The sequence below is a fragment of the Cucumis melo genome, chromosome 1, assembly GCF_025177605.1.
Source record: "Cucumis melo cultivar AY chromosome 1, USDA_Cmelo_AY_1.0, whole genome shotgun sequence".
NCBI classification, from domain to species: Eukaryota; Viridiplantae; Streptophyta; class Magnoliopsida; order Cucurbitales; family Cucurbitaceae; genus Cucumis; species Cucumis melo.
In genome coordinates, this window is record NC_066857.1 from 20,927,206 (window position 1) to 21,050,929 (window position 123,724).

A 123,724-nucleotide genomic window follows, 5' to 3' on the forward strand; every position below is an offset into this window, starting at 1 on the left:
TTTCAAATCAAAATTCTCCAAGTGACATGTGATACAGAAATACACATAAATATATGATGAGTGGAGTAGGGCCCTTGTTGAAGATAGAAAGGAGGAGGAGGAGGAGGAAGCAACAAGATCAACAAATGCAAAATGATGATGATAGATAGATGAAGAAAAACGCTAATTTGATAATTTGATAACACATTTAGTTATCTTTAAGCATTTTGATATATAGGAGTGAGTGGGGATGGGAACTGCCCCTCCCTCCTTGCCTCCTTTCATTGGATCCATATTTTCTTCTTATTCTTTTCTTTTACTTCCACATCCCTCCCATCTTCTTTTCATCTTATTTTCCCTTGTAGTGGACAACTACTGTGAAATCAAATGTTTTTTCTTCAACTTTTTAACTCCCACAATTTCTTTCAAAGAAAAAATATATATTCACATGGGCTGTGGGATTTCACATCATTTTTCTTATATATTGTTGTTTCTAAACAAAGCTATAGTAACATGAGTTGGTCTCATGGAAAATAAAAATCGTAAGTTTAACAAAATGTTAAGATAGAATAGGTTCTGTTGATGCTAAAAAATGGACAAAACGTAAAATTTTTGTCAAAGAGATTCATCCAAGAGCCTGCAAAACAAAAGAGGGTAAGCACGGGTGTGGTGTCTTACCATACACACTCTAAAACTCTCTAGTCGGTCTTGTGTTTATGAGTAGCTAGACAATAGAGAAAACAATGAATATTCGAGCGTATTTGGATATACCTTCAACCAATGGTCTTGGTCGTTTATATAATATGGTGATCTATAACTAATGCTTGGGTAATAATTGCCTCTCTTAAACTTCCATGACTGTTGACCTAATAATCAATGGGCGATTGCACTACCATTATACCCATGAATGATCCTAATACACTACAAGAAATCGAGATTTTCCCGATGCTGAAAAACATCGGAGGAAGTGAAAAACACGTCGGAAAAGGATCTCCCGACGCAGTTCTCAGCATCGAGACAAACATTGGGGGAAGTGAGATGGGATAGGCTTTCCCGACGCTGTGTTGGTCACGCGTCGGGAAAAGCTTCTCCCGACGCCGTCTTTCCCGACGCAATCCACGGTGTCGAGAAAGCCTCGTCTGCTTTCCTGACGCCATGTACTACGTCGAGAAAGCCTCCCCCGACAAGCTTTACCGTGCAGCTTTGTTAAGGAACCGTCTTGCCGACACTATACTGAAAGCTCGAGAAAAGGCACTTGAAAAGGTTCGTTAAACTTGAGGTTTTTCTTGTTTGTCCAATGTTAGGCCAATCCTATGATGCACAGACGCACACATATTCATTCAATAAAAGTTGTTTCAATAAAAAAAAATATTCATTTAAGATATATCTTTTTAGAAAGTCATTGACTGACTTAGCTACAAGGTGACAAACGAGATCCTAAAAAAGTGAGAATGGAGAGAGAAGAATTTGAAAGACAGCAAAGAGAAGGTTGGAGTCTTTACATCGATAACAACACAATCATAGTAGAGAAAGTAGAGCGATCAAAACTATTTCAGGAAGTTACTAATTCCTTTTTCAATACAGAAAAAGCACTGTTGCAAGCAGAGGCAAAAGCTGCAGAGGATTCTCGAAGGAAGGCTGAAGCTGAAGTTGCGGCCGCAGCGAGGGACAACAACGACGATGGAACAGACGACGGCGAGCTACGGACGGCGACGAATGTTTCTCTCTTCTCTGAACCATTTCCCTTTTGTTTTCAGTTCTGTGTAAAACAAAAACGAAATAAATATTCAGGGGATCTCCTGACGCACTACTTACGGCGTCGGAAAAGGACGTCGGAGAAACCTAGACCTTTCCCGACGCACTACTTACGGCGTCGAAAAAACCTAGACCTTTTCCGACGCACTACTTACACGACATCGGGAAAACCTAGGTCTTTCCTGACGCACACTTACGACATCAAAAAAACCTAGGCCTTGGGAATACCCCTTATTTCTCACGTGAGGCTTTTTCCGACGCACTACTTATGACGTCGGGAATATCTAGGCCTTTTCCGACGTCGGCCTAACGCGTCGGGAATACCTTTTATTTCCCGACGGCCTTTTCCGATGCGTTAGGTCGGTGTCGGGAATATCCCTTTTTTCCGACGTCTTGTGCCCGATTCGTGAATTGTGCGTCGGAAAAACCTCTTATTCCCAACGTCTTACTTTATGTGTCGAGAATGGCTTTTTCTCCCGATGTCTTACTTTATGCGTCGGGAAGTAAGATGTCGGGAGAACCTCTTATTTCCGATGTCTTTTTTGTCGACATCTTTTTCGGCGTCAGGAAAAGCCCGATTTCTTATAGTGATAGCTTCCTTTATGACACTTGTCCGTTCGGAATCTGAACGATTTCACAATCAATGACTTAGAGGTTTTCCTTCGTGGGTGCTTAGAGGTATCCTTTCATGGGTCCTCTATGGTCTCTTTAGTATTGTCTTAGGAGTGCATTCCTGTGGGTCCTCCTCTTAGAAGACTTAGGTTCTCCTTAGTGGGTTCTCCTCTTGTGAGCTTTTCTTAAGAAGCAAGGCTAGGCTAGAAGGCTAGACTCTTATTTGTGGGTCCTCCTCCTACGACTCCTCTCAAAAAGGTCTCTTTTAGGTTTCGCTAAACTCGTCTTGAGCTCTCTTCTAGCTATTACGAACTTATTTCTCTTGAGCAAGTGCTCTTAAGCTCTCTCTCCTAGACTTCTTTGAGCTTCTTTTAAGTCTACCTCGTGGGTCATACAGAGTTGTCCAAGCTCTCTCCCATGGTTACTTCTCTTAAGCTCACTTTATGAAAGTCCACCGAGCTCTTGCTAAACTGGGTTAGGCTCACCTCATGTGTTCAACGAGCTCTCACTAGGCTCCGCCTCATGAGTCCATCCAGCTTTCACTGGGCTTGTTTAGGCTCACTCATGGGTCCATTGAACTCTTCTAGGCTCTACCATCTAGATATTCCCCTCATGAGTCCATCGAGCTCTCACTATGCTTACTTAGACTTTCTTATATGTTATCTTTGAGTAGGTTAAAATGTATCCACACCATGTTTGAAATCAATCCTTGGTTTGTAAAGAAATAATATAATATGGTGCATATTTCTTTTCAATGAAAAAATGGAGAGTGGAGTGAGTTTAAAAAAGAGAGGAATTGTTTGAAAAGGGGAAGAGAGTGGTTTGAAACCAAAGAGTGAGGGTGAGAATGTGGGAGAAATTTGGAGGATTTGTTTTGTAGTTTGTTGTTGTGGGTATTATTATTGTTGTTATTTTAGATGAAGATAAAAAGATTGATGGAAGAGAAAATAGTACAAAGTTTTTATTATTTATGACCCACATCTCCGCATCCAATGCACTTGTCATTCTTCTTCACCCCCCCAATGCACTTCCCATTTCCCACCTATTCCCTTTTCTACCTCTTTTTCATTCTCAATTCATTACTTTTTTTTTTTTTTCCTTTTTTAATTTTAAATAATAAAGCTTTTACACAAATTTGTTATCATTTCAAATTTTAAGTAATAATGATATATTATTTATTTCTTCTTCTCTAAATTCACATCAAATTCATTTTTGTTATAATATGTCTTAAATTTGTTATTAAGATCAATATAAAAAAATACCCATTTATTAATCATTATAAATGATGTGTCGATAATATTAACTTATTCACAAAAAAGAAATTATAACTAAATATAAGAAGACTAGATAATGGTATCCTAAAATCAATCAAATAATTAAAGAAAAAAAATTAAAATATTTGTTGTTCCGACCCACATTTACATATTATTATACATCTGTGCAAAGCAATAATTATGTAATAGCAATCATAGTTGGTTTAAGTAGATATTAGAAAAAATCCAAAGGAAACGAATTCTGACACTTTTTTTTTCTTTCTTTTTTTTAATTTGAAATTAGTTTTAAAGGAAAAAAGAAAAAAGGATTGGGAGGCCAAATGCACCACACGCACATGACGCTGCCCATTCAACAAATATAACACAATAAATAAATAAATAAATAAATAAGATGCTTTCCTTATTAAGAATCAAATCATGTTAATCTTTTTTTAGAGGAAAAATAAAATCCCAACATGTTAGATAGTCTCAATCGCATAAGTTTGATTTATATGGTCAGATTTGACCCCACCATCAATGATGCTCAATTACCTTTCATTAATTACTCTATTAAATTATTAATTATAATCCCCCCCCCCCCCCCCCCAACTTTCTTCTACTTTTTTTTTTTTTTTAATTAATCCTCTCTCTCTCTCTCTCTCTCTCTCTCTCTTTAATCAACGTCGTGTTAGGTTATGTTTCCGATTGCGACAGATTTTATTATTTTTTTTTTTTATAAAAAACCAAAGATTTGGAACACGACCTTTCTTTCTTTCTTTCTTTCTTTCTTTCTTTCTTTCTTTTTTTCCAAAATAATATTTAATTAAATCAACCCATGCTTAGCTTAGCAGAAATCCCTAATCCCCTCTCTATTAAAAAATCTATGACATAGTGGTGGGATATTGACATTTTTTTTTTGGTACTTTTAATTTACATTATTTTAATTCATTCGATGCATTCAATCCTCCAACTGACTTTGCCGCCATTGATACCTCACCTAATTAGACTTTTATGGATTGGACTTTGATGCAATTTAGATAAATATATAGATGCTCTTTGGACTTAGTGCTTATTCAATAACCCCATTATTTTTTAATAAACCTTTGGTCAATTTTTCTGTTTCTCAACCCAACAAAAGTACTCGATACCGACCTTTTACAAACCCAAATAATTCTTCAAATTTTCTTCTCTCTCTCTTTTTTTTTTTTTTCAATTTCCTAGTTAGGTATCGAGGAATGATCAAATTACTGCAATACACTTTTAAATACAAATGAATACAATACAATGTGTATATATAAAATTAATTTATAAATGGTATATTAAAAATGTCTTCATTTAAAACATATTCATACCTATACTCCAACTCAACAAAAAGAAAAGCATTACTCGATAGCAACGTTCAAACTATAAATTATTCGCGGATTCTTAAAGGAATAGATAATTTAAAAGATTTGGAAGAATGTATAGTTGGGAATTTTTGTGAAGAGAATAGTCACCAAATTTGAAGAAATAAAAGGTAATTTTATAAAGAGTCTTTAGTACATATTTAGTCAATTAGGTAATATTTGTAGGTTTGGTATTACAATGAGAGTCGCCATCAAAAATCAAAATACGAAGAATCGTGTCAAGTAGGAAAGAAGAGGAGGATGTTTTATAGCGAAAAGGGGGAATTGGAATTGGAATTGGAATTGGAATTGGGGTGTGAGTTTGACAACTCCCTCATCCAAAAAGGGATAAGTTTGGTTTTGATATTAAATTAAAAATTTGAGTAAAATGTTGGGTTACTTTAGGTTAGATTCCTAGGCATAGAACAATAATAATATTTTTTTTTTTTTTTTTTTTTTGCTATTCTATTTAATAAAACAATAATGTGATAGGGGAAGGGAAAAAAAAGGTACAAAGTTTAGCAATAGAATAAAGGGATATAAAGAAAGAAAATGGGCAGCAATAACTACAACAAGAAGCGATGCTTTTTTCTTAAAAAAAAAAAAAAAAAAGAAAAAAAGAAAAAAGAAAAAGAAAAAGAAAAAGAAAAATTGATTATCATTATTATATAAAAGAAAAAAGAAATGGTTGAAGGAATAAATAATAAGAGGGGAAAGAAAGTAAAAAAAGAAGAAAAGGGTGGAGGAATGAGATTCACGGGGCAATGGAGGGGCATGCCGGTCATAAAGGGACAGATGGTGGGGGCCCGCATGGGTAATATGAAAAATAAAAAAAAAAAATAATAATAATAAAAAACAATAAAGAAAAGGAGGGGCTCCATTTGTTCCATTTGGAAATGGGAGGTCACAGATTCCTGTTTTGCCCCTCCTTCCATTTCATCCATATTTAATGCATGTCCCCACGGTGTCGTTTTTTGGATCCAAAATACAATACTCCAATTTTTATTTTTACTTCATTTGTTTTGCGTGACTGTGACCGCTCCCTCAATAATTTTATCTTTTTTCAGCAAACTTATTTATTATAATTCAATTTTAATTACAAACATAGGCGGTAGGGTTTTCATTTTTTTTTTTTTATACATTTATTTATTGCCGCTGCCTTTCTTCCCATCTTATCAATATCAATATCAATATCAATATCAATATCGTCTCCCTATCTAAATCACCAAAAATCTTCTTCAATTACCTTCTCTTTCAATACTATTATTTTCAATTTTCTCATTTTTTAAACTATAATAGATTAATACCAATGAATATTAGAGGAAGATTTTTATTCACATACTTAGGAAATTATTAATTAACACTACCATATATCAACGTTTTAAGCCTATGACTTTTTTTCTTTTTCCTTTTAAATTTTAATTGTGCCCAAGTATTTTTGTTCCCAATTGAAAACATTGACATGATAATATTAGCCTATGACATAATAATATTATAATAATAACAAAAGGAATACAAGTAGCATGCACGTAATTGTAAACTATTAAATTAATGACAGAGACTTATGAAACCTAAAATTTTAAATTTCTTAAAGATCTATTAGAAAGTATAAATATCTATTAAATACAGACTTAAAATGTTAGAAGACTAATGGAATCCCATTCCAAACGTTGAAGAAAAATAGGGAGCGCTAATGCTTTATATATATAAAAAGTACGAATGTAAACATAAATATCCACTAGCGATAATTAAATTAACGAAAGTCTAGTTGGTGACCATCCAAGATTCAAATGTTCCAATACTTGTACTAGTGTACCCAAAAAAAAAAAAAAAGAAAAAGAAAAAGAAAAAAAGAAAAGAAAAATATATATATATATATATATAGAGAGAGAGAGAGAGAGAGAATTGAGGAAACGGCAATAGTTAATTAAGGAAGGTATGAATGACAATAATGATTTTAACTTTAAATATAAAATGAGTTGGGGAATAATTAATTATTTAATGAGTGATTGGAAGAATAGGAAAATGCAATATATTGTTGTTGGTGGAAGTAACGTAAAGGTTTCATAATTTGTCCGTTGGGACCAATTCCTGGAAAACTCCATTGGCATTTGGCACCCACCCAAATAAATAAATATAAATAAATACAATTTATCTTTCCTTCAATCCAAAAGTTTCAGTTTCCCTGGAATCACGTGACTTTCACGTGCACGTAACTGCATGCGTAAGTTCCTCGAACCTAGACTTGACTAGCCCTCCCCCCCCCCCCCCCCCCTCCCATTTCCCTTTTTTTTCTTTTTTTTCTCTCTTTTTTTTTTTTATTAATTTTCTCATAATATTATAAACGATAATGGGTGGGAGGGATGCCATTATACTAAAAGTATAAAACAGAAATAATTGAGTTTCGAGGACCGAAGACTTTCCTCCTGTTGTATGTAGGGCTAAGCTAATAAAACCCGTAAACGCCAAAAACAAAAGAAGAAGAAGAAGGAAAAAAAAAAAAAAGAAAAAGGGTAAAAGAAAAATACACGTCGTATGGATTACGCAACAGTTCACATCACAAAAAAGATGGGTGGGTAATTGGGTTTGAAATTAAAAGAATAAAATAAAAATAGGCGGGAGTATCGAAAAAGAAAAACCACGAATTGGCGTGTCTCTAATTGTATCCATCTCTATTTGGCTTTTTATAGGAAAAAAAAAATAAAATATAAAGAAAAAGCCAGCCAAAATAATAAATAACAATATTGGAAAAGGCGTGGGAGGAGAGTGCAATTAGAAAGCGAATGGCCTCCTCATTACACTTGTCTCCTAACAGCGACATTTGCGAGAGTTTCACGTGTCAGCTTTTTCCTCACACCTGTCACTTCTCCTTGGACCCCACATAATCCCTCCTGAGACGTGGACGGACCCACCTATGCCTCTCTTTTTCGTTTATTTTTAATTCCTTTTTTCTTCATTTGTTGATATTTGAATTAAATATTTTATATCAAATTTTTTTAATAATAATCATAATAATAATAATAATAATAAAGAAAGTAAGAAAGTAAGAAAAAAAAAAAGTAAGAAAGAAAGAAAGAAAGAAAGAAAAAAGTCTGTCTAGTTAGTAAAATTGCTTGTTTGTGTTTTAGAGTGTTGTTCTTGTTCTAGGACATGTTTACATGTACACTAGCGTTTTTGGTTGATTTACAAATGGGGCATGTGTGCACTGATGACCCACAAACAGTACATAGACACAGATGCCTGCACGGCAATAGCAGCACACTTGATTCCTCTTTACCGCAGTTTCTGCACATTCTGCTCTTCCTGCTCCCCGTATCTTCACCACCACCGCCATTGTTGCTATTCCTTTTCACTGTTTTTGCTTTCACCACGCGCCATCCTCCTCTTTCTTCTCCTCCTTCACCTTCTCCTTCTCCCTCTCCTTGGTTGCTTCCGCAGCTTGATTGTGCATCATCCACCAATGCCGTCGTTGGATCCTCGATTCCCCCGCCACCCACGTGGGCTCGATCTTCGTTCACTTGGCATAACACTTGTTCTAAGTTGTTTCTTAATGCATTCACAGCCGCCTCGTTCGTTTGTGCCATATCACGCCATAGTTGATTCTCTATACATAATGACTTCACTCTTTCCTCTAATGCCCAGTTCAATTTCCCCATCTTTTCGATCTCTTCCTCTTTTGATTTTAGTTTCTTCATCACACCCACTTCTATTGCTTCTATTATCCTCCTCGCTTGCCTCTTCCGTCTCTCCTCAACTTCCGATCGCACCTTCTCCAACTGTTACAAACAAATCCCAGATATGATAAATATCAGTCTCAAATTTAAATTCACTCGTAAAAAAAAGAAAAAAAAAGAAAAAAAAAAAAGATGGGATTAATTAGGATTGTAGAGACTTACGTGTTGAGAAATCAAACGGTCAATATCGTGTTGTTGTTGGTGGATCTGGAGTGAGATATCTTCTCCAAGAAAGGAGAAAGATCCGCAAGATTTGGAAGTTGGGGCAGAGGGATAGGAGGTGAATGGGTTGATATTCATACATTCTCTAGTGCGCTTTCTTGGGAGAGGGAGGGTGTAGTTGTAGGTTAAACCGCTATCGGATTTCATTGCTGCAGAGACGGCTGCAGTTTTAGGAGAAACAGAGGAATCCACGATGATGGAATTGTAAGCCGGAAGAAGAGTCTCGGCTGTACTGGTTGTTCCAGATACTAATGGCACTCCTCCATAGCCCATTCCAGTACTATTATACATATTTGCATCTCCTTCAATCAGATTGACCAATTCTCTGCGTAAAAAAATATGTAAGATTAGAATGAAAACCAAAGCGAAGAATTGAAAAGGACAAAAACTTGAATAGACATACCTGTTTCCTCCTATTAGTTGAGGATGGAAGAGATTGAGATGTCGAGCTTCAACAGCCATGAGAGATTATTATGAAGAGAGAAAGAGAGTACAGAGAATATAAAGAAGCAAAGAGGTAAGAGGGAAGTTGTTGCAAAAGAGAGAAGGGAAATCCTGGATTCTTATCCTATCGCAAAATCTTGGTGGGAATTAGAGAGAGGAATGGGGGGGGGGGGGGGGGGGAATAGGAAGGAGAGGGGGGGACATGCAAATGCAATCAAGGAAGCAAGCCGTATGGTGGGGTTTATTTAGGGGTTGCCTTGTTTAGAAAAAAGGTGATTTGAATAAAGAAATAAAGAAATAAATAAATAAATAGACAGTGATATAATTATTATAAATATTAATATATATATATATTTGGTTTGGAGTTGTCTATTTTTGGATTCGGTTAGGAGAACGTGAACGAGGTTGGGTTGCGTTTTGACTCTTCTACCTGCTGAATATTTAATAAAGCAAGGGAGAAAAAAAAGAGAGTGGAATAATGAGGGGCATTTCCGTGATTTCAGGCATGGGGTTATCTTAATCCTGGTTCGTAGGTTAAGTGGGGAGGTTGTTTATTTGTTTTCTTTTAAATAACTGACAAGCTAAGCATTTGCCACGTATACAATGGTCCGCCACGTAGGCCCAGGTAAACTACAAAAGACCTTTCCTTGCTTTTCTTGGGAAGCGGAGGGGATGGTTGCGCCACGTGGGAAGTGCCAGCGTAGCAATAATATGGTGGGTGGGGGGGGGGGGGGGGGGGGGGGGAGGGGGAGTACGGTGTACTCGGGGGTGATGTTTTGGCAGTTTGTTGAAGTTTGGGTTGGAAGGAGAGTGTGATTCATGAATCATGCTTCTCCCATGGGGAACCCCCACTCTGCCTTTGTAATTTCCCCTTTCAATTCCATACGCGCCACTCCACACTCCCTCTCCTGCACTCAACCTCTCCTTTCATAACTCAATCCTTCCAAAAAATATTTATATATATATATATATATGCAAATTAACCATATCTTTTAACTATTTCAGGTTTGTCTTTCTATCTTTCTTTTTTCATTCGCTGTGATTTTTTTCTACTGTTTTACTTTTTTTTCTCTTTTTTTAGTGTTAATTTTTTCCATCATCTTTCTTTTTTTCCTTTTCTTATTTTTTAATGACATTTAGATTTGGTTAGATAACCAAATCTGATTTCTTTTTATTTCTCTTTTCTATAAACGATCGTGTACTAAATATATTACATGTGTTGTTGACGGAGTGGTTGACAGAACATTTTTGATATTTTTCATCGTATGTTTATGAACTTTTTCCATTTTCGAAATTGTTTTATACGGTGTAAATATTTTTCCATTTTATTATATTTTTTAAAATAACCATAATTACTTTCACCTCAATATTAACGAATTAATTTCATTTTATATGGTGTGTTAACATACATTTCTATTCCTTCCATTCAAAATTTTGTGTTTAATAGCGGCTAGGGAATAAACCTTAGAAATGCAACCAAAAGTAGATAATAAAAAATGTCATTGGTATTTAAGTAAGTATAACTATTTTTATTGATACGAGGTCCTTTAAAGGTTCAAGGGTCAGCGTTCAGGGTTTTAAACTAAAACCATAATTTTAAATTTATTTGATTATTAACATACAATTATAGATCACAAATATAATCAATCTCAATAACTATTGTTGCAATTAATATATAATTAATTGTCAAATAAAAACATGTATTTGACTATTAACACATAATGATAGTTTGATAGATCTATAATTGTATAATTTTTTTTTTATTTGGCTAGTTATTGTTTTAACGGTTTTTACCTAAAACTAATGGTAAGGGTATTTTTGAACCATTTTCAAAAGTTAGAAAGCATTTTTGAAACTTTTGCAAGTTTAAGGCTATTGTTTACGCACACTACAAGGATGTGGAGTATTTTTTTTCTATAATTTAGCCAATAAAAACGTCTAAAGGGTCGTTCTCTCCATAGCATTAAATATTCTAAAATACCAAAAATGAAAATAAATATATGTATATATACTTGTATTGGAAGAAATAAAAATATTTTTTTCATTCACTTAATTGAACTCAACCAAAATGAGTGTTGTCGTTGAGTTTTTTGAGTATAGAATTTTTTGAACACTCGTAATCGTTATCTTAACTCAGAATGAACGACCACCATCCAATCTTACTATGGCAACACCATTCGATCGTTATATTTTATTAATGTAATTATTTAAACGTGCAAAGTTATATGATTTACTCTCTACTTGATCTCTCTCTTTTTTTTTTTTTTTTTTTTTTTTGTTTATAGCACTCATTTTAAGTCATTCCCTTCTATTAGGGAAAAAGAAACAAATGTATGGATATTGTTTTATTCTTTTTATTTTCGATTCCCTTCATTTTTGTTTCCTTTTAGATGATATCTATTTTGACTTTCATATTTTCTTGAAAAATAAGTAATATTCATTATGTTTCATTGATTGATGATACGTTACTTTTCTCCTTTTTAATAAGATTGGCAAGCGACAATACGACGGTTTCATTTACCAAATAAACAAAGAAAAAGTTAAAAGATGGGTAAGCATCATTTTAGTTTCCGAATACGTTAAAGACGTATATTGTATATTTAATGTAATAATGCAAACTAGGTATTGAATTATATTTAACAACTAAATGGAATAGTTAGGACAAATAAATAATTTTGAATAGAAAGACACGAGTTAGTGATTAAGATAAGTAGTTTGGTTATTTGAATTTCACCCCTACATTAGTTTAAAATGATTTAAAGAGTAGTCATGGCTACATCATAGGGGAATTAAATTGCACAATTTAATTATAGTTTACTCTCCAATTGTAGCTTTTTGTTTAATTAAAAAAAAAAAAAACAATAGGAATTGAAGAGGATAAGAGAGAGAGAGAGAGAGAGAGAGAGAGAGAAGTGTTGAATATCGTAATCATATATTAAAATTAAATCCCATGGAAACAGCATCTTGCTATGCTTTCTCAAACTGACCCACAATAATGTCACGCACACACACACACAGCTAATTTTGTGCTCAAATGCTTCAAATCCTGTCCCCATTTCTCTTTCTATAATCATTATTTCCTTCTCTCTCTTATCTCTTCAAAACATATATAATCATTCCACTATATTATATCAAATCCATCACATTTTAGTACATCTCTCATTTTTCTATTATATTATTGGATTTCTTTTTTAAAAAAATTCTCATTTCCTTGATCACTTTTTATATTTTGAATGATTAAGTTTTCAAATAAGATAATCATTCCTAACATTCTAAAATATCAACTTAAAATTTAAGGTTAGATGATAAATTTATATTTTATTAAAAAACTCAAAAAATCACTCTACCCTCAAAATTGTACGATCATAACTATTTTACTCATTAGCCTTATACTTTACTTTCTCAACGTATACTAAATGCAATTCTATACATATACAAACTTTTTAGTACTTCAAGTTTGAGATATTTTTAAATTTATGGATGCCTTTTTTTTTCAGCCACCTATAATTTTTTTCTAGGTTTTGTAATTCAATTTGAGAGTATTTGTCTACAAATTCGCAGAGTTTATTTTATACATATGTTTCTTATTTTATTTTATTTAGTTTATTTTATATTGTCTTAACACTAATATATCCATTTTATTAAAATTTTCACTCTACTTGATGCTCTTCTAGTTTGCTTTAAGATTACAAATTTTAAAGTAAATAAGGGTGGAGAAAAGAGGATGGATGTGAGAGATTTAAGTTTTGCAGAAAGAAAAGAACAAAATTAGTTTTAAATTTTGGTTTATTTTATTCAAACGTGATGTTTAATTATGTTTTTGTGTTAACATAAAATATTTATAGAATAAGTTAGCAATATTTTTTGGTTATTTATATCAATTTAATTAATATGAAAAATCTAAAGTCTAATAGACAAAATATAGAAGTCACATCATCATTCCTTTAAAGATTTAACGAAATCCTAACAACAATAACCAAAGTAAAAAATTTGATGACTAAAATAGAAGTTTTAAAAAGTTTAGAGATCAAAATAGAATATCCCACAAAGTATATATATGGATTAAAATAGGATTAAAATTTTTTTTAATGGCATTTGAGGTAAAAATACGTTTGTAATTTTTATTGATGATTTGAAAGAAAAGCCCAATACAAATACACAGTGATCGCACAACAGAAAAACTAAATGAATAAGTTAAATGTATTACCCAATATAACAAACTACCAATATTTATTATACTTAATCTGTGCCCTCAAGATGGACTATAAAGATTTAAAATGTTGATCTTTATCTATAAAGCCTTTCAAAAGAGACAAAGACAAATTCTTTGTGAATATGTCTGCTATTTGTGAAGATGACTGCACGGGTATAATCTTAGATCAACCCTTTGAGTAATTATGTCCCTAACAAACCGACAATTTATTTATCACTCCCTACCTCGCAGACCTCTTTGTTTGTTATGTGAGGCGTAGCGTGATTTGAGTATCTCTAACGCGTTAAACGTCAAAGATACTCAATCTTGAGGTCCTTAAGCTCGCCTTAATCACCTAGCTTTAGACTTAGTCTTAACTTTTACAAATACTCTTTAAGCGATAAAACAATTTAACGCAGAAAGTAATAAACCATTCCTTTGTTAAACTTTAAACTTTCATTACTTGGCGGTAACGCCTGCTCCCTGGAAGATGATAACTAAAAAAACGTAAATCTAAAAGACTCGATGAGGTTTTTGAAATCCTTTTCGTGAAATACCTTTCATAAACACTATTTCACCCAACATAAAAAAAATCATTTTAAACATAAACATATCCTTTCATAATAACATATCATTTCACAGAAGTGCTTCATCTCGAATAAACATTTATTACACATAAACACACATTAGTTATCAAGCATTTCTTTCACCAAGGATGTTGAATCATTCTCTACGCTAAGTCTCACTACTTCGCGTTTAGACTACTATGTCAACAGCATCCGGGAATTTCCTGATTCATCCTTGTTGCTTAGGCCGCTAAGTTCAATACACTCCTTTCAATGTACTAACCAACTTCTTGTCACCATGTGGCCTTTTTTACCCCGTGGTTGCCTTGACTCATTATGTGCACGTAATAGTTAGCTCATTTATAGGAAATAACTAATGGCTTGAAGCCTATTTCATGAACAAGTCATGCTTTGAAATACATAAAATATTCTTTAAAACATATAAGCTTTTCCCATAAATCTCTTTTAGAAACTTTCTTGTTGAAATCATAATTTCAAACCATTAAAGAACTTTATAAGAAAGCTGGAAATCATTTAAATACTTTGAAGAAAACGATACTCACAACACTTAATAACTTAGACCTGAAATGTCCCTCTTCCACTTCTTCTTGCATAGGTACTTTAGCAGCACCTCAACCCTTTAGCTTTCTCTTTAATTTTCCAGAGTAACAATAACTAATAGTCTGGCCTCAACCTCTATTTATATTACTCCTTAAACAAGCTTAGTCATGCTTAAACTCTTGTCAGCCCGCCAACTCCTACACTTAGTGGTACACATGTACGCTTAAGGTTTAATATGCTTAACTTAAACTCTACACGTGGCCCATTAAGCATACTTAGAAATTTCCTTACTTCTTCTCGTTTAGTCTTCTACCTCGGGAAGACCCTTCTTCACATGAAAACAGTTAAACTTTACAAGTCTTGTTGCCCAACCATTCTCGCGAACTAACTTGATTACCAACTCTTTAATGCATAAACTTTACTTCAAAACGCCTTCTTTGGTCCAAACCATCTAGTTGAGAACACTTAGCCAAATTTTAATTTCTTAATTCTTAACTTAGGTGTGGGTCTTACATTATTTCTATATGTTTTGTGCGCTCATGAAAAGTTAGATTAGATGCAATGGAAATGGCTGCTTGATTATCACAATAAACCAAAGCTAGTGCTAAGAAAGGGATTGACAAATCTATCAACAAGTAGGAAATCCACTTTAATTCACTTGCTACACCATTGCTAATGCTCAATACTTTACCTCTGTTGAAGATTTGAAGATTGTTGCTTTGCTTCTTCATTTTCCATGATATTAAGGACTTGCCTTGAAAAATAAAAAAGTCGATGATCGATTTTCTTTTGTTAGGATAACTTCCTCAACCAGGGTGAAACTAGAGGCCTTTAATTGAAATTTGGTAATAGGCTGAATTACAATGCCTTGTCCTACACTTCCTTTCAAATATCTTACCAAATGGTGCCCAACATCAAGGTGGCCCTATCAAGCATTGGCTTAGTTTATGAATAGTGAAGCATATATATGGTCTTAATATTTGTAAGTAGAGTAATCAACCGATCATTCTTCGAAATAGTGAAGCATACTCTTCATTCAATAACTCTTCAAATTCTCAACAGTTAATTGAGCATTTTGTATATTTGATGATTTGTACACAATGTTTTCTTTGAGAAAGATATATTCCTTGGTTAGAACGTAATAGTTCAAGCCTTAAGAAATATTTTGCATCGCCCAGATCCTTTAACTTGAAATATGTACGAAACATCTCCTTCGTTGCATTTATAGAGGATTGAGATGATCCAGTTATCAATATGTCATCCACATATATTAAGAGTGCTATAAATTGATCACCTCGTCTCTTTCTAAAGTATAGGATATGGAGACCTTTGGTTAAAAATGTTCATAAGGATTTTGCTGATGGTATAAGCAGCTGGAACAACACAATCTCCATAAATATTCAAAAGGACTTTATTATTTGAAGGAAAGAACAATCGTTTTTGCTTGGCAAGGGGACAAATTTCATAAAGGGGCAATGGGAATTAGTAAATTGCAACGTACCTTTTAAAATGGATAGATTTTTATGAAATAGTGGCCTAAATGATTATGCCAAACATTGGAGCTAGGATATAAGTGAAGGGATGAGAATTCTAAGCAGTATATTTAACGGAACCTAAACTCAAATTAATTGGGAACTAAAAATACCAAATACATTGGAAAAAATAATTAAAAAACTCATTTCTATAAGGTTAAACATGCTTTCAAAATAAAAACAGAAATTATAGAGAAGAAAACTTACTCTAGTTGACGACTTTGACTCTGTATCTGTAAAACGCCAAAATGGGGCACCACCACTTAAACACCTTTCTATTTTTTGAGAATGAAATTTTAGTTTGTGGGAACCAAAATTGGAAGGAAATTTTTCAGAGAAGATTTTTCTTTGAGAGAATTTTCAATACTTAAAGTTTCCAGAACGCTTCTGACTATTGTTTGCATACCAATACCTCTAGAAGTTGAGAGAATATGGGAACTTGGGAAAACTACCCACGTTCCTATTAATTTAATAAGTTAATATTAAATTAAATGATCAATTAAGTTAATAATTAACTAATCATATTTAATTAATGTTTCTTTTATATTATATTTAAATAAATATCTTTCACTTAACTTATAGTTTTAATTTAATTAAATCAAATTTAATTAAATCAAATTAAACTAAACTATTAATTAATTATTTTCTAAATTAAATATCTTATATTTAATTTAATCCAAATTTTAATTTAATCATAATATTTTAATCTTTTTACTCAATAGATTTTCAACTTTAGGCTTGTACTCCTTTTAACTTTTCAAGAGGTTCAGACTTATGCTCCATTAAGTATAAATAACCATACCTTGAATAATCATCTATTAAAGAGATGAAATATTCAAAACCTTCTCAAGTTTTACATTCATCGAACTACAGAGGTCTGAATGCATAAGTTATAGGGGCTCTTTGGCTCTATAACATTTTCTAGTAAATGTTTTTGTTTAAGACAAGATTCACATGGAGGTAATGAATCATCTTCTAACTCGTTTTGAAGTCCATTTTTTACCAATCTCTCGATCTGATCGAGATTAATGTGACCTAATCTTAAATGCCAAAGATAAATATTGTTATTTGGAGAAATTCTTTGCCTTTTATTTTGAGTGTTAGCAATTTTAAACATCTCATGATTTAAAATTGCTTTTGTTTCATTAGGTCTTAATATATATAAGTTGTTTTCACGCCCAGTCATCCTTCATGCCTACCACCACTGAAGATCTGTCGAAGATCTGCCAAAAAAAGTCGTGCCACCACCGTCGCACCGTCCCAAATCGTCCTTCGTGCCCACCATCATCGAAGATCATCCTCTGTCTTCTTTTATGTTGACGTTTTTCATAGTCGTTGCATTTCTTTGGTGCTCCATCACATTTATTTCACAAATCAACTTTGTCTTCTTCTCTATTGATGTCCCGAAGTTTGTAGATTGATAGATCTGGTGTAGATCTACACTTTGATCGTGGTTTCTTGTCGATTTAGTCTCTGGTGAAAGATTTTGATTGTTTATTATGATTAAGATCGGCTCAACATCATCTGATTTCTTACCTTTTCCGTTCCTATTCTGATTGCAATTCTTGGTTGTTTTATGGACTTAGATCTTGGAAATTTTTTGATGAGTTAGAATTTGAATTGCTTGCATGAATAAATAGTGACATACGTAGACATATCTAAGCATTTTGAAGCCCTTTTGGTGTTTGACTGTTTGTTTTTGTTGCCTTATTTTCATTTTGTTTAATTGTAGGAAAATATACCCATTGCTGAGATTTTTGAAAATTTGAGATGTAGCAAAGAGGGTCTTACTAGTGATGCTATTGAGGAAATCCTTAAGATTTTTTGACACAATAAGCTTGAGGAAAAAAAGTTAATGCTTCACTTGCTAGTAGCATTGTGGTTAACTCTATCTATTAATTCGACATGAATTTTTTCTTGTTGTATGGTTTCATAAAAGCAAAGTTTTGAAGTTTTTTGGTCTCATTTGGCAAGATTTTTGTTGGTATCATCACCTTACTTATCATTAACTCTACAATAAGTTTTATTGAGAAAAAACAATGTAGGAAATGTTGCAGTTGCTCTCATCGCTTGTCTTGCTCCTAAAGTCAAGGTATTAGAGATAAATTATTGTGTGTGCAACATTTTTGCTAGAAACTATACTTTATTGGCTTAATTTCATCCGTCTTTGAGATGCTTAAAGCTTTTAGTGGAACCACAGTTTTTAGGTGATATGTACTTGAATTTTTGTGTTTGGCTTTTGATTTGCTGTGGAAGATTCTTAGAGATGGAAGGTGGATGAGCAAAATGCTTTCATTTTAGTTCCTGAGGAGGTAATCGGTGTTAAACTTAGGGATATTATTCAAATCGATGTTTGCCTTCTGAATGGGGATCCACTAAAAATTGACAAGGTTGGTGAAAACCATGATATGTGGAGATTTTAAGCTGATTTCTCACATACCACCCCATTACCCTACGCTCCTCATATTGTAGTTGTCATGTAAGAAGTAAGCGGGTAAATGATCATGCACAATTGTAGGTAGATCATGCCGAAGTTAGCGTTTTTGTGTAAAGAGTTTGTATTCTACTGTTGTTACATTTATACAAAGAGTCAAAGTTGTTACATTGTGTTCTTATGAGATAGGTTGATATTGAAGTGAGTTCTATGGGTTGTTATAGAATTGTATGTTGATCATGGAGTTAAGTTTGAATATTGGTCATTTAAAGTTTTTGTTTTTTGCATCCATTTTGGTTTATTTAAAGTTTAAATAATGTATTCTACATTAATGTATTTGTAGGTGTGGACGTGTACGAAGATGACGTATGACGATAAGACATGATATATTTATCTTTTTTTATTATTATTATTTGTTTCAAACAAACATTATTGTAAGCCTTTTTTATTTTATTGAATATGTTCTAGTGAACTAAACTTTGGTATTTCAATGAAATTATTAAGTTTCTGTTTGTTTCTTTGAAAATTTTATTAAATGTAAATCAAATTAGAACTTATAAAAGTATCACATGTTACAAAAAAAAATGAAGATAATAATTGGAAAAATAGCAAAAAAAAATATCAAGTCTCGACGCACAAAGGCGTTGGGAGCTGATCCTCTATCTCGATGCTTCTAATACACGTTGGGATAGCGTTTTTCCCAACGCGGGTTAATTAGCGTCAGGATTGTCTCTATCCCGATGATGTACGCATTACGTCGAGAGTTACTAGCTTATTTTTGACGCAGTTTGCTTCGACACTCCCAACACCGCTTCATGTTGGTGTCAGGGAATCTTCTCCCGATGCATTTCTCCCAACTCTTTTCGGAACAATGGGCTATGCGTCGAAAGAGCTTTTTCCGATACTTTTTTGTAAATATCTCGATGCATTGATGCATTGGAAGAGCCTCAATTTCTTGTAGTGTTTGGTATATTGATGTTCTACTTCACTTTCTCGACTCATTCTAGATTGAATTTTATTCACATACAATTCTTTTAGTTCCTCAAGTTTTATATATTTTGTGATTCATTTGAGGAGTTTTTTCTGTTCCTTCCAATTCTCTCTTCTTCAATTTTGTATGGGGGTTGTGATTCTTAGTGAGAATATTTATTTGAAATTTTGTAAAATTTATTTTTTACCTGGGTTATACTTATTTAAAATTTTTTAGTTTATTTCATTCTACTAAATGTTCTTCTGATCTACTTCAAGATTCCAAATTTTTCTTTAAAAATAATAATGAATGACAAAGCGAAGAGGGATGTGAGAGATTTGAGTTTTGGAGAAAAAATAACAAAATTAATTTTTTAGTTTATTGATAGATGTGTTGATTTGGATTTTGTGTTAGCATAAAGATTTATAAACTAAATTAACAAAAATTCTTGGTTATTTATCCATTTAAGTAGCACGATTGACTCTAGAACCTAATCTTCCAAATATAAAAGCTTATTTGATCATTCTGTTAAAAGTTAACGAAATCTTAGGGGCCGAAATCTTAGGTGTAGGGATAAAAGTAAGCTTCTTTTTTTTTTTTTGGGATAGTTGCAAATGTAGCAATTATATTCAAAATAATTAAGTATATAGCAACATTTTAAAAAAATTGCAAATATGACAAAATCTGTCAAAATCTATCAATGATAGGAGTTTATCACCGATAGACCACGTAGCAAATGTTGGTCTATCACTAGTAAATCATAAGAGTCTATCAACGATAGAAGTCTATCACTGATAGACTTTACTGTATTTGCAATTTTTTTAAAATATAGCTACATACTTAATAATTATTCTAAAAATTGCTACCTATTCTAATTATCTTTTTTTTTTTTTTAAGTTGGAAGACTATCATACGTTCTTAAAAGTTTATGACCAAAATAGAACAATATACCAAATTTAGAACCAAAATAAGATTTAAACGTATTGAATTGAATATTATATTATTTAACATAAAAAAACATAGTTTTAAAGAACTTGTTTTGGTGGTTGCATATTTGATGGAAAGAAGATTCAATTATTTTACTTAGTAAGGATGTAATGATTTTCAAACGATATTTGCTTCCTATTGTTAATATTTGCCATTAAAAGCATAAAGTATACAACAAAGGGTTTAACCCTAAAATCAAATAATCCAAAGATATGAGAACAAAAAGTAAAAGTCGCCAAAAAGGAAAAAATCTAAAAAATTAAAAAAAAAAAAAAAAGGCAAAAAAAGAAGAGAAATTGCAATTTAAAAACATAATATTACGTTATAAAGAAAAAAAAAATAGATGTTATTTTAACAATAATTGTAGAAGTTGGCTGACTCAAAAGGTTGCTCAACGGATTCACGAGATTACTCATAATCATAAGTCATAGGATATGATTTTTATATATATATATATATATATATATTCACTTTACTCTTAATTTTTAATACAAAAGTGTGTCCTCTTATGTTTTGTTCTGTCCACGATGGCTACATCATTTTTCTTATATTTATGATTAAAAATTAGAAAGTACTGGGAACATGAACCCAAGCACACACTTTAAAGTTTCTAAACTACAATTTTTTTTTTTTTTATAATTGATTAATATAATATAAAGTTTTTTAAAAAGTACATCATTTTGATATTGTGTACCACATTATACTAACCCCAACTTTATTGTAAAACTTGAATAAAGCTATTAAACAAAGAAGAAGAAGAAGAAGAAGAAGAAGAAGAAGAAGAAGAAGAAGAAGAAGAAGAAGGGCTTAATTGTTGGACCGAATAATTAAGCCCTTTTATTTATAATTTTAATTTTTGCTTTGCTTGTGTTTGTTGGGTATTGGTGTAGCTCCATTATTACCCCCAAACCCACACTTTACTTTGTCCCCAACAAAAAAAAAGAAAAAAGAAAAAAGAAAAAAAAGGACATTATATATCCTAATAAAAAGAAAGTTGAAAAGGGAAATTTTGAAAAAGGAGATTGATTTCATGTGGGGGTTGAGTCACTCGCAACACAATGTCACGAGTTTCTTCTCTTTCTTTCCCCCTCCCCTTTTTGGTGGGTAAATTAATTGATTAATTGTGAAAAGAAATGGTGGTAGTGGTGGGGATTTTTAATTTAAAAGGAGAAAGATTTGATGGGAAAGGGGAAGAATGGTGTTTGTTTGTTTGTTTGTTTTGTGGGGTATTTCTAGGCCAATTTAATGCTCAACTTGTGTGTAATTGTACCCTTCATTCTGGCCATTATTTATTTCGTGGGGGGTTTTACTTTTATTATTATATATAATTCACTCTATACTCTACTTTCCTATACTTTCCTATACTTACTTTCCCATATATATATATATATATATATATATATAAAAGGGGGTCTATACTGTACTTATTTGTCTTAGCTTCAATTTTATACTTACATCCTTACATAGCCTTCACTTTATAAATCAAACTCTATCCACATTCTTTTTTTTTTTTTTATTATTATTATTATTATTATTATGTTGATTAGAGTGCAATCAGATGATGCACCATATATAATTTCTCAGTTGAGATGATAATTTTATATACAATATATGTCTAAAATGCCATAATTAATAATTTGATGAAATAGATGTATAATACATATATCTCATAACCAATGTATGATCTCAATTCCTTGTTCATCATTTATCGTGCTTAAAATAATTGGGTACCTTGGTATTTATGTTGGCTTAATTATTAATATACAATAACTAATGTTTAATTAGTACATAAGTAATTTAATTTTCTCCCAAGAATAATGAATAAGTTTTTCATTACACTTCTAGAGCTGTTATTTATAATCTTACAAACACCTATGTCACATACCTAATCAAACTTAAATATTAATTAAATAATACTAATTAATATCAATAAATTAATCAACTAAACAAATATTTATTGATATATAAGTAAATATCTTCGTTTTTTGTCTTTCAAATTCAATTTTGCTTGGTGGATTGAAGATTTTATCATTTATTAAGAATATGTTACGATAGGTTTAACAACAAATACAACTTTTAAAAGTTTAACGAGAATAAAGAAAAGCCAAAAGGTCTTTAACGTTTTAAAAGGGGGCAGTTTAGAAATGCATAATCACATCGTTTCACATAGAATAGTATGAAAACATAGAAGTAATGATTGAAAATGGTATATAAGTTAGGGGGTTGTTAATAGAGTAGTGTTATGAGATGAATAAGTATTAAAAAGAAAAACTAAAGGTTAAATGTTAATGATATAAGATGTGGGTAAAAGAAAAGGAAAAGGAGAAAAGAAGATGAAGATGGGGGAATGTTTATATTATTCCAGATGTGATTATGGAATCCGAATTACTTTATAGAGTAAGAAGTGAGATGAATGATTTAAAATTGGAAATTTGGGTAACATGATATGTATTATAATAATAATGGTTGTGTGTTTTAAGTGAATGAATGGGAGAGGAAGGAATCTCATTCATCCACTCCACAAACAGATAAAAACAACCTTTGAATATGTCCGACTTCAATCGTCTCTCTCAAATGTCATTATTTACATTTCTAACTTACTGCACCTACCAACACACTTACACTACTACACTACACACCCATCATCCAATTCATTTCTATTTGCTTTGCTTTGCTTTGCTTTTCTTTTCTTTTCTTTTCTTTTCTTTTCTTTTCTTTTCTTTTCTTTTCTTTTTATTTCAAACAAAACAAATGTAACTTTCGTAAAAGTAATATTTTTTACATATGTATTAATTTGTCTGTTGTTAATTTTAACCTTTTTTGTGATGGCCCAGCCCAAATTTGACCGTTTCTTCTGTAAAATGTGATTGGGTTGTGGTTGGAGATCATATTTTGGTCCCCTCCATTTGCACTATTTTGTGTCAGCTCCCGTACTGAGCACAATTAAAATTCTTCCCTCTTTCTATCCTCTTCAATTATGCCCTTTTCCTTTGTTAACCCCACACCCACTTTCCCATTTTCTTTTTTACTGCTTCCTTCCACCGACTTGGATTTTGGGGATTTCGTGGCTTTTTCTCTTTCTTTTTTTTACGCTCTGTTTTCACAGTCTGACACACGATTTGTTTATAACAACACCCACTGAACAACTCCATTTCTTAATTACGTTAATATCAAAATAACAAAAGAAAAAAAAAAAAAAACGCATTTATTTTCATTTTCCGATGCATAAATGTGCCAGTTTGTCAGATCAAACAATGAAACAAACAAATAAATATATATCCCTCTTTTTTCTTCTTCTTCTTTTTCTTTTTCTTTTTCCGCTTTCTCTCTACTCTTTCATTTTCCCATACCCTAAAGTCTAAACATTATAATACATATATACATATATATATATATATGAACTCATTATTTTTCTCTAATTACCCCCCCCCCCCTCCCCACTATCAAATCATCTCATTAATGTCCCCACCTCACACCAAGTCCTTTTTTTTCTTCTTCTTCTTCTTCTTCTTTTCTTTATTTGGGTTGCCTTTTTTCCATCCGTTCATTAATAAACAATTTCCTTTTTACATATTTCAAAGTTGGATGGCTATCCATTTTTTTACGACTTTATTCATACCCCTCCCCCAAACTGTTTTTTCTTCTCTTTCTTCTTTTGACTAAATAAAAACTATTAGTAAGGCGGCTTGTGTTTTTCCTTTTAATTGCTTTATCTATTTGTTTTGGATTTGATGTTGATGTCCATCCCATGCTTCCACTTCTTAATTGACCAAAACAAAAACTGAAACTCTCAAGAGATAAGTTTTCTTTTTCCTTTTCTTTTTTCTTCAAACGTCGGTTTCATACCCTATCGTCACAACAGTAATGAAAAATAAACGACTTTGCCCCAAAAAAGGAGAAAAATACATAACTTATTTCCATAAATAAATCAATAAATATTTCTTTGTGAAATGGGTTTGGGTCAATACTAAACGTTGTGTACTCTGCTGATGCAACGCATCGCGTTTTTATTTGGGCCGCTTAGCCTAGGCCCAAGCTACCTTCTCCAACCCAACCCCATACCTAACTTATCCAGCCCAAACCCATCATTCATGCAGAGAGGAAGGTAATCAAATTGGGCCGGCTGGAAATATAACATTTGAGTTTAAATTAATTAAGGATATAGTAAAAGTTTAAAAATATTGTAAATATGACAAAATTTAACTCCATTCCAAATTAAAAGACGAAAATGTCCCTGCAAGCAAATACACTTCACGTCTCTGCCGCTTTGTATTATGATTTCAAACATATTTCACGCTTCAGTCTTCATGTTTTCCTTCCATCTTCCACTTTCTTCTCCTTTCTTCGTATTCCGATTTGGTTTTCCGTTGCCGGTGCCTTCGTTTTCTGCTTCGCTTCACGTTCTCAACTAAATCATCTATAGACTTCTTTGCTTTTCGTTATTCCACTTCAATTGTAAGTTATTTGTTTTTCTTTTGAAATCATAATTTATTTTCGTAAGGTATCTTTGTTTTCCGTTTAGTCGTAACTTGTTTGAAATAGATTTTTTTTTTCTTTTTCTATTTGTTTGAAATCGATTTCTTCATTTTATGTTTGGTTCTGCTCTGTTTTTCAGTTTGTGTGTTGTTACTTAAGGTTTAGGGTCTATCGGTGATATATAATATCACTGATAGACTTAAAGGATGTTTAGTTTGTTTGCATTGGAATGCTATTAGGTAATTTAGTTTAATGTAAATTTTTATGTGCTGTTGTTTAGAATCTATCAGTAATATGTTTCTATCAACTTGAAAAGGATGTTTAACTTGTTTGTGTTGGATTGATATTAGATGTTTTAACTTAATCTGCATTTATTATCCGTTATTGCTTATAGTCTATCAGTGATATGGTCTATCAATGACATGTTTCAATCCTTGATAGACTTAGAAGATGTTTAGCTTGTTTGTGTTGGAATGTTTTGAAGGGATGAAAACCCTTTACAGCGGAAAATATACAGAAACTCAATTTTAATTAAAACCTTAAAAATACCAATACATTGGCAAAAAATATTGATTAAACATGCTTTAAAAATTACAGAGAATATAACTTACGCTCGTTGACGACTCTGAATCTGCCAATCACCAAATTTTTGGGGCACCACCACTTGAAAACCTTCCTATTCTCTGATTGAGATGGTTTGTGGGAACCAAAATTGGAATAAGGGAATGGAGAGATTTTTTTTTTTTTTTTTTTAGAGAGAATGGATAGACTTCTTCGCAGAACTCTCTCCCGTTTGAGAGAAAAAAAAATTTGTTACGCAAAAATTCCCTCTTCTTCAGTCGGAAGAAGAGGGAAGTTAGAGAGAATAATTGGGAACGTGGGAAAACCACCCACGTTCCTTATTAAATAAATTAATATTAAATTAATATTAATTAATTAATTAATTATATTAATTATATTAATTAAATAAATAATTAAATAATTAAATCATATTTAATTAATATTTCATTTAAATCATATTTAAATGAATATCTCTCACATAACCTATAGTTTTAATTTAATTAATTTAATTAAATCAAATTTAATTAAATCAAATTAAACAAAACTATTAATTAATGCTCCAATTAATTAATTTCTAAATTAAATATCTTATATTTAATTTAATCCATAATTTGAATCATATTCAAATATAAATTTCTCTCATAACTTATAGTTTTAATATGTATCATATACACATTAAATTTTAACTTATAGTTTTAATATGAATCTAATTCACATTAAACTGATATTTGAACTTATTCAAATATTTTATTCTCTCATAATTTAATTTTGAATCATATCCAAAATTAAATTTATATAATAAAGTCTAATTAAAATATAAACTTTATATTATAATGTATCAATATACATTATATTAATTCCCAAAGTAAATTTGAACATTTCAAATTACAACCAATATAAATAAATCTCATTACTCTTTATGAGCTAGGAAGGGGACCTAATGGACCTACAGATCAGAAGCTACAACGATATGAGATTAATTGGCTAAACTCATTAACCACATTAATCAATATTCGTTAACTGTGTGTACACTCCACTAAAGACTCACAGCTGAACTCTTCTCACTGTAGATATATTTCTGTGTCCACGGATATAGACCAATACCAGTAAGTTAGTCCTTCACAAGTGTTCGTAACTCCAGCTGGGTCAAATTACCGTTTTACCCCTGGGTTACCTCTGGTCCTTAAATACCAGTGCTCCTCTAATGAACAACCTGTTTATGGTCCAACCACTAAACAGAAACCCCTCTCGTGCCATTAAGAGGGTAGGGCCCTTTGTTCAAGTCTCGGAGACACCATTTAAGGGAACACTTATCTACTTACCCTAAAGGTGGGAAGGAGTGAATTCCATCTTGTGTGATTATGTTCCCAGCTCTCCACTCGGTATTGTCCCCAAAATGATAAGAATATTGAGTCGGCAATCTGGCCACTCTCACTCGTATAAATCAAAGGACAATCCCTCGCAAACAGGAGTTCATAATACACTCAGGATTAAGACTAAGTTACCTAGGTCATCCTAATGAAATAGCAATCCAACTAGTTAACGGAGTTACATCTAGTGATTACTATTTCGTGGTCCAGTCTTATGCAAACTCATTGCATAGGATACCCTCACTCGCATGTCACATACATGAACGCATTTGATCAATGTGTCTGTATCAAATACAAAGTGAGCCGTATCCATAGTGTTAACAGGATAAGGTACCCAACCTTAACCCTATACTATAGACTCTTTAAGCTGATCTTGAACATTAATCCCTGTATGTCTCTACATACTGTTCAAGACTCATCAAACAGCTTAGGATGTTAGTTTATTGGATTTGGGTTATTAAGACAAAACTAATAAAATAATCAATAACACTTATTGAAATTAAATAATAAAATACTTTATTAATGACGGTCAATTGATTATATTTACTATCTACGAGTTTTAGGACATAAAACCCAACAAACTCCCACTTGGACTAAAACTCTAGTCCTTATGGGATGTACATAGTAGAGTAATCCTCAAACATTGGAAATGGTAAAATGTACAAGTATATTACATAAAACGTATATATACAAATACAATAAACTAGGGCATCATCATACCCATTACACATCTCCCACTTGCCCTAGGTTACCTAATGTACATATCTCGTAGACCTAGACTTTCTAGATGACCCTCGAACACTTTAGCCGTGAGAGTCTTCGTAAATGGATCAGCAATGTTGTGCTCCGAAGCGATCTTGGTGACGATCACATCCCCTCGTTGCACAATCTCCCGTATCAGATGATACTTCCTCTCTATGTGTTTCCCTCGTTTATGGCTGCGAGGTTCTTTAGAATTGGCTACTGCCCCACTGTTATCACAATATAGAGTGATGGGCAAGTTCATATTTGGAACAACTTCCAAATCATGTAGGAACTTCCTAAGCCAAACTGCTTCTTTTGCTGCTTCACAAGCAGCGACGTATTCAGCCTCCATTGTAGAGTCTGCAATGCATCCTTGCTTGATGCTACGCCATACTACAGCTCCCCCATTTAGGGTGAACACTGATCCCGATGTGGATTTCCTAGAATCCTTATCGGTTTGGAAATCAGAATCAGTGTATCCTGTAAGGATCAAATCCTTAGCTCCATACACAAGCATGTAGTCTCTCGTTCTCCTAAGATACTTGAGAACAATTTTAACCGCCGTCCAATGGTCTAACCCTGGGTTGGACTGATACCTACTGACTATTCCCACTGCATAACAAATGTCTGGCCTAGTGCAGAGCATAGCATACATTAAGCTGCCCACAGCTGAGGCATAGGGAATACGTCTCATATCCTCAACTTCTTGAGGTGTCTTAGGACTCTGTTCCTTAGACAAGTGAACTCCATGCCTGAAAGGTAATAAACCCTTCTTAGAGTTCTGCATCGAATATCGAACCAACAATTTGTCGATATAGGTTGCTTGAGACAGTGCTAGCGTTTTGTTCTTACGATCCCTTATGATTTGGATCCCAAGAACATATTGTGCCTCTCCTAAATCTTTCATTTGGAATTGGGCTGCTAGCCAAGCTTTAACGTCAGTAAGGTAACCCACATCATTCCCAATGAGGAGGATATCGTCCACATAAAGTACTAAGAAAGCTACTTTTCCTTTGTTGATTTTCTTATATACACAAGGTTCATCAACATTCTGGTCAAAACCATAGGATTTGATTGCAGTATCAAACCTAATGTTCCAAGATCTTGATGCTTGTTTCAACCCATAAATGGATCGATTCAGCTTGCAAACTTTTTGCTCTTGACCTTGGGTTATGAACCCCTCGGGCTGAGACATAAAGATACTCTCTTCAAGATTGCCATTCAGAAAAGCAGTCTTGACATCCATTTGCCATATTTCATAATCATAAAATGTGGCGATGGACAAGAGAATCCTTATAGACTTTAACATAGCAACAGGAGAGAAAGTTTCCTCATAGTCAACCCCTTCCCTTTGGGTATACCCTTTTGCCACAAGTCTAGCTTTAAAGGTCTGTACCTTCCCAGCTGAATCTCTCTTTCTCTTATAGATCCATTTGCACCCTATAGGTTTTACCCCTTCAGGTAGATCTACAAGCTCCCACACTGAATTGAAGTACATAGACTCCATTTCAAGGTCCATGGCTTTGACCCATTGGTCCTTATCTACATCATTCATTGCCTGTTTATAGGACAATGGATCCTCAACACCATCATCTGGTATGACAACTTGAGTTTCAGTTAAACCCAAATAGCGGTTAGGTTGTGATACAACCCTCCCACTGCGTCGAGGCATTCTCAACGATTGAGAAGGATGAGATTGACCTGATGTGGTGGTTTCATCAACCCTTGATGAGGGACCAACTTCATCAACAACCCTTGTTGATTCATCAGTAGCTTCACTTAATACTAATTTGCTTCGTGGTTTATGATTTCTCATGTGGTCTTCTTCCAAGAAAGTAGCATTTGTCGATACAAACACTCTATTTTCTTGTGGATCAAAGAATAGACCACCTCTCGTCTCTTTAGGGTAACCAACAAATTGGCATAACCTTGAACGAGGTTCCAACTTCTTGGGATTTGTCACTAATACGTGTGCTGGACAACCCCAAATTCTGAAATGACTTAAACTAGGTTTACGTCCTCTCCATAGCTCGAAAGGTGTTTCAGAAACACTCTTCGAGGGAACATTGTTCAAGATATGAACTGCAGTCTCTACTGCATACCCCCAAAACGAGCTAGGCAATTGAGCGTAACTCATCATTGAACGAACCATGTCTAACAAGGTTCTATTTCTCCTCTCTGATACACCATTTTGTTGAGGTGTACCAGGTGCTGAGAGTTGGGATTGGATTCCATGTTCTATCATATAGTCCTGAAATCTCAAATCCATGTACTCTCCACCTCGATCAGATCGAAGTATTTTAATCTTTTTACTTAATAGATTTTCAACTTCAGTCTTATATTCCTTGAACTTTTCAAGAGCTTCAGACTTATGCTCCATTAAGTATAAATAACCATACCTAGAATAATCATCTATAAAAGAGATGAAGTATTCAAAACCCCCTCTAGCTTTTACATTCATCGGACCACAGAGGTCTGAATGTATAAGTTCTAAAGGCTCTTTGGCTCTATAACCTTTTCCAGTAAAAGGTCTCTTTGTCATTTTACCTTCAAGACAAGATTCACATGGAGGTAATGAAACATCTTTTAACTTGTTTAGAAGTCCATTCTTTACCAATCTCCCGATCCGATCGAGATTTATGTGACCTAATCTTAAATGCCAAAGATAGGTATTGTTATTTGGAGAAATTCTTTGCCTTTTATTTTGAGTATTAGCAGTTCTAAACATCTCATGATTTAAAACTGCTTTTGCTTCATTAGGTCTTAATACATACAAGTTGTTTTCAAGCTTAGCTGAACAAATATGTACACCATTCTTATAAATGAACGCTTCATTCATAGAAAAATTAATTGAGTACATATGTTCAATAAGACAAGAAACGGAAACTAAGTTCCTTTTAATTTTAGGAACTATGTACAAGTTTTCCAAAAACATGAATTTATTTCCGAAAAACAACTTAGCATCTCCCACTGCACGAGCTGAAATGACATCTCCCGTTCCAACCTTGAGTGTCATCTCACTGTCCTCAAGCTGCTTGAAGGAACTAGTTTCTTGTAAAGAAGAACAAACATGGTTAGTGGCCCCTGAATCAAGTATCCAGGCATTTTGGTCATTTTCCACTAAACATGTTTCCAAGACAAGTAAATCATATTTACCTTCCTTTTCTTTCTTCTTAACAAGGTACTTAGGGCAATTTGTTTTCCAATGCTCATCAACATTGCAGTGAAAACATTTCCTCTTGATGGCTACCTTAGCCTTCCCTTTGTCCTCAACAGCAATAGTAGGACCTTTCCCTTTCCCTTCTTTCCTCTTTTGAATTTTCTCAGATCCAGAAGGTGAAGGTACAAACCTCCTCTTAGAATGGGCAACATTTGCCTCTTGTTTGATCTGAATGGACGGTTGTCCAAACATCTCTCTAAGAGAGTCCATGATCTGACGTGCAGTGACCATGATCTCATGTTTCTTGCTTAGTATGTCAGACATACTAGCCAAGATGTGGAGGCGAGCCTTGTCATTGGCCTTTGTCCAACGGTCATATGCATCCCTAACACTTTGGGATGCATGTTTAGTGGGGAAAAGAGGACATTCCTCCATTAAGACGAAGCTTAGATCAACGATAACTAAAATCATATTCAGTTTCGATTTCCACGTCGCATAATTTTCACCGGTTAATTGATCTTTTTTAAGCAATGCAATAATTGAGGAAGACATGCTGAAATAGCAAACAATTGACCATATTAGTTATCTTTGTCTTAACCCATTACATAAAACAATCCAATCAATTCAGCAAAAACAAACAATCAAAGAACCCTAATAAAACTAATGATTTAGTTTTTGCAACGATACTTCAGAAGTTTAGAACAAAAATCACCGAAGGGTGATCAATTACTCTTCTTCTGAATTGAGACAATCTCAACTAATTACTAATACCAGAATAATTCTTATTCCTATAGTTCTTAGCTATCGTTGTTCGGTCAAGGATTCATTAACTAACTTAATTCATCCCGTAAGTGTGACCCTACCATTTTCAGATCCCAGAGGTACGCTTCAACAGGCTACCGTTTAGGAAAGACAACTGTTGAAGATTAACCTAAGAAATCCTATCCATTTCTGGAGTTTGCGATGTTCCGACTTATATGATCAAGCCCTCCGAAGGGATGGTCGCTCCAGGACGACACGCAGGCGGATCATAGAAATCTCACGGTGCAACCTAATGGAGGAGACCGTAGGATACGTTGACACGCGTCCTTCTCCCACTTACTATGAACATTTCCCCTATTCACCTTGTTATTGACCCATACAAACACTTTCCGAAAGGAGGCCGCGCCCAGGGCGACACGAAGCCGAGTATGGATCTCACGTGTGAACTCTTAGGGACGTGAAAGCAAAAATAAAAATTGATATATCATATATACCATTTTTCTCCCACTAAAATGTTCTATTAATTTAGGTTTAGTTGCACTTAGCTAAATTCCGGCTAAATGAATCTAACTAAGTCTATTCTTATTATAACACTTATAATAAAACTTTACACTAAAGTTTCTAGGTGTATTAAACCATTTAATTTACCTAGTGACATCTTATGCTAATAGGAATAAGGTTAATTCAACGCCGGTTCCGGGTCAGTTCCCAGGTAGGAGGTGTTCCGTAAACCGTCAACTTAAGTACCCCCAGCCTTAGACAGAACTTTACCGGTGGAGTTCCCTTATAACCTTAAAATCCTATTTGTCCTATTTAGTTTCATTAAACTAAAAATAAGACTTAATTCTAATCCTATTAGAATTAATGTGATCTTAGGTCTATTTAATTTTAAACAATTTAAAATTAAACCAAATTAATCCTAAGATCCTACGTTTGCATGCAACTCTTTATTATAGGTTGACGGTTTCTAATAATCAAATTTTATAACTATTATAAAATTAGTTAATTAGCCATATAATCATACATACTATGGTTTAAATAATTAAAATCAAATTATAATTAAATAAAACCATATTACATGCATACATTATATTAATATAACAATTATATTAAACTATGGATGTAATATGCACAATGCAAATTAATTTTCATCTTTTATTAATATAACAATTATATTAAAAAATATGAAAAACAATCAAGCATACACAATACATTAATTTAAATATAACAAATTATATTTAACTAAGTAATGTCATGCATCATGCTTATTCAATTTCATATATTTAAAATATCAACATATTTTAAATTACTCATGAAATTCATAATCATGCATTAAAACCATACATTATAACATTTATAATATATAAAAATGCATGAACATGCTTAACCTAAGGTGGGATTCATCTAAATGACATCCATAAAGCATTAAATAACAATTGAACCTGTAAAATTGGCCTCTAGGATAAAATAAAGCAATAATTACAATAATAAAGCCTTAAAAAATCCTAAAAGTGCTTTCAAAGCTCCAAAACCGGCCTCAAAACCTTCAAAAAACTTCAAACCGGCTAAAAAATGCTTGAACCGGCCTAAAATAGGAAGAACCGGCCCAAAACCCCTTGAACCGGCACCATATGAAAAAATCGGAGTCGAACCGAGCCGACCGCGCCGAGCCGTCCGTACAGCCGAGCCGAGCCGTCCGTACACCCCCGAGCCGAGCCGTCCGTACACCCCCCGAGCCGAGCCGTCCGTACACCCCCGAGCCGAGCCGTCCGTACACCCGAGCCGTCCGTACAAGTGCCGCCGAGCCGAGCCGCGGGAGCCGTCCGTACATCCAGTGACGTCACGATGACGTCATCCGTTCTTCAACCTCCAGCCGCGGATTTTTTTTTTTTTTTTTTTTTTTTTTTTTTTTTTTTTCTCGGTTTTCGTACAGAATCGAAAAACTCTCGTTGATGGCCTTCCGGGTGTCCGTTTTGGGCAAATTTGGTGTCAAAAAACTCAGAAAAACACCCCGAATCCAAAAATTGGACTCTAAATTACAGATTTACAAATTAAAATGCCCAAAAACGCAGGGGCCTTTACATTTTGATCTTATCAAAACAGTAAATCTATGGCCAAAATTACAGAAACATTCAATTGCAAAAACCACATTCATAATGCAGAGATCCCACCTAACCAATGCAAATTTTTAAAATTCTCAATTAAAACTGAGATGGCTCTGATACCAATTGAAGGGATGAAAACCCTTTACAGCGGAAAATATACAGAAACTCAATTTTAATTAAAACCTTAAAAATACCAATACATTGGCAAAAAATATTGATTAAACATGCTTTAAAAATTACAGAGAATATAACTTACGCTCGTTGACGACTCTGAATCTGCCAATCACCAAATTTTTGGGGCACCACCACTTGAAAACCTTCCTATTCTCTGATTGAGATGGTTTGTGGGAACCAAAATTGGAATAAGGGAATGGAGAGATTTTTTTTTTTTTTTTTTTAGAGAGAATGGATAGACTTCTTCGCAGAACTCTCTCCCGTTTGAGAGAAAAAAAAATTTGTTACGCAAAAATTCCCTCTTCTTCAGTCGGAAGAAGAGGGAAGTTAGAGAGAATAATTGGGAACGTGGGAAAACCACCCACGTTCCTTATTAAATAAATTAATATTAAATTAATATTAATTAATTAATTAATTATATTAATTATATTAATTAAATAAATAATTAAATAATTAAATCATATTTAATTAATATTTCATTTAAATCATATTTAAATGAATATCTCTCACATAACCTATAGTTTTAATTTAATTAATTTAATTAAATCAAATTAAACAAAACTATTAATTAATGCTCCAATTAATTAATTTCTAAATTAAATATCTTATATTTAATTTAATCCATAATTTGAATCATATTCAAATATAAATTTCTCTCATAACTTATAGTTTTAATATGTATCATATACACATTAAATTTTAACTTATAGTTTTAATATGAATCTAATTCACATTAAACTGATATTTGAACTTATTCAAATATTTTATTCTCTCATAATTTAATTTTGAATCATATCCAAAATTAAATTTATATAATAAAGTCTAATTAAAATATAAACTTTATATTATAATGTATCAATATACATTATATTAATTCCCAAAGTAAATTTGAACATTTCAAATTACAACCAATATAAATAAATCTCATTACTCTTTATGAGCTAGGAAGGGGACCTAATGGACCTACAGATCAGAAGCTACAACGATATGAGATTAATTGGCTAAACTCATTAACCACATTAATCAATATTCGTTAACTGTGTGTACACTCCACTAAAGACTCACAGCTGAACTCTTCTCACTGTAGATATATTTCTGTGTCCACGGATATAGACCAATACCAGTAAGTTAGTCCTTCACAAGTGTTCGTAACTCCAGCTGGGTCAAATTACCGTTTTACCCCTGGGTTACCTCTGGTCCTTAAATACCAGTGCTCCTCTAATGAACAACCTGTTTATGGTCCAACCACTAAACAGAAACCCCTCTCGTGCCATTAAGAGGGTAGGGCCCTTTGTTCAAGTCTCGGAGACACCATTTAAGGGAACACTTATCTACTTACCCTAAAGGTGGGAAGGAGTGAATTCCATCTTGTGTGATTATGTTCCCAGCTCTCCACTCGGTATTGTCCCCAAAATGATAAGAATATTGAGTCGGCAATCTTGCCACTCTCACTCGTATAAATCAAAGGACAATCCCTCGCAAACAGGAGTTCATAATACACTCAGGATTAAGACTAAGTTACCTAGGTCATCCTAATGAAATAGCAATCCAACTAGTTAACGGAGTTACATCTAGTGATTACTATTTCGTGGTCCAGTCTTATGCAAACTCATTGCATAGGATACCCTCACTCGCATGTCACATACATGAACGCATTCGATCAATGTGTCTGTATCAAATACAAAGTGAGCCGTATCCATAGTGTTAACAGGATAAGGTACCCAACCTTAACCCTATACTATAGACTCTTTAAGCTGATCTTGAACATTAATCCCTGTATGTCTCTACATACTGTTCAAGACTCATCAAACAGCTTAGGATGTTAGTTTATTGGATTTGGGTTATTAAGACAAAACTAATAAAATAATCAATAACACTTATTGAAATTAAATAATAAAATACTTTATTAATGACGGTCAATTGATTATATTTACTATCTACGAGTTTTAGGACATAAAACCCAACATGTTTAACTTGTTTCTAACTTGATAGACTTTGAGGATGCTTAACTTGTTGATTTTGGATGTTAGTAGAGGCTTTAGTTTAATGTGCATTTTTTTATGTGATGTTGCTTAAGGTTTATCGATCATATGTTTTCATATGCTTCTATCACTGATAGATTTGGAAGATGTTTAATGTGTTTGCATTGGAATGTTAGTAGATGCTTTAGTTCCATGTTCATTTTTCTATATGTTATTGCTTAGAATCTATCAGTGATATGTTTCTATTACTGATAAACTTTGAGGATGTTTAGTTTGTTTGCGCTAAGGTGTGTTAGTAGATGTTTTAGTTTATGAGCATTTATTTCTGCGATGTTTCTTAAAGACTATCGATGATATGTTCTATCATTGATAGATTTGGAATATGTTTAGGGATGTTTAGTAGATACTTTAGTTTAATGTGCATTTTTTATGTGATGTTACTTAAAGGTCTTTCGGCGATTGATTTTTATCACCTATAGACTTAGAGGATGTTTAGCTTTGCTTGCAATGGGATGCTAGTAGATACTTTAGTTTAATATGTATTTTTTGTGTGTTGTTGCTTAGGGTCTATTGGTGATAAGTTTCTATCACTAATAAACTTGGAAGATATTTAGATTGCTTGTATTATGATATGTATATATTTATAAATTTTAATTCAATATTATCATTTCAGGTTGTTCAAGAAAAGAAAAAAAAAATGAAAACTATGGAAATAGCGAAGAATGTTAAAAATGTTAGGTCGAAGATACAACTTAACCAATCAAAGAGAATGTTGGTGAATGCAGAAGACTAGAAAATTGCAAGAGATCGATTGATTTGTACCTAGTTTGATTGCAACTTTCTCATCAAGTAAATGGACATTGTTGTATATTAATCTTGTGGATATTCATGATAGAAAAGATCAATGATAGACTTCACATTTTATTTGATTTTGTTCTATTGATATAGAAAAGGTTGGACCATAGGTTGAACATTGCAAATTATGCCCTTTATATTCTTAAATAGTCGTGACTTTTTAATTGATGTTAAAGTCTATTAATGATAAACCAATAGACCATAACGGTGAAAGAATAGATTTTAACATATTAATATTAAAAAATGTTGGATCATAGGTGGAATAATCATTGTAAGTTATGTGCCTTTGTGTTCCCATTGAGAAATTAGAATTATACATGTTGAATAATTGCAAATTATTATTAATGGGTGCATTTTATTGAGAAAATGTTTTGTTAATATACATGTTGAAGTCTATCACTGATAGAAGCTATCAACGACAAACTTTATAGTAAAGTCTATAAGTGATAGAACTATCAACTATAAATTAAACTCCATTATGACATTACTATTTTATAACAAAGTAACATGTATGGACTTGATATGTATTGATAAAAAATGTGGCTTATTATCGAAAGGTTTGAGTCAAACAAATAGAAAGTATTTCCTTCTAAAAAAAACAGAAAATTATTATCAACAACATAATGTCACATCATTGTAAAAATAGTGGAAGTGTACACGTTCTACGGTTGTGACCAGCGCACGCAACAATGACTACATTTTGAGTGACTTTTCTTTTCATCAAACAATATCTTTTTTTTGTTTTCATGGTCCTTCTACTCGACGCTTGCAAACTAGAGGTAGTGTTAGACTCACAACATTGATTAATCATAATTCTGAATTCATGCAAAAAAAAAGAAAAAGAAAAAGATATACCGTTATCATCCTAATGTGTTACACTCATAGCATTAATAGAAGATAATGTCTGTCACTGACTGACTAATAACAGTGATGGACTAGGATACGGGTCTATCATTGATAGACTAGTGTCAATGATAACTTAGAATTAATATCAGTAATGTAGGATACAAGTCTATCACTGATAGACTAATATCACTATGCTCATATTACCTAGTCTAACTAATAGTCTATAAGTGATAACTTGTATTTATCAATAATTTCAAGAAAAAAATCTCAATTTCTTTTAGTATAAAACGTAAAATTGATAGAAAAATTCATAATATGTTGAATTCTACAAAGTCTCAAACTGATGAAGTCCAACACAAGTAAAATAAACATATTTTTTATATAAAAATACTAGTAAATCATCAAATTGATTGAACCAAATCAACCTATAGAGATGAAACTAAATCAAATTGTAAAAATTGGATGACATCGAATGAAAAATTTAGGGAAGAATCACATATGAAAACAAATATCAAATTGAGATGATGAACATAAATTGGATGAAAAAATGAGAAACAAATCTTAGATTTTTAAAGAAAATTTGATTACATACCCAAACATTAATATCAAAACCATAACATTGACCTAGCGAAGTAGAAGCAAATGGAAAATTGTAGAAAATTGCTACTTGTCGAAAATCTTTGAAGACTAAAAATTGTTGAGCGCAGAACGACGATTGGTCGTTGGAGGCGAGAATCGAACGGAAAATCGACCAGTTGAAAGTAAAGATAAAGTTATAAAAGGAAAAGGGAGAGGACAAATTGTAAAAGATAGAAAAATTGATTAGGTTTGAGAGAATGAAAAAAATGATATACCAGAAGAAGATCGTGGAGGAGAGAAAATCAAGCGATATATTTTTTATCTAAAATAAGGGTATTTTAGGAATATATTAAAAAGAACTAAAAAATTTGCTATTTTTGCAAATTGTTTATGAAGTTGCTATATCCTTTATATTTAATGCCAAGAAAGATATCAATTGTAAATCCTCAATAAAATTGGGGTTTTAATTTGACTTGTTACGAGTTGTATTTAACGTTGTCAATTTTTTCATTAATATCCTAATGCATTTCAATTTTACATAAATGTAGAGCTCAAATGATCAAACTACCCACATTTATTATTAATAATATATTAAAGAAATAGAAAAATGAAGAAAAAAAGTTAACTATTAATTATATAATATATTTATTTTTATTTGATTTTAATATTATCATTTATTAGATATACTAGGTAAATATGGTATGTAATTAATTCAACTATGGTAAGATTCTAATAGAAAAAAATTTCCAATTATTTTTCTTACGATGATATACATAATATTTAATATATTATACATGTATATCAATCAGTCTCTTGGTGATTTATTTAAAAATATATCTAAAAGTATAATAAGCATAATATTTGATATATTATAGACATAATATTTAAAAGTATGATAGACATAATATTTGCTATATTATAATGTATATCATTCAGTCTCCTGGTGATTTATTTGAAATTCTCTCTATTTTCTTCTTTCTCCCTACTTACTTTTTTTCTTTTAGTTTCTTTCTTTTTTGATTTATTTTCTTCTTTTCTTGTTCTATCTTCTTTTGTTCTCTTCATTTTTCTTGATACATACATTTTGATATAGGTTTGTACTTTCACATCATGTAAAAAATTATTACAAAAGTGAAATACAATGTAAAATATGCACACGTACATTGTTATCTAATATTATGTTAAATATATAGAGACATATAATGATCTATTTAAATCGAAAACAGTTTCAGCTACAGTAAGATTTTACAAATTAACTTCCAATATGAAAATCAATGTAAAATTGATGAAATATAATAAGTATATATTGTAATATTCCATATACGAAATAGTATATATTGTTGGCGGCACAGTTAAGAAAGAAAATTAATAAGATGGAAAAATTATTTAAAGAAGATGACCAGAATATGCATTCACTGTACTTTTTGTTCACCAAACAATTTAATGGAAAATTAAATAGGAATTATATAAAGAAAAATTCACATAAATAGAAAGGAGAAAGAAATATGAACGAAAAAGTTTTGCACTTATCGGATATACTTGAAGGAGATGGAAACTTGGAAGAACAAGATCGGAAAGACCAAACAGCAAAATTGAGTGGTGGAAAAGTGGATGACATCAGAAAGGTGTAAAATATTTTGATTGTGTCCCGTATGAAATTAAATAAAGTCAATTTTTAAAAATCATTTAATATACTATTACTATATTAAATTCAACTTTATACCATATTAAAATTAGATCTCTATACTACTATTAAATGCAAATATAAATACTAATTATTTATTCTATTAATTTGGTAAGTTATAAAATATATAATAAATGTGGTATAATACAATTATGGTAATATATTTTATATATTTTCAAAAATCAATTTTAATTATAGTTGATGTGAAGGTTAAAATGGTCCTAAAAAACACGAAATCTTATTTAAGATAATAAATGAAAATTGAGACATTTGTGTAAAATGATCTCTAAAGTATGTGATTTCTCTAAATATTTCAATAAAATTTCATATTATTGTCTATATAATCTACAATAATATATTAGAAGCCAACATTTCGAAAAAGAAAGAAAACATTTTTAGACAAAATTGTCATTTTAAATTTTAATTAATCCATCCATTAATTGATAATTTTGATGTCTTAAATTATCTCTGTATGATTCGTTACAACTCACAAATTAAATTTACTAATAACCTTCAACCCTTCAATTTCCTCCCTAAAAGCATAAATACTCCGATCTTCTCTCCCTTTTTCATCCAACTTCTCCCGTAATTACAACCTCATTTCTTTTTCCAACTTATTGTTTCTTTCTTCGTAATTAAGATGAGAATGCTGCATATCTAATATTTTGAAAGATATACATTAAACTTATGAATATGGATACCATCATGAATATATCCAACACATGCATCTATACTATACGAATAAGGTTGCACTACAACTTGCATGATGTGTTTTTTACATTGGGCGCTCGTGAAAATCTCAAGTGACTCGTTTGATGTTGGTTGAGTATGAATCCTAGATTTCAGCGAAGGGAGAATCCCAGGTCTAGGCGAGATGGTGATGAGACTCTGGTTGATTATTGTGAATCCGAGATGTGAAAAAGATTAAATGTGATGAGGTGTTGGTGGAAATCCCAAGTACTTGCACGATGTTAGTTGAATGCGAATCCCAAGACTAGGCAAGAGAAGAATCCTAGGTCTCACTGATGAGCATGATTTGTGAAATGATCTAAGTGTGTGGTGCTTGTGGCACTCGTTGTACTGATGGTTAAATTGTTTGTGGCTTGATGCGATGAAATTTATATGATGCAGTTTGACCTTTTTATCGTTAATTCTGCTGTGTTTTCTACAGAAAGGTTTTCTCAAACTCATCGTTCACTAAGTTCGTTGGGCTTACATTTTAAGTTTTTCCCTCCCTAGGTTATCAAGCGTTGAAGCCAAGTGAATGATGGATCTCAGGCGTTGTAGCCTAGTTAAGGAGGGAAGGCAAAGTTACTCTGTAGCCTTATGATAATCGTGTCATCTTATCTCGAGTCTATGGAGCCGATTGGAAAGTGCATTGCTCCTTAGAGCAGATGCCTCAACTTAGAAGGAAGGCGAGTGCAACATTTAGGTTGGTGAGGCCAACCTGGGGAAGTCAGAGAGCTGAAGAGCTGAGTCAGGGAAAGGAATCCCTAAATGCGGTCCGCCAAGAGAGGTTGTTGGATAATCGAGGTGAAAGACGAAGTGACGCTTTTACACCTCTAGGTACTTGCCACAATGAGCAATGTTTAACGATGAAGAAAGAAAAGGAGACCTTAAAGGTTGTCCTTGAGTTGGGTTGTTGATGACTTGAGGGAAAGGGTCAAGATCGAAGTTCTCATACTTCGGAACACCTTAATGCGAAGAGCAGCATCTAGGCACTTGTACGTCATCTCGCAGAGAGGTATGCGATGGATGTCTAGGAGACACACCCCCATTTGGTCGCATAGAGTGACATTTAGGACAGGACATGACATACTGTCTACCAATGTCACTGATAGAAATTGATAAAAGCATATTATTGTATATTTGTCTATCATTGATAGAATCTAAAATCTCGTTATATTTTGTCAAATTTACAATTTTAATCTACAGTTTTGATTAAATATTAATCTACAGTTTTGATTAAATATTAATCTACAGTTTTGATCAAATATTAATCTACATTTTCAATATGAATTTAATTCATATTAAATTAATATTTGAATTCATCCAAATGTCTCGTTCTCTAATACATTAATTTTCAATCATATCAAAAAATTAAATTTATACAATAAAATTTAATTAAAATATAAACTTCATATCATAGTGTATCACCATATACTATATTAATTTTCCAAGTAAAATTGACTTCAAATTACATCCAAGATACATTAACTTCATTACATACACAAGATACCCTCACTCACTTGTTACCTACATAAACGCGTTCATCATGTGTTTTTATCACATACAAAGTGGATCATGTTACCATGATAAGGTACATAGTCTTATCCTTATACTACTACTTAAGTTGTATCTTGGACATTAATCTTTGTATGTCCACACATATAGTTCAAGACTCATAATGCAACTTAGGATGTTAGTTTTTAAGATTTAGGTTATCTAGACAAAACTAACAAAATAATTAACAGCACTTATTGAAATTAGAACAATAACATTTTATTAATAACAACCAATAGATTACAATTATTATCTACGAATTTGAGAACATAAAACCTAATAATTATTGCAAATATACATTCCTTCATGAAAACAAGGGTCAATAGGACCACAATCATCTAAACATTCACGAAAGGTATGAATTTTTCAAGCAGAACGGAGCATACCCTTCAACTTTTCATTCAATTAAAGAATCTCATTAAGATCACCTCCAATAACACACAGAGAATTATCATAATTATAAATTTTCCAGAGAAGATCCCATGTATGGGCATGAAGGTGTGTTTCAAAATGACGATACACCCCGTGAACCTTTAGGACAACACCCTCAAACAAATATTTTCTCGATGTGATTTTGAGAATAGCTACGAATATTCACATTAAGATCATCTGAACCACAATAAACAAAGACACCTTTAGATATCCTATGCTATTCACAAAAAATAGCCAGAATAAAGTAAACGATTTTTCATTTTATTCATAACAAAAGCCAAGGTTTTGGTTTCAAAAGAAAAACATAGATGGGGATTTATACATTTAATTTCATCGTAAACATCTCGGAATGCCCAGAACTCCCCAGACCATAGATATTGCAACATAAGGTTTTCACACATCTAGGTGGAGCTTCCTCAGCCTCCACATACGCTACATGATTCAAGCACATGGTCACCAATTAGTGTTCATTTGAGGTTTCTTTAAAGCCATTGAAGGAAAATTATTGGGACTAATAAGCTGCTTTACACGAGAAAAAGTTGAGGTAGTGTTGATCGAGCGAGCATGTACTACAAGAAATCGGGGGGGTTTTTGATGCATAAAAAGGCGTCGAAAGAGAGAACGTCGAGAAATAAGTCTATTTTCGATGCCGATTTGTATACGTCGGGACACAACAAAAACATTCTTTTAATATTACCTTGTTCCGATGATTCACGATGGATGTCAAGAAACAAGAACCCATTCCCAAGTCTGCATCTAAAGCGTCAGGAATAGTTCAAAATTAAAATAAATGTCTGACTTTTTCTTGACTCACCATGCATGACATTAGAACTGGGTAACATAGATCCCGACGGCTTGCATGGGGTGTTGGAAAAAAGTCAGACATTAATTATGTCAGAGCACGATTCCTGATAGGCCATTGCAAGGCATCGGGAATAATGATACCTTGTCCCCACGCCATTAGTGATACGTCAGGAATGGTTCAGACTATTCCTAACGATTCACTAATGGCATCGGATACTGGGAGAAACTATCGATGTTTGTGGTGCTTTGGGAGTTTTCTTATATATTTCATTTAAATTATATAAAAGACAAAACTGAAACGAAGGAGAAGAGGAGAACAAGGTCCACTGTGCCTTGTCCTCCTCGTCGTCTGCCTCCTCGTCATTGTTCATCCATTTCTGTAAGTTTAAAACTATTTTTTATTAGGGTTGAAGTTAGTTTGTTGAAGTTAGTTTAGGTTAGTTAGTTTATAGTTTTTTTTTAAGTTAGTTTAAGATTGAATATTGAATTAGTTTTAGAATATTTAATTCGTCTTGGAATGTGGGTTGAAAATTTCATGGGGGGTTATTTGAGAAATTTGGTTGGAGAATTTAAATTTTGGTTCCAAAATTTAAAAATTTGAGGGTGAAGAATTAATCGAATGAAATGAAATGGGTTAAGAACTAAAGGGGGTTGAATTAAAATTTTGATTGGGGGGGGGGGGGGGGGGGTTCAATTGGAATTTTGAAAGGGGGATTGATAAATTGAACTTTTTAAGGGGTTGTGGTAGATTTAATTGAATATTTAAAAGAGATGGGTTGAAAATTTGGGGGGAAGAGGTTGAGGATGAAATTTTGAGGGGGGTTACTGTTTTAAAAATTTTGTAATTTGTGTTAAGATTCGTTTTGGCTATCCTACAGTTATGGTAGCCTTTAGTTCAATTCTAGTTGTTTATTTCTTAGTAGTTTTGAATAATTTTTTTGTTGATTTAGGATGACTATCCTGCAGTTATGATATCCTTTTTTATTTTAAATTTATTTGTATTTCTGGGGGTTTGAAAGGGTGGTAGTAGGATAGCTTGTAAGGTAGCGTTATTGTAAGAGGTAGGTAGGATGCAAATATTGAAGTTGTTTGTGGTTAATTAGGTTGTGTGGCTATCCTACAGTTGTGGTAACCTCTGTAGTTTGAAGTTAGTTTTAGAGAAAATTTTGGGAGATTGTATATTCAGGAGAGTAAGTTTAGGATGTGAGAGGAGAGGAATATGGTTCTAATCAAACCTATTTATATTCTAAGGACGCAAACGATGGACAAGGGTTGGATGAAACTTAGGAAAAGTTTTTCCTTGAGTATAGAGAGGGAGTGACGCAATTTTTAGAAGTTGCCAAGTTTCACATTGATGCCTACGAACGAATAAGATGTTCATGCAAGAAATATATGAACTCAAATTGGAACTCACTAGAGGATGTGGAACGGCATCTACTGACTATTGGAATATCCCCCAACTACACAGAATGAGTGTATCATGGAGAGTCAGTTAGCTTTAGAGATACATGAAACTTTGATGAAGGAACTAGTAGTAGGTAGTTTGATGAAGAAGATGATATGTTTGGTATGCTGGAGGATGAAATGCTGAGGAATATTGGGATAGATATAGATGAAGATACAACAAACATATTTCAAGACTTACTGAATGAAGCACGTAATGAGTTCTACCCCAGTTGTTCTGAATTTTTTTCCTTGAATTTTTAGGTTAAGTTGATGCATGTGAAAGTTATAAATTGTTGGAGTAATAAATCCTTCGACATGTTGTTAGACAACATGTTGTTAGAACTCTTAAAAGCAACGTTTCCAATGTGTAGTAGTACTATCCCTAGTTCATTTTATGAAGTCAAATGAAAACTTTGTGACTTGGGCTTGGGATATGAGACTATTCATACGTGCAAGTACAATTGTGTACTGTACTAGAAAGAGTTTGCTGATTTGCAACAATCTCCTACATGTGCGAGACTTGGTACAAGGTTAATCATAACAGAAGGAAAGAATTTTGCATAAGGTATTGCACCACTTTCTTGGTATCGAGATTACAACGCTTGTTTGTATCGTAGGAAGGGTCCACTGACATAAGATGGCATAGGGATAAACGTTTTGAAACAGATGATGTGTTGAGACATCCAACTAATGCGGAGGGATGTAAGCACTTTGATTATGAATTTCCTGATTTTTCTTTTGATCAACGGAATATGCGTTTGGGGTTAGCTTCAGATGAGTTTAACACATTTAGTCATATGAGCACCTCGTACAGTATGTAGCCTGTTGTGTTACTTCCTTACAATTTGCCACCATGAAATTGCATAAAGAGACAAATTTCTTCAACCATTGATTGAGGAACTTAAAGAGTTATGAAATTTCAAGGTGTGTACGTATAATCTCTTACAAGTTAGTTCTTTCAGCTATATGTAGCCTTGTCATAGATGAACACATCGAGGATGACACTTTGTGCAGGATTGATGTTGATCCCACAATCGTTGAAAGGTCGGTTGTGTGTCATGTCACTGATGACTTCATAGACGATGTGGATGAACACTTGTCAAATGAAGGCAGAACAAGCGACGACGGATAATAGTGATGAACCACGTACCTATATATTATGTAGTTTATATATTTCAATTCTAGTTATGTGTTCGTATTTGCTTATTGAATGTTTGATTTCTATGTCCACAGACACTATGTCGTCATTCTTGAGCGATTTTGATTAGACGGATGTCATGCTCCTTGAGTTTTCTAAGGATCTAGATAACCCAACGAAAGGGTCGCCGTCGGTAGGCGACAGTTCAGATGAGTCTAATAATGGTATACATTTAACTTAGGATTATTTGAATTTTTTTATACATGCAACATAACACATCGGAACCTAGACTAATCATATACATACATGAAGTGTAGCCTGGAAATAACTGATTTTGCAAATAAACTTGGAGACACCTTAACCAAAACATATCCAACAAAGATTTACACAACCGCAACTCCTAGAGCTTATACAAACTCTAGTGTATCTACATCATATAAAGACATATACATTATATCACAACAAACTCTATGTACAACTCTAACCACATACTGACAATCGATATTGGAGCTTCAGCAGACTAAGACATTCGATATTCACGGGCTACCATAAATTTTCATTAAGAAATCTAGTCTCAAAACTCATACTTGAAAATAGTATTGAATTCAAACGATTTTCATAGCTTCGTAAATAAACGTGTAAAGCGGTCAATAATAAATAATAATTAGGGAAAATATTTCCAAAATTGGTTTTGTCACTCATTGTATTGTGGTCTGTAAGCTCGGTTTAATTCTTCTCAACTTGTCAACAACCAAACCGAGTATTAGAACCCTAAATATTTTAGTTTTCTAAAGATAGACTTAACAAGCCGCACTAAAGATGACGCTCACAAAAACAAAACTTAAGAAATAAAATCCTATTTAAACAACTCTCTTCATTTTTTAGATTTCTAATACAAATTTTAAATGACCATAACTCCCTCAATACTTAACCAAAATGTGTTCTTTAAGTAAAAATCTTCATTTTAATGTCCTTTATAATTTATCTGAAGATATGTAACCTAAATTGTCAGTCAAAAAGTTCAGAAAATACCACAAAACAAAACCACTCCAAAATTGCGCACTCTACAGACCTTCAACTTATCCCTGTAATTTAACACGTTTCCAGTCATAATTGGCTCTCAGCATCTTTACAAACGTTATGGGGAATTGATAAGCTTTCTAACCATATCAATTAGAGGTTTTACCTCAACGTATACATACCAGAAAACTCAAAAGACCAGAGGATATCTGATTTCGCATGGAAAACACCTACTTTGCCTTCTCTATCAAATATCACCTAATTAACAACAAAATTGACTCAAACATCCTTCACAAAAATTGTTCAAAAATGAAATGCCTTTCAGGAAATTCAAACCTTACCCTCTTAGTTCTTCTTGAGAAAATCAAATGGAATAAAAAACCAAAAGTGTGCAGAGCGGGTCAAAATCTGCCATGATTAAAACTTCCTTTGAGTTTTTCCCCTTCTTCCTAAATCTATGTACTAAGAATTCTTATTCTTCTTCCTCATGTTCTCTCTAATTCTTCTCTAAAAAGAAAGCTCTGAAATTTAAATGAAAATGATGAGGAGTTGCTTGGCGGTGAAGGGAAAGAGAAGAAGAAAAAAAGATGGAATTCCGAAGAAAAAAAGATGGAATTCCCTTTTCTCTTTTCCTCTTTCTTCCCTTTTTATCATTTCTTCTCTCTTTTTTTTTAATAAAACCTTTAATTGTATAAAAATATTATATAATTAATTTTCATTTTCTTTTATTCTTTTTATATTTTAAAGATAAATCCAAAGAGAATTTTGGGTTTACAACTTACCTTCCCCTTAGAAAATTTCGTCTCGAAATTTAGATGTTCTTAACTGAAAGTGTCGAGTATCTCTTCTTCATCTGATCTTTTGGTTCCCAAGTTGCCTCCTCCACTCCGTGATGTCTCCACAAAACCTTTACGAGTGGAACCGTCTTGTTCCTCAAAACTTGTTCTTTTCTATCAAGGATTCGAACTGCTTCTTCATCATAACTCAAATCTTCTTTCAACTCAACTGGTTGCTCTCGCAACACAAGTGATGGATCTGGTATATATTTCCTTAACATGGATACATGAAAAACATCATGTATTCGAGTAAGTTCTGTTGGCAATTCAAGTCTATAGGCTACTGGTCCCACTCGTTATGTTATCTGATAAGGCCCAATATACCTAGGACTTAACTTACCTTTCCTTCCAAAACGAATAACACCTCTCCATGGAGATAATTTTAAGAAAACTTGATCTCCAATGGGCGGATTTCGATGACGATTGATTCTGTCACGGAGAAGCCTATTTCTTGGGGTGTACATAAGCCAAATTGGACCGGGTTGGAGGAAAAATATAGACCAACCCAAAGTGACCGGGATGGCAAAATTTGTTGCTCAATTTGTTCAAAATAAATTGAATTTTGTTTCTCCTTATAACCAACATTAGAAGTCACATACAAAAATCCACTTATTTATTTTTGTAGTGGTTTCATAAAACTCTTTCAAAAACTTTATAAACACACTCACCGTCAACCAATCAGGCCATTTGGGGGACCCAATCTCTTATTTTCACGATCATCTTCCTCAAAATACTCAACAAAGTCTGAGTCCTCTTTCTCTTCCTCTAAAATTTTGAAAGCTTTTTCAAATTTAAATATATGTTCAAGCATTAAATATGTAGAACTCCACCTAGTAGCTACATCTAAACAAACAAGAGCCTTGTATTGAAGTTTTTCTTGCTTCACACATGCTTTAAATTTTGCCATTATTTTAGGTGATGATCGTACATATCTCACAACATTACGAACACTAGCAATAGAATCATGCATATCTTTCAACCCATCATTTACAATAAGATTGATTATATGAGCAAAACACCTCATTTGCAATAGTTTCCCATCTAAAACAATGGATTTCCAACTTTTAAATCTTCTTTTAACGTATGAAATAGCCACATCGTTGGAACTTGCATTATCAACAATGATCGTAAAGATTTTGTCAATCCCCCAATCCAAAAAACAACTTTCAATTGCCCTCTCAAAGTCTCCCCTTTATGATTAACAACTTGACAAAAAGTAAAAATCTTCTTATGTAAAACCTATTCAGAATCAATGAAATGTGTCGTGATGACCATGTAGTTCACATTTTTTAGCGAAGTCCAAGTGTCAATAGTAAGACAAATTCTTTGAGGGCTTTTAAGTAAAAATGATTTCAATTTTTTCTTCTCTTTAAGATATAGTTGATATATATCTTTAGCTACTCTTACTCTTGATGGAAAATCAAACCTAAGACACGCAATAGTACAAAAGTGTCTAAAACCCTCAATCTCAAAAAATTTGAATGACAACTCTTTCATAATTATCATCTTAGCAAATGCTAATCTACATGCTAATTAGCTAAACAATGTAGTCACAAAATTACTAGCATTAGCTCCCTTCCCATCATTTGCAGGTACAAGAGTTAAGGTGGTTTGTCTTTTATTTTCTTCTCCGTAAAGATACTTTTTACATTGATTTCTTAAATGCTTCCACAAAGTTCTAGTTTCACAACTATTACTATCACACGCATAATCCTTGCTACAATAGTTACACTTGCACTTAGCTCCGTCGTTAGCACTCGCTTCCATTTTTGTGAAATGATCCCACACGGAAGAAGTTTGTTTATTAGGTCTCTTTCTTTTGGACTTGGGAGGTAGAGGTGGTAGATGTTTTGTAGTTTGGCTTATATTAGGAGGGGGAGGAGACATTTCATTATTACCAGTAGCACTCGCATTCTCACTACTGCTATCCATCTATAAAATAAATGAAATCAACATCTAATTAAACTTCTAATACCAACATACACATTAACTTCCAGTACCAATATACACCAATTAAACATATATATATCTAAACTTCAAGCACCAACATGCACCAATTAAACATATACATATGTAATTCCAACACCAACATACAATAGACCAATTAAACTTCCAATATCAACAAAACATACTCCAATTAAACTTTCCAACACCAACATACACTACAAGAAATGGGCCTTTTAATAGCCCTTGAAGATAGCCTATTTTAAATAGAGCTATTAAAAGATGAGAGGAAAAAATATTTAAATTAAAAAATAAAAGGGTTTCCCTCATTTCCCTCATTTCCCTCCCTTCATTCTAAGAGATAGCCAAGCAATGTGCTCCAAAATTTCATCAAAGTTTTTCCCTCCTTTCATTCCCCTCCCAAATTTCAGAAACCCACTTCTGAAAATCATTCCCCTTCCAAATTTCAAACTCCCTCCTCTCATTGTCATCTCTCTCTATCTCTCTGATGCTCTTTTCTACTCACCATCTCTCTCTTTCGCCATTTATCATGCCACGACCAATAGGCTGTGCACCCGTACACCGATGAGAAACCCCGAGAATGCTACCGCCCAGCCACCCCCTTGCCGTTCAGCTTGTCGGACGACGAAAGCACGCCAAGCCGCACTGAAAGTTGAACCCCAAAGCTCCATTGGAAGTCTCTACCACAGGTTGCTCTCGACGATTGCCATAGTGACTGTGATTCATGTCCTTGGTAGTTGATGATAGTGAGGAATATGCTCACTCATCTTCAATTCGTAGAATGTTGCCATTCTAACTGAATCTACCTCCTCCACTGTCGTTGCCGCATTACGTTAATTTATCCGGTGATGATCTTCATGCCACTGCTCTATGTTTTTGATATATTATCCTACTTCTCAATCACCAATACAAAATGGTTTACTCTCTCTCCATTATCTATTTAACATTCCTATCGATTGGGTAGAACTTAAATGATAACTTTGTCTCTCAACTACCTCTTGCTGAATGAGAAAAATTTGCATCTCGACTCCTTAATTTCTTAGTTTATGATGTAGATTAGCATCTAGATTTTACCGACACAAGTTCTCTAAATCTTTGTCTGTGTCTCCTTATCCTTAAACAGAAGGAAAAGAATCCATGAATGTTATTAAGTAGTTTTATATTTTAATTGATCATGGTGCTGTTCATTGAAGTTTAGGGGTATTTTTCCACGCGATAACTCACACCGCAGCAAGGCTTTGTTTGAGAGGTTTGTTCTTCTTTCTTTTAACCCATTTCTTTTTCCTAACATCTCTAATCTTAGATCCAAATCCTACAGATGCTGGAATATGAATATATTTTCCTAACACTTCTAACCTTAGATCCAAATTCGATAGTTATGAATAGGCTTGTTAATCTCTTGTTCTGATGTCATTCAATTTATTTATAGTTTCAGTACTTCAAAGGTACAACTCTGTTGGTTGCAAATGGAAAGTTTCTTCTTTCTACGAAGCTACAAAGAACTTCTAGCACGGAGTATATTATCTCAATGGATGTTGAAAACATTTTGAGATCAAGTAGCTCTTACATTGGAAAACTGAGGTGACACTGCACTTGATGAACAACTATGAAATTTATCATTGGCATACTTTGTTGTCTGTGTTAATATAATTACAGCACTGCAAACTTTCACACTTCTTAGGTCACAAATTATGATTTCAATTATGTGTAGTATACATTAAGTTTGTGAGAATGACATTTTGATATAAAACTTAGGTCTATACTTGAGGTAATGTTCTATGTCAAATAGGGCTTGCTTAAGTTCTGTCATTTTAGTTATATTCAAACACCTATTTCAAATTTTAATAGGAAAAGAGGTTTCGATGTTGTACTTATTCCTTTAAATGATTTGTTAAGAGAAAATCATCTTATGACATGGGCTTCATGAACTTTGCAACATATGATATTTGAGATCACAATGTGTTTTTTACTTGTCGAAAGAATTTGGTTGCAAATATTGAGCTTTCAAGTTTATTTATTTTTCCTACACTTCTACTGTTTTAGGCTATGACATTTTTCTTTTTCTTTTTATCACCTTATACGATGTATCATCCCCATATGATGTTTCTTTAACCAAATAATTCTGGCATGTCTCACTCAAGTACTTTTTGGAGATAAGTCCTAATACCTATAAATTATCGACTATTTCTTCTATTTCCAACATTTGAGGAGATTACTCGATTTTGAAATGATTAGCACACTTTATTTACATCCATATTGCAGATCAACTCTAATAGAAGAGCTGTAAATGTGCCCTTTTTGTAGCCGACCTTTCTCTGGTAAATCTAAATTTTTTGTAGTTCCTAAGTTCTTATTGTTGTTGGATCATAAACTGTTAGTTTATCATGGTTTAGTTTGCCTCATTTTTATTGTCCTTATATGTAAGAACATCAAATACTACATAACTTCTTATTCATTTGTGTATTTGATGGAGATATGGTCCTCAAGTATCAGTTAGTTCTTGAAGATCTTGATGTTTTGGTCTCTATAAGGTCTGATGAGGATTTAAAGCATAGGCTTGATGAGTATGATTGCCTAGAAAGTGAAGGAAAGCTTCAATGTTTCTTATTTCCTTCAAATCCAATTTTCATTAAGGCTCAGCCATTCTCCTCAAATCCCCAGCAAATCGAGCAACGTTATTTTGAAGCTATCAATGGCATTGTATGGTCTGGCTCCTTTGCCAATGTAAAACTCTCCCGTAGTACCGCTAACTGACCTACATTCAGTATTTCATCTACTTGTTCATCTCCAAAATCATCTTCTTTAAATGCCCAAATGGCTGAATCTATAGCCCAAGAAATGTTGTCTTGGTATAGCATGAAACCAAGTTACCCTCCTATGCAAAAGGTCCATAGCTCTCCTAGCCTTTTCAGTTTTAACAACCTTCAACCTCCCACCAACATCATTCCGGTTAGTAAACACCATATTCAGCAACGTCATTACCACTATCAACAAAATAAGCAACAGCAACAGCATCATACTTCCAAGGTTGAAAGCTTTTCTTAAGTAAGATTATGTTATGTAAGTGAAGTCTTTAATTTGTTTGGTTTATTTGGTGGCTTTATTTATTTATTTATTTATTTTTTTGTTAATTTGATGGCTTTAATTGTTGTAATGTTAGGTAAGTGAAGTCTTTAATAGTGTCCCAATTTAAGTTAACCTACTACTTTCATACATTCAAACTTCAGATTTCTCATATCAATCTTTACTTTCGTTGCTTCCAATGCCTACTGATTCTTCTTAACTCCAGTATGTGGATTTGCTATCTCTTTTCTTTCCTTTTTCAAATATTTCAGATGCCTACTGATTTCTCATATCCGCTAACAGTTTCCTTTTTCAAATATTTCAGATGAGAAAAGGAAGTTTGATGAGTTGGTTGAAGATCAAAATGTGAAAATAATGATTGATCCGAAGACTCTGATGCACATAATAGGAACAAAGATGGACTTTGTCGATGACAAATTAAGGTATTTGATAAATCTCTTTCCTAGAATTTTATGTATTTTGCTCTATATATCCATCCTTAAGTTTATAAAATATCCTGCTTGTTAACTACAACTTTAGGCTAAAATGTAACAGCTTGCGTACTACTTTTATAGAAATGTCCACAAAAGTTAGTGAATTAGTTATGTAATTGCTCTAATTAGAATTTGGATTTTCTTGCCATTTTTGTGCTTTTATTTTCTGATGAAATGAGCATTTTCCTTTTTCTGCTTTCTACTGATCTTTAGTTGTTAAATTTGTTTGGTGGTGGTTCATTTAGAATCAGGGTTTTCTTTTAATGACAATGGGTACCTTTTCTTTTCTTGACTTGTTTTGCAAATCTATGATTTTAGGAAGTTCTCTGTTCTGGTTTTAATAGAAATTTGCATTTAGATTGTGTTCAACTTTTCCACCAACAGTGTCCAAATATAGAATTTGGTTTTCCTTGGAATTTTCATCATCCAAATATTGCTTGATTGATGCATTGACTTTGCAGTCAGTTTCTTTGTTTTGCTGAATATGTCATTGCTTTGTTGAATATGCATAGACGATTACTTGTATCTCTTAGAATGCATAGATAGGGAGCTAAATATGTCATTGCTTTGCTGAATATGCATAGACGGTTACTTGTATCTTTTCATGAATCATGTTTTGCCCATTTTTTGTGATTTGCATCTTTTTGAAGAATGAAGAGTTTCATCCACCATTGAGATCTCTTTTGTTAGTTTCTATACTGTTTCTGCATTATGACTTTGATGTTGAAGGTTGTGTATGAAATGTGATGTTTGAGTCTAGAAATTCACAATAGCTTAGATCTTTGATGTTTTTGCATTTGTTATGCTCCTTTCTCCAAAGCTTCCCATTTTTCTTTGGGGGAGGGGGAGGGGGGGGGGGGGAGGGAATGGTTATATCTGTTTCATTTGGACACTGTTGTTTTTTTTTATGATGCTAACTTGGAATATGATTGTGGCTTTCACAGCGAGGTTAATGTACCAAGATTTCACCTAATAACGGAATATGATTGTTTATTTATTTATTATTATTTTAAACCTTCTCTGAAGATGTTAGATAGAATTGTTGAATATTACTTTCAAATGCTACTGCAAGTGTGCTTAAGTGACTAAATATTCCTCCAACTTGTCCAATGCCTTCTCAGAAATGACATGTATTGAAATGACATATATTGAAGAAGCTTTGGGAAGTATAGTTGCATGGCCATCTAATAAAGTGATCATTGGTATGTTGTCTAATTCTAATATTTTTTTATCTACATTTGTTAAAGATTCTCTATACTTGTTTAATTAAAATATGTATTATAAATTTATGTACACTACAAGAAAAGTTACCTTTTATGACATTTCATTACAAGAAAAATGGAGAGGAGAGAAGAAACAACTGTCATAATATGTCAAAATGCGCGTTTTTGGCGGGAAAAGACGTTGTTTTCGGAAATTATTTTCCGTGACAGTTATTTACTGTCATGAAAGGTTCTAGGTTTTATTAAAATAATTTATTAAAATAAAAATCCCCAAATCTATTAAATTAATTGATTAAAAATTAAAAATCCCTAATTTTTCAATCCCTTCCATTTGCCGCCGCGTCTTCCTCAACATATCATCTCCTTCCCAAACTAAGCGCCTTCTTCGACATCCGGCGTCCGATTCTTCCGCCCTGATATTCTTCCTCCACGTCCGATTTTCTTGCGCCTAGTTTATTTTCCTGCCCAATATTCTTCCAACAACCAGTGAGTTCTCAACCCCTTCCAATATTCTTCCAATATTCTTCCGCCTCAATTTACCGTCGCCCACATTCAATTTCTCTTCTGCCCGCGGTCGAACGAACTTCCGCCGATCGTTCGTCTTCCGTTGACCGTGTGTTATCCGCTGACGGTTCAACGTCGGCCAACTATTTCGCCTCCGCCCACACTTCAACGTTCGCCCAATCTTCTGCCAACAACCGGTGAGCTCTCAACCCCTCCCACTCTATCTCACTAATCAAGTCATTTTACATTAGCATATTTGGATATATTTGCTTTGAATTGTAAATTGTCAATGTCCTTTTAATTGTTGTTTGGGCTGAAAATTTGACCATATTTGACCATTGAGATGTCATTTTGTTCACAGTAACCTAAGACTCTAGCAAATGTTTTCTGCTTCTTGGGATAACCAGATATTTTGATGTTTCCTCCAATATAACCTCCTGTTTTTTTTAATGTCCTCTGAAAAAAAAATACATTTCCACGTCAAAGTGAAGGTTCTAAATTATAATGTCCATGATATTGTGGAATAACAATTTGTTTACTCTTGATTACATGCCATGTAATGCATATAGAAGCTTATTGCAGAATTGGACATCAGTTGTGATTTTGATCCTGCCATTTGTGTATTACCATAGGTTTGAACCAGATATGCTAGCATTCTCAGGTTTCTATTATGGTGGAGGTAAAAAGGAAAGGAGAGAATTTGGAGCTATTCGAAGGCGATGGAAAACATTACATGTAAGGGGTCTTAGTTTTAATTATGTGAATCCATTTGTTTGATTTGATTTATTTACAGAAAAATCCAATACTTCTCATCAACATTTGCAGGTCAATTGTTGTGAAATGAAATTGACCAGCCGAATGGCTTTTGTGTTTGAATATTTATGAGGGGCATAATTAATCCTTATCTGGGGAATGTAGTAAATAGCATAGCGATATTGGGTTGAGTCTTGTATAGAATTCTTGTGTTGGCAAAAATTTGTCTCTGATATCTATACATTCTGATATTAAGATGAGTCTAATTTATAAGTTCTAGTTTAAATTTAGATGACAACTATTAATGCCTTTGTTGATCTGTTGTATAAAACTGATTCAAATTTATTTCAGCAAGTAAGCAACCCTGATAAAGAAAGGAGGCATGGAAAATGTCCACCGACTCCAGAAGAGGTTTGTTTGATGCTGAGAGCACTCGGATATGGGCAGGATGTTTATATCCTTCAATTTGGCTTGAATATGTGCCTCTATGGCCCTTAAATCTCCATGATTTTTTGCTTTCCATGGCTTTTAGGTCCTCTGATGCCGCCACATCACCAAATTTGCTTTCTTTGGCTACTTTTAGCACTAATTGTCGCCTACCACTGACACCCACTTTGTCATCTTTTGGTCTTAGGCTCTTGAAATCTTCAACTAGATCATCTAAGGTTTGTTGGGGTTGGTCCTTTTTTTTTTTTATAGTTTTTTGGTTTTTTGCTGGTGTTTATCTTGTTGATGTACTGATGCAAAGCTATTTTTAACTTATTTGTTTATTTATTTATGAACTTGTATTTATGGAGTTTTCTTCTGTCAAGCTTTCTTGGTTTTGCTTTCTTTCGGTGGCTTTTTTGTTAAGGAATTTGTTGTGAATAAATTTGCTTAAGGATTTTTGTTTGCTTCCTTTTTGGTTTATGAAGATTTTTGGTAATTTAAAATAAAGATTTTTTGTGTTGGGGATTATTCAGTCTGCTTGTATGTTTCTCTAAGTACGTAGGTTAAGGGTGCTTATTGAGATTAACTAGAGCTGTCAATATATTTAAGCATATGCAGAAAAATAGAAACTTGAATTGTAGTCCTTCAATTAGAACATATATTCTACTTTTTACTGCATTTTTGAGTCGATGTCGTAATACTTATTTTTTCTCAATTGTACTTGTGTATCAATTGAAGGTTTAGGACTTACAAGTGCCATTTACTAAAAGGTTAAAACCCTATGATATTTATCCAGATGCTCAGCTTCATATAGTTCTAAATTAAGAAGATCATTAGTGCTTACCTTTTGTGGTCACACACGGCTTATAAATGCTACAATTATTAGACAATCAGTGAGGTTAGCTTCTCGAGACTCTTTTAATATCTTATATATGTTTTCCTTTTCAATGACTAAAAAATTCTTTGTGGGAGTTGAATAACAAGATATCTTCTCCAAAAGAAGCTTGTGATGCCTTATGTCTTTTCTTATCAAGTTCAAGGTACTTTTGCAAGTTGAGTTCATTTAACATAGATTTTTCTTTTCACTTCAAGAACCAATCCAGAAAGTCATCTTAAGTATGGGAAGTAGATTTTCAGATTGAAAATTGTGGGCTTCAAAATATGTAAGTAGTTTCTACATCCCTACCAAAATACATATTTGACTATTGTTGTTTAAAGTATATTTTGTATCATTTTAGTTTTGATGAAAGTGTTTTCTATGCTTTAAAAGTGTACTTTTGTTAATAATAAGTGTAATGATGATATCTACAACTATTAGTAATAATCGTAACAAGTGTAATGTTCTTATAAAGTTAGGGCATGGTGGAAAGGTTTACAAACATGTAGAGTTCAATATAACCTCACCATCACCACAAGCCAAGAATTTTTGTTACAGGTATGATGTTTGGTCTATCCTTCCAAACTTGTGACTTCATAAATATTCTTGTGTTGATATGAGTTTACTAGTTTGGTTAAAATGACGTATTGTTAACATTTTGGTCTTAGGATCATGTTGATCTTGAAGGTTGGAGTTAGTTTTAAATATTTGTTTATTGTTGTTATAAATTTGAATTCAGTTTATATGTTTGCAATTAAGCCTTGAAGATTGGAGTTAGACATCTTATTCTTGAAATAAGTGGCACTACTAAAGGTTTATCCTTTGACGTGTATATATTTATGAAGTTCGATCATATTATACTTTAGTATTGTACCATTCACATTTATATTTTATGCAAGTAAACTTCTTATATCTTCTATAGCATAAGAAGTTCCATTCATTCTGATTTTAGTATTAGGTTAACCTTTATTCTCTACGCCTTTAATAGCCTATCAATTTATAATATATTTTTGTTTTCTTCTTTAAATATTGGCCTAGATTACTGCTCGTGCAGGTCGAAAAGAATTTATGGAAGTTTTAGTATTCAAGTGTGAAACTACACTTAATAACATTTTAAATGGTCTGCAGAATTTGGATACCATATAAAGTAATGTTGTTGTCTGGATATACGTTCCTACTATCTACCATTTTTCTCAGGATAATCCATTAAATATTAGACCTTTCTATTTGTACTTGTGTTTTGTTATTAAATTAACCATTATTTATTGTTTCTTCCATTCGGAACAGAACTATAAAGATTGTTAAGAGGTCAGAAAGGACATATAAGAATCGACAACGGCTTTATCTTTCTGAGCTGGTGAGAACCGTAGTGATTTGTTGAAATGGCTACATTGTTTATTTCTCTATGTAATTATGTTGAATTGCGACTAAGGATTGTTTATTTATGGTGTATAGCTAGATGTTGCTATATCACGTTGAAGATTGTTCCGTAAATGTTTACTTTTTGTTTTTTCTTTTCATTCTTTATTATTAGACTGATGGTACTCCGTGTGAAAACATTACTTGAATTGCTACCTGTGACTGATGCTTGAGTTGTTACAGTAAAGGAGTTTGTTATCATGAATTAGGTGGAATACCGAGTTGAAATACAGTAAAGGAGTATGTCTTGCATTAAAGCGAAACTAATCATCATTCTTTTTGGCTCTGCATTATTAGGATGTTTGAGAATAGTTGCTATGATAGAAGATGTTCTATATACAACGTTATTTTATCACTCTCATTGAAGTACTAAATATATATATGGTTTTAAGAGAAACATAGAATGCTCAAACATCCTGTACTTCTAGATTTTTTGACCATGAGAAACATTCTTTAAGTTTGAATTTAAAGTGTGTGTGAGAGGGATGGATGGAGGAAGGGGTACATAGTTTTGTGGGTAGTTTTTTTGTTGATTGTGGTCAGTTGGGTATATGTCATTCTTGTCATCCTGGTTGTTATTGGTTTATGATTAATTAGGACTAATGACTGTTGTTTTGTGGATATTTGTGTTATTTCATTTATCTTTATATTAAGTTCTGTTTGTTACTGATTTTTTAATAAAAAAATGTTTAACTGTAGCATTATCCGTTGTGGGTGTTTACCCTATTTTCTGTCTTTATAATAAGTCTTATTCTGAGCTACAATCATAATTTTCTTTTCTTGTTAGGTTTTGCAAGAATCCATTGAAGCAGTGAAACCATATTTGCTGCAATTAATTGATTTATAGGCCTTTTTGTAGGTTTGGTAGCCAAATTTTGGTTCAAATGTACTTATTTAAATAGCTTGTCCGTACCAAAACATATATGTTAATTGCTTCATTGTACAAACATTGTACGAACAATTGTACGAACAATTGTACATATATTAAAGTATATATATTAAATCGTTAATCATTTTTGTCCATATGGATGTGTTGTATAGTATTTTTTGATTGTATTGGTCTGTGTAATGGCAGGGCGGCAAGAAAAACAGGGATTCAATAAAAATTACTGCAAGAAAAACAGGGAATTATAACATTTGAATCTAAAAAACAGTGGCATCGAAAATGTTTTCTTGACAGTTAATTAAAGTCATGGTAGAAGAAACGATGATAGTTAATAAGTGTCATAAATGATAAATAATGACATTTATTATGTGTCATAAAATATAAACAATGACAGTTATTATCTGTCATCAAAACTTAGTAGTGACAGTTATTATCCGTCATCAAATCTAAATAATGACAATTATAATCTGTCTTCAAATCAAAATAATGACAGTTATAATATGTCATAAAATAAGTATTTCGTGACATTTATTCTTTGTCATGAAAAGCACATTTCGTGACAGTTTGTAGAACTGTCATAAAATACTTTTAATGACTGCCGCATCAATGACTGCAAAAAACTGTCACGAAAGCTTTTTATGACAGCATTTAACTGTCATCGTAGGCCCTTTTTCTACTAGTGGTAGGCCAATGAAATGGAGTCGTCTTAACCAGAGGACTAAAGAACCAACGATGACAGTTAGCTCATATAATCTTATACACTTATGATGAACTTTGTTTGTATTTTGAGGGTTAATTTGTGTGGTTGGTACATTATTTACTAATATGTGTATTTTGTTTGTTAATTTGTTTGGTTGGTACATTTAGAATGACTACTGTGTTTGGTAATTTCAATACATTATGAATGAAAGTTAATTCATTCAAAAATTATTTTTTGAGAAAAACGTTACCTCTTTCATGGTATCAAAAAGTTATTATAATAATTGAAAACAATTAAATAGCATTATTACAGCTGGAAATACTATATTATAACTTAATATTATAGGTACAAATACTATATTATAGCTGAAAATTATAGCTATAAATACTATACTATAACGTTGAAAAAAGGCTATTATAGCTGAAAATTATAATTATAAATACTATACTATAGTGTCGAAAAAGGGCTATTACATCTTAAAGATAGCACATTATTAAAGCTATATAAACTTATTATAGCTCTGATGAAAAACACCATCAAATGTTTTTATAGCGACGTATATAAGCTATATCTTCAAACTCTACGATAGCACTAGTTATAGCTTCGAAAAAACGCTATAAAAAGACCCAGACTTTTAATAACATGGGCTGTCAGGACTCTCGAAAAATGCTATAAAAAGTCTATTATACCGTTTTTCGTTAGCTATCGTTTATGTTATTTCTTGTAGTGATAAAATTCAGATTTCAACACCAACAAAAATATCTAATTCCAACTAAAGTTCCAATTAAAACATATACACGTCTAATTCCAACTCCAACTAAAATTTAGATTTCAAACAATGCATCAAATTATTAGACACAAAAAATATTAACCATCAAAATATTTAATTTACCATAAAGTTAGACGACAATGGTGATTTCGCAGTATCCAACTTCGTGTCCGTGGTGACGAGTTTTAAAGAAACCCAAATATAAATACTTGAGGCACTGTTAAAAGAAAGTGTTACGAATCAACCAAATGTGAAAACCTTGAGTTAAAAAAAGCCAAAAAGCCAAAGCACAAAAAAAAAAAAAAAAGAACATGAACTTCAGTAGTAATGAGATAAAAAAGAACCAAATGAACAACAGTGACCAAAAAACCTAATGAAGATGATTGAGAGGATGAAAAATCCACCCTTGTAAATGAATGTCACCTACTAAAGATAAAGATGATGGGGAATATGTCAGTTTGATTATTGTGAATGTGGCTAACAACATAGAGACCAAGTTTGACAAATACGGGAAAATAATGAGATAAATTCTTAGGGTTTACAACAACTTTTCTCCCCCACAAAAAGTTAGGGTGTTGCCTCCGATCATGATTATACATATTAGAATAATGATTAATCCTACTGTGTCCTATACAACACATAGAAGTAATGTTACTATTCCTTTTAGCAATCATCCATTTGATGAAGCATTCATCCATTATTTTTACACTACAGTATTAGCAACCATCCATTTGATGAAGCATTCATCAAGTCTTTCAAGCTAAACTCCTATAAGTACTAGTCTATTGACCAAAATTTCTTCCAGCGGTAATTTCAAAGCCAAAGAACAAGAAAAAAAAACAAAAAAGAAAAACAATTAGAAAAAAAATCTCACCTTCGAAAAACACCAGCTTTGTGGCTTTAGTGAAAAGAGGATTAGGATGTCGTTTCCACCATCGTTGGTGGCTTTGTGATTTCATTTGTGTTTTGTAGGATTAGCGACAAATGCAGAGGATTAGGATGAGGAGGAGGAGAAAAGCTACAAATGTCGGAAAACTGGAAGTGAAACGACGATCAAGTAGGAGGAGAAAAGTTGTGATTAGGATGAGGAGATGAAATTGAAAACAAACCCTCAAATCAGTCGCAAATGTTAATGCAGGGACAGGGTTAGGAGGAAAACACACAAAAGATATTAGGGTTTTTATATAGATTACTAAATCGAGTCGAGTTAGGTCAAACCAACCCTTAATTCCCAACCCAGTAACCTGACCTATTTTTTTTCTTTTAATTTCCTAACACAACCCAACCTAAAAAAAATTTTAACCTAACCCAACCCTTACAGTTTGGGTTGGTTGGATTACCAGGTTTTTCGAACACCCCTACCTAGGGGGTGTTAAAATAGAGGTGTTCAAAAAACAGCGTAACCCGACCAACTCAGATTACCCAACCCAAACCGTAAGGGTTGGGTTGGGTTAAATTATGTTTTGGGTTGGGTTGGGTTAAAACATTGAAAAAAAATAGGTCGGGTTGTCGGGTTGGGAAATTAAGGGTCTGGTTGACTCAACCCAACCCGATTCTTAGATTTAGTTATTGTTTGGTACACGATCGTTTAGATTTAGTCGTTTAGATTTTGATAGTCAAATCTAAACAATTTATTTTTTCAATTCTCTATACACGATTATTTAATTTAATTATACGATCGTGTAGATTTTGGTAGCCAAATCTAAACGATTTTTTTAAAAGATTTGGTACATGATCATTTAGATTTAACTAAACGATTTTTTTCAAGATTCTTTTGGTACATGATCGTTTAGATTTTTTTACAAGATCGTTTATTTTTTTCAATATTTTTCAAAATTCTTTGATAAGTTTAGATTTGGCTATCCAATCTAAACGATCTTTTTTATTCTTTTTACTTTAGATCTTTTATATTTGATACACAATCTTGAACCAAACAATAGTTTGGAAAAAAAAAAGAGAAAAAGAAGAAAGAGGATGTAAAGAAAAAAAAATCAAATTGCGGAGAAGAAAGACGATAAAAAGGAAGGACAAATATGAAATATTTAAAAATGAATAACTTAATGGGTTTTGTTACATGGGTCGTAAATATTTTACCGACTTGTTATATTTATAAAAAGTTCCCTAAAAAGTAATATATTATAGGGGTCTTTTCAAAAATATAACAAAACGACAAAATATTTACACTGTATAAAACAATTTCAAAAACGAAAAAAATCCACAGACTCACAATAAAAAATACAAAAAATGTTCAATCAACCATGCCGTCAGCAACACGCATAATATATTTGGTATACGATAGTTTAGATTTGACTATTGTTTGGTATATGATCGTTTATATTTGGATAGTCAAATCTAAACGATTTTTTTCAATACGATCGTTTGATTTGGTTACACGATCATTTAGATTTAGTACAAGATTGTTTAGATTTAAGTGGCCAAATCTAAACGATTTTTTTTTTTTTAATTTTTTGGTACATGATTGTTTAAATTCAAGATTCTTTTGGTATATGATTATTTAGATTTGTCTACACGATCGTTTATTTTTTTCAAGATTCTTTGGTATACGATCATTTATTTATTTTTGTACACTATCGTTTATATTTGACTATTTTTTATACATGATCGTTTAGATTTGGACCCAAATATAAACAACATTTTTTTAAATCTTTTATATTTAGTACACAATCTTGAATCAAATACCAGTTATGAAAAAAGAAAGAGGAAGAAAACAAATACGATAGAAAGAAAAAAAATCAAGTTGAAAAAGAGGAGAATAAAGGAAAAGAGAAGGTTAAACTTGATATATTTAAAAAGAAAAATTTTCAATATTATACTTTAAACTTGTTGCATGTAGGAGGGAGTATTTTATAAATAACCATGAAAATGAGAATGGGAAAGACAATTTTGGTACCACCGGGCACGACCAGGGTGTATTTCAAAATTGAAAAGATATCTTATAGTCAAAGCTGAAATGGTGTAGCCAATAGTAGGAGACCACGTAAGAAGCAAAGAGAAAACGCAAGAGTTTCTAGAAACTTCCCGAGAACGCGTTTGAATATGCGATAAAGACCCAAATTAAACTCCTTGACGATTGAATTTTATTATACGCGTGCCGTGAAGAAACCATCACACCAATTAACCGACCTTTCGCTTCATTCAAATTTCCCAGCAATTTCCCCTTTTCACATAGAAATGTATTCATATAAATATAAATCCAACCCGGCCATGCTTTCTCATTACTCACATTACTCCATTTCCATCATAATTATATCTTTGCAATTCACACCTCCATCCTACGATCTTGATTATTTCCGGCGTTTCCTTGTTGATTTTCCGTCATGAGCCAATATCGCAACCAAGAAATTGACAGTAAGTGTATAGTTAGATTTAAAATCATTAGAGTTTTTTTTTTTTTCTTTCCTTTTTTGGGTAGTTTTGACCGGCGTCGTTTTTATAAATTGAAATCGGTTTGTCTTGTGGTTGCAGTGGGTTATCCGGCGCCACCACCGTCGTATGCGGCGGGGGAGCAAGCGAAAGAGGGGAAGTCGGGGCCTTATGTTGCAGCTCCGCCTCCGGTTGGATATCCGGTGAGAGACGGGCCACAGTACCCTCACCAAACAAATTTGGACGCCCAAACTCAATCTCGAGGAGATGGGTTCTGGAAAGGATGGTTAGTCGTTTCTTAAATTCTAAACAACGAAGTAAATATTGTTAAGTTGATTGTTAGGGTAATCAAAGTAACGTGGAATTTGATTGATGTGTGTGTGTTTTTGTAGCTGTGCTGCATTGTGTTGCTGCTGGGTATTGGATTGCATCTTCTGATCAGGATGCTGAGTTAGGTACCACTTGTAGGCGGTTGGTTTTGGTTGAGATGAGACCCGGTTTTTTCAGTTTTAATTAGTTTAGTTTTGCTCTATTTGTTATTCTTTTATTATGTATTGTATATTATTATTTTTATGTTGTTTATGTGTATCGCCCCTCTTGTCTTTTTGGGCCTTTGTATTTTCATCTTTATTCCATTCTCATTCTTTTTTTTTTTTTTTTATCAATAAATACATATTTTCTTATCTAATACTATTCTCTTTTCAACCATATTTCTTTGTCTAAATTTATTGGAAGTTTGATTAATTGATATTTTCATCCAATCCTAACCATTTTCTAAATTCTCTCTACATAATATTATTTAATAATATAGCATGAGGTGACATTATTTTGTTGTATCTACTATTATAACACGCATGGGATATCATTAATTTTATCAACATGTCAAGTTTAATAACCCTTTTTTATTTTCTCTATTCAAAAAGAGTTATTAGCTTTACTAAATAATAATAATAATAACGGTTTACTCTTTTTTTATATATTAGCATTATTATTTTGATTATCGAGGAAGGAACGTAAAAAAACACATCGTATAGTTATACACTTGATATGACCAAAACATCAAATATGAATCCTACTTCGTAGTGCTTTCTAAGTCTAGACAATGCACAACCGACAACTCTATTTTGGATATGTCAAATCTTTGAGAAAGTTGTATAATTCTCACTTTTTCATCTCAATCTTTGATCTTGTCAATAATAAAAAAAAAAAGAGACTTCAAAATCAACATTAATGCTATATAGTAGACTTAACAACTGTGTTTGAAATATTATAGTTTGTTAAATGATCTTAAAAGAGTTTTCCTTGCTTCAAGAACCTTTTAATGATCACAATGAGTACTGAATTTCAAGCCAAAATGTAGGCTACTGAATTTCAAGCCAAAATGTAGGCTTGATCGAGGTGATTTTGGAGCATCCATTCAAATGTCACTTGTCTTTCCGACTTGATTTCAAACTACATCACTATTTAGTTTTTAAATATTAGCATTGATGATAAGCCATCCAATCCTCGTCCCAAAACACTCATTTGAATTTTAGTGCCTAAAATTGAAACTCGTATAATTTTACGTTTCTTTTATATGTGTAGACCGATATATTACATAGAGGAACAATCACTAAAGGATTGAATTATGAAAATTTTAGACTAAAAAACCATTATTACTAATGTAGTGTAAATTTTTTACATTATGGTATATGAAGAACATTTTCACACCGTAGATCTTTCTTAAATAAAAGATATTATTTTTGTTCACCAAGTTGTATAAAAGATTAATTGGAGGCATTACCTAAAAAATTAGTTTTAAGATCTATTAAATGTAAGGCTAATAAATTCAAGTATTTTAAAACAAAATAAGTTGGTGAACTTAAAGAACTAAAATATTTCTTTAACCAAAAAATTAGAAATTAGTTTATTACAGAGTCTAAGCGCCACATTTACTAACTAAAATATGCAAATTTGTTTTGTGTTAAGACTGTTTGAATAAATGACATGCGATTATTTATATAGAATTGCATTGTTATGTGTTTCTAAAAATAGTCAATTTAAAGAAATAACACGACTATTCAAGTTTTCTTAAAATTATTTCCATGGAGATGTGTTATTCGTTTTGGAAGGAAAGGTAAGTTAAGTCCTAGGTATATTGGGCCTTATCAGATAACATAACGAGTGGGACCAGTAGCCTATAGACTTGAATTGCCAACAGAACTTACTCGAATACATGATGTTTTTCATGTATCCATGTTAAGGAAATATATACCAGAACCATCACTTGTGTTGCGAGAGCAACCAGTTGAGTTGAAAGAAGATTTGAGTTATGATGAAGAAGCAGTTCGAATCCTTGATAGAAAAGAACAAGTTTTGAGGAACAAGACGGTTCCACTCGTAAAGGTTTTGTGGAGACATCACGGAGTGGAGGAGGCAACTTGGGAACCAAAAGATCAGATGAAGAAGAGATACTCGACACTTTCAGTTAAGAACATCTAAATTTCGAGACGAAATTTTCTAAGGGGAAGGTAAGTTGTAAACCCAAAATTCTCTTTGGATTTATCTTTAAAATATAAAAAGAATAAAAGAAAATGAAAATTAATTATATAATATTTTTATACAATTAAAGGTTTTATTAAAAAAAAAGAGAGAAGAAATGATAAAAAGGGAAGAAAGAGGAAAAGAGAAAAGGGAATTCCATCTTTTTTTCTTCGGAATTCCATCTTTTTTTCTTCTTCTCTTTCCCTTCACCGCCAAGCAACTCCTCATCATTTTCATTTAAATTTCAGAGCTTTCTTTTTAGAGAAGAATTAGAGAGAACATGAGAAAGAAGAATAAGAATTCTTAGTACATAGATTTAGGAAGAAGGGAAAAAACTCAAAGGAAGTTTTAATCATGGCAAATTTTGACCCGCTCTGCACACTTTTGGTTTTTTATTCGATTTGATTTTCTCAAGAAGAACTAAGAGGGTAAGGTTTGAATTTCCTGAAAGGCATTTCATTTTTGAACAATTTTTGTGAAGGATGTTTGAGTCAATTTTGTTGTTAATTGGGTGATATTTGACAGAGAAGGCAAAGTAGGTGTTTTCCACGCGAAATCAGATATCCTCTGGTCTTTTGAGTTTTCTGGTGTGTATACGTTGAGGTAAAACCTCTAATTGATATGGTTAGAAAGCTTATCAATTCCCCATAACGTTTGTAAAGATGCTGAGAGCCAATTATGACTGGAAACGTGTTAAATTACAGGGACAAGTTGAAGGTCTGTAGAGTGCGCAATTTTGGAGTGGTTTTGTTTCGTGGTATTTTCTAAACTTTTTGACTGGCAATTTTGGTTACATATCTTCAGATAAATTATAAAGGACATTAAAATGAAGATTTTTACTTAAAGAACACATTTTGGTTAAGTATTGAGGGAGTTATGGTCATTTAAAATTTGTATTAGAAATCTAAAAAATGAAGAGAGTTGTTCAAATAGGATTTTATTTCTTAAGTTTTGTTTTTGTGAGCGTCATCTTTAGTGCGGCTTGTTAAGTCTATCTTTAGAAAACTAAAATATTTAGGGTTCTAATACTCGGTTTGGTTGTTGACAAGTTGAGAAGAATTAAACCGAGCTTACAGACCACAATACAATGAGTGACAAAACCAATTTTGAAAATATTTTTCCCTAATTATTATTTATTATTGACCGCTTTACACGTTTATTTACGAAGCTATGAAAATCGTTTGAATTCAATACTATATTCAAGTATGAGTTTTGAGACTAGATTTCTTAATGAAAATTTATGGTAGCACGTGAATATGGAATGTCTAGAAAGTATTTGAACCACAGTGTTTCAAGAAAAGCATGAGTTAGCAAGTTTGTTTTAAGAACTATTGGTTTTTACGAACAATCTAAATAAGCTTGAACTTAATGAAAAATAAAGGTAGTAGACATGTTTTAATGTTTTCGTATGATTTTCTGATGTTTTCGTTAACTACATGACTGGGATGTTGAGCTTGGGGCTATATGGTACCATGTGCACACAGGTTAGATTCTGTTGTTGACGTTGAGTGTATTCCGTAACAACTATGCTATCATGAATGTTGGGTGGACCCCACTACGACAAAGACGATGGGAGTATTGGGCGAGCCCCACTACATCATAAAGCTTGTAAAGGTTGGTTGTACTAGGCGTGCCCTACACAACGTAGATTTGTCATGTTAGTTAAAATGTTTTGATATACTTCATCTGTCTCACTAGATTTCAATGACGTATAAGCTGAGTATTTGAGAAAGTTATTCTTACTATTATACGTTTATATTTACGACTTGTATAAACAAATTTATATGTGTAAAGTTTTCACATGCTTTTATCTTTAAATTTATAATTTTAAACTAAGTCACTCACTGAGCTTTATAGCTTACCCTTCCAAAATGTTTTGCCCACTTTTCAGGTAGAGTTCGAGTTCCCGGTACCTAATAGACTGCCTTAGTCTGCTGAAGCTCCAATATCGATTGTCAGTACGTGGTTAGAGTTGTACATAAAGTTTGTTGTGATATAATGTATATGTCTTTATATGATTTAGATACACTAGAGTTTGTGTAAGCTCTAGGAGTTGCGGTTGTGTAAATCTTTGTTGGTTATGTTTTGGTTAAGTTGTCTCCAAGTTTATTTGCAAAATCAGTTATTTTCAGGTTACACTTCATGTATGTATATGATTAGTCTAGGTTCCGATGTGTTATGTTGCATGTATAAAAAAATTCAAATAATCCTAAGTTAAAATGTATACCATTATTAGACTCATCTGAACTATCGCCTACCGACGGCGACCCTTTCACTGGGTTATCTAGATCCTCAGAAAACTTGAGGAGCATGACATCCGTCTCACCAAAATCGCTCAAGAATGACGACATAGTGTCTGTGGACATAGAAATCAAACATTCAATAAGCAAATACGAACACATAACTAGAATTGAAATATATAAACTACATAAATATATGGGTACGTGGTTCGTCACTATTATTCGTCGTCACTTGTTCTGCCTTCATGTGACAAGTGTTCATCCACATCATCTATGAAGTCATCAGTGACATGACACACAACCGATCTTTCAACGATTGTGGGATCAACATCAATCCTACACAAAGTGTCATCCTCGATGTGTTCATCCACTTGATGGCTGACAATGATTTCTAGTACATTCAGGTGTTCTTCTCAACATCGTCCACTTCTAGCACGTCCCATATACACTTATTCTGAACGACTTGCACAACTTTCCAATTACTACCATTTTTGGGTAATATAGATCAAAAACTTGATGTACTTGCATTACAAGAATTACAGATTCCTCGATGAACAAAAAACGAGACGTGTTGAGAGATTTGTACCATTTCAAAGTGTGTTTTTTACTTTTGTTGACATCAGTGTCATACCATCGACACTTAAATAGCCAAACTTTTCTTTCCATCGGATATTGGGCGTGCAACTCTTCGTCTAGAACACCATAGAAATTATTGTCGCCACTTTCACTTGCATTGGTTTCACCAATTACCATCACTTTATTGTTTTTTGAAGTGCACCGGCAATCACGTTCTGACATGTAAAATCTTAGTCCACCCATGATGCATCCATTGTAACAACGAACGTCAAATGATGGTCTTATCGCAAGTGAGAAGAAATCGTTACATAGATTTTCATACTCATGCAGTTCTATAACCTGAAATCAACGTGACAATGATTATACACATTCACGTGCTTAAATATGTTGTGCATACATGTCACACGAAAACTTGTTATATACATGTGTTCAAAACCATTCAGGGAATCCCCGTTAATGTCTTTTGTAGAAATCAGTAGCATTTTGAGCATGTCGATGTATTAGCCTCAAATGTTTCCTGACATGGATGATTATGAGTTTAATTTGTATAACGATGTATAACAAATACTCAACAACTATACCTAAGAAATACGAAGATAAAAAATACTTACTTGCGATACTCTGATATTTCGTCTACATTATTAAGAATGTACCAATGGAAGAGGTGTTTCTCTTCCTGTGATAGAGTATGAAGACTCGACGCACCTAAGGGTTGTACTTTCTACTTGAAAATTTCAAACTCACCAATCACCTCGCCCTCTAAAGTATCATCATTTCATTCATCTCTTGTGAATCGAGTTTCTATACTACTTAGGTAACGCGAACAAAAGGTGCTCGATTCATTCACACATACGCTTCTGCAATGGACCCTACAGGACGTGCATTGTTTTGAACATACTGTTTTAAAGTGCATAGATTTCTTTCAATGAGATACATCCAATTGTAAAAGATTGGACTAGTAACCTTGGTTTCATATGGTATGTGAACGGCTAGGTGTACTATAATGCTAAAAAAGGTAGGTGGAAATATTCTTTCCAACTTACAAAGTATGATTATGATGTCTGCTTGCAATCTGTCCAAATCACTTACCCTTATCGTTCTGGCGCATAAGTCATGAAAAAAATTACATTGTTCGATAATAGCAATATACACGTTTTTTTGATAAGAATGCTCGAATATTAATAGGTAGTAGTCGATGTAATAAAACATGAAATTTTGCGTTTTGAGTCCTGATATTTTTCCCTCTCTTTCATTTACACATCACAATATATTGGAAACAAATCCATCGGAAAACTTAACTGATTTCAGGAACTTGCTAAACTCTATTCGTTCACTGTTAGCTAACGTGTAGCTCGCGTGTGGCTTGACCAATTGATTACCAACTTCTATAAGGTGTAAATCCTTTCTTATCTTCAGATCTTGTAAGTCCAATTGAGCATTTGTGGTATCCTTGGCTTTCCCTTAAATGTTCAACAACGTACCAACTAAATTGTCACAAACATTCTTCTCAATGTGCATTATGTCAAGTTTGTGACGTAACAGTAGTCTCGACAAGTAAGGAAGTTCGAAAAAAATACTTCTCTTTGTCCAATTAAGAGTTCTCCTTCTTTTCTTATCATTTATTGAAGGATGTTTACTCATAATTGGAAACTCTAATTGATCTAGCTGTTCTAAGATTTCATACCCATTCATCACAACTGGAGGAGCCATACGCTCTATCTTTCCATTGTGTAGCCTACTTCTATGCTACACATGGTTTTCTCGAACGATGATCTATCATCCATGCATATAGGACATGCCTAATACCCCTTTGTACTCCATCTCGATAGGTTACCATATGCAGGATTGTCATTAATCGTCTATGACAAGGCTGCATATAGCTGAAAGAACTGACTTGTAAGAGATTATACGTACACACCTTGAAATTTCATAACTCTTTAAGTTCCTCAATCAATGGTTGAAGAAATTTGTCTCTTTATGCATTTTCATGGTGGCAAATTGTAAGGAAGTAACACAACAGGCTACATACTGTACGAGGTGCTCATATGACTAAATGTGTTAAACTCATCTGAAGCTAACCCCAAACGCACATTCCATTGATCAAAAGAAAAATCAGGAAATTCATAATCAAAGTGCTTACATCCCTCCGCGTTAGCTGGATGTCTCAACACATCATCTGTTTCAAAACGTTTATCCCTATGCCATCTTATGTCAGTGGACCCTTCCTACGATACAAACAAGCGTTGTAATCTCGATACCAAAGGAAAGTGGTAAAGACATTTAATTAAATTAAAACAAATGATATTTTTGTAACTAAGTTCATCTTCATAATTTTTAGGGTTCCATCGTGATTTACGTAAAAGAGAAGAATTAGTGCTGTTGGAGAAGAAAGACAGAGAAAATAATATTTTTTTGTTACCCTAAATATTAATTTTGACAAATTGGAAATACTACTTTCAATTGAAATCGATTTACAATCTACGAGATACAAACATAACTACGAATTTAAACAACCAACAAAGTAATTAAAAACCACAGGTAGAAGGCTATAATGCTTTTAAAAGGACAATAATCTCAAGTCTTTTAAAAAAAAGCAAGCAACTGAGCCAACATATATCTTTTCTAATCAAAAATGAAAATAATGTCTTTTCCTCTCCCACCTCCTTCCTCTCCTTTTGCATCAATCATTTTCCTCTTTGATCTACATTCCTCCTGATAATTATTTCCTCAACTAATCACAATCAAAATCGAAAAATACAAAAAAGGAACAGAAAGATGAAAGTGTGACTTTTTATGGGTGAAAAACATATGCCGAAATTAGATTGGAAGGAAGCAAAAGTTGAATGATATATGTTTCTTATCTTAAGAAAGAAGAAGAAGAGTTGAGGTACACGTGTTTGCAAATGAGGGTAATTTTGGTATTTACAAAAATAAGTTAACGAGATTGTAATTTTCCTAATTCTATCAATAGATAGACTTAATTTTATTAAAAAAAAAAGTGTTACACAGTGCAAATTCCCTTCAAATAGTTTGATTTGATTATTAAGAAAAATAAAATAAAATAAAATAAAATAAAAAGATAAAAATAATATGAAAGTCACTGCTGACATGACTTAACCACGTAGGGTGTGACTGAATTAAGAGAGTAGGCCACTTTGGTCCAAACAAAATAGTTCGGACTTCATCCCTATATTTGTTTATTCTATCGATTGGAAAACAACAACTTTCTCGGTGCAATTGGCTGAAAAAGTTGGAAATTGGAATTATCCAACCGTTGAAGTGAGGGAAAAAAAAAAATGGGAAAGAAGCGGGCAAAGCTTGTAATTTTCCAAAACCTGGGCCCTTCGCATGTAATTCTATAGAAAGTTCATCTTCTTCACTGTTGGCGCGGGAAAAACGAGTCACTCATCTCAACTCAACTCTCTAACACAACCCTTTCTTCTTCTTCAACAAACCTTCTTCCCTCACCTAATTTCTCTCTCCCACCTGAGGAAAGCGAGTTTCATTCTCCACGGAATTTGTCTAGATTCCTAAACAACACAAACTACTCAAAAGGGTTTCTGTCTTCTTCCTCAAAAAGCACTGCGATTGGATTGTGACTGTCACATTTGTTTATGCAGAAAATTTTCATTTTTAGCGGCAAATAAAGCAAAAGCTAAAGCTAAAGCGAAAGCCAAAGCTAAAGCAACAACACTGCTTCTTCTTTGTGTTCTACCTTTTTCATTCCTAATTCCTTGTCAAACTCCAAAGTAATTCAATCATCCCACGCACTATTCCAATTCTTTTCTTACTCGCGGAGCAATCCAAAAGCTCATCCTCCTCCAATTACCCCACCTCACACTCAAAGCATCTCTCCTACTTCCTTCTTCTCTACTACTTAAACATGATCTTCCCTACTTTCTTCCGCATTTGCACAAACTTAGACTCAAACCCACTTCCTCAATTTTCGACTTTTAGAGACAACGACGCTGTTTCGTTCGGTTTTTGTATTTCCATCAGCTGGAACAATTGCCGGGTTGCTGAGGTTTGCAAAGCCAAGTTATGGCGAGTTCCAGTGGGAGCAAGAACGAGGTGGGTCCCCCTCGTTCGTTGTCTCGGCGGGTGACGCGCACGCCCACTCGGATGGTTGAGTTGCCTGAAGACAATTCCGGGATTGACAGTGAGCTCGTCCCATCGTCGCTTGCGTCCATCGCCCCCATTCTCCGTGTGGCTAATGAGATTGAGCCTGAAAATCCCAGAGTCGCCTATCTATGTAATCACTCTAACCAAACATCGTTGTTTGAATGGCACTTTTAAATTGCTCTTATTACATAGTTGGAAATGACTGAAATCCTGGAATAGCTGACTCTTTTGCTTGAGTTTTCTTGATTATTCGACGTATTTTTATGATCTAATTCGTTCACTCTTTCAACTAATTTATTATGGTACTTGCAGTGGAGGGCTTGAACTTCCTCTACTGCTACTAGCGCCTGCAAGAAAAAGCCACTCTTCTCACTAAGAGAAGTGAAAATAGGAACAAATACAAGCTAGACATGCTATTTTTTTTTTTCTATTTAGGAAGTTTCCAAGTCATCACCGGGGAGAACGGTTATGGCAAAACCATAAAATGCCATACACAGTGCGGAAGTACGGAATAGAACAATCTAGCCTCCGCATTTTAAGTTAAGAGACTAAAATAATGAAAATATGAACATAGAAACACAAATCTTTTTAAAATGAGATGAAACTGGATGGGTGGTTTTTAGCTTTTGTCCCCCGGCCATAATAATCTACTAGGATCATTACTTATTGGTGGTGGAACAGTTTTTAAATGAGTACTTTGACAAAGAAAATCTGATTATGACAATTTGCCACAGCCACAGGTTATGTTAGATGATACAAGATTATAGAGGTTAGTTGGCTAGATGCTCACCTCGTCATCATCCCACCAACGGAACCATACCTTTAAGTTTCTACTTTGATAATGCCATCTGTAATTCTCAAGGATTTGAACGTTTTCCCCCCTTTTAAATCAAGGTGCTGAAGAAAGTGAGAGTGTGCATCCAAGTTAGACTAATAGTATGACCATATTAAGAGCCATGTTAATATGATGAATAAGGAATCATTGCAAAAGACTTTAGCTCAAGGACTTGACTTCAGAAGACATTCAAAATGGCATGCAGGATTTACCTCCTGGTTGCTCACTATCTATTTACGTTGTGGCTTATCATTAGAAGACGTAATTTAACTCTCTTGAACCTTATACTACTGTTTTACTTTTTACTTCATTAATTTTCCACAAGCAGGCTCACTCTTGTTTTCGTCCAACTGATCCTTCAGATACTAGGCTGTTTAACTTCCATCAAGGGGTCTTTAAGGATAATATCGGTACTTACTATACATATAGCATCCGACTTTACAACTTACACGCTTGGAAGATCAAATGGAGCTCCATTTAGTTCTATCATGAGAGGTATCAAATATAACCAATACAGGGAGCGACACGATACTGGTCTGGTGATAGATTTTGTGCCTTGAAGAACATTTATCTATTGACCTCCTTAGGCCATTTAATTTTTACCGTTATCCTTCACTGATAAGTGATATTCTTTCAAAAAGTTTCCCTTGCATAACTTGTAGTTCTTTCTGCAGATTTAGTAAAAGAACAATTGCAGCTGGTTCTTGTTTTAACGGTGATCATGTTATGAAATGGATGGTGCAGATGATTTATTTATTATTGTTTTCCCAACAATCATATTTAGCTAAAATCGCGATTTTAAATTGTATTCCTTGTTACTTTTATTTGTAGGCCGCTTCCATGCATTTGAGAAGGCTCATAAAATGGACCCAACTTCAAGTGGACGGGGTGTTCGACAATTCAAGACTTATTTGTTACACAGGCTTGAAAGGGTATACCTTCTAGTATCGTATTGTTTCTAGATTACTTCAATCCACTCAAGTTAACTTCTAATCTGTTCAATTAATTACTTAAGCCAGTAATTTTTGTGGTTTGTATTTTGATTTTTTTTAAAAATAATAATAATAATAATAACAATAACAACAACTTTTATTTTTATAAAAAAATTAATGTAAAGAATAGGAAGCATAGACATTTTAGTGTGAGCAGTGTGTGTGTGTCAGACAGATGTTAGATACACCACACGTATTGGCACAATAGACTTGCTAAACAGATTTTAGACACCCCAACACTTATTGGCACAATATTAGAGTGCCGACTAGAGGGATATTCGTGCAAAGATCGGGGAGTTCCTTCTCCATCCACATTTCAGAGAGAAAGGTCAGTTTTTGTGACTTGCTGGGGTGTGTGCTGTGTTGTGGGCTATTTGGGGTGAGAGAAACAATAGTGTCTAGAGGTCTGGAGAAGGACCCTTGCGAAGTTTGGTCTGTAGTGAGGTTTCATGTTTTGCTTTGGGCTTCTGTTTCAAAGTTTTTTTTGTAATTATTCCCTTGGTAACATATTGCTTAATTGGAAGCCCTTTCTTTAGAGGGCTTGTTTTTTTAATACACCCTTGTATTTTTTCTCAATGAAAGTTGTTTATATAAGAATAAAAATAGACTTGCTAGACACTTGCCGAGCAAATTCAGCTCCATGGGGAGGCCATGTTGGCAAGGGCTTGAGGTCTCTTATACTGGCTTGGAGGTCCCAAGATTAAACTTCGAGTGAGTTTAATGTCAAAAGCACTTGATGTATCTTGAGTCCGAGCCCTGGGGTGACCACTGGTCTCTTCAAGTATAGGGGAGCAAAGCTCCAACTCCTGGTTATACAAAAAAGGACACTAGTTGAGCAAATTGAATAGAGACTACGACACTTTTTGGATACGTATAATTGTTTGCTAACATTGTCTAAGCCCAATAAATAGGTGTTTTTGAGACTCATGCCAAACATTAGATACATCACTCAATTATTCAAACTTTTATCTAGAACAAAAATAGGGACATAGAACAAAAAAATAAAATTTTAGAGTAAAATATTTCCAAATTGTGGCTTTTAGGATATAAATACATATGCCTATCAACTCAGAGTTTTCTTCTGGTTGAAAGATAATATAAAATTGATAATGTTACTCTAATAAACATGTCCTTTTCACGTCTGTCTTAGATTTTAAGAAAATTATGAGTCGCTCTGTGATGTCCATACCCGTGTTCACTCAAGTTAATTACCAAACCATTAACTTGTGCATTTAAAGTCCCCTTTCTTTCTTTCAGTTTTTGTTTTCCTTTTTCCCTTCCTTTCGTTCTTGATGATTACTACAAACTATCATAGCCTTAACACAAATTAAAATTCAATATAAAGCAGCACACCGTATGTTGGTCAAAAGTTTCCTGAATAATTTTCTTTCCTCTTGCTGCTATTTTTCATCCTTTGGAACCACAGCGTTTCATCATTAAGCATCTGTATGCATCATACGTCAATTTTAAAAAAGCTTTTGGAGACATACATCATATTTATTTCTCCTTAGGTGAAATGTGCTCCTCGAGTTTCTATTTTTTGAACGATTAGACTTCCAGAACATTTTAAGATAATGGTTCTCCCATATAACACTTGTTTGATTCAAGACGTGAATCAAAGTGATCAACACAAGTTTGTATTTTTTACAGGAAGAATATGAAACAGAACCAATACTTGAAAGACATGATGTTCAAGAAATTCAGGCTTTTTACCAGAGATTCTATAAGCACAATATTGAAGGAGGAGAATATACCAAACGACCGTGAGTTTTGTTTTTCGGCTTTCATATGTCATTTTTGGTTTTCACATTGTTTACACCCTTTGATCTCTTTGAGGCTTGAAGAGAAGAGATGGCTAAGGTTTATCAGATAGCGACTGTACTATATGAAGTTCTAAAGACAGTGGTTCCTGCTTCAAAAATTGATGAAAAGGCAATAATCTTCGAACTTCCTATGCAATTAATAATTCAATGCCTATAGAAAAACATGAAATAATTTGTTTGATTTGTTGTCGCAGACTGAGCAATATGCCAAGGAGGTCCAAAGGAAAAAGGAGCAGCATGAACATTATAACATTCTCCCCCTGTTTGCTTTGGCGGTTAAACCAGCTATCATGGAACTTCCCGAGGTTAATATCAGAAGTTTATTTAATATTGTGTATTCTTGAGTTCACTACTTAGTTTTTGTACCCTTTGCTGTCATCAATATTGTATAGATTGAAGCAGCAATCGAAGCATTACAGAAGGTGAACAATCTTCCAATGCCCAAAATTCATTCAACCAGCAATCCTGATGAAAATCCGTCCGTGCCAACAGAGAGGGTGAAACCTGTAAATGATATACTTGATTGGCTGTCCTCCATTTTTGGGTTTCAGGTATTCTGGAGGCTCTAGTTACAATGGAATTTTTTTTTCCTTCTTTTAAAAGGATACTACAATGGAATTTCTTTTGAGCTACTGATAGATGTTTCTGGAGGTTAGCTGGCTCTAACCTCAAATATCATTGGAGGGTGTTTAGAGTTTAAGTTTCTTATATTTTGTAGAATTGCGAATTTTTGAACCAAATTCCAACCCTATTACCATTTGTCCAAGCATCTGCAAATTTCACTCAGGGCTGTTTACTGCATTTTCATTTTATTTCATTTTTCCTGTTGTGCCAAATAATGTTTAGAAGTTCACATGGTGGGGATCTGTACATGGTATTTGAGATTGATGTTTTTTTTCTTCTCTCTATAAATTCTTTTAGATTTGTTACTCTCAACTTTAGTGAGTCTAGTTGTGTTACTATAAGGATATAGGAGACAGAAAGATAAACTCTGTTAACTTCTATCACGTCTTTTTTGGATATGAAGAAAGGAAATGTAGCAAACCAGAGGGAACACTTAATTCTGCTTCTTGCAAATATTGATATAAGGAATAAGAATCCGCAAGTACCTCACCAGGTAAAACATTTTGCTAATGAGTGATATTCCGTACTGTTGGGTTTATGATGTGATCTCAATTTTCTATGAGAACCTATGATCTGCATCTCATCTTAATATTACTTGCTTGATGCAGCTAAAAAGTGGCACTGTACAGCAACTGAGCGATAAAATCTTTAAGAACTATATCTCGTGGTGTAACTATCTTCGTTGCAAGCCAAACCTCGGGTATACCTTATTACCATAAATATCGTCAACATTAATCAATGTATTGAAAATTTATCAAATTTCATTCATTCTGTTATCCTTGTTCTATATTGTCACCATATTTACATGCTCACAATTAATGACTGCCTTTATTTATTTTAGACTTTTTTTAGAACATATAGAGACATAGAACAAACACAAATTTAAGTAGAAACCTTAGTACAAGGAGAAAAACCACGATGCCGATATTTCTTATTATTTTCTTATGATAATGAAAGCACAAGGGGGAAATTTTTAGGCAATATGAGCCTTATTAAAAGAATAAAAAATTAGGACAAAGTAAATCACAACTACCCTTGGGCTTTCAACATGACCTAAGTCCACTATTTCTAACACATACAAATGTCTTTATTTAAGCATATATTTTACATCACGACTTTATAATTTGTGTAAAATTCATTATGCAATTTGAACATTTGAGAGCTACTTCCAAGTTCGTGGTTTATGTATTTGGGTTCCCTCTTGGCCATCACTCTTGCAGCTTACCTACTAAGTTAACGGTCTATTTTACCTTTCAGGTTTCCTCATGAATGTGACCGGCAACAGTTGCAGCTTATTTACATCGGACTTCATTTTCTTATCTGGGGTGAAGCTTCAAATATTCGCTTCATGCCTGAATGTTTATGCTACATTTTCCACAATGTATGCGTGTTTTCTGATCACATTGTCATTCACTTATAATGTTTGATGAATTTCTTTTCATTGTTAGTTCTCAAATGCTTCTTGTCCTTGATGTCATTAAAATATCAAATGCGTGTTTTCTGATCACATTGTCATTCACTTATAATGTTTGATGAATTTCTTTTCATTGTTAGTTCTCAAATGCTTCTTGTCCTTGATGTCATTAAAATATCAAATGAAATTGCTGTATCTGTTACTAGTATTTGTTAGCATCATATGTGCCTGATCATGAATAGATTAGTACCATCTCCATAATCATCGTTGTTTAGAAGTCTGATTAGCCTTAAAACGGATAATTAATTTGTACTTTAAATTTTTCTAAAGAGTTATGATTAACAACCATCTTTCCTGCAAGTTAGGTCACTAATATATTCATAGGGAACTAGATAAAAGACGAGAAAAGGTAATGGTACAGGGTGGAGGCTGGATTTAACTCCAATTATAAATGTCAAGCCAATTCACAGTTATTTGCACTGGAGTCAACAGGTGATACCAAGAAAAAGGGGGGTGGGGGGGTGGAATATAAAAGTGAGGGGTGGAGGAACGTTACTAAAGAGGTCTGCCTACATTCTGAATTGCAAAGTCGAGTTAGCAGATTCACCCTATGGGATCAGTAAATTCATTAATTATTCTTATTGTGAGACCATAATAAGAATAATACAATGAAGTACATATATAAGTGTAATAAGGTATTTGATTAAGTGAATGTGTGAAGATAGAGAGAGAGATTCACCAAGGTTGGGTGGGAAATACAATTTGATATCTTTGATTGACAAAATGACCACTTTTTTTGTGAACTGAACTCATCAGTCATCAGTAATCACATAACTGTTATATTTTTTCAATTTATATCACTGTTTCTAAAATTTCTTAACATATTTCTGTGTAAGAATGCTTAACCTTATTCTTGTTTCCTCAATATGCAAGATGGCCGACGTTGTCTATGGGATTCTTTATAGCAATGTCCATCCTGTTAGTGGAGAATCATTTCAGGAGGCTGAAGCACGTGATGAGGAATCGTTTTTGAGGGAAGTTGTAACTCCAATTTACCAAGTGCTTCTGATGGTAATCACATCTTTTATTTGATCAATTTAATAGTTTCCAAGTTTGATAAGATTTCTAAGAATTATTTACTTGATGCAAAAGGAAGCTAAGCGAAACAAAGGAGGTAAAGCAAGTCATTCTACCTGGCGGAACTATGATGATCTCAACGAGTATTTCTGGTATGCTTTACCTATAAGCAAATTCATATCGAGTTTCCAATAATATTTACTTTAAAATTTATTTATTGATCTAGGTCTGACAGATGTTTTAACCTTGGATGGCCTATGAACCCCAAATCAGATTTTTTTAGGCATTCAGATTCTATACAGCCTGCAAATGCGGTCTCTCTCTCTCTCTCTCTCTCTCTATATATATATATATATATATATCTCCAACTCCTCTCTCTTTGTGCTAGTTGACTAGTTGATTTATACATTATTCTCCTAGCGGCAGATTAATCCAGCTGCAGAATGTCCATAAAAATTGAACGTTGTTGTCTTGTGCCTGCTTGTTTTCTGCAATGTATTTGTTCACATAATTTTGGAACATTCATGTGGAACTTTATTTGAATTTTAGAATCCTAATCAAGTAGCTGCTGGAAAGAGGAAGCCTAAAACAAATTTTGTTGAAGTTCGAACATTTTTGCACCTTTATAGAAGCTTTGACAGAATGTGGATATTCTTTATATTGGCATACCAGGTTTTGTAAACCTTTTTGGCTTTCTTTATATTACTTTTTAAACTCTTCTTTTTTCATGGAACGCAGTATCATCTATAACTTCATGATTTCAGGCTATGGTAATAATTGCCTGGAGTCCTGGTGGATCTCTTGTTGCAGTTTTTGATCCTGATGTCTTCAAGAGTGTTTTGAGCATTTTTATTACTGCTGCTATTCTTAATTTTTTGAGAGGTATGACGTCAATCCTGATTACATTTTGTTTTGTATAATTTTTCTGAATTTGTGCTAAATTGCAGATTCTTGTTAAGCTTTTTTCTGATGATTAGTTTTATCTTAGGTGATTATTTAAAGTTTTATGGCAATTTTCATCTTGATGTATGCTTTATCTGCAGCTACTCTGGATATAATTTTAAGTTGGATTGCATGGAGGAGCTTGAAATTTACCCAAATACTACGTTATCTACTAAAGTTTATAGTTGCAGCAGCATGGGTTGTGGTTTTACCAATTGCTTATTTAAATACCCTGCAAAATCCCACTGGACTTGTGAAGTTTTTCAGTAGTTGGGCTGCGGACTGGCAGAGCCAGTCATTTTATAATTATGCTATTGCGGTATATTTGATACCAAATATATTGTCCTGCTTACTATTTTTGCTTCCACCTTTGAGAAAAAAGATGGAGCGTTCGAATTGGCGAATTATCACATTGCTAATGTGGTGGGCTCAGGTCAGTATGTTTAACATTCCTTACTATCAATTGAACTTCTTGTTTGCTGGTTATTTAGATGATTTGTATCTAGAGTCTGGCTCTGGTTTTACTTTTCATCTCATATTACAGCTCTAATTCTCTTTATGCTCTTCTCTGATGTTTGGTTTGGCCATATTGCAGCCTAAACTTTATATAGGAAGAGGCATGCATGAAGATATGTTCTCGTTGCTGAAGTAAGTATACTTTTATGTATTTATTACTTTACTTCCAATTTATCACAAGGAGTTCCACCAGTGCTGCTACAGTTGTGACTACGATTTTAAGTTTAGGGTCTTATGCCTCGTAGCTTTTTGGTTACGTGAGTGTTCTGCTTTGCTATCTTTTCCCTTTCCATTATTTGTTTTTTTGACAAAACTTTCTTGGGTTCAGGTATTCACTGTTTTGGATACTGCTGCTAATCAGTAAGCTAGCATTCAGCTACTATGTGGAGGTGATTTTTCTTATCGATCGTTAATTTGGTTTTAGTATCTTACTGATAAATCCATTTTCTTTAATAATCTTTTGCTTTTGTATTTAAATGGGAATACTTGTAATTTTATTCATCTGGAACACTGTTGTCTCGATCTTGGTCAATGAGAGTGCAAATAATAACGTATCTAGAGGGATGTGTTTAGGTCATGGTGGCCACCTATTTAGGATTTAACATTTTATTAGTTTTTTTGGCCACCAAATATAGTAGAATGAGCCAACATGAGCTTAACTCAACTGTCACCTGTATGAATTTGTGAACAAGAGGTCTTGGGTTCAAATCTCCACACCCCTGCGTTTATTATAATACCTTTCGGAAAAAAAAAAATAGTAGAATGAAATAGTTCCTTGTGAGACTAATTGAGGTATTTTTGGTGGCCATCCACTTACGATCCAACATCCTATTTGTTCTTTTGGAAACCAACATATAGACTTGTAAATACATACTGCCATTAATATTGTTTCTAGCTTATGGATTATCTTCATACTCTTCAAAGTAAATTTTTAATCATGTTGGATAAATCCTTTTAATAGATCTGGTTCCCTGACTGGATAAGTTATACATTGAAGATTGATTGCTTCACATTCATTACAAGTATTTGGAATGGGGCTCAGAAAAAGTTATACGTTCTTGTTTGTCATTCATCCGTATCTGTAACTTAACTACTCTTTATATACAATATGGTATTTTCTATTATTTAACTTTATTTTTTATTTTGCAATTAAGGCTGAATGTGAATGTGAAAACTCTATCTCGTTTAGATTTAGGGAATGGGTTGTCTATGATAAGTTATCCTAGTGGAACAATTAAGATTGAATTGTAACAATATTTCTCCAAGTAATAAAAGAATAATGTGAGCTACTATTCATCTATTAAAATATTGGTATAATTAAATTTATCATAATCCATCGGCTTAAATTTTTGAGTTAATTGATGATTTAACATGGTATCAAAGTAAGAGGTACTTTGTCCAAACCCTTGTAATATCATTTTGATTCTCAATCAATATTTATTTCGACATGTTGGACTTTCTACAAATTTTTAAGCCAAGTAAGGGAGTGTGTACAGTATTGATATAGTTTAGTGCATGGAAACCAACAGCTTAAGCTTTTAGGTAAATCGGTGATTTAAGTAGTCTTTACCTCCCAGTGTCTTGTTGGGGTGGATGCTGAACTACTTTAATTTGATACAATAAATGCAGGAACTAAGCATGGATAACAAAATTTCCCTATTGTCTATACCGTGGAATTATTTTGACCACGTTTAGTGGAAAAATATCTTTCTGAATCTTATGGTTATTATTTGCATTTGAATAGATATATCCCCTTATTGGTCCTACAAAGCTGATTATGTCAATGCATATTGATAATTATCAATGGCACGAGTTCTTTCCACACGGTAACGTCTTATTATTGTAAAATATTAAACTTCAATAAAACTTTGTGGTAAGATGCTATTGCTATTGCTATTACTAATGGTTATTTTGGAATAATGACAGTGTCATATAATGTTGGGGTTATTATAGCAATATGGGCTCCAATTGTGCTGGTAAGTGAACTAGAATTTCATGAATGTACGATGGACTACATTTAAGGTGCTTGTTCTACTATTGCTACAGATCACATGACATGTTGTACTAATGTTTTCTTTTCCTTACTGTTATGTGTAGGTTTATTTTATGGATGCACAAATTTGGTATGCAATATTTTCAACCATTTTTGGGGGCATTCATGGAGCTTTCAGCCATCTGGGTGAGGTTAGTGCCTAGTATCTTTCTAATGAGTGAAAATTATCTTGTTGCCAACAGTTAAAGAGAATCTAGTAAATACTTGCAATTTCTTTTGTTTTGGGGGTAGTTTTACAAAATTCCTTTTGCAGTTTGCCGACTGTTGAATTTAGAATTGGGTGAATGGAATTTTCTTCGTGATATTATTTGCTAACCTTACTATTTTTTAGATAAGGACACTTGGCATGTTGCGATCCAGGTTTGAGGCCATTCCTTCAGCCTTTAGTGAACGACTGGTTCCATCATCAGATAAGGATTCCAAGGGAAAGAACCTGGTACTTTAAGTTTCTAAGTCATTTATATGTCCTTTTGATTATAAAAAAATAATGACAATAACATTACTTAGAGGTTGAATAATTGGTCAAATAATGTGAAATTTCAAAATCTATTTTTTCAGAATAGTTTAACTTGTTCAGTGCGTTCCAATTCTATCCAAGGAGGCCATACTTTTAGCTTATAATTAATGACTTCTAGCCATTAATTTGGTTATTCCTTTTATTGTATAAAATGTACTCTTTCATCACAGGATGAATCATTAGTAAGGAAGAATATCACCAACTTCTCTCATGTCTGGAATGAGTTCATATTAACTATGCGACAAGAGGACCTGATCAGTAATAGGTCATCACCTCAATCAAGTTCAATTGATATAAAAATTGGAAGATCCCTACATTTTCTTCTGACTTGAACTTTCATGCAGGGATAGAGATTTACTACTTGTTCCATATTCTTCAAACGATGTCTCTGTAGTCCAATGGCCTCCTTTCTTGCTTGCTAGTAAGGTATAAAAAGATCCTTGAAGACTTGTAAGGAAACTATTTAGTTGTCTAACTTCACTTTCTGCCAATGATGCTAGATTCCAATAGCATTGGATATGGCAAAAGACTTTAAAGGAAAGGAAGATGCTGACTTATTCAGGAAGATTAAAAGTGATGATTATATGTATTCTGCAGTAATAGAATGCTATGAGACACTCAGGGATATAGTAACTGCACTTTTGAAGGATCAAGAAGACAAGAGGTAAGGCGATCATGATATCATATTTAACGTTTTATTTTTACATAGTCTCGATACCGCCTTTCCTGCTATCAATTCTCAGGATAAATTGATATTTTCTTTTATAAAACAGGATCGTGCGGGATATTTGCCACGAGGTAGAACTTAGCATACGTAAACAAAAATTCTTAAGCAACTTCAGGATGAGTGGTCTTCCTTCACTCAGTGAGAAACTGGAGAAATTCTTAAAACTTTTGGTGGTATGTGTCTACTGTATTAAAAACGATGTTAGCTGTTTGATAGACTGATGGAATGGACTTGATTAACTGTGTGTACATTTAATCAAGTATTTTCTTTGACAGCGTGATGATGAAAATGAAGTTGGTGGGTCACAGATAATCAATGTTCTCCAGGACATCTTTGAGATTATCACGCAGGATGTCATGGCTAATGGCTCTCAGTAAGTCTTTTGAAGTACAAGTACACGTAAACATTAAAACACTGTCTTGTAATGAAGTTTGTTTGATATTCTTGTATGTATATAACCGTTTTATTCCAATGCAAGAATTCTTGGATTAGATGAAGATCCAAATGATAACTCTGATGGCAAGAAGGGGCAGAGGTTTGAGAATATTAACATAGAACTTACACAAACCAAAACATGGATAGAAAAGGTTTTCTTAGCTATCATTAAGCTTTTTATTTTATTTTCTTTATATGTCATCTAAAAATGAGGGTTTATACCATATTGCTTTTGTTAACAGGTTGTTAGGCTTTCTTTGCTTTTAACTGTCAAGGAATCTGCAATTAATGTGCCTCAAAACTTGGATGCCCGTCGACGTATCACATTCTTTGCGAATTCCTTATTTATGACAATGCCTAAAGCTCCTAAAGTCCGTGACATGCTATCATTTAGGTCCGTCATTTTGGATTTGTCTTTCATGTTTCATTCTCCATTTTGATAACAAGTGTTTTCTTTTGTTTGTTTGTCTTATGAGAAAAAAGATACTTTCTTGTGTTTAAAATTAATAGTGTGTTCTTTGGCAATTGATGACAATTCATTTCATTTGGAGGTTTTATTTATTTTTCTAAATCTTTGTATGGTGCTTGTTATTTTTGTCTTTGTTTTTAGTTTAAAATAAGGTCACAAGTAAAAAGAGAGGACCTGATAACTTGCTGAAGTGATTTTTTTGTTTTGTGTGCAATTTGTTTTTCCTATTAAAGAAAAATTAAGTTGTGGCTCAAAAACTCGGAGTACCTCTAGAGCAAAATGGTGGTTTTTGCCGTCATGAGTGTTTGTTTGTTTGTTTGTTAATGAGCTCTCCCTCCCTCTTTGATCACTATCTCAATTATTTCATGTTCTTGATCATAAGCATGAATTTATTCATTTGAGCGTTTTACTTATTGTTGTCTATTGAGTTGCAGTTATATTACTGTTTATTCTCTTTCACCTGCTGTTTTGACAACTCAGTTTTCTTGCTGTTTTATGATTAGTGTTTTAACCCCTTATTACAAAGAAGATGTCCTTTATTCCGATGAGGAGCTTAAGAAGGAGAATGAGGATGGAATATCCATTTTGTTCTATCTCCAAAAGATATATCCTGGTGAGCTTTATCTTCCTTCCCCTTTTCACATTTAATGCCATGAACAGCAAACTTACACTTGTGTTGACCGATATACTAGATGAATGGACCAACTTTTATGAGCGTGTTTTAGACCCAAAACTTAAATATAGTGATAAAGACAAGATGGAGTTAATACGACATTGGGTATCCTACAGAGGGCAGACATTATCAAGAACAGGTTGAAAGAAATTCCCTCCCTTTTTTCTTTGTTTGAATTTATGGATCCTAACCTTAACACTTGCTATGTCCATAAATCTTGATGGTTTATCAGTACGAGGTATGATGTATTACCGTGATGCACTTCAGCTTCAATTCTTTCTGGAATGTGCTGGGGAGAACAGTATGTTTTCTAAATCTATTTTGCTATTATCATGAGATTCAGAATCTAACCCAATTTTGTTCCCAAACTGAGTTTGATATACTTAATATCTATATTTCTTATTTACTTGGCAGCTGGTAGTTATCGAAACATGGACTTAAATGAAAAGGAGAAGAAAGCATTCTTTGATCGTGCTCAAGCTCTAGTTGATCTGAAATTCACTTATGTTGTCTCATGCCAAATCTATGGTGCTCAGAAGAAGTCTGATGATGACCGTGACCGAAGATGCTATAGTAATATTCTCAATCTGATGTTAAAGTGAGTCAGATATTAATATTGTTGCTATCCTTTACACTGTACAAAATCCACATAAAAGTACATTGTTTTTATAATGGATATAAATAGATAAATAATATTGTGCAGGTATCCATCTCTACGTGTTGCTTACATAGATGAAAGAGAGGAGACAGTAAATGGGAGGCCCCAGAAGTTTTATTACTCAGTTCTCGTGAAGGGAGGTGATAAATTAGATGAGGTATGGGAGAGTAGATTCTAAATTTTACACTTGCAGTTATATTAGGAGTTGCAACCTCTTGCTGGTTACTTCCAATGCATGCTGTGTGCCACAAATATTTAAAGTTCTGTTTTCTATGTAGGATTCAGTGACAGTTCTGAGTAAGAAGTTACACCTATTCCAGAAAATTATTAAAAATAAATAAATACTTGGAGCTTTAGGCTTTATTTGACCACATAAACTTTTTACTACAAAATTTGAGATATGGTATACTTCCACTTTAATTTTTTGAACAATTGGTAAATATCATCAGTCATTCTTCAGCCTTTATCTGTAGCCATGTGGTAATATAGATGCTTTGGTTATGTTCCTCATTGAAGAGTGGCAGCTGGGGCAAGGAGTTAACTTTTTGCGGGACTTTCTCTAGAAGTTGCTGTTCTAATTGTTTGTTATGTCTTTAGGAAATCTATCGAATCAAGCTTCCAGGTCCACCAACAGCAATTGGGGAAGGAAAACCCGAGAATCAAAATCATGCCATTATTTTCACTCGTGGACAAGCTCTGCAGACCATAGACATGAACCAAGTGACGCCTTTTTACTTTCTCCAATTCATTGAATGATTATTATTGTAGGAAGTTGACAGTTGCAACTTTACAAGTTTAAAAAATTTATGTTCTCTCAGGACAACTATTTTGAAGAAGCTTTCAAAATGAGAAATGTTTTGGAAGAGCTCCAGAAAAACCGTCATGCAGATCGAAAACCCACGATATTGGGTTTGAGGGAGCATATCTTTACTGGAAGGTCAGATAGGTTGAATGTAGTAACTGCTATACAAGAATGTAACTAGTCAAATTTCAATGTAGACATTTGGTTTGATATATGGTGGTTGACAATGTTTTATACTTGTTTCTCCCCTTATGTTTTACAGTGTTTCATCTCTTGCTTGGTTCATGTCCAATCAGGAGACTAGTTTTGTAACTATTGGCCAACGAATTTTAGCAAATCCTCTGAGGTAAATCATTGATTTATCTTTATATAATTTCAATGTATGTACACTGCTTACAAATATATGACGTTGTCTTCTTGCATATAGTTAACTTTTAGATTTAAACAGTAAGCGGCCTATTAATATTTTCACTTTTTGTTTTACGGCACGCCGTGGGTCTATTTGTACCTTGGTGCTTTCCAATTTTCTATTTTCCTCTCAACGCCCTCTGTCATCTTGAAATTTTGAAAAGGCTGGAAAATGGTCTGAATGCTACTGAGAAATTAGAAATGTATTAGCCATGTTTGGTCTAAGAGATACCTGCATGAGATCATGAGCAGGTGACATGGGGATTGGTAATGGAAATTAAGCTAATTCCAAGGACTATTTACTGGCTTTAATTTATAGGTTGCTTTATTTCGTCCGTCCATTTTTCACCTTCTTCTACTTTTTAGTACCAAGTCCGTATTATACTGTTATCTCTATCACTTTCCTTCCCATTTTCTTAGGTTCAGTACTGGCTAGTAAGTTATGCAAGCTTTTCATCTTATTCTACTCAGTAGTGCCTGTGCGCATTATACTGTCATAACTATCACTTTCCTTCCCATTTTCTTAGGTTTACTACTAGTTGTTTATTAGTGCCCGACAATAAAAAATAATCTTCTCTTTCTCTTAAATCATCGATTGACCCCTAAAGCTTAAGCTAATGGGTGAAGACAAAGTTGAAGCTTATCTCCTTTACAAAAAAAAACAAGAAGAAGAAGAAATAATTGGAGAAGAAATAATATTGAAAGGGTCTTTTTACGAAAGACCTCCCTGGACCACCTGCTCTGATACCATTTTAAATCATCGATTGATCCAAAAGTTTAAGCTAATGTGTGAAGGCAAATTTAATATTATATCATCTATCACATTCAATTATTGTTATTACATAATATAAGAGTTATGGATTCACATTAGTAATAAACTATATCATGGATATGATCTCCAATAACTAAAAATTGGGAAAGGGCCTAGTCAATTTGATCCATGTTTCTAAATTACAACCTGTGTTTTCTGATTATGTATAGTTGACATTTCTCACTTCTCCAGAATTTATAAACCTATGTTTTTCATGCTACTGGTTACAATATGTATTTTGGGGGTGAAAAACCGTTCCTATTTGTTTTGAATTTAAATTGGTCTGATTTGTTGGAGCCTTATTATCATGGATCAGGTTCATAAACTCACATGTCACTTTCACAGGGTACGTTTCCATTATGGTCATCCTGATATATTTGACAGAATCTTCCACATAACTAGGGGTGGCATCAGTAAAGCTTCTAGAGTCATTAACCTAAGCGAGGATATATTTGCTGGTATTTCCTATTTCAATTGAAGGTGATATGCAGATAGATTCCACTTGCCAATTAATTGTGCTAATTTTAACAGGATATAATTCAACCCTTCGTGGGGGGTTTGTAACACATCATGAGTACATCCAAGTAGGCAAGGGGCGAGATGTGGGGATGAACCAGATATCACTTTTTGAGGCAAAGGTTGCAAATGGAAATGGAGAGCAGACACTCAGTCGTGATGTTTATAGGCTTGGACGTCGATTTGACTTCTATAGGATGCTGTCCTTCTATTTCACAACTGTTGGATTCTACTTCAGCAGTATGGTATTATTTCCATAACCAAGATTTGCTTTAGTAGTATTAAGACATAATTTATATATGGCTTTGCACTATCCTTGAATAACTGCTCAAAATCTTCCCCTTAAGATTAACACATGGGCTCCTCATTTCCAATAGGTTAAATATTTACTCAGTCACCTATTTGTGTGCTTGTATTTATAACTAACATATCTTCTTAAGTAATATATGGAAAGATGTAATTGCTTCTACTAACTGTGCTCTATATGTAAATATTAAGAGAATGTGTCCATATTAATATTTTTCCGGCAAAGATGCTATATTTTTTTACTCAAAAACTTGTTGATGCACATGACTTTTAGTTGGCTTCGACTTTATGAACATGATTTTTAGTTGGCTATTTCCAACTTGATTTAATTTGGATACTTGATGGGCTATATTAAGATATCCTGGTAGGCTTGAACTTGGGGATAGTTTTTGTGAGGGGCTGAATCTTTATTGTAGTATGAGTTCTAAGACCAATGAACAGCAATTGGTGGATCGAAATCTCTGTCCAAAATTGAGGAGGCCTACACTAAATGATTATTCTTTGAAAATTCACAAATGGTGCTTTCTATTTCCTGTGTGTGCTTGTCATCATAGCATGGATCCTTCTAAGCTTTTGGATTATACATCTCACAGGTGACTGTGCTTACGGTGTATTTATTTCTATACGGACGTCTATACATGGTTATGAGTGGTGTTGAAAGGGAGATTCTTGATAGCCCTTCCGTGCATCAGACTAAGGCTCTTGAAGAGGCTTTGGCTACCCAGAGTGTATTTCAGTTAGGCTTGTTGCTGGTACTGCCGATGGTGATGGAAATTGGCCTTGAAAAAGGATTTCGGACTGCCCTTGGTGATTTTGTTATCATGCAGCTGCAACTAGCTTCTGTTTTTTTCACATTCCAGCTTGGAACTAAAGCACACTTTTATGGTCGAACAATCTTGCATGGAGGTTCTAAATATCGAGCTACTGGCCGTGGGTTCGTTGTTTTTCATGCAAAATTTGCTGATAATTATAGGCAATACTCGCGAAGTCACTTTGTCAAAGGATTGGAACTGTTTATTCTGCTGCTTGTTTATCAAATCTATGGAAGTTCATACCGCAGTTCAAAACTTTATTTGTTCATCACTTTCTCGATGTGGTTTCTGGTTGCCTCCTGGTTGTTTGCTCCCTTTGTGTTCAATCCATCTGGATTTGACTGGCAAAAGACGGTTGACGACTGGACAGATTGGAAAAGGTGGATGGGAAATCGTGGTGGAATAGGGATCTCCCATGACAAAAGTTGGGAATCTTGGTGGGATGGAGAACAGGAACACCTGAAAAGTACAACAATAAGGGGAAGAGTGTTAGAGATAGTATTTTCTTTACGGTTCCTCCTATACCAATATGGAATTGTTTACCACCTTGATATATCTCATAATATTAAGAGCTTCTGGGTAGGGCTTTTTTCTATTATCACAAAGATATTTTCCCTTATTGTCCTATTGGTATTTCTCTAGATATGTTGCCATATCTCACTATTGCTTTTGCTTCAATGTCTTTCCAGGTTTACGGACTTTCTTGGGTAGTCATGTTTATTGCGCTTGTTGTCTTAAAGGTATATTCCTATATAAGGATCTCACATTATTTTCTTACCTTGATGGCTAATTTGCTTTAACATTTTTACTATTTTAGATTGGTTGGCGGTTAATTTGTTCTGTTTGATGAAATTGTATTTTGCGTTTATTCTTGATAGATTACTGCTCTTGTTAACTGATGTTTATGTTATATGTGGCTACCAGTTGGTATCCATGGGCAGACGAAAATTCGGTACCGACTTCCAGCTCATGTTCAGAATACTGAAAGCTCTTCTCTTCCTCGGTTTCATGTCAGTCATGACTGTCTTGTTTGTAGTATGGGGCCTCACAGTATCGGATCTATTTGCAGCTATTCTTGCGTTCTTGCCTACTGGCTGGGCCATCCTTCTGGTAACTTTTGCAACTATGCTCTCATGTGATATTTGTTTTATTAGTCTTTTAAACGACAAGAAGTATAGTTTTGGTCATTGAGCTTTGGGCTTAGTTGCACCTAGGTTTCTAACTTTTCCAAACCTCGGCTTCAAAGGTGTACTTTTTCCCCTTAATTATAATGGAGAAAAAATAAAATTAAATCAGTAGTTCAAAATATAAGTTTTCTATCCAATGCACTTTGGGTCAGTTGCATAAAAAAAGTGTCAAATCTACTAACAAAAAAGATACTTCCTGGCTTCCTACACACAAACTGCCACCCGCCTTCCTTGTCTTATTGTTATCCTTCCATTTTCCCCTACAAGAAATTGTTAGGAATGGAATTAGGAATATTATAAGGGCATATTAGCAATTAATTAGATAGGAAAGTAGTTAGGGAGATTGGTTATAAATAGAGTGAAAATGGATGAACTTAGACATTTGGTGAATAATTTATGGCTGGAAAAGATCTCAAGAGAAAGGTACAAGTAACTTGCATTACTTATTTCTATTGTAATTTCTAATTGATATTGGAACATATTAGTTCCCTATATGTGTACACCTTACAAACTTAATCTACTACCGGGTTTATAATTTGTCTGATCCTAACTGCCTTCGCAAAAAGACCATTTCTTATCCTTCTTTCTTGTCTAGGTCTCCCTTACCGTTCTTTTAACACCTTCGCCCTTCTTTTCACATAATTGAATACGAGACCCTAACATTTCTATCACAACCAAATTTGTTCTCTCTCGTAAAATCATGTATTATCATTATGTATAGTAACTTTAACAGTCCTCTAAAGGTAGCATGATAAATAAAAAGTTACTTTTACAATAACTTCTAATGTCTCCCAAAATTTCCCCTGAAGTTCATCTCTCATTCAAATAATGTTCTACTTAACGAGTCACTTGGAAAGTTGTACATAACGACAGTTTTGAAAATGATAGAAAATTATTTGTTAGGACAATATACCTCTGTTATTTTCTTTCAAATATTGTGATATTGATCATTTTAGGTATAACCTATATGGGCTTTACATTTAATTTACTTGAAAGACCTTTGTTAATGAAAATGTTGTGGATCTCTCCTAATACGAATGAAATTGGGGAAATGAAGATTCTGTAAGTCATTTCCATAAATAAATGTATTTTATGCATAATGGTTATAAGTAACCAACAAAATACACATGTATCAATAACAACTATTATACACGTGTACGAATAACAACTTAACTATACACGTGCACCAATAACAACTTAATCAACATATACAAAAATTCTCTAATATCTCCTTCTAACAACTCTATGACCTCACTTTGCATCCAGAACCATTATCTTTTAATCAGCTTTAGTATCCTAAGTTTACTAGGAAATGCTATATGTTCCCCTGGAAGCAATCTTTCTACTTATCAACTACTAACTGACTGTTTTTGATCCCATCTCCTAACAAGAACGTTATATGGTTTAACATCTAGCTACTTTACCACGTTAATTGCTTGATTTTGCATGTGAAAGGCCAAATACTTGGAACTGAGGATGTGTGCATGTTACCGTTTGCTTTTGCTGGACCTTTTCTATCTACCTAGAAAATTAGATGTGAAGATCATCATAGTTCACTAAACTCTATGTGTTATTCCGGCGGTTCTCTTTGGCATAGATAAAACTTGGACATTGTTTGGTTTAGCACAGCTTTCTTTGAATACATTAGTTGTGAAAGAGCCAGTATTGTGTTAGACCTCCAATTATTCACAAATATAAAAGAAAGGGCAAAAGGGTCCTTAACCAGGAGACATATGAAGGAGAGATGATTGGGGAAAAGAACAGGGTAGATGGGGCCCACGAATAAAGGAGGGATATAAATAGAATGTTTTGGGGATTGATGTAGGTAGGTTTTATTGTAGTAAAAAGCTGCTGGAGCTTTAAGGGAGGTTGCCAGCCCTCTCTAAGGTGCTGGGTAAGTTTTGTATTTTCCTTGTTATTTTCTTGCTTAAATCTTGTGAACTTCTGTTTTTGGTTGAATATTATAAAGACTACAGAGTGCTGCCTTTGTTTTAGCCTTTTGTTAGGATTATTTCTGTTATTTTAGGGTGGGATCCTAACATATTGATTCATATTTTTCTCTTTCTAAAGATTGGGCAGGCCTGCAGACCGATGATGAAGGGCATAGGATTCTGGGAATCAATAAAAGAGCTTGCAAGAGGGTATGAATACATCATGGGTCTGGTCATTTTCATGCCCATAGCCATTTTGTCATGGTTCCCATTTGTATCAGAGTTTCAAACACGTTTGCTCTTCAATCAAGCATTCAGTAGAGGTCTACAGATTTCAATGATTCTCGCTGGAAGAAAAGAAACGCCATCTACTATTATGCCATCTACTACCCCATCTACTTGAACTTGAACTACATCTCTTCTCTTCTTATGTTGACATTTTTGGCCTTCTCATCAACTGCCCATTTACAGAATCTCTTCAATCAGCTTCTTGATGTGTCTTGTAGGTTGTTCGTTTTTCCCCAATACATAGTTAAAAGTTTATAAATAGAATTCTGAGAGATCAGAAAGTGATCGTTGTCACAGTTTACCATTTTCCTTACGTATTTTGATAACATGATTCCTGTAGTTTGGGATTTCCTGTAATTTTGCATATTCTTTGTCTATTCTTTAATCTATAGGAACTAGAAAAAAGAATTTGGTGATTACCCCAAGAAATGAAACCCAATGGTACTGATATAGCTGTGTTTCCCCCTGGACCATACTTTATTTTATCCACAGTTTTGTGTAGTCGATTATGATTTCAGTAGTTTTATTATAATCTATTTAAAATAGTAATTTTTAATGAAGAAACAACTAGAATTGTCCAACTGAAACTAGATTACGTGAAGATATATAGAGTTTTCATTCTCCTGTTGATGGAACTGCAGCAATTGTAAACTTGCATCCCATATTGTAAAATTAAAGCATTTATCGGTTAGAACGTTAATACTTAAACCTGTTTAGTTTCATAACCATATGATTAAATAATTCATTAAAATTTGATGTCTTGGACTTTGTATTTTTTAAAAATATTGCGTCTTTAATTTGTTTATGTGTAAGAAATGTCACAAATCTTCCTACTAATTTCTTTAATATAAACTAAATCTTAGTTGTTATGGCTAAAATGTAAAAAAAAAACAAAAAACAAAAAACAAAAAACAAAAAGAAGAATAAGTTTTGATGAATATATAAGCATAGTTCCTAAATTTTAAAATTGTATTTTTTAGTCCTTAAAGTTGATAAGATATATTCATTTGATTCCAGAGTTTTGAAAATGTATCCTTTTACTGTTTGAGTTTTTTTAAAAATATGGTTGTTTTAGTTTGAATTTTTTAATATGATGTTTAAAAGTATATATAAAAGAAACAATGGGCTTGCATTATAAATATCATAAATAGATTTTTTGGCAAATAAGTTTCTTTTACCCGTTTAATGATTAATGGCATTCTCTTATTTTATAATAATTTTAATGATTCTTTGTTAAGGTTGTTGTTCCCATTATTTATTTATTTATTTATTTATTTATTTATTTTTATTGGATTGAGTTGTTTTGATTATGTTATTTTTTGGGCTGACAAGAAGAATAGCAAAATAGAATGTTTACTTTGGATAAATGGTAAATTTTTATTTAAATTGATAAAATAGCAAAATAAAAAAAATATGGAAAACTAATTGTTGGAATAATGTTCTAAATGCCCCTACCTAACTAAAAAAATTGAATCCTAGAAACTACAAATACCCTATAATTAAAATCAAACTTCCAATACATGATTGCCACATCAAAATCAAACTTTCATTTTGTAGAAACTATTGGAGCTTCCAGTTCATCTTCTTCAAATTTTCGTCTTGCTCCTTCCCCCTGATTTCTTCCTCTTTGAACCCTTCTCAAATCACTCCCTCCCCATCCTCCAATCCTTCAATTTCTTCAATCCCAACAACCTATCTCTTGATTTCCTCGAAGATCTTGTCGCCGCTACCGTCAGCTAGTTTTTGGTTTGAAGAACATGTTTCGGCACATTTGGGACAGAATCCAGAACTCGAGCTCGTTTACTAATTTTAGTAAATGAAAGCTTTGAATAGGAAACAAGTTGACGTTGACAAAGAGTAGAAACAGAGGAGGAGAGTACGGATCTTTGGTGGGTTGTACGCATCTTTCATGAAGGAGATCGTCGAAAAAGCAAAGTCTAGGAATGTCATTATGCCAGTTCTTCGGATTATCGTCATCGTGCCGGAGGAATTTGAGATTGAGAGTAGGTTGATTAGAGAGAACCTTTGCCAATTCGCGCAGGATTTGAAAATTCAATTTCATATAGATCTCGTTCCACTTCGAACTTTCCAAACGTTGTCTTTCAAATCGGTGAAATTCATGGAAGGAGAGAAGTCGACGATTCTCTTAAGAATAAGATTCAATTAATTACAAAAATGCCATTAAAGCATATTTAAGGCCATTTAATAAACTGTTTAAAATATAACAAACTCCATAATCTTGTAGATATATTTGCATCATTTTAGTGATAATGTATAAAATTTGAATTCAAAATAACAATTTATAAAATTATTTTTAAATCAACAAAATTTAGAATGAAAATGGTGTAAATGAAGTTTGTTATTTTAACATTATTTTAGGGATGATAATCTACGAATTTAAGTTTGGTATCTGTATCATAATTTTGGGATTCAAACTAATTATTTAAAATTAAAGTGTAAAAATTGAATTTAAAAACAAGGTTAAAAAGTGAGATAAAAACTAACTATTTTAGGGTGAGATATATATTTCTAAAATTAAAAGGTTAATAAATATCAAATATGTACTATGTCTGATTTATGTCTATTTTTTTATGAATAGTTTGAAAAATAAAAAATACGAAATAGTTGAATTTATACTTGTGTTATTTTAGGGATATGAGGTAAAATTTGAATTCAAATTGACGATTTCAGGGGATAATATAAATTGTAGATTACAATTGTTATTAAAATTTAGTAACATGTATTATTTAATAATATTTTGATAAATAATATGAAATATAAAAAATTATGAATTAATTGATTTAAATCCTAATAATTAGGGGTGTTAAAACTAAAACCATATCTTTATGGATGTTGGTGAAATCTTATGCAACAAGAAAATATTTTTTAGTTTAGTTAAGATTTAGCAAAAGTGAATGTGTTTACAAATACACTATATTCGTACTCTGTGATATTTTTGTTTGTTTTTTTTGACCTATACAAATACACTATATTTGTATGCAAGAAATTTCCCTTTGTAAAGGGTATGCTTAGGCAAAAAAAATTGAAAAAGAAATATCCAGCAAGCGGTTTTGCCATATCTTTAAGGATTGTAACTAATGACATATCTTTAGGGATTGTATGAACAATATAATATTTCTTTTTATTTAGTTAAGAATTATCGTAAATAAGTGTGTTTACATACGCTGTATTCGTGATATGTAATATTTTATTTGATTTTTTTTATCTTAACAAATACATTGTATTTGTATATGGACAATTGTCATCCATGTAGGGGTAAATTCGGGTCAAAAAGAGTCGGAAAATATTTATGGCAGTTAGTTTTGCCATAAATCAAAATAATATAACAATTTGCTATTTTTCTTTTTTCTATTTTCATATTTGCTATTTCCATGAATTCCCCTATGTTATTTTTTGGGTGTTCTATTTAGATTGGGCTTGGCTTGTTGGGTTTGGTGTTTTATTCGGTGTAGGTTGGGTTTTTGGTGGTGTGTAGAAAGTGAGAGTGAATAAGAGAAATTGAAAGTGTTATTAAGACGTTTGTGAATTGTAGATTATGTTGAGTGCATCTCACATAACATCAATTCTCTACGGCTGTTGTTGAGGAGGTTTTGCTTAAGCAGGTCACAGATGATCACGTGAGAACTTGATAGTAGTAATGTCTGGTGACTTCAGATTCAGTAGAGCTTTCTCCCCGTGTTAATGTTGCTTATATTGATCTTACTTATGATTTATGTATCAGTATATCAAGTATCAGTATGTACAATTTGATAAGTATTCGTGATGATGCTAGTACTGTAAGCCATTATTGTGTACAAATGTATTATTTCACGTGGTAGTAAATGATCTCTTTCTATGGTTCTATGGGTCAAGGACCCTCCGGATGTAGATATTGTGCCATCGAATTAGGTTACCAATTTATGGTGTTCTGATTATTGTCTTGTGACTTTCTTTTATAGTTTTGTATTTAATTAGAATTAATAATAGAATTTGAAAACTTTCAAAACTTAAAACTTTGCGTAACTTCTTAATCTCTCCTGCAAAATATGTGTGTGTATATATATATATATATTTATTTATAGAAAAAATATCAATTTAAACTCAATTTAATCCCTAAACTATGGAATTATATCAATTTAAACTCTCTACTATGTTTTATTTGGATACACCTATGAAAGTTTAAGGTTTAAATTGACACATTTATGAATAATGTTCAAAGTTTAATTTGATACACTTATCAAAATTTAGGGTCTAATTTGATATAACTATTACTTTGGGGTTTAAATTGATATAACTCTAAACTTTGAAATTGATGCAATTATTAGTTTAGGGTTTAAATTTATCAAACTCCCAAAGTGTTGATATACTATATATAAACACTCATCTTCTACCTTTTTTCCTACGACAAATATTTCTCACTTTTTAATATATTTTTCATCTTTTAGTTTCTTCATAAAGTTCTTAGATTTAGAAGATTACATTGCATATTTATAGGGTGGCTTCTATAACTGATAACCAGCATTGAAAATTGTCTTTACATTGGATGGTTTGGTGTTTTGATGATCCCTATCTTATTGACCGCAACTTTTGCTCTAGTAGGTATTGATAGTATTCATGAACCTGTTTTTGGATCTCTACTTTACAGAAACAATATTATTTTTTGTGCTATTATCACTACTTCTACGGCTATCGATTTGCATTTTTATCCAATTTGGGAAGTTGCTTCCTTTGATGAATGGTTATACAACGGTGGTGCTATTTATGTAACACTAAGTTGTAGAAAATTGCAAAAAGTCAGTATCATTCATCATGGAACGCGGGTATCTTGAAGAACAATTTGATCAACAACACTAACTAAAGGTAAACATATTTTAAAATTATTGTATGAGCAAATGTATCAAAACCTTATAGGCTTTTCAATATAATTTTATTGCTGTTTTTGTTGTTTATTTGAAATTTTCTTTTAAAAAGACATTTCTTACATTTATCTAATTAATTACATTTATGTTGGAGAAAATTTTTAGATCTATTTTGGTCTTTCATTATAAAGTTTTCTCATGTTTAATTTGGTGACAATTTTGTTAGAGTTACTTTGGGGTGGGGCGTGACAAAACTCTAGTTAGAGGAATTGAATTAAAGTTTGTTGAAATAAAAAAATCAAAAGGAATATAAATAAATAAATAAATAAGGTATTTTCAAAATATAACAAAGTGACAAAATATTTATCCTATATAGAACAATTCTAAAAACGGAAAAAACCTACAATGGGTAATACCAAAAATGTTCCGTCAACATTGTGCGTAATATATTTGGTACAATGTGTATAATATATTTGGTACAATACGTGTAATATATTTGGTACACGATCGTTTAGATTTGGCTATTGTTTGGTACACAATCATTTAGATTTGGTCATTTAGATTTGGATAACCAAATCTAAACGATTTATTTTTTCAATTCTATCATTTAATTTGGTTATATGATCGTTTAATTAGGTTATATGATCGTTTAGATTTGGTTACACAATCGTTTAGATTTGGCTAAAATATTTTTTACAAGGTAAACGATCGTTTAGATTTGTTTACGTGATCGTTTACTTTTTTCAAGATTTTTTGGTACACGATCGTTTAGATTTGGCTAAACGATTTTTTTATAATTCTTTTGGAACGAATTTTTTCAAGATTTTTTTTATACACGATCTTTTAGATTTGGTTACCTCAAATCTAAATGACGTAAAAAAGAGAAGGAAAAAAAGAAAGACGATGCACTTAGGAAAAAAAAGAAAAAGAAGAAAAACGATAGAAGGAAATCAGATTTGGTTACCCAAATCTAAACGACATAAAAAAGAGAGAAGGAAAAGAAGAAAGACGATGCACGCAGCGAAAAAAAGAGAAAAAAAGAAAGAGGATAGAAAGAAATTAGATCTGAGACTAAAAAATAAAGAAGAAGAAAAGAAGAAAGACGATTCACTGAGAAGAAGAAAGATGAAAGGGCAAACCTGAAATATTTAAAAAATGACTAACTTTATGGACTTTGTTATATGGGCCGTAAATATTTTAATTGTTTGTTATATTTATGAAAGTTTCCCTAAAAAAATCATACAGAAACATAGTGTCAAAAGTGCAAGGGCGGAAGGCATAAATAAACATAAAAATCCAACACCAGGAGTCAAAGGGCAACACTAGGTTCATGGAAAAATTCAATCAAGAGACAAAAATAGTTTATATACGTTTATATGGTTATAAAAATAAATTGAAAAAATCGTACAACTCATACAATAATAAAATTGTTTATTCTCACAATTTGTTGCTACATAGACTTGTAATAATTTTTTTTTAAAGTCTTACTGGGTATGGTTGTAGTTTCAATAGAGCAGAGTGACTTTCAATCGAAATCTATTAGAACTAAAACAATACTATTATTGTTGGTTGAGATATGTTGTTAATTTGTTTCTATTACTGCTACAACCACCAATGTACATAGTGTTATAAATACCACTCTTGAACAATAAATAAATTGAGCTAAAGTATTATTCTCAAATCTCTTCAATATGGTATTGGAGCAAACTTTTTCCTTTTAATTCTTCTTCTTCTTCCTTCTTCCAGCCATCACATTCATTCCCTACCATCTTCCGCCAAACCATCCAAATCTCTATAACCACCATGGCAACCCTTCCCGTTGACACCAACCTCCCACAGACCACGTCGGAAACCCAAGAAAATTTCCATTCCCAGTTAGTCTGATACCTCTCCTCAAACTTCCTTCGATTAAAATCAAGGATACCTAAACTACTATTTCTACACCACAATGATAACACAAACTTAGTGTTAGTAACATAACAACCTACTAAAGAAAATTATTTTGCTTGGAGTTGATCGATGATCATCGATCTTTCTATGAAGAACAAAATCAGATTCATTGATGGATCCATCAGCCGTCCAACTGGTGACCTTCTCTCAGCCTGGGTTAGAAATAACAATATTGTCATTTTCTGGATACTAAACTCCGTATCCAAACCCATCTCAGCAAGCATCTTATTTGTTGATTTAGCAAGAACCATTTGGCTTGATCTCAAAGAAAGAATTCCAGAAGAAAAAACGCACCTAGAATCTTTCAATTAAAACGTTGTCTTGGAATCCTAGCACAATTAAAACTTCATTAGTATATATTTTACAAAATTCAAAACTCTGATTGATGAGTTAAATACATACAGATTAGCCTACACATATGGAGTTTGCAACTGTGGTGGCACACGTGAAATAGCATAATTTCTCCAAGTTGACTACCTCATGGACTTCTTCATAGGACTTAATGAAACCTTCTCTCAAGCCAAAGCACAACTCCTCCTCATGGATCCTCTTCCATCAATAAGTTGAGCTTTCTCCCTCCTTCTCCAAGAAGAACAATAGAGATCCATTGGATCTTTTTTTTCCATAACACTAACACTAGCCCTTGTAGTTGCCTCAAATTCTTCTAAAAATAGCTCTACAAACCGGCAAAGAAAAGATAGACCCGTTTGTACTTATTGCAATATCCCAGGACACATAGTAGCCAAATGCTACAAAATCCATGGATTTCCCCTGGCTACAAATTAAAGCAACAACAACAATCTAACAACAATGTCAACTCTGTTACAACTCAGATTAGTGAGAATACATCTCAGAATACTATCACTACTCAACCCAACTAGATGCTAAATACTACCAGCACTGCAAAAGCATTGATCCAATGTTGAAATCTCCTCAACCTACTCCAGGCACAGTTAAATGTCTCTACCCATGTAACTACCTCACACATAGCAAGTACCACTTACTCATCCCCTCTTTGGATAATAGACTCTGGTGCATCCACTCATATTTCTTGCTTCAAAACCTACTTCACTTTTATAGAATCTTGCTCCACATCCATTCACTTACCTAACAAACAAACCTTTAAAGTCAAAAGTGCTGGTACCATCAAATTATCTGAGTTCATAGAGTTGAAGAATGTGCTATATATTCTTGAATTTTCATTCAATCTAATATCAGTAAGTACATTAATAAGAGATCTACCAGTTAATGTTCATTTTTCTACTAAATTGTATAATTCAGGACAAGTCCACTTTGAAGAAGATTGGCAATGTTGAACTCTTATATGGCCTGTATGTTTTCAACCCACTAAATACCCCTGTTGTACATTCATTGATATGTGTTGTCACTAATTACAACAACTCTTTGTGGCATCAAATACTTGGACATCCATCTACTGATTCCTTAAAATCATTACAAAACATATTACATCTAAAGTCTTTCACAAATAATTCTTCACACCATTGTACTACTTACCCTTTAACAAAACAAAGAAAGTTTTCCTTTGTTTCAAATAACCATCTATCCTCCAACCCCTTTAATCTTATTCATGTTTATATTTGAGAATCCTCTGTCTACAGCTACTCATGTTGGATATACTTACTTTCTCACTCTAGTGGATGATGCTACACGTTATATTTGGGTTTTTATGCTTAAAAAAAGTCTTGATGTCAAACTTATCATTCCCCAATTCTTTAAGCTCATTGAAACCCAATATGGCAAAACAATTAAATAAAATGCATTCTGATAATGCCCCAGAATTAAAGTTCACTGATTTTTTTTTTAAGAAAGAGAGTTTTACATCAATTTTCATGCACCAATCGACTTCAACAAAACTCTGTAGTAGAAAGAAAGCATCAACACATACTGAACACCGCCCGAGCACTATATTTCCAGTCAGGTATTCCCCTAACCTTTTAGGGAGAATGTATACTAACTGTTATTTATTTGATCAACAAAGTTCCTTCAAGGCTATTGTAATGGAAATCTCCATTCCACCTACTCAACAATAGCCTCCCTGACTACAAAAACCTAAAGGTTTTTGGCTCCCTGTGCTATGCCTCCACTCTACCACACAACCAGTCCAAATTTCAACTGAGAGCAATACATGTTGTATTTATAGGTTGTCCTCAAGGCATGAAAGCATATAAATTATACAACATTATGGCCAACATAAATTTTTTATTTCAAGGGATGTCACCTTCCATGAAGATATTTTTCCATTTCACAACTCATGCACCCCTAAACATATAGAAGATCCCCTACCTAGCTTTTCACTACCAGAAGCTCTCCATCCAAATTCTCAACCAAATACACCAAATTCCTCTTTCACAACCACAAATCATGATAGCACTATAAAAACCACCACTTAACCTATGAATGACTCAATATCATCCACCCAACAACCTGCACCTGAAGAAACCACCATTAAAATCTCCAAAAATCTTCCAATGTGAAGATCCACCCGAACCACCAAACAACCATTATACCTAACAAGTATATCCCTAGAGCCTCCTAACATCACAACTCCTTACCCAAAGCTTCACAAAACACCCTCGAAACAAATACATATCATACCAACACACTCTCCCCTTCCTTTAAACATTCTATACTCCAAGTGCCAACCTTTTATCATGAAGCTATCATTCATGAACATTGACGAAAGGTCATGGAAGCTAAACTAAAAGCTATAGAGACCAACCACACATGGAGCATAGTTTTTCTACCAACCGACAAGAATACTGTAGGATACCGTTAGATCTATAAAATCAAGCACAAAGTTGATTGAACCGTTGAATGCTACAAAGCACGACTCATTGCCAAAGGGTACACACAACAAGATGGCCTTGATTATTTTGAAACCTTCTCACCAGTAGCCAAAATGGTTACTATCAAAATCCTATTAACTATAGCAGTCTCAAATAACTAGCCTGTAAGACAACTAGATGTGAATAATGCCTTTCTACATGGAAACTTGTTTGAAGAAGTGTACATGAATTTGCCTATTGCATACAAACCAAACCTCACCATTCAAGGGGAGAAAATGGTATTCAAATTATATAAGTCCATATATGGCTTAAAACATGCTTCTCGCCAATGGTTTGCAAAAAAAAAAAAAAAAATTCACAATTCATCATTTCATTAAGCTTCCACCAATCTAAGGTAGACTACTAATTATTTATAAAAAGTTAAAGTGACAACTTTCTAGCATTACTTGTTTATATTGATGATATAATAATCACAAGAGCAAATACTCTTCTCATCCAAAACCTACAAAAAACATGCTCAATGACAAGTTCCTACTCAAGGATTTGAGATCTCTCAAATTCTTTCTTGGACTTGAACTAGCATGATCCTCATCTGGTCTTTTTTTTGTCACAAAGATACTATGGATCACGCCTACTAGAGGATATACTAGATTACTTGGATCCCGCAATCAAACTGACAAATTCAAAAGAAAACCCTCTTCAAGACTCAACTGCATATAGAAGACTAGTTGGGAAGTTACTATACCTAACAATCTCAAGACCAGACATCATAGTTGCAGTCCACAACTTAGCCAATTCATGGCTCAACCGATAAAACACACATGAGTGCAGTAAACCATTTTTTGAGGTACATCAAAGGATTTCCTAGTAAAGAAATTTTATTGTCCAAAACAGACGACCTGTTAATCAAGGCATTTGCAGATGCAAATTAGGGATCATGCCCACTGTTGACGCTCAGTTACCGATTCTGTGTACTTCTTAGCAAACCATTAATCTCATGGAAATCAAAGAAACAGTAAACTTTTTCACGTTCATCGGCTGAAGCAGAATATCGAGCACTAGCCGTGGTTTCTTGTGAAGTTATATAGCTTAAAAGCCTTCTTCAAGAACTTCAAGTTCCAACATTGAAACTAGCTACCAAATTTTGTGACAACCAAGTTGCCATTTACATAGACAACAATCTCATGTTCCATGAGAGAACCAAACGCATTGAACTTGACTGTCATTTTGTCTGAGACAAAGTTGTAGATGGATCTATTAAACTATTGCCCATTCGCTCGTCAAATTAACTTGCTGATGCACTCACCAAGCCTCTTAATGCTACTACTCTATCTCTTCATTTGTGCAAGATGGGAGTTAGAAACATTTTTCCCCATCTTAAGAGGGAGTATTAAAAGTAAAACAACATTGTTACTGTTAGTTGAGATCTGTTGTTAATATGTTTCAAATCAATTTCTATTACTGTTACAACCACCAATGTACATAGTGTTATAAATACTACTCTTGAACAATAAATAAAATGAGTGGAAGTATTCTTCCCAGCTTTGTTCAATAAAATCGAATAAATAATTGTCTTAAGATTGTTATCAATATCACAACCATATCAAAGCAGAAAAACACATACAACACATATATTAAAGATCTGAGCCCAACGAATTCACATTATCTCCTTAAAAAAATTTTACTCACCCTAGTGCCCATGTTTCAAGAGTAATTGTCTCCCAGAGTAGAACAAATTACATTTCTTCTAGAAGTAGCACCACGTCCAAAAGATCAATGATAAAACTTTGTGGATGTACCGAACTTTCTTCAACGATTTTGAAAATGGAGAGAAATACTTTTTGAAGGAAGTAAAAATTATAAAACACCAAAAAACAAATCTTTATCTTCTAATTTTGAGAAAGAGTACCTAAGTTAAAGACTTATTTATGGCCATTCAAATAGTCATGCATTTTCTCTAAATTAGTTATTATTATGAAGTGAAGTAACCATTTATGAGGGATACCATTTATTCCAACAAGGGCGGCAGAAAAGCCTTCCAGTTGGCATGCATAAAAATAATATTACCATAGCAAAAAATTTGTATACATTAAATAATCTATTGAATGTTAATTTATATATATATATATAAAAACAACTTTCTTGAAGCCTTGTCAATTGTATTCACACGACCAACACTACAAGAATTGGGGAGACTCCCGACACACATAAACATTGGTGGAAGTACTAAAAACATCGGGATATACGATTTCTCGACGCAGAAGGCGACGTTGGGAACGTCATTGGAAGAAATGCGTCGGGAGAAGAATTCCCGATGCGTCATGAACAAGGCGTCGAGAATAATCTTCTCTTGACGTATACTTTTTCGATGCCACCGATGTGTCGACAATACGTAATTCCCGATGTCCTTATTGTCGACGTCACCTGTGCGTCGAAAATACCTACTCCTGACATCATGATATTCGACGTCACTAGTGCATCGAAAAAAAATACTATCCTCGACGTGTTGTGTGCAACGTATTCTCGACGTTTGTTGCGTCGGGAATTCCTTTTATATGTATTTTTTTAAATATGTAATTTTTATTTTTTCCCTAAAATAAAGTATAATGAATCAAGTCTTTATTTTGTGAAATATTCACATTTGTTTTGGATTAAATTAAAGGAAATTCAAAATAAATTAGTAAATTACGAAATATTGATAATTTAGATAATACAAAGAAGTTCAAAAAATATAATAGCGTTCATAATACAAAAAATATAATGTTCATAATAGAAAAAAGTGCAAAGAAAGTCGTACGTCTTCTAACGAGCCTTGTACGCTATTATACACCGTGAGTCCTACAATGATACAAAAGTGGTTAAATTTAGTACATATATATCCATATCATCACTGTCATTTTAAAAAACTTAAGAATAATGGAAACATACCGCAAAGCTAGGGATCATGTGGTGGTCCTTGTTGTGCCCAAGTCATGTCTTGTATCAGCATCCCTACCAGGAGATCTAGGACCGGGTATGAGTAGTGACATGAAGAAATTTGTCTCTTTCATGCATTTTTATGATGGAAAATTGTAAGAAAGTAACACAACAAGCTACATACTGTATGAGGTACTCATTTGACCAAATGGGTTAAACCCATCAGCCAAGCCCAAATGCACGTTTCGTGGATCAGAAGCAAAATCAGAAAATTAAGAATCAAAGTGCTTCCATATCCCTCAACATCAGCTGGATGTCTCAACACATCATCTATTTTAACATGTTTATCCCTATGTCATCTCATGTCAGCAAACCCTTCCTACGATAGAAACAAGCGTTGTAATCTCGGTACCAAAGGAAAGTAACGCAATACCTTATCGGAATTTTTATCCCTTTATTATGATTAACCTTGTATCGAGCCTTGCCATATGTAAGACAATGTTATAAATCAGCAAACTCTTTTCAATACAATATACAGTCATACTTGCACGCGTGAATAGTTTCGTATCCCAAGCCCAAGTCACGAAGTTTTTGTTTTGCTTCATAAAATGAATTAGGGATAATACTACTACACATTGGAAACGTTGTTCTTAAGAGTTCTAACAACATGTCGAACGACTTGTTACTCCAACCATTTAGAACCTTCGCATGCATCAACTTAACCAAAAAATTCAACGACGAAAATTCAGAACAATTGAGGTACAACTCATTACGTGCTTCATTCAATAAGCCTAAAATATGTTTGTTCTACCTTCATTTAAATTTACCCCAATATTTCTCGACATTTCATCTTCCAAACGACGTTCCTCTATTTCCTCTTCCTGTTAAATCGGGGCTTGTAAATCATTCAGCATACTAAACATATCATCTTCTTCATTAAACTGCCTGCTACTAGTTCCTTCCTAAGAGTTTTTTGTACCTCTAAAACTCAATGACTCTTCATGATACACTCATTCTGTGTAGTAGGGAGATATTCCAATAGTTAGTAGATATCGTTCCACACCCTCTAGTGAGTTCCAATTTAAATTCATACATCTCTTGCATGGACACCTTAATTGTCCATAGGCATCAATGTGAAACTTTGCAAATTCTAAAAATTGGGTCACTCCTTCTCTATACTCAAGTGAAAACTTATTCTTAAGTTTCATCCAACCCTTGTCCATCGTTTAAGTCCCTAAAACATAAATATGTTTGATTAGAAACATATCTCTCTCCTCTCACATCCTAAACTTACTCCCCTGAATATACGATCTCTCAAAATTTTCACTAAAACTAACTTCAAACTATAGGGGCTACCATAACTACAAGATAACCAACACAACCTAATTATTAACAACAAAATACTTCAATCTTCACATCCTACCCACCCCTTCCAACAACACTACCTTACAAGCTATCCTACTACCACCCCTTTCAAACCCTCACAAATACAAACAAATAATTCAACACAAGAAAGGCTATCATAACTGCAGGATAGTCATCCCCAATCAACAAGGCAAAGTTATTCAACACAAACAGGCTACCATAACTGCAGAATAACCAAAACAAATCTTAACACATATTACACAATTTTTAACACAAAAAAATTTCATTGCCCCCCTCAAATTTTCAATTCAAACCCCCAATCCCCTTCAAAATTTCAATTCAACCTCCGCTTCAAAATTTCAATTCAACCTCCCCTCGAAAATTTTAATTCAACCCTCTCCCATTTCAATTTTTCAATTCATCCCTCCACCCCATTCAAAATTTCAATCAACCCCCCCACCCCCACTTCAAATTCTAAATTCAACCTTAAACCCCCCCCCCCCCCCCCTTTCAAAATTTAAATTCAACCCCCCTCCCCACTTCAAATTTTCAATTCAACCATAAACCTTTCAAAATTTAAATTCAACCCCCTCCCCCCACTTCAAATTTTCAATTCATTCTCCACCCACTTCAAAATTTAAATTCAACCAACCCCTACTTCAAACTTTCCATTCAACCCCACCTTAAAATTTCAATTCAACTACCCACTTCAAATTTCAATTTAACACACATTCAAAATTTACATTTCACAAACAAAAATCTATTCCTAAACAAAATCCTAAAACATTTTTTTAAAAAAAAACCCTAAACTATCTAAATAAACCTAAAAATTAAGGATTTTAAAACTTAACTCAATGTGCGGCAGCGGCAAACGACGGGAGAGGGACGACGGCGAGGGCAACGATGACGAGGAAACGGGAGGAATTTGATGGCAAAGACTTCTCTTCTTCTTCGATCGTCGGCTCTTTTTTTCTTTCGTTTCGGTTCTGTGTTTTATAGAACTGAAACATCAAATTTATAGGGGAACTCCTGACGCAGCACGAAAATGTCGGAAGATCCTCTTTCTCCCGATACCATTCCCGACAAATAACTAATGGCGTCAAGAATTTTGCATTACTCTCGACGCCATTCCTGACGCACCATAATAGCGTCGGTAGAGCACCTTACTCTTGAAGCATTCCTCGACACCATGCAATATGCGTTGAGAGTATATGTCTGACAAAATTAATGTTATCTAATTTCTGATGGTTCGTTCTCGACGCATACATGTCGCGTCGGGATAACATATTATTCCCAATGTTGCTTCTGACATTTATGTCATAGCGTCGAGAATGGTGTTTATCCTGATGTGTGAAAGTGTGCTTCGGGATATTGTGTCATTCTCGATAAATTTTCTGTCGACGCATTTCTTTGCGTCGGGAGAATCCCGATTTCTTGTAGTGCAAACAACACTAGTCTGATAAAGAATATGACATTCTTAGGAATCTTAACCTCTAAAGAACATTAAAGATAAACTCGATGACGGTAGAATGGTCAACTAAAATCTTAAAGAAAGACTCATAAGAAAAACCTCTCCATCAAATTAGAATTCTAAACATGAACATCCCTTCTCCCTAATCTAAAGTCAAAACTCTTGATCAAAGAAAGTGAAGAAGCCACCTCCATTGACTCTCTATTGGATAAAGCTCGTCAAAAGTCAAAGGAAAAAGAGGCAGAGTTCCAAGACCAAACCAAAACATCTGAAACAATGCAGTTTTTGGAAGAAGACAAATGGTATAGTCTAGGAAACGCAAAAGAGAGAGGTTTATCCCCCACCAATGAGCCCCAAAAGAAAGATTTCTTGCCTTTACCCATAAAAAATAACACAAAGTGGGAATAAGAGGGGAGAAGGAGAGATATATCTTTCGAAGGATTAGGGTGTGTACCTTTAATCCCACTTAGAAGGATGAGGATCATACTTATTTACAATGATACTCTGACACAAGGCTTCAGGTTCATGGGAAAAACACCATAGCCATTGGGCCACCAGAGCTTTAATTTGTTGTGTGACCTTAATTTCCCGATCTCTAACCTCCTTGATTCACAAGCTTTCCCACAATCTCCCAGTTAACCAGATGAGATCCTCTTCATTTCACCCCACCCCACCCAAGGAAATCCCTCATGAGCTTTTCCATACTCTTACAAACCAAAATTGGAGTACAAAAGAGTGAGAAGTAATAAACAGGGATATCACTCAAAACAGATCTGATGCATCACCCTCCCAAATTCAACTCGGTATTTGGTGGTCACTAATGCTTTTAACATCGTTGTTATTCATTGTATATGAAATTAAAAAAAAACCTTTCTAGCTTATTTTTGTTTGTTCATCGCATCACTATACTTTTTGAGATGTTTAGTTCACAATCCATCTACCCTTATATTCCAATTGAAGTTCGCATTTATTGAAACCGAAGAGGTTCTCCTTGAATCAACAATTTATTTGGACTTGAGAGGTGTAGCTACGTGTTTTGTTGTAATTCCGTCTCTAATCATGTTGTTCATAGTACTTTTTAGTGTCGAATGTTATCGAAATTTTACTTGGACAATATTTTATGAAATATAATTTTGCTGGCATTTGATTTAAGTGATAATTGTATGATACATTTGGTGCACTTTTTTCATAATAATACCTTTTGGATTTCATGCATACTACTAAACTAACAACTTCTATTCCCCCTTTATCTTTGTCACTTCTATCATACTACTCAGTAATTAACCAGATGTGAAACAAAAGAAAATGTCCAAATTAAATGGTGCTTCTCAAAGCTTGTAGCAGCAGCGGTAAGGAACCATTAACTCACAGATAAGGCATTTTCAGAATGTTCAAATTAGTACAAATTGGATACAAGGACCGATGAGTGTGGACAAGTTTAAGTACGGATTTTCCTTTAGTAGATTACAATCTCTATCAAATAGGTGGGGAAGTAGTTGTCCAGATGAAACCAATAATGAAGATGACAAACATCACTTCAAAGTAGTAGATGATGGTTTCATGTCATGCATTAATAGAGCAAGAGACATTTGAAAGTATAGAGGAGGATCTCCGGGGAACGTGCCTTCTGACATCTTTGAGAAAACAAATTGTGGAGTGGGGACGAAAAATACTCAAGCATGGTAATAATTCTCATGGCTAAAGTTTAAACAAGTTAAGCAAGAAAGTACAATCATTGTTTATGAACATATTCAAATCTCATTTGCTCCAAATGAATGGATAAATAACTTCTAACTTCAGGGATTATAGCTTTGCTCCTTGTATTCCACCCTTCATAACGTATTTAGTTCTACCATTGATTGTCATTACTTTTGTTTTCGTCTTTCATAATTAGAAGTAAGCTAAGTTTTTCTTAAGAAATATGTTATATATGTTGCTTATTTCATCACATTCATTACAAGAGAGTATAAAAGTAGTCTATGGTAAGTAGTAAGTAGTAACATAATCTTATAGGGAGTTCACCCGGTTAGAATGTGAATTACATAAATGCGATTTTTATATGTTAGTAACAGTAAGATACGATGCTTATGGATTATAGTCAATTAGTTGGTAGGTCATTTAACCAAATTTGATAGGTCAAATATTTATTGATTCACTAATTCTATTTCAAACTTTGGTCTCTATTTTCGTAATCCGTTGTTTAGAATTCTCTATGATATGATAAAGGTATTGATTAAAAATTTGATTTTAGTTATTGATTTTAGTAAATTGGTCTTAAATTGCAAATTGGCAATTGACCAAGTTATTAAACGATACTAAACAATATATTAATGTGCATCATGTCCGATGTTAATTGAGTTACGTTTGTGATTCTTTTTTCATTAGGCTCGCAATTGTTATCTGTTAGAACAATTGAGCGGTTGTTTTGAAGGTCGAAGGATAATTAATGGGAAATTTGTTGTGGAATTGATTGACTATTTTAAGTTGATAAAATTAGGCTTTATTATTTGTTTTTTGATTTAATATAGTGAAAGTATCTATTATGAGGAGCAGTTTTGGTGTGTAATCTAAAGTTGGTTCCCCTTCCTTATCTACCATCACCATGTTTGTCGCTATTTCTTCTTTCTATATTTTGAACTTTGATTCACCAACTTGAGCTCATAACTTTGGAGTTCCAATCTCCGATCCACTCCACATCACTTAAAAAAGAATGCTGTAATTAAAGTCTTTAATTATCATAATTACGTGTAATCTTTTTTAGAAGAAATGTTTATAATGACAATTAATTATTTATGGTTTGGTCTATTTACCCCAACACCCTCACACGTATACATGCATTATAACTTGGCCAATGTTGAGATGGAGATCGGATTTTTAATGTTGGAAAAATATTTAATGCTCTTTTACCATTAAACCTTATAAGTTATTTGTTTGTCTTTTCAAAAACTACTACAGAATATGCACATATTTAAAATCTAAATTTTTTGTATTTGTAACCACACTTTACCATCAATTTCAAACTTACTGTACACATATTTAATTATGTTCATTTTAATTTTTTAACTTTATTTCATACTTGTTTAGTATGTTTGTTTGTTGAATTATGTTCATTTTAATTTTTTAACTTTATTTCATGTATATGAAATGTAATACGTAAGTTATGATTTTAAAATTCATAACCATTTTTACAAAGGGAATAATATTATTCATTTGCAATATCACACGGTGTAGTTTTCATTTTTTTTTTTCTCTTTGTTAGGGAATGTACTTTTTAGTTATCCTTTCCATTAAGAAAATGCAATTATTTCTTTTATATATATATATATATATATAGTGTACTACTTAATGTATGGTATATCTAGTATACATACAAGATATTGAGTTTAGATTAAAAAAATCGAAATAGTTAGAAATATAACAATTAGATTCAAAATGTTAACATATATATATCAACAATTTTCTACAAAAGAAATAGTTATGAGCAAAATGATGAATGATAGAAGTGTGTTACCAATAAATATATATTTGTAATATTTAAAAAATATAGTTATATGTAAAATTATTAATTATAAAATTACTATTTAGTATGATTAAAAAAGTGGTGTGCATAATGATAAAAATAATTGACTAGAAAAACGATAGTATCCATGATTAGGGCCAAATCATATTTAGACAACACACGCTTTTCTTGTACTCACTTATAGCAAAAATTTCCTTCTTTAATTCCAATACTCATTTTCTTCCCTTCTACTCCTCTAACTCTAGGGCTTCCCCACCCCCCCACTATATAACTTTCAACTAATTTGGCCACTACTCACTATCACCTCTATTCTATTCTATTCTATTTTACTCTATATCTATTCACATCTTTATTATCTTCTAAATCTATTCATTATTGTTCTATAACTAATTAAATACATTTCCAATATCCCCAAAACCAAAAACTACCATCCTCAATTGCCCTTTCGAATTAAATGTCTCAATTTTATTGAAAATTTTCAATTAAGTCCATTCAATAAACATCGTGAAAATTCGTTAACAAAAAAGTTTATGTCTCATTAAATTACAATACTTAAATGGATAGACATGGTATTTGAAATAAATTAAATCTGTTGATCCTTAGTTAATTTTTGGAATAAATAAAGTGAATTTGAATTACCTACTTTGAAAATGAAGGGGTACATTAAATTAAGAATTATTTCAGCAAAAATAATAAATTTATGGACTGTTTTAAAGAAAATATAGTAAATGAATTAAAATGTTCAAAATGTGTGATATAGTTTTTTTCTTTTATCTTTTGGGTTTTTATTACATTTATACTGTAATTTCCGTATCTCACTCTTTCTTCTTCTTTTTTTTTTTTTTTTTTTTTTTTTTTCCTTCTTTTTTGATATTTTGTTATGTTCTTATAATTCCGTCTCCCCCACAACTCACCCTTTTTTGGTATCCGCTACGATCAGGCAATCGGCTAATCCTACAGGCTGCTACCATTATTCTCCATCGATTCCTTCTCCTAATTCGTCATTTTGTGTCGCCACGTTAATTAATTCATTTCCCTCTCTTCTTCAATCTTCATTTCCCATTTTACCATTTTACATTTCCTTCTCCGATCTGCTTTACCATCTAGATTTCAAGTTCTTCCACTTGGGTTGACTCTCTTTCTCTCTCTTAATTACTCTACTCTTTCCTTCTTATTCAATGTCTTCTTTTTTTTCTTACCCAGCTATATCTCCATCGCCATAATCCTGTTCACTTTCTTCTTGCCGTTTTCCCATCTCCGTTCACCTCCATTTCAATCCCATTTTCCCTGAGTTCTTTCTCGCTTCTACATACAAAACCCCACCATTTTTCACCTACCCTTTTCCCCACCTCCTCATTCCCCCATTGCATTTTCTGTGTAGATTCTCTCTCCCTCTTGAATTGGCTTTTTGTCTGCTCTTTATCTTGCATTTTCGTCTCCCATTCCTTAAATTGTTACTGACCTTCTATGCCTGCTACCCCTTTTGTTATAATCTTCTTTCTACCTCGACAGAATCTGGTATTGGAGGCTCTTGTTTGTTTCAGGTCGATATCGGGCTATCTATGCTTATTGCGTTTCTGTTGGTTAAAATAGAAGCCCTTTCTCTGCTTCTGTGGGATCTTAAAGAGGAAGATCAAGGGGGTTAGGCTAGATCTGTTGAAAGGTGGACGAATGCTTTCTACTTTGAACCACTTTTCTCTATTTTCTTTAATTTATTCACATTTCTCTTTTATGTCTTTTACTTGAATCATAAGTGATGCCTTCTACAAATTTTGTGCCTTTTTGTTCAATAGATTTACACACCTTTTGATTTCACTATTGGTGGTTCATTACTATGGGTTTTCTTCTATAATGGGGCATTGGATTTATTTTGCTTTCTTAGTCATCATGACTTGTACATAAGAGTATCAGATGGGGTTTGTTTGGAAAGAACAGAATCCAGTTGAATGCCCAATGAAGATGTAAAGTATCTTCCTTAACCGTCTTATTTTCCCTTTTTCTTTGCTCTATTAACTGGATTTTTGCTACATATTTTAAGGACTTGTGAAGGAAATTGTAATCTTTCATGTATTTTTCTTGTTTTGTAATTTTTGTTTTCAATGACTGTCTAACCGTGAAGAAATTTGAGTAATCTGTGTTACTGATACTAACTTCTCTCAGGAATCTCTTACCTACAATTTGAAACTGCATGATGCTTTTTATCTAATTATCAGGTTAAAATGTCTTGATTTATCTGCGGCTGGAACTTAGGGGCCGAGTCAATTCATAGTTTTGGCATCTTGAGGATCAGCCGTCAACCATGTCATCTGGAAGTAGTAGTACTTTGAATACAGAATTGTCAAAGAAAACACCCTTCCTTGGTTTGTCCCTATGGGTTTTGATCTGCTTATGTGTTGGTGCATTTATTGTTTTGATTCTTGGTATCTTATCTGTATGGGTGATGTTTCGAAGAAAAACAAGGAGATCCCCAGAAAACTTCTCTATTTCTCAAATACCAAATGTCTCAAAGGATATTAAGGTGGACAGAATTGCTACTCAATCCGCCCACCACAATCATCTCGAGAGCCTTTATATTTCTATTAATGATAAATCAAGTGAGAAGAATTCAGAGAAGATGATTGGTCATTTGGGTATGAGCAAGTCTAGTGATCCTGATAACATAAGTCAATGCAGCTCCAATTATCATCATGAAAGGGTTTTCAGCTCACATTCAGGAGAAGAAGGAAGCTCTGGTACTGTTAGAAAACAGTCTTCAATGTCATATGGAGGGTATGGAGGTGTTGTGACTGCCTCTCCTCTCGTTGGCTTGCCTGAAATTTCACATCTTGGTTGGGGTCACTGGTTTACACTCAGGGATCTAGAATTTGCCACAAATCGTTTCGCTGCAGACAATGTGCTTGGTGAAGGGGGTTATGGGGTTGTTTATAAAGGCAGACTGATAAATGGAACTGAGGTTGCTGTGAAGAAACTTCTCAATAATCTGTAAGGAATTTAGGAGTTTGGAACATTAATTAAACTATGGTATAGATTGTTCTTTTCATGTTGAAGTTGCTTCTATATAGGGGACAAGCAGAGAAAGAATTTAGAGTTGAAGTGGAGGCCATTGGTCATGTAAGACACAAGAATCTCGTACGGCTCCTTGGCTATTGCATAGAAGGAGTTCATAGGTACTATTCTTTTCTTATTGTTTCCCAATTTCGCTCTTTCCTGTTATTCTAACCCTATTGGTGAACTGCCATTGTAGTATTTGCATATCACAACCACTTTCAGTATGTCTTCAGTGACCATTTTGAGTGTCTCTTCTTAGAGAATGTGGCTTTTCTCTTTTTACTTGAGCAGGATGCTGGTCTATGAATATGTGAACAATGGGAACTTGGAGCAATGGTTACATGGGGCTATGCGGCAACATGGCACCCTGACTTGGGAGGCCCGAATGAAGGTGCTTCTTGGCACTGCCAAGGCGTAAGTATCGATAGTTTAGACGTTTTTATGCACTTAGCTCTCTTATTGTATATGCCTACGGTTTCTGATGACCTCGCGTCACCCGATTGTATTATCATGTTATGCTTCAGTTCTCTTAATTCCCGTTCATTCTTCCAGTGATTTTTTGTTCGTAACAAAGGGCAAACTTTGCTCCATTCCATTATAGTTTTGGTTAGAAAGTCACTTCCCCTCTTTCCCTACACTTTTCCGCATGTTTCATCGTATGGAAAATTCATCATTCTAAATGACTGCCACTCTGGGGAATTTCTTAGATGGTGCCCACTGTTACCTGTAGTAAACTTCCAAACTTGTGAATGTTACCCAACTTCTTTACCCTAAGTGAAGGCATGTATTTTTTACTGGTTTGAGGAACTAATTTCACATAATGAATACAGGCTAGCATATTTGCATGAAGCAATTGAACCAAAGGTTGTTCACAGAGACATAAAATCGAGCAATATCTTAATCGATGATGAATTTAATGCAAAGGTTTCAGATTTTGGATTGGCCAAACTTTTGGATGCAGGAGAGAGTCACATCACGACTAGAGTGATGGGAACATTTGGGTATATGCTCAATTTTCATTCTATTCTATAACTGTTGTGATAACGGATTTGAAGGTAGGAGCTAATGGCATTTTCATTTATCCCAGGTATGTGGCGCCAGAATATGCTAACACCGGCTTGTTAAATGAGAAGAGCGACATTTATAGCTTTGGTGTTCTCCTTCTAGAAGCAATCACAGGAAGGGACCCGGTGGACTATGGCCGTCCTGCTAATGAGGTACTTCTGAATCTTAAAGATAGTGGTGGTTAATTTCCTTTCAGGCATCTTCCAGGATGCACTATTCCATGTATGCTGCACGTGCCACGTATAGTTTCCACATCTTGGTTGACATTTATTTATGCACTTCCCTGCTACTAATGGTGTACTTTATTCTTCAGGTTAATCTTGTTGAGTGGTTAAAAGTGATGGTTGGCACAAGGAGAGCTGAGGAAGTTATTGACCCAAGTCTTGAAACTAAACCCAGTACTCGAGCTTTGAAACGTGCCCTTCTGATTGCACTTAGGTGTGTGGATCCTGAGGCAGATAAGAGACCAAAAATGACCCAAGTTGTTAGGATGCTTGAAGCTGATGACTACCCATCCCGTGAGGTTGGTATTGAAATATGTGAACCCAAATAATAAATCATACTGTTTTCTCCAACTCCTAGATGACGTTTCTTGCAATTCTACTGCTCAGTTAAAAATTGCTAGTACTACTACAATCATTTTTGTGGTACGTGCATATCTCTGGTCAAGCAATTTCTTGTTTATATTATTTCACAAACTTTTGTAGTTAAGGGCTAATGAGCATTACTCTACAATAGTCAAGGAACTTATTTCCATCTGGTTTATGGTCATGTAGATACTCCAACAGTGTCGAGTTTTCTTTTTATTGAGAATAATTTTGGGCCAACAATAGTTCATACTGAAGCAATTATTGATGTCTTTGCTGGGTGCCAAATCATCAACTTAAATTTCTTATTGCATAAACATACCCTTCTTAGCGTGTGCCAGCACTGGTATATCTTGTTCTAGAACAATGTGATGAGTTGAATTCTTGGAGGGGGAGGGGAGGGGGTGGATGCTCTGTTTTATGTTGCCATTTTGTTTTGCCCATTCCCATGCGTTATTCTAGTTGAGAAGTTAATGCACAATTCTTTTGCAGGATCGGCGGAGCCAAAAGAGCAGCACAGCAAACTCAGAGATCGAATCCAGTCAAGGAGAGATCGGAAGTAAACCAGGGGAATCACAAAGCAGACCAGTAAACGCATGAGTGGTTTGAAATACAATCTCTTCCTCTTGTCATGGCCAGCATGGAGTAAAAAGCTTTAAAAAAGGATTGAAATTGGGTTGGAGAATTTTTCCAATGTGAAGAATGAGCAGTTGGATGGTTGATTGTTCATTTGTTTCATAGTACATATCACTGAACTGGGGAGTGAAAAAGGTGAGTGCCCTTTTAGATATAAGATAAAAATTAATACAGAGAGAGAAATGCTTTGGCAGACAATGGTTAAGGCCACTTGCTCTATCATCTCCTCTTTCACTTGATTGTAATTTCTTCCCCCTCCCCTCTTTTTTGAGAGAACATAACTCTCTCTCTCTCTCTCTCTCTTAAATTGTTGGTTCACTTACCATTTGTTATTATAATTATTATTCTTTTTTTTTTTTTGTGGAAAAAAAAATTATTTTGAATTCTCTATGTTAAATGAAGGCATCAGAATGTTTAAGCAACAACCAGTACCTTTTTGGGTGGCTTTTTTTTTTTTTTTTTTTGATGGGTGGGGGCATTGCTTTTTGTTGGCATACTTGCAGTAGAATAAAGCTTTCTTCTTTGGGCTCCTTTTTATTTATTTATTTTAATCTTCTTATTAGCTTTTTCCTGGCACTTCTTCCCCTTCGATTGGATTTTCTCATCTTATAAATTTATAATATAATTTCCCCCTCCTTAATTTCCGTGAGATACAATGATGATGTCTTGTCTCCAAACGGTACCTCATTATTAGTTACATTTTTCATTATTTGATAATGTTCATTTTCCTCTTGGATGTCTCTGGGGACTTCCCTTATGTCCATATTGGGTGTTGTTCCGTTTTCTAGTCCAACAATTAGCACTTCAATTATCTAATTATACAACTTTCAAGGTACTAATTGATGCTATACCTATCTACTCAAAGAAGCATGAATGCAAATATCAGATATATAGTATAGATGCAACACGACATGTATACTATCGTACATGAAGAGTAGACATGTTAAAAGGACATCATTATCAAAACATACATTTTAACCGTATATACCACTTTTAAAATTGGATGAAATTAAGAAACAAAAATCAGTTTGATGTATGTCGTATAAACTTTAGTATTTTTTTCATATATAAATCTATTTAATAGATGTAACAAGTGTTTGATACATGTTTAATGACACATTGATCCTATTTTAATTTAATTTTATATAAAGTGTGTAACACATCTAAGAAACCAACAATAATCTTATACATAGTATTGAAGTGTCTAAATGAATAACACACATGTTAAATACAAACAAAAACCAATTAAACTAAAGTATGCATGCTTCTTAGATTCACTATTCATTTAAAATTTCATATGTAAGGTTGTACTATAGTTAGAACCTACAATCTAAACATTGTAATAAAATGAACAGTGTGTTTCTATTCGAATTAGGAACAAAACAGCTTAAATGAATAAACTTGTTAGAGAAGCTTTAATAATTGTGGTGATGTGGGTGTGGGCCACTTTTGTTTTAATTTGTCGGGCCTTTTCAACTTCTCACCTTTCTCTTTCCCTTTTTCATTGTTTTCTTCTGCACTCACTCTTTTAACCTTCACAAATTTAAGAATATATACATTTTAGCTATATAAAAAGTCTCACTTTGTTTTTAATTTTGAAGTGTTCACATCCCAAAAATAACATTCTCTTCCAATTATAATGCCATTACGTGGTTGTTTAAGTTACTTGTGTATATTTTCTATTAGGGGAATTGGGATTAGGTAAATGGACATTAAGTAGGATCAAACATTTTTATTCAACACTCACATTGATGAATTCTAAATTAATCAATGATTTTTTTGTCTTTTTAAACTGACAATGTCATTTGTGTTATTCAGCTTTCTTAACCAAAAGAAAAGAAAAGAAAAGAAAAGAAAAGAAAAGAAAAGAAAAGGGAGGGTTTCTAGTTCTGTGTAGTTTCAGGTTAATTACTATTTAGTTCCAAACTAACTATTAAATTGCTTCTAAATCTATGGTCGGACAGTGTAATTACTTTTAATTCAATAAATGCTTCCATGGTTTGTTAACCTAACTCTTAAGCATGCCTCGTTCTACCAAAACAGAATATATGGATTCATAATTTGAAATTTCAAAAAGCAAATAAAAAACAAAAAGAAAATAAAAATAAAAAGCTACCTAATAGTTGACAATTGAAAAAGAAAAAAGAGAGAAAGGAAACTGCCTAAATTGGTTAAATAGAGATTTCTTACCTGCAGGTCTGTACCCCTATCTTCAGACCCTCCACGTGTCATCTTTTCATTTGGTCGTCTTTCTTTTTTTTCCTCAACTTCAAACACAACGTTTCTTATAGAGTTAACCAAAAGTTTGATTTGATTTTTTTTCTTTCTTTTTTATCATGACTTACTAATAACTAAATCAAACGTTTCCATCAATGTTGTAACAATTCTAGGTTACATTCCATGTAATATATATATTACATGTGTGTTAGCTATGTTATAGGTAAAAAGGATTAATTAAAAGAAATTTCAATTAAAATGTTCATATAATACACTTTTTTAATTTCGAATGCCAAAATCGTAAATAACCAAAAAAAAAAAAAATTAATACAACACTTAGGTTTGGGGCAATGTCCTGCCAAAGTAGTCCATTAGGCACTTTGTCTTTAGATCCTGACTCATTAACTAAACGATAAGACTTGTATATACCGTTTGTGTCAAATGGTAGATTAAAACATTCTATTAGTATCCAATAATGTGATTCAATTGTGAATAGTGTGAACGGCAATATTGGAAGGTGAATATGGGTGAGCAGTAATATTTATGGTATATATATAATTGGACATTAATCTGAGCCAACCCCATTATTATTCCTCATTACTTATTTAATTTGAGGAAAGTCACATATACAGGTTTGAGAAACTTGGAAATTGATGTGTCTTTGTAACGTTCCATGGAAGAGAGCACAACTTCCAATAATTAATGTTAGAGATTGACCTTGAAAATTGTCATTAATCAGCTGGTTTCTTAAAGTCAACTCTCCATTCATTATTCTACTACTTTTTCATAAACCCTCCTTCTTAAGTCTACCTCATCTCACCCATGTTTCCAATCTCTATTTTATTTTATAATCCCAATCCCTAACATATATATTTCATCATTCCATACATGTATATATATAAAATAAAAAATTGTCCATTTTTTCGGAGATATTTAAATCTTTTAGGAGATATTTAGTTTCCAACCTATTTTGAAGTCTTAAGAAGAAAAAAGAGAGGTTAATTTACATAAATATAATAAAATCTAAAGATATTTATGGTCCGTATAACATAATAAGAAAAATTTATGACGTCCGATCATTTTTTTTTTTATAAATTTCATATATTTTTTGTGGTTTATATCTTTTTTGCGATTTATGAATCTCGGGCCATCTCGGTGTAATTAAGGCCCGAAATCAAATAAATAAAGGTAGAAGTCTTTCATTCCAGGACATTTTTGAGCAATGTATGCCCAAAATCGAATAAAATAAGACATAATTTTTTCATCCCAGCCATAATGGTGCCACTAGAGTCCGAGATCCAATAACTAAATGAATAATTATTTCTTCTCGAGGCACATCGGGCATGGTACGTTCGAGATCGTGTATCGAAATCTATACGATCGTGTATCGCGTACGTGTGACCGATTTATTGCGTGTTGATTGAGGTAATTTTGATATTTTACATTGTGGGTATGTGAGTTTTTTTCATCTTCAAAATTGTTCTATACATTGTAAATATTTTGTCAGTTTGTTATATTTTTTAAAGAACAAAAAAAAATACATGTTTTTTTGAAGATCTTGGAAAGAGAAAAGAGGATTCAAGTAAAAGACAACTTTAAAAATAAGCACTTAAAATTCATTGAATTATTAATGGTTTCATGAGGAATCAATACATAGATTAGAATATCTCGACTAGGTTGACAAATCATTGGTACCAACATTATCTCTTGATACTTAATTATAAAAAAGACTAATAATACCATAAAGTAATTGTAGTACCTCACAGAAAATATAGGCATAAAAGAAAGTTAGAGATAGTTCAGAGTTAACACAATACAATAAAAAAAAAAAAAAAAAAAAAAGATCTAAAAAAGATATAGAGAAAAGCGTTCCAAGGAGGATTGATTGATAGAAAGCTTGGAAAGACTCCAAATCACCTACCTATAATTGTTTTAACTTTTTTTCTATATAAAAGAAACGGTTATATGTATAATAATACAATATGAAAAATGCATGTCATTGATGCATGCATATCTATGCTTATGTTATAACAATAATGAACCAATTAATTTTCGTTGTTGATTATTGTAGTTGAGAATATAATGTTGTAGAAATCTCATCCCTTATTGTGGAAGAATGTTGACTAGATTTATATAACTTAAATTAAACAAATTTGTCTAATCCAAGTTGGAGCTTGTGACTTTGACCACTAACCAACCCACTTGATCATAATGCTCATCTCTAGGTCTAATTCGAATAGACTTATGTGTGATGTGATCCATATCTCTATATGGTTAGCTGCAAGCAAGATTAACTGAAAACTTTGAACAAATTCAAGAGCATATTGGTTGCTAATTAATGGGATTTGACAACTTTATTAATTATTTTGTAAAATTTCTTTTTAAATCCGATTTAAAAACAACTGATGAAAGGATTTCATCAATGTAAATCACTTTCTATCCACTTTTCGGTCGTTAAATTCAAATAGAGTATAATTTAGTGGATAAAACATCGATTTACTATATTAAAAAATTTAGTTGTCAAAACTTACCATCGTAGCTATTGTTCAAATACGGGCGTTGAAGTTTTTTATTTGGTTGCAAAATGATTTCAATATTTGGTTGCTTTATGAAATATAAGTTTAGTTGACTGTCTCTTATCCTCAAAAGGGCAACAA

The 123,724-nt window shown here is 33.2% G+C and overlaps 4 protein-coding genes and 2 long non-coding RNA genes across 8 annotated transcripts; 5 read left to right on the forward strand and 1 right to left on the reverse strand.

The window, feature by feature from the left end:
• Window positions 1–8,063: 8,063 nt before the first annotated feature.
• LOC103489652 (probable BOI-related E3 ubiquitin-protein ligase 3) lies at window positions 8,064–9,697 on the reverse strand. The gene is made up of 3 exons (XM_008448904.3): window positions 9,344–9,697; window positions 8,881–9,265; window positions 8,064–8,760 (listed from the first exon to the last, which is right to left on the reverse strand). Exons 1-3 carry the CDS (start codon window positions 9,400–9,402, stop codon window positions 8,128–8,130), a joined length of 1,077 nt encoding a protein of 358 aa, XP_008447126.2. The 5' UTR covers window positions 9,403–9,697; the 3' UTR covers window positions 8,064–8,127.
• A 45,485-nt stretch (window positions 9,698–55,182) lies between these two features.
• On the forward strand, window positions 55,183–59,633 carry LOC127148109 (uncharacterized). 2 transcript variants are annotated; one of them, XR_007818756.1, is made up of 4 exons: window positions 55,183–55,329; window positions 55,765–55,867; window positions 56,237–56,550; window positions 59,398–59,633. It is a non-coding gene; the product is annotated as an uncharacterized LOC127148109 (long non-coding RNA). The 2 variants fall into 2 exon arrangements; XR_007818757.1 differs by lacking the exon at window positions 59,398–59,633 and adding an exon at window positions 57,111–57,212.
• A 4,362-nt stretch (window positions 59,634–63,995) lies between these two features.
• Window positions 63,996–65,037, forward strand: LOC103489653 (protein CYSTEINE-RICH TRANSMEMBRANE MODULE 6-like). Its single transcript, XM_008448905.3, has 3 exons — window positions 63,996–64,334; window positions 64,452–64,635; window positions 64,742–65,037. Exons 1-3 carry the CDS (start codon window positions 64,304–64,306, stop codon window positions 64,785–64,787), a joined length of 261 nt encoding a protein of 86 aa, XP_008447127.1. The 5' UTR covers window positions 63,996–64,303; the 3' UTR covers window positions 64,788–65,037.
• Window positions 65,038–66,336: 1,299 nt separating this feature from the next.
• LOC127149899 (uncharacterized) lies at window positions 66,337–69,057 on the forward strand. The gene is made up of 5 exons (XR_007821759.1): window positions 66,337–66,859; window positions 67,398–67,475; window positions 67,577–67,629; window positions 68,357–68,486; window positions 68,764–69,057. It is a non-coding gene; the product is annotated as an uncharacterized LOC127149899 (long non-coding RNA).
• Window positions 69,058–73,063: 4,006 nt separating this feature from the next.
• On the forward strand, window positions 73,064–95,076 carry LOC103489654 (callose synthase 7). Of its 2 annotated transcripts, none has more exons than XM_008448906.3 (42): window positions 73,064–73,940; window positions 75,477–75,577; window positions 77,288–77,400; window positions 77,482–77,569; window positions 77,655–77,765; window positions 77,853–78,011; window positions 78,488–78,577; window positions 78,693–78,784; window positions 79,342–79,465; window positions 80,432–80,569; window positions 80,651–80,727; window positions 80,802–80,889; window positions 81,125–81,247; window positions 81,340–81,457; window positions 81,619–81,950; window positions 82,113–82,165; window positions 82,362–82,422; window positions 83,778–83,859; window positions 83,960–84,009; window positions 84,131–84,217; window positions 84,418–84,522; window positions 84,774–84,868; window positions 84,948–85,029; window positions 85,104–85,267; window positions 85,377–85,503; window positions 85,606–85,703; window positions 85,809–85,917; window positions 86,008–86,159; window positions 86,738–86,847; window positions 86,927–87,046; window positions 87,140–87,208; window positions 87,322–87,505; window positions 87,611–87,722; window positions 88,163–88,285; window positions 88,384–88,502; window positions 88,630–88,713; window positions 89,932–90,044; window positions 90,118–90,347; window positions 91,002–91,799; window positions 91,910–91,960; window positions 92,145–92,330; window positions 94,478–95,076. In XM_008448906.3, the coding sequence occupies exons 1-42, from the start codon at window positions 73,730–73,732 to the stop codon at window positions 94,739–94,741; spliced, it is 5,793 nt and encodes a 1,930-aa protein (XP_008447128.1). In that variant the 5' UTR covers window positions 73,064–73,729; the 3' UTR covers window positions 94,742–95,076. The 2 variants fall into 2 exon arrangements, with proteins under 2 accessions (XP_008447128.1, XP_050942441.1); XM_051086484.1 differs by lacking the exon at window positions 73,064–73,940 and adding an exon at window positions 75,362–75,383.
• Window positions 95,077–114,365: 19,289 nt separating this feature from the next.
• On the forward strand, window positions 114,366–119,272 carry LOC103489655 (probable receptor-like protein kinase At2g42960). Its single transcript, XM_008448908.3, has 8 exons — window positions 114,366–115,177; window positions 115,728–116,496; window positions 116,577–116,681; window positions 116,854–116,976; window positions 117,393–117,563; window positions 117,650–117,779; window positions 117,941–118,150; window positions 118,707–119,272. Exons 2-8 carry the CDS (start codon window positions 115,814–115,816, stop codon window positions 118,812–118,814), a joined length of 1,530 nt encoding a protein of 509 aa, XP_008447130.1. The 5' UTR covers window positions 114,366–115,177; window positions 115,728–115,813; the 3' UTR covers window positions 118,815–119,272.
• Window positions 119,273–123,724: the final 4,452 nt, after the last annotated feature.

Coding starts and splice junctions, on each gene's coding strand:
- LOC103489653 (XM_008448905.3), top strand. CDS start 64,304: ATGAGCCAATATCGCAACCAAGAAATTGACA. Junction 64,335..64,451: donor TCGCAACCAAGAAATTGACA/GTAAGTGTATAG, acceptor TTGTGGTTGCAG/TGGGTTATCCGGCGCCACCA. Junction 64,636..64,741: donor GATGGGTTCTGGAAAGGATG/GTTAGTCGTTTC, acceptor GTGTTTTTGTAG/CTGTGCTGCATTGTGTTGCT.
- LOC103489655 (XM_008448908.3), top strand. CDS start 115,814: ATGTCATCTGGAAGTAGTAGTACTTTGAATACAGAATTGTCAAAGAAA. Junction 116,497..116,576: donor AAGAAACTTCTCAATAATCT/GTAAGGAATTTA, acceptor GCTTCTATATAG/GGGACAAGCAGAGAAAGAAT. Junction 116,682..116,853: donor TGCATAGAAGGAGTTCATAG/GTACTATTCTTT, acceptor TTACTTGAGCAG/GATGCTGGTCTATGAATATG.
- LOC103489654 (XM_008448906.3), top strand. CDS start 73,730: ATGGCGAGTTCCAGTGGGAGCAAGAACGAGGTGGGTCCCCCTCGTTCG. Junction 84,010..84,130: donor TATGGGCTCCAATTGTGCTG/GTAAGTGAACTA, acceptor TGTTATGTGTAG/GTTTATTTTATGGATGCACA. Junction 87,047..87,139: donor GCAGACATTATCAAGAACAG/GTTGAAAGAAAT, acceptor ATGGTTTATCAG/TACGAGGTATGATGTATTAC.
- LOC103489652 (XM_008448904.3), bottom strand. CDS start 9,402: ATGGCTGTTGAAGCTCGACATCTCAATCTCTTCCATCCTCAACTAATA. Junction 9,266..9,343: donor CAACTAATAGGAGGAAACAG/GTATGTCTATTC, acceptor TTTTTTACGCAG/AGAATTGGTCAATCTGATTG. Junction 8,761..8,880: donor ACCGTTTGATTTCTCAACAC/GTAAGTCTCTAC, acceptor TGTTTGTAACAG/TTGGAGAAGGTGCGATCGGA.